The sequence below is a fragment of the Heteronotia binoei genome, chromosome 2, assembly GCF_032191835.1.
Source record: "Heteronotia binoei isolate CCM8104 ecotype False Entrance Well chromosome 2, APGP_CSIRO_Hbin_v1, whole genome shotgun sequence".
Classification (NCBI taxonomy): Eukaryota; Metazoa; Chordata; class Lepidosauria; order Squamata; family Gekkonidae; genus Heteronotia; species Heteronotia binoei.
Genome location: NC_083224.1, coordinates 114,121,574 through 114,232,582, shown reverse-complemented (window position 1 = coordinate 114,232,582; position 111,009 = coordinate 114,121,574). Strand labels below are relative to the sequence as shown.

The 111,009-nt window shown below is 42.7% G+C and overlaps 4 protein-coding genes and 1 long non-coding RNA gene across 9 annotated transcripts; 4 read left to right on the top strand and 1 right to left on the bottom strand.

Annotated features, from left to right (window-relative positions):
- Nucleotides 1-4,223: 4,223 nt before the first annotated feature.
- Nucleotides 4,224-11,030, top strand: PARS2 (prolyl-tRNA synthetase 2, mitochondrial). Of its 4 annotated transcripts, none has more exons than XM_060231876.1 (2): nucleotides 4,224-4,413; nucleotides 8,773-11,030. In XM_060231876.1, exon 2 carries the CDS (start codon nucleotides 8,807-8,809, stop codon nucleotides 10,232-10,234), a length of 1,428 nt encoding a protein of 475 aa, XP_060087859.1. In that variant the 5' UTR covers nucleotides 4,224-4,413; nucleotides 8,773-8,806; the 3' UTR covers nucleotides 10,235-11,030. The 4 variants fall into 4 exon arrangements, with proteins under 4 accessions (XP_060087859.1, XP_060087855.1, XP_060087858.1 ...); XM_060231872.1 differs by having other exon boundaries at nucleotides 4,368-4,490; XM_060231875.1 differs by lacking the exon at nucleotides 4,224-4,413 and adding an exon at nucleotides 4,439-4,673.
- A 5,601-nt stretch (nucleotides 11,031-16,631) lies between these two features.
- MROH7 (maestro heat like repeat family member 7) lies at nucleotides 16,632-64,275 on the top strand. The gene is made up of 18 exons (XM_060233019.1): nucleotides 16,632-16,673; nucleotides 18,241-18,342; nucleotides 19,696-19,784; nucleotides 32,085-32,205; nucleotides 32,609-32,704; nucleotides 33,363-33,467; nucleotides 33,724-33,859; nucleotides 36,822-36,934; nucleotides 37,468-37,620; nucleotides 38,618-38,772; nucleotides 46,895-47,027; nucleotides 50,843-51,006; nucleotides 51,963-52,100; nucleotides 52,191-52,305; nucleotides 55,488-55,628; nucleotides 57,568-57,729; nucleotides 63,983-64,138; nucleotides 64,249-64,275. The coding sequence occupies exons 1-18, from the start codon at nucleotides 16,632-16,634 to the stop codon at nucleotides 64,273-64,275; spliced, it is 2,148 nt and encodes a 715-aa protein (XP_060089002.1).
- Nucleotides 64,276-64,383: 108 nt separating this feature from the next.
- On the top strand, nucleotides 64,384-66,172 carry LOC132567643 (uncharacterized). The gene is made up of 3 exons (XR_009555103.1): nucleotides 64,384-64,502; nucleotides 65,536-65,638; nucleotides 66,090-66,172. It is a non-coding gene; the product is annotated as an uncharacterized LOC132567643 (long non-coding RNA).
- Nucleotides 66,173-74,661: 8,489 nt separating this feature from the next.
- Nucleotides 74,662-95,167, top strand: TTC4 (tetratricopeptide repeat domain 4). 2 transcript variants are annotated; one of them, XM_060231870.1, is made up of 10 exons: nucleotides 74,662-74,844; nucleotides 81,474-81,591; nucleotides 81,835-81,996; nucleotides 84,934-85,011; nucleotides 88,004-88,128; nucleotides 88,282-88,368; nucleotides 88,496-88,710; nucleotides 89,909-89,990; nucleotides 92,034-92,116; nucleotides 94,273-95,167. In XM_060231870.1, the coding sequence occupies exons 1-10, from the start codon at nucleotides 74,737-74,739 to the stop codon at nucleotides 94,373-94,375; spliced, it is 1,161 nt and encodes a 386-aa protein (XP_060087853.1). In that variant the 5' UTR covers nucleotides 74,662-74,736; the 3' UTR covers nucleotides 94,376-95,167. The 2 variants fall into 2 exon arrangements, with proteins under 2 accessions (XP_060087853.1, XP_060087854.1); XM_060231871.1 differs by lacking the exon at nucleotides 92,034-92,116 and having other exon boundaries at nucleotides 74,698-74,844.
- Nucleotides 95,168-96,123: 956 nt separating this feature from the next.
- LOC132567641 (transmembrane protein 205-like) lies at nucleotides 96,124-105,829 on the bottom strand. The gene is made up of 4 exons (XM_060233324.1): nucleotides 105,574-105,829; nucleotides 98,478-98,680; nucleotides 97,815-97,978; nucleotides 96,124-96,975 (listed from the first exon to the last, which is right to left on the bottom strand). The coding sequence occupies exons 2-4, from the start codon at nucleotides 98,575-98,577 to the stop codon at nucleotides 96,676-96,678; spliced, it is 564 nt and encodes a 187-aa protein (XP_060089307.1). The 5' UTR covers nucleotides 98,578-98,680; nucleotides 105,574-105,829; the 3' UTR covers nucleotides 96,124-96,675.
- Nucleotides 105,830-111,009: the final 5,180 nt, after the last annotated feature.

Genomic DNA, 111,009 nt, shown 5'->3' with positions numbered 1-111,009 from the left:
AATTTTGTTGAATGTTGAAATTAATCTGCTTTAACTCCTTGTGTAGAATATACATGTTTATTTGCTTTAAATGAAGTGGCCTAGTAGAGGCTGTCAGGCTGGGATCAGCCTTCTGTAGCTTTTATTTAATATAGCAATAGAGTTCTAAGAAGAAAACTCATTTTTAAAATGTCAAAACAGCTTAATAATTTATATGAAATGTTATTTTGACATATGCATTTAAAATATCTCAAACCCCCCCCCCCCCGCCGCCTTTTGAGATTCTGAGGAAAGAAAGTATATTTTGTTTTATCTGTTAGAAATACAAGATGTCCATCCCCAAATCAAGTTGTATTATTTCTCTGCAGTTTGTTTCTATGCATAATTTTTAATTTCTGTCTTTAGAATAATCAGATAATTGTGAACTTGGCACTGAGATGAGCAGGCCTGTTCCCCTTATGTGAGGGGGTTTTGCAGTATGCTCCAATCCTATTTACTGCAGATAAACACTTGTTTTACACCTGTTATTGGTGTGCCTGTTTTGTCCTTTGAAGAAATTATGGGGATGCCTTTGTAAAGTGTTCTTAATGCGAGTTGCTTCTTTGTTTAACCCTAACTCTCTGGACCCTCTAGAACAGTGGTCCCCAACCTTTTTGGCCCCAGGGACTGGCTCCAGGGCCAGCCCGCTGACCACGGCTCAAGAGCCGGGGCTCAATTCAGCCTGTCCTCGCCGGCGCCGCCTCCTCCCTCCTGTTTTCCTCCCCCATTTTCCTCCTCCCTCCTTTGCCCCCCTGCACAGCCTTGCCGCTTCCTCCCCCCTCCCCATTTTCCTCCTCTCTCCTTCCCCCCCTGTGCAGCCTTGCCACCTCTTAATGGTGCAACTTGACTCCTACTTTGTCCTACTCAGGGTTGCCAAGTCCAATTCAAGAAATATCTGGGGACTTTGGGGGTGGAGCCAGGAGACATTAGGGGTGGAGCCAAGATCAAGGCTGTGACAAGCATAATTGAACTCCAAAGGGAGTTCTGGCCATCACATTTAAAGGGACGACACACCTTTTCAACGCCTTCCTTCCATAGGAAATAATGAAGGATAGGGGCACCTTCTTTTCGGGCTCATAGAATTGGACTCCCTGGTCCAATCTTTTTGAAACTTGGGGGGTATTTTGGGGAGAGGCATTAGATGCTATACTGAAAATTTGGTGCCTCAACCCCCCAAAACAGTCTCCCCAGACCTTCAGGTACCCGCAGATCAATTCTCCATGATTTTCTATGGGAATAAATCTCCATAGGGAATAATAGAGTTCCCAGCAGACATTTCCCTCCCGTCCCCCCACTTTCTGACGACCCTGAAGCGGGGAGAAGGCCTCCAAACCGGGGGATCCCCTGCCCTCACCTGGGGATTGGCAACCCTAGTTCTACTGCTTCAGACCAACATGGCTGTCCACCTGGATCTATCATCCCCCCCCCCCCATGCAGCCTCGCTACCTCCTCTCCGCCCCCCCCCTGCCCCCTTTTTACCATTTTAAGGCCGGGGAAGAGGTGGTGAAGTCCTCCCAGGCCACACACACAAACAGCTGTGGGGGAAAAACCGCTGCAGCCTGCGGCAGCTGAAATCACGTGGTGCCCCAGGCAGGCGCCCCCCCCCCGCAACGCTTCAAACACCCTCTCCCGCAGCGATGCTGCGATGCTGCTGCTGCAGTTTTCCCGGCCAATCAGCTGATCAGTGGGAGGGGGAGAAGGCGGGGAGGCTGCCCAGGGGGTGAAGGAGGGAGGAGGCGCCGCGAGGGGGTCTACGAGGCTGTGCGGCCCATTGAGAACAGGCCGCACAGGCCAGTACCAGAACCCGGCCCAGCGGTTGGGGACCCCTGCTCTAGAAGGTAAAGCTATGAGGTAGGGGGACCCCAGTCCAGAGTCGGGCTTCTTGGTATGTACTTCACACGCATGTAAACATTACATAATTGCATGGATACCAAAGGTAAATGTACCACTCTCCTTTCATTCCTCCCTCCAAGAATGTTGCTTGGTATGTTTGTGTTGCAACTATTCTACAATAATGACAATCAGATACATTGTGAGATTAAGCGCTCTATTAATTAAATATTCATATATTTTTAAAAATGTAAATGCCTACTTTGGAAGCTAGTGCTAGACAAATGAATAGTTGGCAAAGAATCTTCAACAATGTGCACTAGTGGAGGAAGCAGGGACTCAGGCATGGAAATTCTTGGTATGGGAATGGGCTGTTTTCAGGGTGGGCTTTTTTTTCATCTGTGAAAGGACCAAGGGCATGAAATCCTTCCTTCAGATTTAAAAGGCAGATGTGCCTGGAAGGACACTGAAGCATATGACTTGCTCCTGTGACACTCCATGGCTTGATATATCAGTCAGTGTGACTTGAGGAAAAATTCAATGGAGAGTATGAGGACCACATCACCTGTTATCTTTTTAAGGGTATATACATTAAATGTTTTACTGCACATGTAAACATGTAATATCTGAATATAACAAATGTTTCTTTAGTAATGTGCATGCTTATTCTTTTTCAATAGAAGAGGCTATACTTTCAGTCTGTAACTGTAATGATAATGTTAAGTTGAGGCTGAATATTTCCTCAAAGAGATACCTGTATGCAATCTCCAGTCACATTTCTAACTCATGTATTATACTGGGTGGAATACAGCTCCTCCAATCAGGGTATACTCTATGATAAACTGATTTTTCACATGAACACATCATCAGACAATACCCCACCTAGTTAAGTTAGTTTAAAGACAGGCAAGCCTAAATGAAGTTTAGCAAGTGTGTTCACTATACAAATTTATTCTGTCTTTGCCTTAAGTCCTTGGAAAAGTCCTTGAGACCTCTGTGTTGTGTTTGCAGTGCAGAGGGCAAGGCATAAAGCAGGAATAAAATAAAATTTGCAAAAAGTAAGGAGAACTAAGCCATAGGTAAACAAAAAAGTCCTGTACCATCTAACAAACTTACTGTGTCTTAAGCTTTTGCAGACTAAATTCATTAGTTTTTCGTGATGCCACAATACTTTTTGCTACAACTCCTTTAGAATAGATCACAGTTGCTGAACATAAGTAACTATTCCACACCTTTCAGGATGTCTAGAAGATATTCTCAAATTGTCAACCAGCATCAGACTAGTCAGAGCTGTTATTATAAAATCTGTATGTTACAATTTGCATAGTGGGACTCTAGAAATAGCAGATGTGTAAATGTCCAACAGATGGCACCTTTCATATAATCTCTAACATTAAATGCCAACAATGTCCTTCAGTTCTCTACATAGGGAAAACAGGTCAAACCAAAGGATAAATGGACACAAACCTGACATCAAGAATCACAGAACTTAGAAACCTGTAGGAGAACACTTCAACCTTCCAAGACATTCAATAGGGGACCTCAAAGTAGTTTTTTTTATGGCAAAGGAATTTCAGAAACACTAGAATGGGAGATTGTTGAGCTACAGGTTATTCCAACACTCAGGGCAATAGACCCCCAGGACTTAACAGAGATATTGGCTTATCTCATTACACTATCATTCAGTTGTTTGTAAACTCTTTTATTATGCTGTATGCTAATTTGCTGCTGGTCACTGGTCTTTCCAATTGGCTTAATCCAATTTTAGCAGTCTTTGCTACACTTATGCATCCTAACTCTAATTAGCCCTTCCTGGCAACACTCTCCACCTATATGTAATGGTTGGTGACTTATGTTTCAATGTATCTGAAGAAGTGCGTTTGCACATGAAAGCTTATACTCAGAATAAAACTTTGTTGACCTTAAATATACCACTGGACTCAAACTTTGCTCCATTCATGCAAAGATAGGGAGTTCCATTTGGGACCTAAATGAGAAGCTCCTTCCTAAGCAAAACACGGTTTTCTGGCAGAGAGACACAGGACTGCGCCCACAGAAGCTCAGACTGGGTGTCACACTAGCCCAGGGGTGGCCACACTTGCTTAACCTAAGAGCCACGTAAAATAAACATCAGATATTTGAGAACCACAAGACATGAACTCAGATGTTTGAGAGCAGGAAGGAAGGGAAGCAACTAGATGGAGGAAGGGTGGAATTGAAAAAAGCAACTTTAGCTTTAGATGCATTCTCCAAGGCGCCAGCTGGCTTAGCTTGGAGAGCTGATTTAAAGAGAGAATGCTTTCTCCAAGCTGGCCAATGGGGCGGTGGGTGCTTCGAGAGACACACAATATGTGTGAAAGTGCCACACTGCGCTAGGCTTTCTCCTTGGAGTGCGCTTCAGAAACTCTGATTTCAGACATTCTAAAAGGGGGCACGGCCACTTCCCGGGGGGGGGGGTACTCTGAGCTCATGAGAATCCCTGCCGTCTGTCACTTCCGGTGCCCTTGGAGGGTGTGTTCGGCGAAAGGAAGGGCATTGGATAGGAATCAAAAGGACGCAGACCTAGTAAGTCTCTTTCGCGCGCGCCGGTGTTTCACATTAATCCCGGCCTTCTTCTTCCTAACCAGTGCTGTGGTGGCCAGGTGAGTTACCTTCCCATCTGGCTGTGGGAATAAAGCTTTGGAGAACAAAAAAGGATGGTGCGGTATGGGAAGCGTGAGAAAGGAAGAAGGCAGAGAGACAGCGGATCCGTCAATTCGTGTTTTTAATTCTGAGGCAGCCAGAACCACCGTTTTGGAAATTCCCTGTTAGCTACCTCTTCTCAGGTGCGGGTCACACTATCTCAACGGAAGGAAGGCTGTAAAACAGCAGTTCATTGGAAATGGCGTGAAATCTGCTCGGGGGCGGGGAACTGGTTAGTTTCTTTTGTATTTTTTGGAGGTAAAACACACTCGGACACCCGCCCGTAACAATTTCTGTCCACTTCAGCAGAGAATCGGATGTCATCTCTATTCAGACGGCGTCTTCCTGGAAGCATTGCATGCTCTCCACGTGTCACGTGAGCCCCTTGCAACAGATTCTCGTTTATTGGGTGGTTTGTCTAGGGAAGGCGGGAGGAGCATTTCCCTTCCCCGGCCCTATGGGGCCCTATCTAGTCTGCAGCAGGGCGGAAGCATATTCTGCGCTTGCGTAGTACTCGGTTTTCCGCTTGTGATCTGCTCCTTAGCGTGCCTGTTAGTGAAAATGGAAAGTTAATGATGCTGGTTGGTGGCTTCGCTGCAGTGGAAAGACTTCCAAGAGAGCGTGTGGTATAATTAGGTGGGCTTAGCAGGGTGGAGCTTTGTTTCGAACTGTTCTGCTGTAATAATTTAGAAAATTGTGTGTGTGTGGTCAGCCCTCCGTAGGCTGTATAACCCTCTGGATGTATCTATAGTTAATGACAGATACTAATAGCAACGCTCTGTTAAGCTTCTAGCTGTACAAAGAACTTCGCACATTTTGTTGTAATGCTGAAAAGAAGGCCTGTAAATCCGATACATTTTTCCTGCCCTTCCTGTTAAGAGCTCAGGGTGATGTAAATGATTCTGTTTAACTGAATGTGTTAATGCTATTTTAATCCCAGCTCTCTGAATATGAAAAGTTGACTGATATAGTTATGTAAAACGACAATTGCATGGAGCCAAAATATGGCCCAGTAGAAACCAGTAGTACTTTAAGTCCCAAGAAAAGTTGTTTGTTAATATGAAAGAGATGGTAACAGATAAGTGAAGGGTAACAGCAGCATCATTGGGGAACCCAAAGGAGTTCTTTGTTTCTATGCCACTACCTTCCTGTCTTTTCCATTTAAGCCTATTAAAGCTTTCCAGAAGGGACAGAGAATTCCTTGACTTAGACCAGGACTGGATTAAATAGGCACTTGGATTAAAATGTATGTGCTGCTGGATTTGACCAGCAGTCCATGTAATCCAACATCTGTCTCACAGTACAGCCTGCTATTCTGGATGTTCAACAGGGTATAAAGGCCATCGCCTTATACTGGTGTTGTCTCCTAGCACTGGTATTCATGTGCCTCTGTAATCTTTTCTCTAAAAGGAAAAGTCCCAAACTCTTTAGTTTTTCCTATAGGAAAGATGCTTCAGCCCCTTAATCATCATGATTACCACCTTCTGCACTTTACCAGCTCTGCATTTTTTCTTTTGAGGAATGGTCAACAAAACTGTACACAGTATTCCAAATGTGATTGCATCATGGACCTATACAAAAGCATTACAAAATAGCCTTGTTTCATTTTTAGTCTCTTTCCTAATGATCTATAGCATGGATGTCAAAACATGCAGTCCAGGGGCCCAAGCAGGCCCCTGGAGGGCTCCTGTCAGGCCCTCAAGCAACTGGCTGTCATCTGCTTCCTTCTTCCTCTCTCTTGCTTCCTTCTGCATCACAGTTTGCTTTGCAAGGCTTGCTCCATTGCACAAGAGCTACAGAGCAAAGTCTCTATTTCTCCGTTGACTGAGGCTCCTTCCTTAGGGAGGAAAGGGTAGAGGCAGAGCTTGCTTTGCTAGGCTCTCTTAATTGCACACCAGAGCTACTGAGCCACACCTCTCTTCCTTCTCTTGGCTGAGGCTCCTCCCCCTCATTCCCCGGGGAAGGAGAGAAAGAGCCAGAGTTTCCTTTGCCCAGTTCCCTGGATCACACAGGAGAGATACAAAGCAGCTTTAAGACCAATGAGTACTAATGTTTTAAGCATGTTTTATTTTAAGGTTTTTAAAAAATCTTTAATTGTGTTTGCCTGTGTCCTTTATAAAGTTTCTATCTCTGCTACCTAATAATAAATAGGTACACACATGGCCCAGCCTGGCATGCCTTGGCCCAACAAGGTCTCCTTTATGTCAGATCCAGCTCTCCTAACAAATGAGTTCAACACCCCTGATCTGTAGCTTGAGTGTGTCTTTCCCCCCTGCTGCTGCCATGCAGAGTTGACACTTGAAAACAATGTAGCAGGTACTTCCCTTACATTTCTCAACTTTAAGGAGAAAATGAAGGCATAGAAAAATTTTTTGTAGCCGAGTTCAGTTGATTTATGGTGACCCTGTAGTGTTTTCAAGAAAACATATGACCAGAGGTGGTTTGCCTCTGCATAGTGACCCTGGTATTCCTTGGTCATCTCCCAGCCAAATACTGATCAGGGCTGACTCAGCTTAGCTTCCAAGATCTAATGAGATGAGATTATTCTGGTCTCTCCAGGTCATGACAAATGTTCTTTTGTGGCTCCTATGCTCATAGAAAACTACTGAGACACTTTTTAGAACTCTCAGATAAGTGTGTGAGATACATGAATGTGGTTGTCAATTCATATATTCCAACAATTTAATTCTCCATGGAGGTCACTTGTATTACTTGTTAGCTCCATAACAGACTGGTAATTAGAATATTCTGTCATCATGTGTGAGGGGCATACACAAGAATTTAAACTTTGGGTTTGATTTGACCTCCACAGCCAATCAGGTTAATTCATAGTGATTTTGTATTTTAAAATACATAAAATATAAAATATGTATTTGTGTTTTAACACCTCTTCCCCTGGCTTACAAATCAATTGATGTGTTCACACTATACTATATAATGCATTTTGCATCCAAATTTTCTGTGTAAGAATAGCAAAAATCCAGACGTAAAAAGCATTATTTCGTGTAGTGTGAATGCAGCAAATAAAAAGTAAACATATCCTCTCTCATACAATTCCTAAGGCTAGACACTAGGGAAATATTAGTTTTGGCATTGAAACTGCCAAACTTACCTAATATTGCTGTAAATTTTTAGAAATGAAATTTTTTCTGTGCAAAGATAAAGCACTGAAAATAAATAAATAAATTTTTAATTTATACCCCGCCCTCCCCACCAAAGCAGGAGAGGGTGGGGTTCCTAGAAATGTTTCTAGAATAGAAATGTTTCTATTTCAATAAATTTCCACCCTGCATCTCTTTGTGGTGTACCTTTTGTAGTCTGAAGTGTTCATTCTATCTGGGCCTTAATTAGTATTCTTTTAAATAGATTCCAAGTATTGTGTGATCTGACTCTCATTCTCTTTCCACTTCCTTCTGACTACTCCTGTAATCGTTTTGCAGTTCCGTCTTTAGAAATCAGATATGCTTGGCAGCAACTTTCCATTGACATACCAGCTGAACTTAACAGCATTGTGGCCACTGTTTTCAGTTCTTGTAACAATTGAAAACAATTGTAACATCTATTTCCAGTTCTAGGCTGTTCCCACAAAAATTACTGTGAATGTTCTTTCTATCATCACAACTTACATGCTGTTGTGAGCATTGTGTCTGCCTTTGCTGCCTGTTTATTTTGTAGCCTGTTTGGATGTCTGTAAAGTGGCTCTTAGTGGCATCTTGAAGACAGACTTGAGAAGGATGTTCCCAGCTGACCGGTGATTTTTTTTCCTGGAGACAACTCTCACAGTGCAAACCTTAGCAGGTCTAGTTGAAATACTACTCCTCCACTTACTGGGGCTTATCATCCAGAAAGTATTCTTAAGATTATACTATCAAAGTCTGGCCAACACATGCACAAAAAAATCAGTCAGAACAGCACCCTATTTACCTAAAGGTGTGCCTATATTGGCCCACTCTCCTATCTTCATGTGAAAGTTCTCAAGCAATGCAACAACATTCTGCATCAGATCTCTGGCTCCCCACAGGACTTAGTCTAGGGCTCACATATTTAAAAGGTTGGCTAAGCCAGATCTTCCGAGCCTACTGAAGCCAGCAGGCTTAGAAGAATTAGGATGGTGTTGTAAAATACATTGTTCCTTTTTGTGAGAGCTAGATTTGTGGAAGAGTATCTCAGTTACATACAGCATGCTGTAATGTACCACTTTATGTGATTTGAATGTGGTTTATTTGCTCTCTCCATCTGCAGATTGGAAGGAGAGGCTACTCCTCTTTGTATTGACATGGGAGTACTTCTGAGAAGATGGAGAATATTATTTCCTGGTGTGATGAACTGTATCAGACTTTGTCAAAAGCAGCAACAACAACATTGCAGGCTTTACCATGAGAAAAAGAAGCACCTATTGCTATCCCAGCATTTTCTATCAATGAATCTGCGGGAGGACAAATTAGTATCACAAGAGACCAAGTTGGGGGAAATGACATGTAAAAGTCAGAAGCTAATGTTACTAGGAGGCCTGATCTATCCCTCCAGCCCTGGTTGCTACCATTATATGCCATACACTGTCCGAGCAATGGAGAAGCTCATCAAGGTGATAGACCAAGAAATGCAGATCATAGGGGGTCAAAAGGTGAACATGCCCACATTATGCTCAGCAAAGCTCTGGAGAGCTAGTGGAAGGTGGGAACTGATGGGCACAGAGCTCTTACGCCTGACAGACCGACATGGCCAAGAATATTGTCTAGGACCCACCCATGAAGAGGCCATCACGGACCTTGTAGCTTCTCGGGGCTGGTTGTCCTACAAAGAACTTCCCCTCTTGTTGTACCAGATAACAAGAAAATTTCGAGATGAGCCAAAGCCACGCTTTGGGTTGCTGCGTGGCCGGGAGTTCTATATGAAAGACATGTACACATTTGATGCTTCTGAGGAGGCTGCCCGCAATACATATGCTCTAGTTTGCAATGCATACTGTAATATATTCAATAGCTTGGGTCTGCGATTTGTGAAAGTCCAAGCAGCCACAGGGAGCATTGGGGGGACAATGTCCCATGAGTTCCAGCTTCCTGCTGACATTGGCGAGGACAAGCTGATGACATGTACAAACTGTGACTTTTCAGTGAATGTGGAATTGATACCCTCAGATCAGAGGTATTGTTCAGTTTGCAAAGGGGAGCTAATTGAGACCAAAGGAATTGAAGTTGGCCATACATTCTTCTTGGGCACCAAGTACTCCTCTGTTTTTAATGCTACTTTGCAAACTTCTCAGGGTAAGCTTGCTCCAGCTGAAATGGGCTGCTATGGTTTAGGGGTGACACGCATCCTGGCAGCTGCCATTGAGGTACTTTCTACAGAAGATGCCATTCATTGGCCAAGTCTCATTGCCCCTTATCAAGTCTGCTTCATTCCCCCAAAGAAAGGCAGCAAGGAGGAGAAAGCAACAGAGCTTCTGGAAGGTTTATATGATTGTGTTGCTGAAGCAGTCCCTAGGCTCAAAGAGGAGATTGTGTTTGATGACCGGATCCATCTCACCATTGGTAAAAGGTTAAAAGATGCTAAAAAACTTGGATACCCCTATGTGATCATTGGTGGGAAGAAGGCTTTGGATGAACCTTCACTCTTTGAAGTATGGAATCAGAACACCGGAGAGAATTTGTTCCTCACCAGAGAAGCTATTATTGACTTGCTAAGTAAAGTTTCAGCTTGTTAATTCTTGAATGTTTTCTTTTAAACAGGTGAGTGAGGAAGTGGAGGTGGAGTTGCTAGCTGTTATTGTCTAAGCCAAGGACTGAAAGGAAAAGAAATTATTACAGTACCTTTTTTCCAAAGCCTCACTGACACTGTTTAACCATTTACTGGCAATTGGGATGTTTTTCCAGCACCGTAGTCCTTGGGTTAGCAGTTGGTTATGGAAAGCAATGTGGAGCCTACCTAACAGTCTCTCTGTGAGAGAGTGGGATGAGGTAAATGTTAAAATACTTTGAAATAAAGTGCTTACCAAAGTCCTTTTCTCCTGAAGCAATTCAATATCCATGGCTGATATAAAAGTGAAACTAGAAAAGGATAAACTCAGGAGGGACCAGTACCCTTTCTTTAAGTGTCTTCTAGGAGTTTTGCAGGGTGAAGTAGGGGGTGAGATCATATGGACTGAGTACTGCATTGGCTGTCTGAATCTTTCTGATCTTTTGCTGGCTAAATTATGAGTTTTAGCTATATTGCTTATGTACTAGTGTGGTGCCTCAACCATACAAGGTTGGGACAGCTTGAAAAAAACATTTAAAGTCTTTATTTTTGTGTAAGATATTTGTATCCCACCTTTCAACTTGGTTTAAAATGGCAAAGTTATATCAAGTTGGAATTTGTAACATTTTTATTTTAGAGAAATCATGCATTTAAGTTGAGCGTATCTTCAAGTTGTATGTTTGATTTTAAAGTCAACTGTCTGATGTCAGTCTTGGGTCGCACAGAACATGAACCAAATAATAAAACAGAAGGCGATGGCTTAATAGCTGTTACTGTCTCAGTGAGCAAAATACATCAGTTGTTGAGCTGAAAGGAGAACTCCTAATTACAAAGAAGTCTTCTGCAGTCTCACCTGCTCATCCAGCATTTTTGAATTGTGTGTTGTAATTAGAGATCAATCAGGAAAATGTGGTTGGGACCATGAACAGAACCAAGAGGCTGGTTTGCAAACTGAGCTAGTTCATGATCCCTCAAACTCTGTTTAAAGGGACGGCAGTCCCTTTTAGCAGGGTTTGCTGAAAGCTGGAAAAACAACTGAGTGGTGGAAAGCAAATTGCTCCTTGCCACTCTGCTGTTTTGGGCTGTCTTCTGCAGACCCTTTAAACATTTTTGTGGGGAACAGAAAAAAGTTTTAAATAGACTCAGTCCCTTTAAAATCCTGCTTTCTGCTCCATCCATGAACTGCCACACACTGCTTTAAATGTTTGTGGAAATTTGTCACAAACTTCTGTTCACAAAACACAAATAGCATGAATTTTGAATTTTGCTTTGAGGTTTGGTTCGTATCCACCCCAGTTGTAATCTGCTTATTTTAACATAACTGCTACTTCATTCACATTTAACAACGATTTTGTAAACACCAGTTTATTTTTAAATGGTATTCCACCCTGCAAGACATGACGGAATAAGTGACAAATGCATTCATATGTGAAGAAACAGGTGAGGAATAAGATGGTTCAGATCTTCACTCTGTGATGAACTTACAATGGTCAGCCTTAGGGCTGTACCTCTCTTTTCTTCAGCTTCCCCAACTGCTGGAGGAGGAGACTACAGCCTTCATTGTCTTTGCTGCTTTGTGATGAGCACTGCTGTCATGAGTTTAATGAATGATGACATCAGTCATTCCATTGTGACATTTGCTAAAGAATCTTTTTCTCTATCAAAGAAAATGGATGCAAGACCAGTGTAACTTCTGCCAAAAAAGTAAGCAAGTATAATTTCCTTCCCTGATTCATTTGATGTTGAGTTCAGATTCCTTATCCACAAATGCTGCAGTATCATTAGGCAAGAATAGATCCACTTCACACTTAAAAGGGCACCTATAAGTGGATAAACTCTCTCAACTAGAACTAATGTGGTGGGTCCAAATGCAGGCAGAGCAGGTACAAATCCCCACATGGAAAGATAGACTTGGCCACACTGATCACTAATTCTCTACATTTTAAATTTGTGAGCGTAGTTCCCATGGGAAGATGATAACAAATGTAACATATTCATTGTTTGCCACATTTATACATGGATTAGTTCAGGGCAATACCTACTTTGACAGTGTTTTTATGTACAATTGCTGGACATTTCTCACAATACCTCTTGTCTGAACCTTTCAGCTTTAAGGTATATTCATCTCAGTGCACTGGGATTCTTCTGTAACCCAGACTGGTGTCTGATCTGAATAGGCTGTCCAGTACTGAAAACAAGCTTTTTCAGGAAGAGGGCAGTGATGTTCTGAGCTTTAGGACTAACATGACCTTTGGTGATGATACCTTTCCTAGTAAATTCTTCTCAAAATTTGAAATGGTTGTGATATTTCACTAGAGAATAGGCTTCCTCTGTAGGGAATTAGAAAAACTGGCATTGGCACCTAACTGCTTCAGTTGCTCAGGACTGGTATATCTGGCAGAGTGTGACTAGAACTTTCTCCCTGATATGTTTGTTGTTTATTCCCTCATATAAGCATTTCCATGTATTCAAAAATTGTAGCTCCCACCTGCAGTCTGGTATAGCCCATCCTGCCATCTCAGCATTTTACCACTTGTATATGCAGGCTAGGCTAGTATTGTTTACACCAGGGGTGTCAAACTCATTTGTTATGAGGGATGGATCTGACATAAATGCCACTTTGTTGGGCCAGGCTATGCATGCCATAAAATGTAACATGAGGTACAGGAGATATAAAGTTCATAAAGGTGATTTCAGATGTCAAATGGCAATAGCAGGTGAATGACAATAGCAGACTTGATTGGATTAGGTGTGATATGCAGAGGGGTAGTAGATGTAGAGATCCCAGTGTTGGTAATGAGACAGGAAACCTCAGTCTCAGTTCTATCCAGGAGGATGCAAAGAATAAATGGACATAAGTCTGACATTAGAAACTACAACATTTGGCTGCTGAGCAGTGCTTTTACAAAAGAGCTTCAAAAGGAAATTAGAGAGACTGCTGATTTGCAATTGATAATGAAGCTCAAGACAATGCATCCTCCTGAACTGAGAGCTGGTTTTCTTGTTACATTACCAATGTATGCTATTGTCATTTGGCATCTGAAATCACTCCCAAGATATAAGGACCAGTGCAGATGTTCTAATAAATAAATCCAGATAGGAACAGAGAAATCCAATCTTTTTTTTTAAAACTGGCTTTTCAGAACAAACCAAAATATTTCCCTCAGTTTACATTGTGCTTCTCAAAAGCAGCCACCCACCAAAGAAGTGTGCTTGCACACCTGGAATAAAATCCTGTTGGTCTTGGAGCTGCCATAGGACTCCAGCTTTGTTTTCTCTGTCCTCCCCCTCCCTTCGTCCCCAAAAGATGACAAGCAGCCCCAGACATGGAAGCTCTGTGTGTGTATGTGCAAGGGGGGGGGCAGGGACTTATTTTTGTATCCCTCAAGAAGGAAGCAGTCAAGAAGTTTACTGTGTACTTGTGTGTGAGAGTGAGTGAGCAAGGAAGGGGGGAGAGAGGCAAGAGGCAGGAAGAAAGCCACTGAGGAAGCTGGGACAAGCAAGCTATGGCACAGCTGGTGCTGTACCTAGAAAAAGAAGCAAGAGAAGGCAGTTGCTCAGGGACTGGATTTGAGCCCTGTGTGGGCTAGGTCTGTCCCACGGGCTGCATGTTTGACACCCTTGGTTTATGCAATAAAACAAAAATCAAACTCTCATCAGCCCCTGCAGCATGGTATGTGCACCCATCATTAATTTTCATGGTTGTGAATGATTTTGAGAGATGCTGGGTTTATGGTAGCATGGTAACTTTGCAAAATAATCTAATTTCGGTAGTGAAAACACACTAGGGTAACAAATGGTCATTCCTACTGTTGTAAATACCTGCCATAAAGATGTGAAACTCCTGAAGGGTCAAAATTAAAAAGAACTTTCTCTGTTTTGTGAATGGGCTAGAGATGTTATAGAGCCTCTTCCTCTTAATCTGATGCTCCCTTGGTGGTTCAAGAATGCACATAGGTGATCCCAAAAATGGAGGAAGATCAAAAGCACCTGGCCTCTGCCAATGAAGAATCAGCTGGAGTCCATATGGCCCAACAGCACCCTCTAATGTCCAAGAACATCTTGTTTGAACACTGCTCATCACAAGCATCTTCTGAAGGTGAGCAGGTTTTGGAAATGAAGTGGGAGCTGGGACAATATACACTATACAGATGCAAATACAAAAATATGGCTCTTTTAAGTCTGTCCTCTCTGCAGAACTGATGTTATTAACTGTTCTGCACAGAGTTATGATACCTTTCTAAGAAAGCACTTCATAAAACTAAATTCAGGTTAGATTCTACATGCTTGATTAACTTGAATCTTCAGAAATGATTATTGATTTCATTTCTACATCTCCCATAGCAAAAGTTCTCTGAGCAAGACCACAGCTGGGGGGTGGGAGGGAGGGCAGACCACTCTATTTTTTAAAAGACCCTTCCCTGTGTCCCTTGTGCAAGCACCAGTCGTTTCCGATGCTGGGGTGACTTTGCATCACGATGTTTTCAGGGCAGACTTTTTACGGGGTGGTTTTCCATTGCCTTCCCCAGTCATCTACACTCCCTGCCCCCCCCCCCCCCGCAAGCTGAGTACTCATTTTACCGACCTCAGAAGGATGGAAGGCTGAGTCAACATTGAGCCGGCTACCTGAATCCAGCTTTCGCTGGAATCGAGCTCAGGTCGTGAGCAGAGAGTTCAGACCGCAGTACTGCAGCTTCACTTCCCTGTGCGGGGCCCCTCCGTTGGAGGGTCTCCAGGACCCATGGAAAAGGACAAGGGAGAGACAAGCAGAGCATACCACCTTTGTCCTCTCCTCCACCCCCAATTTGAGTTTCCACTTAGAGAAAACCTTCCGCCCCCAGCAAGTGAGGCCAGCCCGGCGATCTGAGCGCCGCAACCAAGGTAAGGCGCCCACTGCCTGCGCCAAGGAAGTGCGCCCCCCCCCGGGCTACGCGGGCGCGCAGTCCTACCCTGCCCTCTTCTCTCTGTTGAGCTGGGCTGTCCCTCCGCCTGCAGCAGCAGCAGGGCCTTTCGCTCGCGGCACCCCTTCTGTATGTCAACTGCAGCAGCCCCTCGCCTGCTCACTCGCTCTGGGCCTGGCAAGAGCGGCAACCAGGTTCTGGCTTCGCGCCTGCAGAGTGCCAGCAGAGCGCAGCATCTTCAGCCTCAGCGAAGCACACTACAAGCATCAGGGCTGTTCCCCACTGGTGGGTGGGAGTGCGGCTTTGTCTGTTGCTGTCCCCGCCGCAGGGTTGGGAGTCGGAGGAGGCAGCGAGAGTCCATGGTGGCAAGAAGGAGCAGCAGGGGAGCCGGCTGGAGGTGGGTGGCCACAGTGGCTCCTATTAACGTCTGAGTGTTTCTTGCGGTGGCATCTCCTCTCCCCCCCCCTTTGGAGGCTTTTTGGGGCCCCTCCCCTGAACTTTTATTGCTTGGGCCCCTCCATCCAAGATTTTCTGGCTACAGCCCTGTCTCTGACTGCTTTACAACAAGTATAAAACAATAAAATACAAATTAATATTACAAATTAATATAACATTTTAAAAATTAAAGAACCATCAGCCTATTCATGTTTTATTTATAATTATATTATTTATAATTGGGGAGGGGCTGTAGCTCAGTGGTAGAGCATCCGCTTGGTAAGCAGAAGGTCCCAGGTTCAATCCCTGGCATCTCCAACTAAAAAGGGTCTAGGCATGAAAAACCTCAGCTTGAGACCTTGGAGAGCTGCTGCCAGTCTGAGTAGACAATACAGACTTTGATGGACCGAGGGTCTGATTCAGTACAAGGCAGCTTCATATGTTCAATTGCACTGTTTCGTGATTTAAAACCAACAAGCTGTTAATTTAAAAAAATGAAAGAATAGACCAGACCCAAAACCTCACAGAAGCCTGTGTGAAGAAGGGAAATAGTATCTTGCCTTTCCAGACCCAGAATCTAAGCATGTGTTTGAGTTGATGTTTCTAGTTCACCAAATCCCATACTCAAGAAGCTGGTGGAAATTACTGCAATCAGAGGACTTCCTTGTTTATGTAAAAAGCTCTCCTGGCAGCTTTAACTTGTGCCAAGGTTGGGTTGCTGAGAGCTATGACTAACTACATAGAGCTATGAACTCCGTTTGAGTCTGGAAGTAAGCAAAGCCCCATACGGGTAACTCAGACTTGGGAACTAACAAGAGGTCAGTCAGAGGCAGAATGACAATTTTCTGTACAAATCCTACAAAGTTCACTACCCCATGACCCCTGCTTAGTAGCCAAACAAGGAGAAGCAACAGAGGTTTCAATAGCCTCTGCTGCCTCCTGTTCCATTCACTTTTTATTTTATCAAATTCAGAATCAATAGATGCCTATGGAATGATGCTGTATGACAGACAAGTAAAGAATGAGAGCATGCTGAGGGCAGCCCCTGGAACAGTGGCACTGAATGAAACGGTAGGAGCACATTCTGCAGGCTAGTGGTCTTTGCCATCACCATTCCTAGTGCTTGATTCCGGTATGGAGGATCCACTTTTTACTTAATTTATATCTGCTTCCTTCATGCCTTTATACCTTTATGTCTGCTTCCTTGTTCACTGAAATTAAACTATGCATTTTGTAACTGGGGTGCAGTAATTTGGTTGGCCAGGATCAGATTAAAAATTGGGCTTTTTGACAGTTGTTGAGGAAGGCAGAAAACATGTTTCTCCTCTGTCCATGTCCGCAGCTGTTTATCAGACCTGGGAATTTCTTCATATTTCTTTGGTTAATTTGAACTGTGGCTTCAGAACCTCTTTTAATGCCAGGACTCTGAAAGGCATGAACTTGACCTGGTAACAGAAGCAGCTGTGAGCCAATGTAGAGGAATGCAGTGAGGGCCAAGAGGTTATGATTGCACCAGTGATGACACAATCCTTTTGGCTCTTGGTCATGGCTGGTCTCTTAAGTTTCACAAAAACTCTGCTTCTAACTATGGGCTAGACTTAAGGTTGCCAAGTCCCTGGCTTCCTGTCTATGGTACCTATTGTACCATAGAGTTTTCCCTCCCAAATAGCTAGAGTGTCTGGGAAAATCATAGAGTTTTCCCAGGAACGCCTAGAGCAGCCCCGTGTGCACGCCACTGTTTTGATTACATCACTTCTGGGTAATGTCATTGCACCAGCGATGTAGGGGGAGGTTCCCCCCACTGACCCAATGTGGGCCGGCAGTTTGGGAACCTCCCGGGCAGGGAAATCCCCGCCTGGACCGGGGGCTTGGCAGCTCTAGTTAGACTAGACATGGCAGCATCTTTGTAGCTGCTATGAGAATGCTACCATTGTTTTAAAGTCATTTTAAATGCTGCAAGGGCTCAATCCCAATCTGTAGCTTTCTTGTTACTCCCCCTCACACATTTTCAAGTGCTGAAGAGCTGTAGGGTGGCATGTGATCATGTTGGCACTTGATAAGACATTGGGGGGATCAAGACTGCCTCAACCCACCATGATGCAGGCCTGATGAGGCCCTGATGACATTTTTAATGACTTTAAAATGGCGGCAGCAGCCTCATGGTGACTACAAGAATGGCATCTTGTTTGGCCCTGTGTTGAAATTACTTCTTGGAAATTTTGGCATCGTTTCCCTCTATTTATCTCCGCCCCCCCCCCCCCCATACAAGGGTACTTCTGCAGCCATGGAAACCATTGTTCTATTCATATGTTGTAGGAAGATGGGAAGCAAGGCAGCTGATGACAGCCGTCTTAGATGAGAAAAGGAGTGGCTCTGTGACTAAAATGTTTTATGTTCCTGAGAATTTTCTCTCTGTATTAAAGGAACACTTGTATCTCTCAGTATTGGTTCAGAGTTCATCCAAATCTGGAGTTTTCATGGGCCCAAGAATAATTGTCAGGGAATAACTGACAGTCAGATGAATAAATATTGTCACTCACCTGAAACCCAATATGTTAATACCCTATTTTCACATAATTTTGAATTGATTTTGTGACATATGAAACTATTCTGAAACCATTCACTCTTCTGTTGCTAGCACCAAAATGGCTTGCCAGAATTCACCTCTGACATAAATGAAAGTGATCAGGAAGACTACCACCCTGGGAACTTGAAACTGGAACTTGCCAAGCAGATAACAGTGAGTCAAATGTAGGGTTGCCAATCCCCAAGTGGGGGCAGAGGATCCCCTGGTTTGAGGGTCTCCCCCCGCTTCAGGGTCATCAGAAAGCAGGGCGGGGGGATGTCTGCTGGGCACTCAATTATTCCCTATGGAGACTGATTCTCATAGGGTATAATGGAGAATTGATCTATGGGTATCTGGGGCTCTGGGGGGGGGGCTGATTTTTGATGTAGATACACCAAATTTGGAGCATAGCATCTGGCTCCTCTCCTCAAAACACCCGCCAAGTTTCAAAAGGATTGGACCAGGGGGTCCAATTCTGTGAGCCCCTAAGGAAGGTGCTCCTATCCTTCATTATTTCTAATGGAGGGGAAGGCATTTAAAAGGTGTGTGGTCCCTTTAAATGTGATGGTCAGAACTCCCTTTGGAGTTCAATTGTGCTTGTGACACCTTTGCTCTTGGCTCCATCCCCAATGTCTCCTGGCTCCACCCCAAGTCCCCAGATATTTCTTTAATTGGACTTGGCAACCCTAGTCACATGTAATATGCTAATAGCGCCAAAGAGATAGACATGCAAACAAATAATCCAAGGCCCCAATTGCTGTTTGGTTTCAGAGGGTAGCCCTGTTGAGCTGCAGTAGAAGAGCTAGATTTGAGTCCAGTAGCACTTTAGAGACCAACAAGATTTGCAGGGTATGAACTTTCAAGAGTTGAGCCTTCTTCCATGCTTTTATGCGCAGGCTGCCTCTCCTTTCACTCCTTTTTCACATGTGGAGGAAGACTCCCCCCTCTCCCCAGCACATGCATCAAGGGAGAGACAAGGGCCCTTTCTCTTCCCCAGAGAAAGGGGGGGGGGGTGGATGGGGGTGTCTCCTGTTGGATGGCAATATGTCAGGGGCCAGCAGTTTGCCTTCCTGAGGTCATGGCAGCTGCCAACCCTTGATCCTTCCCTTGGCCTTCAGATGGTGGGTTGTGACCCACTGATAGAGCATGCCTCTTGTGATTGAGGGGATTGCAGCAGATGCATCCTTCAGCCTTCCTGTCAAGCTGCACCTGCAGAAATTCCCTCTTCTGCACAAATGTTTCTACTGCAGGAACCCTGCCCTTGTTGGCATCTGCCCTTCCTAAAAAGAGAGAGAGATTTGCAAATAAAAATTCAAACCTGGTCTCATTTCTGCAGGTTGGGATTAAAGTGAGTCCTGGGTCTGGGAAGGCTGAAGCCTACTGTTCTGGCGTACACAGTGCTCACATGCACAAGACACATCCATGAGGCTGTCTATACTAGTAAAACAAACAAACCCTGAGGTGGGTGCTGGCATCAGTAACAAGGTGTCACTTCTTGTATCTTTATTTCTCATCTGGGATTCACAGGCTCAGATTAAAGACTTGCCACTGAACTACATAGACTCCAAGAGCACAATTTTGCGCTGTCAAGGGATGCATCTCATTGAGGACCTAAGGTATTTTGAATTAACACACCAATGTCCTCCCTTAACTATACCTATAAAATAGACAGATTTTCATTTTATGCAAGCAGACAAATATTAAGAGAAACTGCAATAGAAAAATGTATTATAAGAACATAAGAGAAGCCATGTTGGATCAGGCCAACGGCCCATCCAGTCCAACACTCTTTGTCACACAGTGGCAATTTTTTTTTATATATACACACACACTGTGGCTAATAGCCATTGATGGACCTGGGCTCCATATTTTTATCTAAACCCCTCTTGAAGGTGGCTATACTTGTGGCTGCCACCACCTCCTGTGGCAGTGAATTCCACATGTTAATCACCCTTTGGGTGAAGAAGTACTTCCTTTTATCCATTTTAACCTGTCTGCTCAGCAATTTCATCGAATGCCCACCAGTTCTTGTATTGTGAGAAAGGGAGAAAAGTACTTCTTTCTCTACTTTCTCCATCCCATGCATTATCTTGTAAACCTCTATCATGTCACCTCGCAGTCGACGTTTCTCCAAGCTAAAGAGTCCCAAGCGTTTCAACTTTTCTTCATAGGGAAAGTGCTCCAGCCCTTTAATCATTCTAGTTGCCCTTCTCTGGACTTTCTCCAATGCTATAATATCCTTTTTGAGGTGCGGCAACCAGAACTGCACACAGTACTCCAAATGAGACCGCACCATCGATTTATACAAGGGCATTATGATACTGGCTGATTTGTTTTCAATTCCCTTTCTAATAATTCCCAGCATGGTGTTGGCCTTTTTTATTGCAAACGCACACTGTCTTGACATTTTCAGTGAGTTATCTACCACGACCCCAAGATCTCTCTCTTGGTCAGTCTCTGCCAGTTCACGCTCCATCAACTTGTATTTGTAGCTGGGATTCTTGGCCCCAATGTGCATTACTTTGCACTTGGCCACATTGAACCGCATCTGCCACGTTGACGCCCACTCACCCAGCCTCAACAGATCCCTTTGGAGTTCCTCACAATCCTCTCTGGTTCTCACCATCCTGAACAATTTAGTGTCAGCCGCAAACTTGGCCACTTCACTGCTCACTCCAAACTCTAAATCATTAATGAACAAGTTAAAGAGCATGGGACCCAGTACCGAGCCCTGCGGCACCCCACTGCTTACCGTCCTCCACTGTGAAGACTGCCCATTTATACTCACTCTCTGCTTCCTATTACTCAGCCAGTTTTTGATCCACAAGAGGACCTGTCCTTTTACTCCATGACTCTCAAGCTTTCTAAGGAGCCTTTGATGAGGAACTTTATCAAAAACTTTCTGGAAGTCAAGGTATATAACATCTATCGGGTCTCCTTTGTCAACATGTTTGTTCACCCCCTCAAAGAAATGTAACAGGTTAGTGAGGCAAGATCGTCCCTTGCAGAACCCATGCTGAGTCTTCCTCAATAACCCGTGTTCATCAATGTGCCTACTCATTCTGTCCTTGATAATGGTTTCTACCAACTTTCCCGGTATTGAAGTCAGACTGACTGGCCTGTAATTTCCCGGATCTCTTCTGGAACCCTTTTTAAAGATGGGGGTGACATTTGCTACCTTCCAGTCCTCGGGAACGGAGGCAGATTTCAATGAAAGATTACAGATTTTGGTTAGAAGATCCACAAGTTCAACTTTGAGTATTTTCAGAACTTTCGGATGTATGCCATCCGGACCCGGTGACTTATTAGTTTTTAATTTGTCTATCAGTTGTAGGACCTCCTCTTTTGTCACCTCAATCTGACTCAGGTCTTTCAACACCCCTTCCAAAATTAGTGGTTCTGGTGCGGGCAAAAAGTTCTCGTCTTCCACAGTGAAGACAGAGGCAAAAAATTCATTTAGCTTCTCAGCCATTTCCCTATCCTCCTTCAGTAATCCTTTTACCCCATGGTCATCCAAGGGCCCCAACTGCCTCCCTGGCTGGTTTCCTACTTCTAATATATTTGAAGAAATTTTTATTGTTGGTCTTTATGTTGTTTGCAATATGCTCCTCATAGTCCCTTTTTGCCTGCCTGATCACAGTCTTGCATTTGATTTGCCAAAGCCTGTGTTCCCTTTTACTAATCTCACTTGGACTGGTTTTCCACCGCTTAAAGGAGTCCTTCTTACCTTTTACAGCTTCCATTACTTTGTTTGTTAACCATGCAGGCCTTTTCTTATGCCTGTTTGTGCCTTTCCTAACTTGTGGTATGTATTTTATCTGAGCTTCTAGGATTATAGTTTTTAATAATCTCCAAGCTTCCCCAAGGGTTTTGACCGTATGTACCTTTCCTTTCAGTTTCCTCTTCACATGCCTCAGTGTATTTATCCCTTTTAAAGTTAAACGTGTATTTATCCCTTTTAAAGTTAAACGTGGTTGTGGCGGTCTTTTTGGACAACTCCCTATTTATACAAACGGTGAAATCAATAACATTATGGTCACTGCTCCCAAGTGGCACAATCACTTTTACATCTCTCACCAAGTCTTGGGCATTACTTAGGACCAAATCCAGGATCGCCCCACCCTTGGTAGGTTCGGAGACCATCTGCTCCATAGCACAGTCATTGAGAGCATCAAGAAACTCAGTCTCTTTCTCTCAACCAGAAAACATATTGACCCAATCAATCTGCGGGTAGTTAAAATCACCTATTACAACACAGTTTTTATGTTTAGCCGCTATCTTTAAGCCTTCCATCATATTATAATCGTCCTCTCTCTTTTGATTTGGTGGGCGATAACAAACTCCCATAGTTAAATTTCCTTTTGGGCCCTCTATTTCAACCCAAAGCATTTCTAAAAGTGAATCTAATTCTCTGACCTCAGTCTTACTGGACCGTATATCCTCTCTGACATACAGAGCCACCCCACCTCCAACCCTTCCCTCCCTATCCTTCCGATATAGCTTATATCCAGGAATCACTGTGTCCCACTGATTCTCCTCATTCCACCAAGTTTCTGAAATTCCCACAATGTCTATGTTTTCTCCCAACACTAAACATTCCAATTCGCCAATTTTACTTCGAACACTTCTAGCATTTGCATACAAACATCTATAATTTCCCAGGCAAGCTAGGCCCGCCACCTTCCTCCTGCCGCCTTGAGACTGGCAGAGAGTCCATACTGTTTGTCACCTTCACAGTGGACAACTCTGGTCCATTACCCGGTAGAAAAATAGCAGCTAACCCTTCATCTCTTTGAGACGAGTCCTCCCGAACCAGAGACATTTCATCTCCTGTCGGCTTTCCCCCAAGATTTAGTTTAAAAACTGCTCTGCCACCTTTTTGATTTTAAGCACCAGCAGCCTGGTTCCATCCGTGGACTAGTGGAGACCGTCTCTTTTGTACAGCTCCCGCTTGTTCCAGAAAGCATCCCAGTGCCTAACAAACTTAAACCCTTCCTCCTTACACCATCGTCTCATCCACACATCGAGACTTCTAATTTGTGCCTGTCTCTCCTGCCCTGCACATGGAACAGGTAGCACTTCTGAGAAGGCTACCTTAGCGGTCCTGGCCTTAAGTCTCCCACCTAGCAGCCTAAATTTTTCCTCCAGGACCTCACGACTGCATTTCCCCACATCGTTGGTGCCAACATGCACCACGACCACAGGCTCCTCCCCAGCACTGTCTATCAGCCTATCTACTACACACGTAATGTCCGCTACCTTCGCACCAGGCAGGCAAGTCACCATATGGTCATTATGTGGTTTCGCCACCCAGCTATCTACTTGCCTAAGGATCGAATCACCAACTACCAAACCCCCCCCTCTCCCCCTGCTCAAAGATGGTTCCTTGGTGCGAAAGGATTTCCGCTCACCAACTGAAGAAGAGGTCCCATCTGAGGGCGCATTCCCCTTATCCTCAGCACGGTGCCCTGTTCCCTCTCGACCCTCACGCTCTCTGGCAGCAACGGGGCTGCTATGTTCAGAGCGGGGCTCATCTAATACGCCCCCAAGAGTCTTCCCCAAGTGCCTAACTGACCATCTCTGCTTCCCCAGGGCAGTCAGCTTGGCCTCAAGGATACGAACTCGTTCCTTGAGGACCAGGAGCTTCTTGCATCAAGCACACACCCAAGACTTCTGTTCTTTGGGCAGATAGTCGTACATGTGACACTCAGTGCAAAACACTGGAAAGCCCCCAACCCCTTGCTGGCATTCTATCTTCATTATATATATATATATATGCCCTTGCTGGCATTCTATCTTCATTTTATATATATATATATATATATATATATATATATATATATATATATATATATATATATATATATATATATATATATATATATATATAATGAAGATAGAATGCCAGCAAGGGGTTGGGGGAGAAGATGAATGGGTGGGGGCTAGTGGCAGTGGGCCCCATCAGATGGCCTGGGCACTAGCAGCTGCCCAAGAAGGAAAGGAAAGAAGGAAGAAGACTATAGATTTTTACCCGACCCTTCTCTCTGAATCAGAGTCTCACAACAGACACCCTGTGAGGTAGGTGGGGCTCACCTGCATATACTGGCCTGCTGTTGGGAAATGGATACGCAGGGAAATGGATACGCAGGTGATGCAGGTGATGATGTTGGGAAATGGATACGCAGGTGATGCAGGCAACTGAGCCTAGGTGCTGGGAGGACTTGCGGGTGTGGGGATGGAAAGGAAGGCCCAGATGGTGATCCTTGGGCACCACTTGCCCAGGGTCCTCTAAAGCCTGGACTCAGTCCTCTTCAAGGCAGAGTCTTTTCTTTTTAAGATTTACTGGCTAACTGCTCAAGGACTCTAAATCCCCTACTATTTCACAGGTAGTGGGCTACCCAGATTAGGGTTGCCAACCTCCAGATGGGGCTATATATATATATATATATATATATATATATATATATATATATATATAAAAATAAATATAGTCCTCTTTAAATGCTGTTTGTTTAAGTGGCTCCCCTTCTGGAGGGTCAACTTACCTTACCTTAACTTACCTTATTGGGAGAACAAGGAAATCAGGGATCTGGGTTCCTGGTCCTTAGAGAGCCCCTAGGTGAAGAGCCACAGGCCAAGAGCCCTTTGGCAAGGCGCAGCTTAAAATGCAAAGAGGGTGGAGCAGAGGCACTCCTCAGCAATCAGCAGCAATCACTCTCAATCTCTTTCACCCTTAGTCCAGTCAACCAAACAAAGAGCAGTCAACCAAACAAAGAGCAGTTCCCCAGCTATCACACCTCAGAATTTTAGGCAGCCCCACAAACCTCAGAATGAAGTCCTTCAAAACTCAGAAATTCTCAGCAATTTCTCCAGCTGTCTCAGCTATCAGAGCTGCTCTGCGGGCGGAGCGTCGCCGGGTAATGGTGGACGCAAATTAGCACAGCTCCGTTCCTTCCCTCCGAAATCCCGGCCCTATTGCTGAATCGCGGACCGAAAAAACAGCCCCAAATGGGAAAACCTTTAAAAAGCAAAGCAAAGGCTAAGGGAACTCCAAAACCGAAAACGAAGACGGCGGCAGAGACGACCCAGTCGGTAAGGAAGTTTTTTTCCCCCAACTCCTCACCAGGGCGGGAAAACCAAGCGGCCCTAGCTATGGCAGCAGGACAACATTCTCCCGGGACTGAGCAGTTACAGATCGATGAGACTCCCATAACAAAAAAAGACATTTTGCAGCTCAAAGAGGATATTCATACCTTCTTTAAGGAGTCTATGCAAAGCTGGCTAGCTCCAATAAATAAAAAAGTCGAGGAGATGGAGAACGACATGGAAGTAACCGCCAAAAAGGCGGAATGCAATGCAGAAGCCTCGCTTGCATTGCAGACAGAAATAAAACAAATAAAAATTAAAGAAACAAGACTTAATACCAGAATTATAACGCTGGAAAACCGCTGGAGAGCCTATAATTTGAAGATCAGAGGGATTAAAGAGGGCGCGGAGGAAGACCTGGTTATTCTACCCTTTATTAATAAATGGCTGATGGAGGTATTGGGGCGAGAAAATAGTACAGCCCCTGAGATTGTAAAAGCCATACGCCTCGGACCGTTTGCCTTAGCAAAGAAAGGAAAGCCAAGAGATATATTGGTCCAGTTCGTATTTCCCACAACGAGAGCCAGGTTACTTCAGGAAGCAAGAAAGAAAGGCGCCTTGAGTTATGAGGGACAAAAAGTCCTAGTCCTATTAGACTTGCCACCAGAAGCCTTAGAAAAAAGAAGGAGCCTGAAATTCTTCGCAACTAAATTGTATACTGAGAACTTTCGATTCCACTGGAGCCCTGTTTCTGACATTATAGTGTACAAAGGAGGGGCTCTCCTAAAGGCATCAGATCTAAAAACCGGAAAACTGCTTTTAAAGAAACTGAATATTAAGCTATCTCAAAGGGAAGAGGAAGAGTTACAGGCCCTTTCCCCAGACTTAGAGGAAGAAGAAGAACAAACCCCTACTGACACATGAACTACTGATAAACTGACAACGTATTTGAGAACAAGAATAAAGAAGAAGATACAAGAAGATATTTTAATGTGTATTATGCAGACTTTAAGTATGATTATTAAGTTCAATCATTAGAAACAGTAATACGCAAAACCACCAGAGGGCAGTGCTAGTTAAGTAAATCAGATAGAACCTATACAAGTACTTTAACTAGTATATTGTAGAGTGTAAGTCAATTTAAGTATTATTTTACATGATTTTCAGTTGGATTAAATAATAAGGGAGGGGGGTAAGTAAATTGAGTTAAATCTGAATGAGGATATGAATGTGTGTTGATATAGTTAAATTAAGTATGAGTGAGGAGGTGAATGTTAGTAGACACAGTTAGAAATAGAGTTAAGGTGGAAAAAAGATTACAAGTCATTAAATGCATTTACGATATGTTAAATTGAAATGAGGAGTATAATTAAGTCTGCTTATATCTTTACAGGAGGGAAGGAGGGAACTTTTGATTTGTACTGTTGTTTATGAAAAAAAGTTGTGACATTTGAACAACGCCCCCGAATAATAGTAATAGCAATAGGATTATTTTTACTTTTCAGATAAGAAAGCACTGTAATAGCTTTCTTCGCTCTGTTTGGGATTTTCTAGGGGAGGAGTTTCTGAAAAGTGTCCCTAATTAGGGAATTTAGTTTACAAAGTTGTTTTTTAAGTTAAGTTTTATTGTGTGAGGTGGTGTGTTGTTGTAACACTACTGAAAATTGTTGTTATTAATATTTTCATTTTTATCTTTGTTAGTTAGATTGGAAGATGACATGCCCATATAAGCTCCTCAGTTGGAATTGTAGAGGTCTCAATAATATTGTAAAACGTAAGAGACTACTTAACACCATGCAAAGGGATAGAGCAAACATTGTATGCCTACAGGAGACGCATTTAAAGAACACAAATGGAAAACTATTGTCCTCAAACTGGTTTAATCAAAGTTATTTGGCAGCAGGAACATCAAAATCTAGAGGAGTAGCAATTTTAATATCAAAATCAGTACCCTTTCATTGCCAAAAAGTAAAAGCGGATCCTAGAGGTCACTATATTTTTATTAGCGGAGAAATGGACGGTCAGCCATTAACAATAGCATCTGTGTATGCCCCAAATGTGAACCAAAAAGAGTTTTTGAAGACTACTTTACAACTACTGTCTGAATTTCAGAAAGGAGAAACAATAATTGGTGCCGACTTAAATTATATATTGGACTCCAAATTAGACAGGACATATAAAACGGGGAAAAAAGTACTGAAATCAACAGGTCTACAGAATATATTAGATACATTCAATTTGGTGGACATTTGGCGTACATTAAACCCCGGAGTAAGGCAATACACATATTACTCCAATGTTCACCAAATTCACACAAGAATTGATTATCTTCTAGTGAGTAAAAAGATGGCTAATCAAATTCAGGAAGCAGATATAGGCCCACGTACAATCTCAGACCACTCCTGGGTTACGGGGTCACTTACCACTCAATCTGAAGACAAACAGGGATACCATTGGAAACTGAATAAATTACTGCTACAAGATGAATTGATTTGTAAAAAAATTTCAGCAGCAATAAAGGAATACTTTAAATTTAACACCACCAAGGATGTAACACAAGGGATATTGTGGGACGCATTTAAAGCAGTTATTAGAGGGCAATTAATTGCAATAGCTTCCACTCATAAAAAGGAAAGACAATCATTAATACTAGAACTTACTAATAGCATTAAACATATGGAACTGCAATATGCAAAAAAAGGAGGGAAAAAATTGTTAAGGACATTAGAACAGGAACGAAAAAAATTGGAACTATTGGAAACATCTCAAATACAAAAAAATTTATTGATACTCAATCAAAAATATTTTACCAAAACACCTAAATCAATAAAACTGCTCAAACAGAGGACCACACAAACGAGGGCCTCTCATCTTATCCACAATATGCGAAATCATCAAGGATCCCTAGTTACTAAGTCAAGTGATATAATTCAAGTTTTTCAGAAATTCTATCAAAAGCTATACGAATCAGAGAACCCAGAACCTAATAAAATTAAGGAATATCTTACCTCAATAAATTATAATGTTAAAATATCTTCGGAACATAAGGCATACTTAGAACAAGATATAACTCCCCTTGAAGTATCTGAAATCTTAAAGCATATTAAAAATAATAAGGCTCCAGGCAGGGATGGGATCCCTATAGAATTCTATAAGGCCTTTGAGCAAGAGCTGATGGACCCCTTGGTCCGCACCTGCAATTCGGTCATGTATAGTGGAGAAATGCCTAACACGTGGTCTGAAGCAAGAATTACAGTAATTCCTAAACCTGGAAAAGACAAACAAAACCCAGCCTCATTCAGACCTATCTCGGTTCTAAATAATGATTTTAAAATCTTCTCTGCTTTGATGGCCAATAGATTGAATAACGTCATCACAGAATACATACATAATGACCAATCAGGCTTTATCCCCACAAGAACGTTAATGGATAATATCCGTAAAACAATGGACTTAATATTTTTGGGGAAACAAAGAAAGGAAGAATCGGTCCTTTTGGCCATCAACGCAGAGAAGGCCTTCGATAGGGTGGAGGTCCCTTACTTAATTACTTTATTACAATATATGGGATTTGGTCAGAAATTTTTAACCTCCATTAAAACTTTATATGCAAAGCCGAGAGCACAAATTTATATTAATAATTATAGATCTGAGGACTTGGAGTTGCACAGGGGTACGAGACAGGGATGTCCCCTGTCTCCTATATTATTTGCACTTTCTATAGAACCGCTGGCCTTTGCGGTACGTAATGAGAAATCGATAACTGGCATCTCAGTAGGAAAAGAAGAGTATAAATTGAGTTTATTTGCCGATGACGCAGTTTTTTATGTTACAAACCCCCTTCAATCTATTTCATCACTATTAAATCATATCCAAATATTTAGTGGGATATCAGGTTTTAAGATAAATTATACAAAATCCGAATTATACCCTATCGTATTGTCTCCAAATACCAAATCAAATCTATTAAACGCCTTTCCGTTCAAATGGGTTCAAAAATCTATTCGTCACCTGGGTATACAAATACCATTAAATTTACAGGATCTCTATGCTGTCAACTATAAAGTAATGGATAGTACCATTAAAACACAATTGGAACAGTGGAGCAAATTAAATTTGACTTTGTTAGAAAAAATTGATATGATTAAAACCTTCGTCCTTCCTAAATATTTGTTTCTATTTTATAACCTACCTTGCTATATTTCAACTAAGGATTTTGCGGAAAGACAAAAGTTTATTTCTAAATTTTTATGGTCAAATAAAAAACCAAGATTTCAATTTAAGTTAATGACAAGACCGATAAAACAGGGGGGGTTGGGCCTACCTAATTTAGAAGCATATTATTTAGCTGCAAATTTAAAAAACATATTAATGTATGCAATAAAGCACTGCGGGAAACCGTGGGTAAAAATTGAGGCATCGTATCTAACAGATGACCATCTATGGGAAGCCATCTGGAACACTCCTAAAGACAGACACTTTACCGTAAACAATAACCCTTACCTAGCTCTGACCTTAAAACTTTGGGATAGACACAAAAAAACTTTAATACCATCCACTTCGCCGATGGCAAGCTTTCTGGGTCAAGCATGGTTTAAACCAGGACGTAAACCAGGGGATTTTAGAATTTGGAGAGAGACAGGAATATACCAATTCCAAAATATCATTAAAAATGGACAAATGCTTACTAAAACACAATTGGAAATGCAATTTAAAGTATCAATCCCATGGTTTCAGTATCAACAAATACATTTTATTTTGCATAACCCCAGAATTGTAGAAGTGATTGACAGGCCGCTAACAACTTTTGAAAACTTGTTGAAAAAGAATACAGAACGAACTAAAACATTAACGTCGACTATATATAACTTAATTAATGCCAAAGACTGGTCTGAGGTTACAACCCAACAGAAAGCTTGGGAGAAAGACTGTGGTATATCCTTCTCATTGGAACAATGGCAATCTATTTGGGAATCTCCACTTTACACCACCTATTCATTAAATGTGAAACTCCAAAACTACAAACTGTTTGCAAGATGGTACTTGACGCCTAAAAAGCTTTTTTTGGCTCACATAAAACCAACTCCAGACTGCTGGAAGGGTTGTAAGCAGGAAGGGTCTTTTATACATTGTTGGTGGCTGTGTCCAGAAATTAATAAATTTTGGAGAGAAATTAAACACATAATTGATATTATTGCAGCAGAAGATATCCCCTTCACACCAGAATCTTTTCTTTTGAATTTTTGGCCCAATTCAAAACTTTCTCATTTGAGAAAGGAATTAATAAGCCTTTTGTTAATGGCGGCAAAGTTACTGATTGCTCAATTCTGGAAAAGAGATGCGTCCCCTATGGTACAACAATGGCTGACTAAGGTATGGGAGGTAGCAGCTTTGGATAAACTGGCAATACAAATAAAAGCAATGGAGATACAAAGGAAGAATAATAACTTTATTGAAAAATGGTTTCCGTTTTTTAATTATATAAATTCAGAAGAGGATCCTCATAAATATGTTCCAAAAAAATATATTGATTTTTCATATTATTGAAAATTATATTTAAATGATAGACAACATTTTGTTTGGGTTTATTGACATCCAATGCTTTAAAGAATAAGAGGAGAATTATGGTAATCTACGTTCAACTGTAATATACGTGTTCATCTTTCGAAAAATGTTTAGCTGTTAAGAGTGTATTTGAATTATCGAATATTGGTTAAAATTAATAAAAATTTAAAGTTTAAAAAAAAAAAGAGCTGCTCTGCTCCTCTCAGACTTCTGTGAGATGTATGCTCTGTATTAAAATGGTTAGAGCCCTTATCAGCTTATATTATCTTGAGTTTACAGGGATAATTAGGGCTGAGAGGTGCATGTCTCAAAACCCTGGCATGCATTCCTTTGTCCAGGATACACTATCAACTATTAGGGACTCATTCAGTTCCTTCTTTCATGAGAGCCAGTTTGCTGTAGTGGTTAAGTGTGCGAATTCTTATCTGGAAGAACCAGTTTTGATTACCCACTCCTCCACGTGCAGCTGCTGGAATGGCCTTTGGTCAGCCATAGCTCTTGCAGGAGTTGTCCTTGAAAGGGCAGCTTCTGGGAGAGCTCTCTCAGCCCCACCTACCTCACAGGGTGTCTGTTGTGAGACTCTAATTCAGAGAGAAGGGTGGGGTAAAAATCTATAGTCTTCTTCCTTCTTTCCTTTCCTTCTTGGGCAGCTGCTAGTGCCCAGGCCATCTGATGGGGCCCACTGCCACTAGCCCCCACCCATTCATCTTCTCCCCCACCTGTCTGCACCTGTGTCTCAACTGCCCCAAGTCATTAAGAAAGGACATGTAGATGGGTGTACAGTGGTGGCACTCCTGGTGGCAATGGGAGCTGCATATACTGGCCGCAGGTGATGCAGGCAACTGAGCCTAGGTGCTGGGAGGACTTGCGGGTGTGGGGATGGAAAGGAAGGCCCAGATGGTGATCCTTGGGCACCACTTGCCCAGGGTCCTCTAAAGCCTGGACTCAGTCCTCTTCAAGGCAGAGTCTTTTCTTTTTAAGATTTACTGGCTAACTGCTCAAGGACTCTAAATCCCCTACTATTTCACAGGTAGTGGGCTACCCAGATTAGGGTTGCCAACCTCCAGATGGGGCCTGAAGATCTCTTGAAATTATGCCTTATCTCCGGAGTACAGACATGCAGTTCCACTGAGGAAATGTCTGCTTTGGAGAGTGGACTCTATGGCATCCTCACTGATGTCCCTTCTTTTCCCTTCCTAAACCCCACTCAGTGATGATGATTTTGGTGACTGAATGCTCTCCCTTCACTCTCCCTTCCATCCCAGCAAAGCCAAGCCACTTCTCCAGGCTGAAAAGGAGCTGCTCATCGTAATAATTGCCAGTATATTTGCCTTGCTTCCGACTGATGCCTTGCAATGGCAGAGTGGGGAAAAGACCAATGTTGAGGTATTTCATCACCATATCTTGTTCAACAGAAGGGATGTGTATGAAGAGTGCCTTATGGTTTCATTTTTAAAAAAACTTTCATTAAGAAAACCCCAAAAAATCTGATTTCTCTGTAGCAAGTGACAGCATTATAGGTCCACTCAGCTTTGTCACACTCTGAGAACAATTATTTGCAGCCACAGTGTGAGTGTCTGGCTTCTTAACCTGTGAAAGGGTCTCTACCAGCAGGCCTCACTATCCTCTTGTTCAGCCCACTATGCAGAACAGTGACCCCATGGGGAAGAGTTGTGCCCAGGTATGAATCACAGTGTTTATTTGTTGTATGTAGTTCATGCAAACTGTTCATAATGTTATAATTATATTTTGTTATATTCTGCACTGCCTTTCTTTCCTTCCTTCTCAGGCATTGTACAACCAGAATGTGGAAGCTCTAGAAGCCATGCTGAGATCCCTGTTATTACAGAGACCCTACTCTACAGAGCTGCTTGTGCTCTTAGATGTGAGCAACTGCACCTGGAGTAGGGCCGGAGGAGACTGTTTATACATGCAATGAATGTGTACATTTTAATTCTGTTTGGCTGGATGGCGGGGGGAGTCATGCCTAGTTCCATGACACATAGACACATAGACTTACCATATGGTCAAGTGGGATTTGCTAGGGCATAAGAAAAGCACCATTCATTTAAAGCCACCCTTCTTCAAAATATATGTGCGAGGTTTTTTTATTTTCAAATATATGATCAGCTCCTTTCAGTCTGGTTAAGGCTGCCAAAAGTCAGAATTAGGAGTACAAAATGCCCAGACAAGATGCTGCTGATGTTTAGCTATACATTTTACAGTTTTACAACTTTACATTGCATTTACACATTCACGGAAGAGTGCAGAATTGGTTTCCCCTAGCTCAGCACTTATTTTAAATGCTTCCAAAATGGAAGGCCACACAGGACACAATAAGGTTGTGCAGAACCCTCAACACATGGTCTCAACAAACAATATAAAAGACCAGAAGCAATGAAAAGCACACCTGAAACAAACTGGGCTTTCCTCATGAATGCAGTCAATCAATGAAGAGACAAAAAATATGACTTTTGAAGGTCCCTGTATCATGTACTTTCTCTTACACAGTAGTTAATAATTTCCCACAATTATTCCCACAGTGTGTGGCACCTTGGATGGTTTCAAGTCAAGGGTATGAACGGCTAAGAGCAGTGAACGTCTATGTTTTCCTGTTAAAATTTGCAGCAACTTATCCTGATTTTCATGTGAGTGACATCTGACTTGCAGTAAATTGGTATTAGGTGTTGTATTGCAGTAAACACTTTGGGACATTAAGGTTGTGTGAAACAATCTTTATGCTGAAAAGGGGGGAGGGGAGTGTGAAGAACTCCATCATTGGGATATTACATCCTTCCTTATTGAGCATAGCATCATGTGCTGTATAGTGAGGAGGCTGCAGAAACAAAGATTCTTTCTCTCATTTCATTATCCAATGTCAGCTCTTTCAATTTCTCCATTAAGGTTTCACATGAGTTTCCTAAACTGGGGCTTCTGATAGGTCATCTGTGCCAGTGTCTCAATGACCCAGAAATAGAGATTGGCTACCAGGCTTTGGATGGCATGTGTTTCCTGTACTCGCTTATGCAGCACCAAAAGGGTAAGAGAGGAGCACTCAGAACCTGAGTATCCAAACCATGTATGCAGTAGAGCTCCATTAACCCCAAGGCCACACCACATTATCTGGATCTCAGTGCGTCATAAGCAGAATGCAGTAGCAAATAAGGCGCATCCAGTGTGCCTGCAAAACAGACAGCTTACATACATGCTTGAGTTTGTCCAGAGTCACAACAATCATCAAGAAGAAAGTACAAACTATGGAGGAGCTGCTTCTGTGACTAGCAGGAGAATACTTTGTGAGCTGATAGGTAGCTCTTTGTGTGTGCTAGAACATAACTTCAGTGAAACACTAGATAATTTAGCTAATAGAAAGTTCTCTCTGTATGTGTGTCTGCATGTGCATGTGCTTGCGTGTATGGGCAGAACCAAAATAAAGTATTCAAAATTGCACTCTTTTATTGCAAACTGAAATAATAAAGGTTCACAGCAGGGCTTTGGAAATGGATGTGTTCTTCCTCGAATGAATTTGTGTCATGAAATTCCAGAACCCAGATGTACATGTCCAATAGATGTGACCAGGGCCAGCACCAAGGGTTTTGGCGCCCTATGTATGGCAAGGGAGAGCAGGTTCTGATTGTCTCTGAGTACATGCGCCACCCTGCCCTCCCTGCAGAGCCTTCCTGGGTATGCGCACAGACACTGGAAGACTGAGTGGGGGCAGCAGGGTGTCATGTGTGCTTGCAGGTGCTTGGAGCCTGTCCTCCCTTGCATGGAAGCCAAGCACACACGCTGCCCCCATTGCCCCTGCTCAGTCTTCCTGGTGAAAGCGAGCATGGCAGCTGCAGGGCAGCACAGCAAGGGAGAGCACAGACTCTGGAAGGCTGAGCTGGGGTGGCATACGCACTTGGAGCCTGCCTTCCCTAGCCACTGAAGCCTTCCATGGCAAGGGATAGCAGACTGCACCTGCTGCTGTGCCACCCCTCCACCCCTGCTCAGCCCCTTCTGCACTGCTGCCGCCCACCCACAGCACTTCTGACAAGCCGCCAGGCTGGATGGTGAGGTGGAGGAGGGCTGTAGCAAGGGTGATGGCAGAGAAGGGGTACCAGGAGCAGCACGACACATGTGGGGAGTCACCTGCCCTTAGGTGGCTGCTTACCTGGCCTACTGGGTAGTGCCAGCCCTGGATGTGACTCAAGCAACACCCATTTATAAATACTGAATCATAGAATCATAGAGTTGAAAAGGGCCATACAGGCAGACTAGTCCCTGCTCAGTGTCAGATCAGCCTAGCACATCCCTCACAAGAGTTCATCTACTTGGTGCAACAGAAATAGCATATTCTCCAAACCTGAACAAACTTATTACTGATATTCAGGGATGCCCATAAGCCTTTTTATTTAACAATTTACCTCATTTATATGCCACTTTCCTCCCTAATTGGGACACAAAGCAGCTTACAACACTCCCCCCTTCCACCATTTTATCCTCAGAGCAATCCTTCTCTGGGCAGAGAGGGTTGTTTACAGCCTAAAGGGAAAACACTAACTTTTTGATGTGTTAATACCTTTTGATTGGAGGTAACATGCAGGACTGGGCACCCAGGCTAAGGCTATAGGAGGCCATGTAGGGAAGGATTTATAAAAAGAGAGCTGTTCTTTTGTTTGGTTGTTGTTGGTGGTGTAGTTGATGTAGAGACAGATGACAGCAGGGGCTCACTGCATGCATGTTTCAGTGAAGGACAACAGAGGAAAATGATGTCAGAGAATGCTTGCAGGTGCTGGTGGGATTCTCCAAGCAACCAGGAAAGACCAGGACCGATTTCCCACTCATCCTACGCCTCTGTCATTCCTCTTTTCAGCGCAGTGTCCTTACGATTTCCCACTATCTGCCCCGGGGCTTCAGCAAAGATCGGCGTTTTTGTATGGCAAAGAGAAACTGGTTTTTAGCGGTTTCTCTTTGCTGTGCAAAAATGCTGATGCAAGCTGAAGCCCCAGGGCAGATAGTGGGAAATCGGAAGGACACCGCGCTGAAAAGAGGAACGTCAGAGCAGCATAGGGTGAGTGCAAAATCGGTCCAGATGTTTAAGGAAGTAGTCAGTTATTTTCTTTAACTTAGCTGTACCTAGGACTGATTTGCAGTTGCCTTGAGTTTGTGCTTTGTAGGAATAAAGTAGTTTAACTCAAGAGTCTGCATACTTCCTTACTCACAGCCAATATTCCCTCTAAACTGTGGAATCTTGTGAGCAAAAATTCTATTTTGTGAGCTACTGGCATTAAAGTTGTGTGCTACTGCATAAATTACTGTGCTCTGGGGCCATCCTTCCTGAGCTAAGGCAAATGTGTGAGCCAGAGGCTAAATAGCTGAGCTATCTCACCCTAACTCAGCTTAGAGGAAACACTGCTCACAGCCCTGCTACTTGGCAACACTCACAAAACATACCCCCTAAGTGATGATTGTTGGGTGACATGGGGGGGCGGGATAGGTTTTTACCCTGAGGAAGTGGCACACACACCAGAGACCACAAGGAGGCGGGGCAAGAAGCGGCTTTCTGCCCCAGCTTTCTGACTCGTCTAAGAGCTGGCAGGGGAAGTCTGGGGGAAAGTACTCTCACATTTATGGGGAAGTAAAACCATCCCACCACAGGTCCCCTCACCTCCACATTTTTTTTGTAAAGCACTCTCTCATATTCACCCTTAGTCATCATCTTTTTAATAGACTGATAACTCCCAGATTTTTCTGCTTTTCCTCAAAGTGCTCACACCCCTTAATCATCTTGGTTGCCTTCCTCTGTACCTTTTCCAACTCTGAGATACCTTTTGAGATACAGTGACCAGCACATATGGGGAGTCACCTGCCCTTAGGTGGCTGCTTACCTGGCCTACTGGGTAGTGCCAGCCCTGTACTTAAGTCGTAAGTATGGCGGGGGGGGGGGGGCAGTGGGGCACAAAGGAAAGAAGGAAGCAGGATTTTTTTTTTAAAAAAAAAAATCTTTTTCTGACTAGGCATTGAAAATGATACCGATCTACTGAACACAGAGCAGCACCAAATACTCAAAGAGAAATTGGATTTCTATGACCCTATAAGGCCTTGCCAAAACATCACTAAAATCCTTAAGGTAAATCTTCCCTGTTTGAAATAATGTGTTATAGAGGAAATGCACATTTTAGCTCTATTGAGGCCATCCTACGATGATACAGCTCTGATTGGTGTCAAGAGGATTGTCATAATTGTAGTTATTCTACCTTTATCGTGATTTGACTCAATGATTTCTGTCTTATGTAGATTGTGGTCTCTATGTTCATGAATTCAGTAATCCAGCCAAGGCATTCTAACATGGGAATAAACCCTGTTAAACTCTGTGGGACTTACTTCCAAGTAAGCATGCCATGAATGGATTTAGGCTGCAGTTGATATTCTTCTCTCCATGTCTTCCTATATAAAACTGAATGTTGAAAGCCTAAAGTTACATGTTTAGCTGGGCAAAAGCCCCACTGAACTCAACTGGAGTGAATATGCTATCCCTTAGAAGAAGGAAACTCTGCCAGTTGAGCTTTCTTTAGCATTCTGCAGGTGTATTTCTAGCTTGGTACCCCACAAGATGCTGCTTTGTATTTCTGAATTTGAATTGAATTACAATCTGAATTTTAGGAATTCGGGCCATTTCTCACATCAAGACAGATGACAGAGCTTTTGTTGACTGCTACAGGCTACCTAAGGGAAACCAGAATTAGTACCTATGGGGCATCATATACCACCACCAATGTGATCCTTGAGCACTACAAACACAAATTACATGACCAGGTAGGCAGCTTTTTGGAGTGAAGGACAAACAGGCTTTGAGGATTTTTTTTTTAGAGTAACCACTAACATTTTACAGCCTGTAAATATATAATGTATAGTATGAAGGAAGGGTTTGAAACTTCTTACAATTAAAGAACCGAACTATGTCAGAGGAAAAGATCAACGAACAGCCGGTATAAGGACAGTCATTTGCATAACAAATTATACAATTTAACATTATTGATAACTGATGTGTTAATACTCCATAAAGTTTCTGCAGTTCAAATGATGGTTGTTATGAGTCCTTTATTAAGAAGTGGCACACAAGATTTCACAATAAGTAATACCTCTACACCCTGTGTGGTGGTTTTAGTGCACTGTGCATAGTTCATACTTGATTACTGGCAACTATTCACCTCTATCATTTCCCTTCTTGTGAAACATCTCTAAGAAGTCCTTTAGCTGCACAAAAATCCTTGCCTGTCATTCCCTTCACATACTAGTTTTTCTAGCTTTCCACCTTTTCCTCCAATAGACCTTAACATCAACATTTCATTTTCTTTTTTAAAAGAGCCACATTTACTTCCAGAACAATTGGTTGGAGACCCCTGGAATGAAGGCACTAAATTGGGTCTGTGGTAAAAGGCTATAACTCTGCTCCACATTATACTACCAGCAAGGCTGTGTGTGTGCTCACAAGATTTTTTTTTCTGGGTCACTAACTACTTGATGGCTAGCTGCCTGCTGCTGCCTGCAGCAAAATAACCGGAGTAGGGAATGCTCGTATTTATTTCTAGTCTCTGGACATTTATCAGAGAAGCTCGCTGAAATAGCAATGAAGGAAGCCCAGCAATTACAGTTTTCCATTGTTGTAGCCAAGGCTGCAATCTGGAAAAGCAAAATAACTTTCTAGATTGTATATTGTAATGTTCCTCCTACCCTCACATTCTCCTTAAAACTAGCAGTACACTAGTTAGATGTGACACTGCACTGTTTAAACTTGGCTGTTTTCTTCAAGGTACCAGAAATTGTGCATAAAATCTATCAACAGCTTGGCTCCACCCACCAATTCCAAGGCAGACAAATAATGTTGACAGTGATATCTTCCTTGGCTCATTCCTACATGGCAGAAGTATGCAGTGCCCTTCTACAGTGTCCTTTCCCAATGGACAGGTACATTATGCCATAATAGTTGGGATGCTCAGCCCCACCAGTCCACCTATCTTATTTTAAATCACAGGAAGGGTTGCCATTCTGTCCTCCCTGAACCTTGGCATCAACATTACAGAAACAGATTGTTAGGGAATTAGGTTTGAAATTCTATTTATCTCAAACAGTGTGATGGATCACACTGGGAGGGGAAATAGCTCTCCCGGCCTTCAACGGCGCGCCATTGAAACCAGCGTGCCAGGTAAAGAGTCTGGGTGTTTTACTGGAGCCTTCATTATCAATGGAGGCCCAGATAGCAGCCACTGCCAAGTCAGCATTCTTCCATCTGAGGCGGGCAAGGCAGTTGGCCCCTTTCCTAGAGCGTCGCAACCTCGCAACAGTGTTCCATGCAACGGTCACCTCAAGATTGGACTACTGTAATGCCCTCTACTTGGGGCTACCTTTGTGCTGTACCCGGAGGTTGCAGCGGGTGCAGAACGCGGCAGCCAGGCTGTTGTTGGGACTCCCGAGATGGGAGCACATACGGCCGGGGCTGTGTGGGCTGCACTGGCTGCCAATTACATACTGGGTCCAGTACAAAGTGTTGGTTATCACCTTTAAAGCCTTGTATGGCCGAGGACCGGCCTACCTGAGGGACCGTCTCTCCCCATATGAACCCCAGAGGGCACTGAGGTCAGCTGGGAAAAATAAAATGACTATCCCTGGGCCGAAAGAGATCAAGCTTCAGACTACCCGAGCACGGGCCTTTTCGATCGTGGCCCCTGCCCTATGGAATCAGCTTCCTGAGGAGGTGCGGGGCCTTCGGAACCTTGATCAGTTCCGCAGGGCCTGCAAGACTGCCCTCTTTAAACGAGCATATATCGACTGCTGAATTGTTGTTAATTAAGGACCCGCCAACATGGTCCTGTTCTAAGGACCTATGTCATCATGGAACTATTCACACTGGCAGAAACTAGCGTCAGAACGCCACCATTGCTGCCAGATCAATTCAAATTATGAATTTTAAATACATTAACTGTTTTTTAAATGATGTTTAAAGTTTTCATTGTTAAATTTAAAGTTTTTATATTTATTACTGTATATGTATGAAATGTTGTTAGCCGCCCTGAGCCTGCCTAGGCGGGGAGGGCGGGATACAAATAAAATTTTACTTACTTACTTACTAATCACTGAATCAAATAATCATTGAGAGGCATTTAACATGGAAAAGCAAAAACTTATTTATTTCTACAGGGAAAGGGTACTGGGAGATAAAACAACAAACTCTAAGAACTACGTGCTAACACATTGAGAACCACATGCTTAATGGAGACTACTTCCTCCTTCTTCTTGACCTCTCGGCCTGAACAAAGGAAGTCACCTGACTAACTGACCAAACAAACAAAACAGGTTTTCCAGCTTCTAGACCTAGATCATCCAGACAATAGGGAATCAGGCACAGTGTTAACCCTATAATGACTGGAACTTTAGAATAGTGCAAAGGACATACAAAACAGATACATATTTCCAACACCCTTTCTCAATGTCTAATGTCAAAGTTATTATACATTCAATAGTCATTACTCATTATTCACTGTAACATTCACATAATCTAGATTCATCATTTCACGTAAACGTTCAAATCTAGCACAAGGGTAATGGCTTTGTAAGTATATCAGCTACCATAGCTTCTGTACAACAATATTCTATTTTAATCAGCCCCTTCTGGTGTAGATCTTTCACTAGCTCACATTTAATACCAATAGTTCTACTTCTGACTGTTCTACTTCCCCCTTTACATATAGCAATACAAGCTTGATTATCTTCAAACATTGCAATAGGTACAGGTTCTTTTATCTTGAAGTCTTTCAGCAGATGAAAAATCCATTCAAGTTCACTGCAGGCACTGGCTGCTGACACACATTCAGCTTCTGCTGTAGATTGTGCCACTATAGTCTGTTTTCTGCTAGTCCATTCTACAAGTCCATTTCCATAGAAGAACAAGTATCCACTGATTGATCTGCAATTGCATGATTCTTCTGCATAGTTGGCATCCATGTATTCAACTAAGGTTCAATTATCAGAAGTCCATAGTCCCTTTTAAGTATCTGGCAAGTTTCTTTACTGCATTCCAATCATGGTGATTAGGCGAACTTACTTTTCTGTTCAGTATTCCAACAGCAGCTGTAATATCAGGTCTGGTAGTTTTACTCAGGTACAGGAGTTTTCCCATAGCTTCTCTGTACTCCAATGTCTTTGAATGGTTGACCATCCTGAGCTCTCAGGTATGCAGATTCAAGAGGTATCTTAGATTCTTTACAGTCTCTCATGCCTAGAGATTCTGTAAAGTCCATAATCTTTCGTCTTTGGCACAGTTGAAAGGTTCCATCCTCAAGTCTCTCAATCTGTATTCCTAGATAGTCTTTAATATCTTTTGACTTCTACTTCTTTGTTCAGCTTTTCAACAATGTCTTTAATGTCCTCTTTGTTCTTGCAGCTCACAACCAAATTGTCAACGTAAACCAGAATGTATTGATATTCTCCATCTTTAAGTCTAGTGTACATGCAGGGTTCAGCTTTCCCTTGCTCAAATCCTTGTTGCTGTAGTAGTCCAGATATTTTGTCATACCAGCTTTTTGCAGCCTATTTCAAACCATACAGTCCTTTGTTGAGTTTTAAAACATAGTTCTCTTTGCCAGGGACTTGAAAACTTTCAGGTATTCCATATAGATTTCCTCTGATAGCTCCCCATTAAGAAATGCTGTCTTAATGTCTAGGTGCTCTACAAGCATATTTCTAGATGATGCCACACTCAGTAGTGTTTAAGTGTAGCACTATTGATAACTGGTGCAAAAGTCTCTGAATAATCAGTTCCAAATTCTTGTGCATAGGCTTTGGCTACTAGCCTTGCTTTGTACAAGTCTATAGTGCCATCATCTTTGTACTTTATTTTGTAGACCCATTTGCATCCAACAGGCTTTCTTCCTGCAGGTAGCTTTGTAAGAGTCCATACATCTTTTTCATAAATGGATAGTATCCTTTGTTCCATTGTTTGAATCCATTTCTCCTTTTCTTCATTAGGTAGATCACACACTTGTTTCCAGTTCTTGGGTTCCTCTTTAGGTTTCACAGTCTCTATAGATCTCACAGTATCACAGTATTCATATTTCTGTGGTGGTTGCCCTTTTGTGTTCCTTTTTGGTCGTCTTAAAGTGAGTGGAGGTTCTGTCGCTCCCTGTGGTGCGGTCCCCATTTCCCCTTCTGGTTCAGTAGAGTCTTCAGAAGGTAGACCTGCCGGTTCACTGGTGGTCACTACAGGTACACCAATCTTCAGAAGCATCATCATTGACCTCAGGATCAGATTCAGGTACACAGGGTGTTCTAGGCAAATTACTGTCACCCACGAACACAACATTACAATGTTTGATCTTATTCAGCTTTGGATCATAGACTCTGTAGCCTTTTCCCACTGAGGGATATCCTACTATGAACCTAATCTCAGTCCTTGCATCAAGCTTCCCTCTATTTTCTCTGGGAATATAGGCATAGACTTTTGCTCCAAAAGTTTTGATATGCTTAAGTCCTGGCTTCTTGCCAAACCAAGCCTGGAATGGAATAATTCCTGTTACTTTTGAAGATATTCTATTGTGAATATATACTGCTGTATTTACAACTTCAGCCCACAGACCTTTAGGTAATCCAAAATGCATGAGCATTGCTCTGGTCATTTCCTGTAACATACGGTTAAGTCTTTCTGCACTCCCATTCTGCTGTGGAGTGTATGGGACAATCACTTTGTGTTCAATCCCATCTGCTTTCAGAAATTTCTTAAACTGGTTATTGCAATATTCACCACCTCCATCTGTCAGCAAGCTTTGAGGTGCATGCCCAAATGTTTTTAACCATGGCAACATATTCTTTAAATTTATCAAGAGTCTCATCTTTTGATTTGAGCATATAGACAGTGCTAATTTTATCTTTGTTTTTATGAAAACTGAGAAAAATTTATTTCTCCCAATCAAGACTGTTATAGGCCCAACAATATCAGTGAATATTGTTTCCAAAAACCTTTCATTATGCACACTGCTTTTTCCACTGAAGTAAGGTGCAGTTCCTTTTGCTCTCAGACAAACACCACATCTTTCCTTGGATTTATCACAGTGCACAACATCAGTCCACAATCCTTTAGCAACTTCTCAACACTCTGCATGCTTCTGTGTGCTAACTTTACATGCCAAGCATAAACACATCTCCTATGGTCACACTTTCTGCCTTCAGTCAAGCAAACAGTCTTTTCCACAACATCAACAGCATCTGACCTTTCACTTAAGTCCATAATATAATGAGCTCCATTTCTTTCATCCAGTTTAAAACTGATTCCAGAATTCTTCTGAATAATTTCACCTTCATCTCCTTTATCAAGATATACAGCATAATTATTTCTTATAAGCACTTGGCTTGAAAGTAAGTTCTCAGTTGATTCAGGTGCATAAGCTACATTTTTCAGTCTTACTGGCATTAAATCTCCATCAGTGGTAAGCAATTTCATTTTGATCTCACCCACATGACAAACTTGTAAGGGTTTCTGGTTGGCACCTATCATTTCAGGTCTCTGACTTTCATCCATCTCTAAAAACATGCCCTTATATCGACAAATATACATATAATATCCACTATCAATCAAAAATCTTTCTCTTTCACCAATAAAATTCACATTATTAGCATGCATGGTACTTTCTCAGTTCTTTTCTTTGTTCCCACCTGGGCCACGTGGCTTGGAAAATTCCTGCTTTAAAAATTTCTGGCTGCTATTTCTATGGCCATGAGATGGCGTCCGTGTTCCCTCATTTGAAACATGTGCTTTAAATTGCTATTCCTTAATTCAGCAGCAGCATCACAATTATTACATTATCTTGCGATATGGCCTTTCCCCCCACATCTATGGCATATTATATCTCTTCTTGATTTATTCCTATACTGTGGTTTCAGGCTTAAAGCAGACATAGAATCAGACAGTTCAGTGTCCTTGTCCCCAGATCTGGAGGCTGCTTCCTCCTTGATAGCATTTAACAGGCCTTCCAGACTCAAATCCTTTTGCAGTCTCAAAATCATCTTAATTGGCTTGTAAATACTGGGTAGAGCTTTCAATATAGTTGAGATTAAGTCTCTTTCTACAATAGCCTCACCATGCTCCTGTAGTCTGGATTGCATGCACATAAATTCCTTCAGATGTTTAGTCACATTCTCCCCTCTTGCACTTGAAAACCAAATATTTTGCCCTTTAAATCATGAATAGTGCTTATGGGAGTTTTGTTTTATTTATCTTTAAGGCATTCAACCATTTCTTTTGCAGTTTTAAGAGTGTGCAATTGACAATTCAATTTGTCACACTGTATAATTAACCTACATATATCAACAGGAAATGCCTGTGGAATGGAAATGAATGCTGTAGTAGGACTAAGAGCACTTGAAAATACTGGAGAGGGGGGGATTCCAGACATATTTGAAGAGTAGAATGAGGGAACGTGGCTACTGTGGCTAGATTTGAAAAGAGGGTAGAAAATAAGTATCTTAGGGCTTCTTTTGAGCAGGAACGCAGTTCCAGCTGGCTTGGCGTCAGAGGTGTGGCCTAATATGCAAAAAAGTTCCTACTGGGCTTTTTCTTTAAAAAAAGCCCTGATCTTACTGAAAGCAATGATTGGGGGGTGTAAGAGAATGACTGGATAAGGAGACAAGAGACCTTTGTGTCTTCTACCTAATGTCCAGATTAGGCTCTGTGTTCCTCCTCCTGTTTTCTCCTTTCAATTACTATGTCCCTCCTTCAAACCCACTTTTCCTACAAATCCTGTTCTGGATCACTCTATCCATGCCCAACTGGGGCTGTCTTCTGCCTTTCCCCTTCCCCAGCCTCAGTGTTCCTTTATCCAGTTTTACTTTGTTTCTCCCTTCTTGTCCAGGATGTCTCATCAAAGCTGTTGTAAGCAAAACAAGTAAAATAAGTCAAGATGCGTAGACATGTTAGTCGGTAGCAGTAGAAAAGAGCAAGAGTCCAGCAGCACCTTAAAGACTAACACAATTTGTGGCAGGGTAGGAGCTTTCATGTTATTGTTAGTCTTTAAAGAAAAATAACCGTTGTGGCTTAAAAGTAAAAGTGCAGGAAGCAGGTTGTTTCAGACCAGCTGATAGCAGGAACTTCCTGAGAACTAAACATGTCATTCATGGTGGATTAACTTCTATGATGTACCCCCTCCACTGCAGCTATCATATACTCCACCCATCCAGCAGTCCAGTTTTCCAGATACCTTATTTTCTGGTTGCTACCCAAATAAATCACTGTCCTGACTTGTCCCAATTTTGCCTTTTGAGGAGACTTTAGAGGATACCTTATAATAATGCTGTTGCTATCAGTATTGCCATCCTTGTGGTTTTAGCCCTCTTTTTCAATTCTACGGCAGTTAGATCTCTGAAGGTGCCTGTATATTGGGGGAGGTGATTAGAATTTTTTTAAAAAACAATAAAATAAAAATTGCAGAATCTGCCAGTTGCTGATGAACTATAACAACCACAACCAGAGATTAACAATGCCATCCTAAGCAGGGTTGCATCCTAAATCAATTGAAACTAACCGAGTTTGAAGGTTGTAACCAGGCCTTGAATTCAGCAGGCGCTCACAGGAGCACAGCTCCTGAACCTTTCTGATGGCCTCCTTCTCTTTCCCACATACCTTGTCCATTGAATAGTAGGCGCAGCTGCATAACAATCCCTGGATTAGGAGAGCAGGCAGCCAATCCGCCACCAGGGGCTTTGCCACACCCCCAGCAGCCCTCATTATTTATTTATTTATTTATTGTATTTATATCCCGCCCTCCCCGCCGAAGCAGGCTCAGGGTGGCTAACAGCATTGTAATATCAACAATAAAACATTAAAAACAATCACAATAATATCAATTAAAATTAAACAGTTTACCATTTAAAATTATTAATACAATTTTAAACAACAGTTTTAAACAGCGATTTTGGTGCTAAATTCTATGCCATACATTCAGTGGTGTTGGGCATCTATGTACTCTGGTTAAAGGCCATTCGAAATAATGTTGTTTTGCAGGCCTTGCAGAACTGGGCAAGGTCCCGCAAGGTTCTAACATTGTCTGGGAGTTGGTTCCAACAGTGAGGGGCCACAATAGAGAAGGTTCTTTCTCTAGTAGCCTTCAATCTTGCCTCCCTCGGCCGGGGATCACTAATAGGTTTTGTGATCCAGATCTGAGTACCCTCTGGGGAATATATGGGGAGAGACGGTCCCTAAGGTAGGCAGGTCCTCAGCCATATAAGGCTTTAAAGGTAACAACCAGCACCTTGTAGCAAATCCGGAATACTACTGGCAGCCAGTGCAGTCTCTGCAGTCCTGGCTGTATATGGTTCCAAATAGGGAGACCCAATAACAGCCTGGCTGCCGCATTCTGCACCAGCTGCAGCTTCTGGATTCGGGACATGGGCAGCCCTATGTAGAGGGCATTACAGTAGTCTAGTCTCGAGGTGACCATTGCATGAATCACTGTTGCTAAGTCACCGTGCTCTAGGAAGGGAGCCAACTGTCGTGCCCGCCTAAGATAGAAAAAGGCGGATCTCGCAGTGGCAGCTATCTGGGCCTCCATAGCCAATGTGGGTTCCAGTAGCACCCCCAAGCTCTTGACTTTGGACGCTGATATCAGTGGCACCCCATTAACCCCTGGAGAAGCCCACACCACACTTTTTCCACTTCTTATGTAATTTTGGGTGGCAGGTGGCTTGCTGGCCTTTTGACTGGGGGGGGGCTGCCCAAGAGAGCCCCAGGTGAGTGAGGTCTGTTTGGGCTGGCTGGATCTCTGGCCAGCCCATGCAGGCCTCACTCACCTGGGGTTCTCCTTTCTTGCATTGGGTTGCTTTTGGCTGGTGGGGGGGGCAGCATATGCTAATGAGTTATGCTAATGAGCTCCACCACCTATTTTTCTACAAAGCGACCCCTGGTTGTAACTCTACTTAGGATGGCATTGTTGCTGTCCAAAGATTCTCTGAAGATTTCAGGTATTCAGTCTGATGGAAAGAGTGGTAAGACAAAAGCTATACACAACCTGAAAGTTGTCCTTCCCTTACAATCTGGGATTTACAGATGTGCAGCTGATATTTGGCGTGCATTGACCAAAACGGGCTCAAATTTTGATCTAATGGTCCTTGTGAACATCCTGTTGAAAAAGCTGCAAGTGAATCCAAACTTGACTGGAAACTATATAACTTCTCTGGTGGTAAGAATCTCACTCTCCTTTCCAATAGCAAACAGACAGTTCAACTTTTCAAAAATAAGTTTGAGAAGAAAGTATGTACTTCTGAAATTTGTTCTGTAAGGCCTACTTCAAATGTGTCAAAACCTCTGAGACTTCTATGCTGTGTAATGACTGCACACACATACGTTTTGCTGCAGGTACCTCTACTGGGGTGAATGCGATCAGGATGCTGCTTCCAAGCCCACATATACTGTGTATTTGAGATTAGGCTTGCCAATCCCCAGGTGCCAGAGGGGGTTCTCCCACTTTCCCAGGCTCCTTCCCACCCCCAGACAGCTGGCCGGTGGGAGGAAGCCCCGCCCCCACAGCCATCATGTGCCTTTCCCCCTCCGGAGGCTTCAGTCTCTACTTGAGAAAGCCTTCCTCTTTGGATGGTGTGTCTGCGTCTTTAAGACTGAAGGGGAGGAGGGGGAGGAGGCAGAACAACATGCCTGTGAAAGGAGCCCAGTCCATCTGTTTGTTGCACAATCCTTGCAGAGGTCGTTTGCATAGTGTGAAGGTAAACTTGAACCTTTCGTTGCCCCGTGTTACTGTGAAGAACTTGAAAGTTCAGCAACTTATGAGTAGAGGTGCCAATCCCCAGGTGGGGGCAGGGGAGTCCCGGTTTGGAGGCCCTCCGGAGCTTCAGGGTCCTCAGAAACGGTGTGGGGGGGGAGAGGGAGGGAAATGTCTGCTGGACCATAGGTTATAATGGAGAATTAATCCCGGGTATCTGGGGCTCTGGGGGAGCAGTTTTTTGAGGTAGAGGTACCACATTTTCAGCATAGCATCTGATGAGTCTCCTCAAAATGCTCTCCAAGTTTCAAAAAGATTGGACCAGGGGGTCCAATGTTATGAGCCCCAACAGAAGATGCCCCTATCCTTTATTATTTCTAATGTAGGGAAGGCATTAAAAAGGTATGTGGTCCCCTTAAATGTGATGATCAGGACTTCCTTTGGAATTCAGTTGTGTTTGTCACAACTTTGCTTATGGCTCCACCCCAATGTCTCTTGGATCCACCCCCAAAGTCCCGAGATATTTCTTGAATTGGACTTGGCAACCCTAGTTGAGATGGACATGTGTGTGTAGTCACATGCAGCAAGCACAGTGTGCAGTTTTTATATAAAGTGGTCCCTTTGTAGGAATTTTGTCGTGTCTGAAGGTGGCATGTCCCAAATATGTGTGTTTGTATTGCAAACATGGGTTGGGATCCAGTGATTCCATTCTACCACTTGAAGATTCTTCCTTTGATGACTGAGGGTTTCTCCAGTGAAATAAAGTTCCCTTCCACTATAGGAACACTCTTTAATCAGCAGAAGAAAGTCACTTGATCCAACATATAAGAGTAATCCATTTTTGTATATGGGCACTGAGGTCAAATTAGATGGCTCTGTGGGGCCTACAGGATGAGGGCCCACTGTACCTGTGGACCTCATGGACCTGTAAATAACAATTAAAAAGCCTTTTTGCAGAAGGTCCAGAGATTATTTGAGGTTGGGCTGAAGCTTAATCTTTATATAGGGCGATTCGATTGTCACTAAAGGGCATATCAAGTAACTTAGATTCTGCTGATGTTTGGCCAATAAAGGGATCTCTGAGCTGGCTACAATAGCAGCAGGAGAGAGTAGTATAGACTCCTGGGTGTGGTTGTTCATCTCCAAGAGTCTAGTCTTCAGTTGCAATAGACTTTTTCTCCACTGCTGGGAAAGCACTGAAGAAGAGATGGGGAATCCCCTACTTTAGGCTCCAAACCAGTGGGAGGTTCATCCCAACTAATGAGAACATACTCCAAAGGGTTGACTGAGCCACTGGACTCACTCTTAAACATAGCTTCAGTATTGGCCTTTAGAGACCAAGATCTAAAAAGAGGAAAGTGTAGAATGTTGCTTTTGGTAAGGGAGAATACCCTGGAGATCAGAGAGTTGTTCCATCACATAATCAGCATTGGAAAAAATGGGCCATCAAAGAATAGCAGTAATTTTCTTGCCCTAAAGGAGCTGTTTAGGGTTTCAACTGACCTCAGGGCAATAGATTAATCTTTGATATTTAGATGGCCCTTTAAGAACTGTAATATGCCAGATTTGGAGTTCCAGAAAGGAGTTCTACCATCCCGTAAATCAATTAGACAAATCTGATGGGACTGTAGCACCAATTGGCTAGTATTTAACACACCAAGATCCTCTGGTAGTCACTGTGCAGTAGAGAAGCAGACAGCTGTGTGGGATGGTATTAGTAGCTTCACTGATAAGGAATTACTGCAGTTAAACTTTGTCATTACTTCAATAAAGCGGTCGAACTTAGTGAGGGTAGAATTCAGCTGACTATACTCACTGTCCTAGCTGTCTTGATAGAAAATCCAGCAGTCACATCAGCATCCTCCTTCTCCACCCCATGAACGTGAGACTAGGCTACTCTCTACCTCTAGTGCAGTGACATCAGGAACAATATTAGACAGAAGTGTCTTTGTTTCAAAGTGTCCATAACAGAAAACCTGGTAGAGGTGAGAACATTAAACTCAGAAGAATCTGGCCCCACAAACCCTATTGAAAGGGACCACAGTATTTTTAAACAAGGTTTGCAGAAATCTTGAAAAACAGCTGTGGCAGGGAGTTTAAAGGGACAGCACAAGAGAGCCCAAAACAGCTGAGTAGCAAGTAGCTTTTACAGTCTGTCTTATGCAGTTCCTTTAAACTTTAAAGAGTCTGCACAATACAGACCTAAATAGCTGCCCCTTTTAACCCCTTTCTGCTCTATCCATAAAGTGCCACAAACTGTTTTAAAAATTTGTGGAAGTCTGTGGTGGTAGACCCATCTTGAACTTTGGTTCACAAATAACAAATGACAAAATTTGTGACGAAGATTTGGTTTGTGTCCATCCTTATGTGCTATCATTCAAGAAATTAACTCTTGAAGCAGACAACAAATTCAGTCACTCTCAAGATCTTTATAAGAAATTTTGGACACACCCCATATCCCTTCATCTCTTTTCAATAATCCCAATTGCAAGATTTGCTGCCACCCTCATCAAAGATTTTTTTTTTTTTTTAAATTATGAGGCACACTGACCAAAGTATGTCTGAGACATAACTGCTGCACTTTGAGCCACTTGCTTTTTGTAATTTGCCTCTGGACTCTATGGTCTTCTTTTCTTATTATTAGACATATTCTTATTAATGATTTTGTCTTTCTGTATGCCAAATCCTTTATTGTTTTTTCAAATTTTATCTTGGACATTTGCATTTTACTTTGTATTGTTGGTATGGGGATTTTTTTTGCTAATGCAATAAAGACTGATTGATAATAATCCAATTTATAAAACATAAGTTTAAATTGCTTTGTAACCCAGTTAACATGATGAGTGTCCCTTGCATTGTTTTTCTTACAGTCTAATTAACATTTTGCATCTCACATACTATATCTGGATTATTTTGTGTTTTAATATTTGCTGGCATTCTGTTATGTGTTTTCACCTTTTTATCATATTTTCCACCATCATTTATTATTGCATAAAACTGCAAAACTTCTCTAAATGTCTGTATAGTTTCATCCTGGCCAAAATTATATATCTGTTAAAGAGGCTTTCAACCTAGAGCAATTTACATTGGATGAACCCAATAAAGCCTTGTTTACACAGGCTACTTGGAATATTGTCCTCTCTCATTAAAAAAGCATTTACATTCCTTGAGAAACGTAGCCTAGGAGGGAAAGGATATATGGTACCAAGGTGATACCGCTTCTCCTGAAATAATATCTGCAAAAAGAGGTCTTATTACAGCATATTTTCCCCCTCTCTTAGGCAGTCAGTGCCTTTTGCAAGTTGTTATCTATGCCTAAATGCTCAGATGTGGCATTCAGTATCTACCCACGACTTCTGATGACGCTGCTTGTTCAGGTGCACTATAACATCAGGCATAAAGTAATAAGGAACCCAGTATCTCAGGATGAAAGTGAGCCTGTGCGGTAAATATGAGACAAGATTCTGATGGTGGGGGCCAAAGACCATGGCATGTGCATAATGTGCTCCGTTGTCATTACTTGCTCCCCATGTACAGTATTCTTTTGAATATGAAACCACTGTCCCTTCCCCTACAAAATGACTGGTGGGGATCATTATTAGACTAGGGTTGAAGAGTCAAAAAATTGTGATCCTAGTCATGTGAGGGTAGCTCAATAACAGGACTCAAAACTTGATTATTGATAATTTTCTAAGTGCTCAAACTCTCCCACAAAATCATCTTGTTCATTTTCTTCCAAGTAGCTCAGCATGGCCCTCCTCTCTTTATCCAACCCTGGAAGGTTGGTTAGGTTGAGTGAAAGTGGGTGGCTCATAGTCACCCATGGCTGTGGAGGAAAGATCTGAACCTGAATCTCTCTAATCTCTTAGGGCTTTTCTGCATTCTCATTTTCCTCATTTGTGTTTTCCTGTTGTTTCAGTGCGTGTGGGGGGGGGGGGGGGCAGGCGGTCTGTTCTGCACATGTTTTGCTCTCTCAATATTACACTACTTTATGTCTGGCATATCTCACAGCAGGTTTTTATGTCAATCATAAACTGATGTAATTTCAAACTGATCACTAGAGAGAGCAAAACACACGTGGAACAGAACCCCCACCCCAAAGCAGCAGCAAAACACAAGCAAGGAAAATTAGATTGCAGAAAAGCCCTTATTCCAGTACTCTGTACCACTGTGGCATACTGATGCTCTTTACTCCAGTCCCAAACAGCTTTGTGAGGTTGGCTTGCATTATTAACCCTGTATTGAAGAGTAGGGGTTAAAGCTGAAAGAGTGGTGGGTTGCCTATGCCAAGTTCTGAGTGCATGATGAAGATGAGTCCTGAAGTACAGACTTTCCATGTCACAGCCTTTATACTGTACCTTCTAATTGATGTCTTCTCTCTTTTTTTTGGTCATAATTCAGCTATATTGTGAAAGCACTGAAAACACTTTTCTTAGCTGTTGGATGTTATTGTGAGTTCCTTTCTACTGAGAAGGATGGGCTCTGGAAACTGCTCACCGACTATGAAGATCACCATCGGGGGGTAGGCATGCTTGCAAGGTGAGTGGTAATCAGTTGACCTGGCACATTCCAGACTACCAAAATGCCAAGTTAACTGCTAACAATAACAATACATCCTCTCCTAACCAGAGTCTTGCTTCAGTGCCCCTGCTGTGACCGTCTTAGGATCTTGTACCTTCTAGTTCCTTTCCTGGAGCGAGGTGATGAAGAGCATCAGATTACAGCAATGGCATTCTTTATTGAAGTAAGACTCCCAGAATCCCATCCCCAGTTTTTATGCAAGCTTTTTAGGTATAAACGTAGCTGGATAACTTAAAGGATAGTTATGAAAATATTAGAGGAAATTCCTATGTGAATCTGTTGGGCATTGTCAAGTGGTAGTTGTTACTGCTGGCATAGAAAAGATTATGCCTGTACATCTGCATCTAAGAGAAGCTCAACCCTTTGCCATTAGAACAAAGCAAGAGTCAAGTAGCACGTTTAATTCAGAATGTAAGCTTCCATGTGCTAGAAGCACACTTCATCAAACAATAGGATGGAATGGTAAGCACTCCTAAATATAGAGAAAGTGGGCAGTGAATTAGTTTGCAAAATCATGGAAATGTTTTTTAGCAGATTAAAAGAATCACAAATTGGGGTCTGGTGATAGCTAGTTTGTTAGCTAGTTTCTCCGTTAACCTCTGAGAAACTAATGTCCTCATTTTAACCCAGAGCTAACATTACAACAGGCTCTTATTTATTGCACTTCACACTCAGGATACCTAATTACACTGACATCAATCTGCTATTCTGACATATATTGCCTCTGTTGTTGTTTCAGCCCAGTCAACACAAACTAGCTATCACCAGACTTGTGATTCTTTTTATCTGCTAAAAAACATTTCCATGATTTTGCATACTAATTCACTGCCCCCTTTCTCTATAGTTAGGACTGCTTACCATTCCATCCTATTGTTTGATGAAGTGTGCTTCTAGCACACGAAAGCTTACATTCTGAATAAAACTTTGTTCGTCTTAAACGTGCTACTTGACTCTTGCTTTGTTCTACTGCTTCAGACCAACATGGCTGCCCACCTGGATCTACCTTTGACATTAGTTAATGGGTCAGGAATGCAAATAAAAAACCAAAATCCCACCAACTACTAATCCACTGTGAGCAGAGTAAGTTATAGAAATAATATATATTAAATGTCATAAGAATATAAGAGCCCTGCTGGGTCAATTGGTCCACCTAGTACAACATCCTGTCTCTCACAGTGACTCAACTAGTTACTATGGGGACTGATAACAGAGCACAGAGCCCAAGACATTCCCCTGATGTTGCCTCCTGGCACCAATATTCAGAGGTTTACTGCCTGACAGTGTGGAGGTTCCATTAACATTTTAATCACTCACTGAGTAAAGAAGTATTCCTTTTGTCTGTTCTTAATCTACTGAACATCAACTTCTTTAGGTGCCCCCAATTTCTGGTATTTTGGTAGAGAAAGAAAAAGTTCTCTGTCTACTGTCTCTATCCTGCTCATAATTTTATAAACCTCTGTCATGTCCCTTCTTGATCATCTCCTTTCTAAACTGAAAATTACCAAACTTTTCAGACTTTCCCCATAGGAACAGTGCCACAACCCTTTAATCACCTTGGTGGCCCTTGTCTGCAATACCCTTTTCAAGATATGGTTACCAGAATTACACACAGTACCATGTTTTGCTGAGCACTCCACCAGTGGCATGCCCATCTTACGTAGGATTTTGAAACCATATTTGTGGTATGCGATATGTCCTCCAAATAATCAGAGAAGCTACCAAAAATGTAGGCTACTTCCAGCTTTGCTGCTGTTTTACCATATGTGTAATCTGAAAGGGCCATTAAATTGATCAGGCAACTTCAGCTATTTTGGTATGTTACAAAATCATCGAGGCTTAAATTAAAGAAGCACTTGCCAAACCTTGTACTAGCTCTTGATTGGCCGCACTGTTTGATTTTTTAAAAAGTCACACATAATTTATCTGATTTTATTCCATACAATCACTGTGGAGAGCAACTGCAAAGAACAAGCTATCTGTATCAAAGAGCAAGTATTTTAAGATATTAAAATAACAAATATAGACCATATCCATGTTTAGCAAGGGATTGGCTTCCTAATATTTGTAATTGGCTTCCTAATATTTGTAATTGGCTTCCTAATATTTGTAGCTAATAAATGGCTTCTTAATATTTGTAGCTACCTTTCAAATATTCATTTATTTATTTAATTCCATTTATATCCCGCCCTCCCCACCGAAGCAGGCTCAGGGCATATGCATGAGTATAAAACATGTAAAAGACATAAAAACCATAAAACAGTTTTAAAATATAGAAAAATTAACATTTTGATGCTATGGTCTTAAATTCAGATTTATGTTCTCTGTAGGCAGATCTTAGGTGGTCCTTTCCGCTGCTGCTACAGGGCAGCTTGCAAGAGGTGGTCCAGATTTTTCCTGAGGACTGCAGTGGCCAGCAATTTTTGCAAATGCCTGGTGGAAGAGTGCCGTTTTACAGGCCCTGCAGAACTGTATGAGTTCTTGCAGGGCCCTAACTTCTTCCAGCAACTCGTTCCACCAGTGTAGGGCCACTACAGAGAAGGCCCTGGCTCTAGTTGTCATCTGCATACTGGTGACATCCCAGCCCAAACCTCTGGGCAATCTGGGCAAGGGGGCACATGTAGATGTTAAATAACATTGGGGATTGGATTGCCCCTTGTGGCACACCACACACAAGTGGGTGCTGATGAGACAGTTCCTCCCCTATTGCCACCCTTTGTCCCCGACCCTGAAGGAAAGAGGAGAGTAAGGCCTACCCCTGTATCCCAGTATCAGCGAGGTGGCGGGTCAGCAACTGATGATCGACAGTGTCAAACAATATGCCTTTTTCAAACTGTCTAAACTAAGTCTCACCCTTGTACCAAATTGAGCACCAGTACACTATACAGCTAACTGTAGCACAAAAAATAAGCAATATAAATTACCCTAAATCAGGGCTTTTTTTGAGCAAGAATGCAGTTCTGGCTGGTTTGTTGTCAGGGGGTGTAGCCTAATATGCAAATGAGTTCCTGCTGGGCTTTCTCTACAAAAAAAGTCCTGTGCAAAATCATGGTGATGTCAGGATGTGTGGCCTAATATGCTTGACTGTTTCTAAAAAAAAAGTCCAGTCCTAAAGACACTGGGATTATTAAATAAATCTTGATCCTAACAAGGATCAAGAAACAGATTAAAATACCAGTAGATAGGCCTTTCTGCTGTGAAATTTTACATGTAATTCATAAATTGGTGGAAAGCAGACAAATGCATTTTCATCAGCTGGATGCTGTCTGGCAAAGATGTTTGTTCATAGAACTGGGCAGGCAACTGTTTGTTCATCAAATTCTGACTGAACTATTCTTTGTCTTTTAGCTTCTTTATATGTCAGAGGCTAAGAGACTTCCAGACAAATATTCCTTAAATCGTCTGAATCGAGGACTGGTTAACACAAACCCAGTTATCCGGGCATTGTGTATCAGGGGACTAGTTAAGATGGCAGACTGGCCAGGGAAGGTAAGACACAGCCTGTCATGATGTTCCATAAAAGTCAGAGAAAGCACTTCAGAAACATTAACTGAGAAAATATTCAGACCTAGTAAAAATGTTTACTTATTTAAACTATTTCTATTCTGCTGGGATCAGACTTAAAACAGCTCATATAACACACTGTAAATTAACCAATTACATTTAAAACTCAGTACATATACCATAAAACGGAGGAACCAGGCCACAAAATAGCTCAATAGAAAAGCCTGAACATTATCTGAAATGTCATTCCCAAGCAGCTGAAAATTCTGTAATCTCCTCCCCTCCTCTGGAAGACTATTGCAAAGTGCCAGAGTAGCAATGGAAAAGACCTACTTACAAGATGGTAAAATTAATAAAGTCTGGAAGGACAACCACAGTTGCCATATGTGGGAGCAGAGGTCTTTTAGGTTTGACAGTCCAAGGCCATGAAGGGCTTTTAAAAAATCAACATTTTGAATTGAATGTGGAAACAAATGGGCAACCAATGCAAAGATTAAAGAACTGGGATCACAGGTGCATAATGTTTGCCCCCAGTTAATACTTGCACTGCCATTTTTTTAATCCATTGTAGCTTCTGCATGGTCTTCAAGGGCAACTCATGTAGAGCAGGTTATAATAATCCACTCTTGAGAGAAACATAACATAGATTAATGTAGCTAGGTTAGCTCGGTCCTGAAAGGAAGGGGGGGAATGCAAAATACAGCTTTAAAAGGAACACTGCCATTTGACTTGCTTATTTTTCCACAGCTGGATCCAACAGGATTCTAAGGCTGCTAATTGAATCTGTCAATGGAAGGTTGATTCCCTGTGGTAGGCAATATCCCCAGGAACCTATCCTTCCCCATCAACATTATCTCCATCTTGTCAGAATTAAGCTTCAGAAGGTTTTTGTCAGCTACCACAATCCCCTGGCACAAAGAGACTGCTGCTTCTGGAGGCTTATTCAACATAATATATAGTTGGATTGCATCAGCATATTGATGACACCCAACTCCAGAACCACAGCTCAATCTCAATTAATAGACTTACATAGATGATAAATATCATATGGAACCTTGAGGGATCCTGTGAGAAGCTCCTGCACCTCTGATTCCAGCTCACCAATCATAAAGAGTTTGGCTTGGTTAAATAGAAAAGGCTGAAATGATTCCAGATCTTGGCCCTACAAGAGAGACTCACAGTCTCTTAACTGGGATTTTAGCACAAATATCAATGAAACTTGCAGAGAAAGGAAACAACTCTATTTGCCTGGGCACTCAGGTGAGAGATTCAGTATCCTGATACAAAATGCTGCCTAATCTAGTGCTTTGGAGCTTTTACATGGCTCTTGGTTGCTTGGCCAAGGTTTTTATACACATGGGTAAGTATGCAGTTCCTTGCTGAATACTGTCTTTACTCAGTCCACTTTAGAATTGTTCATGGTGGAACACTTTGAATCTGTGCTGGACAATTTCTTTAGCAGAAAAGAAGGCTTAATGGGAAGGTTTTGTTTTAATGTTCAATGACTGGGGGCAAAGATTGCATTTTTCTCCACTTCAGATTGCTTGTAGATGTTTCCTATATAGGATGCACACAATTTCCTTGAATTATCCCCAACATTTATTTATTTATTATGTCCCCCAAGAATCTGTGTCATGATTTTGGGAGGGCAGCATGGTTGATATAGCCTGATTTCCTCAAATCTCAGGAGTAAAGCTGGGCTAGTACTTGGATGGGAGATCGCCAGGGAAGACCAGAGTGGAAGGCAAAGGCAATAGCAGCTGTGCTTCTCACTTGCCTTGAAAACCCTATGGGAGTTGCCATAAATCAGCTGGGACTTGACAGCTGTGACTTAATAATATAAGAAAATATTATTAGATCACCATAGTTTGTTATCTGTTGTTGTGTAGGATCATTAAAAGTAAAACAACTCTTTTCAATGCAGGAGATAAAAATCTTATTGCCGGTCATGATAAAAGGCCTGTCTGGAATGGATGGGAGACTATATGTGGAGGCTCTTACTGAAATTGAGAAGATCCTTGTAGGTCCAGAAGGAGCAGACTATATATCCAATATCCTTCTGTCTCTTCAGGAGCTGTTCAGTAATGTAAGGCCACTGTGCATGCAAAGAGGGCTGAGAAAAGGATGTTCAATGGGTTTTGTAGTAAACCAGGAAGCAGATCTACATTTCATATAAGCAGTGTTCTGTTCTGGTAATGAATCCATTAATAACAAAACCCAGCATGGAGTTATGTTGGTCTTAGGCCAAAGAATCCCAGGTTTGAATTACCGCTCAGCCATAAAGTAAACAGACTACTGTTGCCCAGATACTCTTAGTCTAAACCACCTTACAGAACTGTTGTATTTAGACAAAGTGGCAGGACACAATCCTAAACCAGAAATGAAATCTAATATTCTAATGGCAAAGTTGGGAAATCTTTGGTTACTTAACTGGTAACTGGAGCTGTGAATGGACAAGATGGAGCTTTCTACAAACCTGAAAAGGGCCCAAGTTTGCAAAAAAACCTGAACAAAAAAAATTAGGAAGTTTTTAAAAAGCCAAACTGATACCATGAGCACCTGTAAGCTTTAACAGATTCCTGCAGTGGCTTTTGCTGAGCAACCACACCATTACAAGGCTTGGAGCTTCTATGAGTAAAAGACGGGGGAGGGGGGAGAGGGCCCTTTCCAGGCTGCTTTGGCCTTTGAGGAAGGACTTACGAGGCCAGTCCTGGACCTAGGGTTGCCAGCTCCAGGTTGGAAAATGCCTGGAAGTTTTGGGGTGGAGTCTAGGCACCCTAGGCTAGCAGCAATCATTGGGTAACTTGATACCACCCAATTTGCATGACTTAATAAGGCCTAGTTGCTCACTTCTGTTTAACAGCAGTCACCCAATGAAAGTCAGTGTGGTGTAAGGGTTAGAACTTTAGTGTAATGTCTGGAGGACCCCAGGTTTGAATCCTCATCTGGCTGGGTGATGTTGGACCAGTCACATACTTCATTGCTAACCCTACTCAGGGCTTTTTTTGTAGCAGGAATTCCTTTGCATATTAGGTCACACCCCCTGATGTAGCCAGTCCTCCAAAGCTTACATTAGACCCTGCACTAAGAGTCCTGTAATCTCTTGGAGGATTGGCTACAACAGGGGGTGTGGCCTAAAATGCAAAAGAGTTCTTGCTACAAAAAATGCCCTGATCCCTACTTCAAAGGGCTGTTTGAAGATAAAAAGAAGGTGAAGATAAAAAAAAAAGAGAGAAGGGAATAATGTAAACTGCTTTGGTCCCCACTGCAGAGAAGGGTGAGATATAAAATGGGGTAAATAAATAATAAATATAGCTTAAGATGGGAGGCAGATAAAAGGTTTCAGTTGAAAAAAGACTCCAGTAGAACCTTAAAGACTAACAAAATGTGTATAAGGTATGCACTTTCATGAGTTACTGCTCACTTCTTCAGTATCTCACATAGCCTACCACAAATTAATCTTTGAAGTGCTAAGCAGTGACTCACAAAACCGCATACCCTAAGCAAATATTGCTAGTCTTTAACGTGCTACTGGATTCTTACACTTTTCTATTGCTACAGACAGATTAACACAGCTTCCCATCTAGATAAAAGGTTGGTTTGTGAATTGCCGAGAATGAGAGAATGAAGCAGGGAAAGGGGAGAGGATATAGGGGTTGCCAGGGGGAGGGAAAGAGGAAATAGTTTGAGGAGGAAGATACAGGGGACCATGATACAAATCCTCCGTAAAGATTTATTTGGCAAGCTTTCTTTTTCTCCAGATTTGTCTATTCTGCCACCCTGTTATTATTTATTGAGTGATACTGAGGGGGTGGTTAGTGAGGCTGTGGCAAAATTTCTGGCTGACATCCTTAAATTTAATTCTGACCATGTTTGAATGCATCTGTAAGCTCGGTTTTATTTTGATTTTATCTCCAATGTTTACATTTTTATATTCTGTGTATTTTTATCTGAATCTATTATGCCATTAAAGGTTTGGTATGGCTACAAATCCTTGAGGGTTCCCTGCAATGGAAGTGGGACTGTTCTGGTAGCCACCACCATACAACTGGGCCACAGTTTTCCTAGATAGAGAATGCAGGGGGCAATGGGAAGGGGGGGGGGTGAGAAGGAAAGCTTAAGCCAGAGAGTAAGACAGAACAGACAGAAGTGTGTTGCCTGTTCAGTGGGAAGGAGATAGGGTTGCCAATCCAGATTAGGAAATTCCTGGAGATTTATGAAGGGAGGGTGGGGTTTGAGGAGGGGAGGGACCTCAGAAGGGTATAGTGACATAGACTTCATCCTCCATTTTCTCTAGGGGAACTAGGGTTGTGCACTTCCAGGTGCAGGCAGGAAGATCACCCAGAATTACAACTGATCTCCAGATGACAGAGATCAGTCCCTTTAGAGTTGCTAGGTCCCCTCACCATCACGGCAGGAGGGCTTCGAGGGTGTACTGTGGGTGGACAGGACATCATGTGCAATATCCCTGATACAATGATGTCACCTGGAAGTGATGTCATCACATCAACACTCAGGGTTTTTGGCAAAACTCTGTGGGTTTTTTGCCTTCAAAATCAGAGTTTGCCCAAAAACCAGAGCGAAGCCACATGATGGTGTTACCTGGAAGTCCGGGGGTGGGGTTTCTCCCACTGGCCAACTGGCTGGAAGTGGATCAAAGCCCGCAAAATTGGAGGAACACCTGCTGGGACCTGGCAAACCTAATTCCTTTGGAGAAAATGGTTGCTTTGGCGAACTCTATAACAGTTTTATTTTTATTTATTTTATTTTATTTAGAATTTATATCCCGCCCTTCCCACAAGTGGCTCAGGGCGGCTTCCAACAATTGATCCGACATAAAAATTAAACGATATTTAAACATGTAAACAATTAAACATTTAAAACAGATAAAACCTTAAAAATGAATAAATATTCCAAATATATATAAGAAGAAATCTGGCAAGCTACATTGAGTTCTCATCTTAGTTAGGTGTAAGCTAGCCGGAAGAGGGTCGTCGTACAGGCCCTGCGGAACTGAACAAGGTCCCGCAGGGCCCTCACTTTCTCCGGCAGCTGATTCCACCATGTAGGGGCCATAACAGAGAAGGCCCTTTCTCTGGTGGATTTCAAGCGGGCTTCTTTTGGCCCAGGGATAGTAAGGAGATTTTGTGTTCCCGACCTCAGTACTCTCTGGGGAACATGTGGGGAAAGACGGTCCTTCAGTTAGACAGGTCCCAGGCCATATAGGGCTTTAAAGGTAATAACCAGCACCTTGTACCGGACTCGGTATATCACTAGAAGCCAGTGCAGGGTCCGAAGACCCGGCCGAATGTGTCCCCACTTTGGGAGACCCAGTAACAGCCGGGCCGCGGCTTTCTGCACCAGCTGCAATTTCCGAGTTCGGGACAGGGGCAGCCCCATGTAGAGGGCATTACAGTAGTCCAACCTCACGGTGACCGTAGCATGGATCACTGTTGCTAGGTCGTCGCGCTCCAGGAAGGGGGCCAACTGCCTTGCCCGCCTAAGGTGAAAAAACGCAGACTTGGCAGCGGCTGCTATCTGAGCCTCCATCTTTAAGGAAGGCTCCAATAGCACCCCCAAGCTCCTGACCCTGTCCGCCGCTGTCAGCGGCGCACCGTCAAAAACTGGTAGGGGGATTCCCCCTCCCGGACCGCGGCGACCCAGACAAAGGACCTCTGTCTTCGCAGGATTAAGCTTCAGCCCGCTCAGTCTGAGCCACTCAGCCACGGCATATAGTGCCCGATCTAGATTTTCCGGGGCGCAGACCGGCTGGCCGTCCATCAGTAGATAGAGCTGGGTGTCATCAGCATACTGGTGACACCCCAGCCTGTACCTTCGGGCAATCTGGGCAAGAGGCCGCATATAGATGTTAAATAACATCGGGGAGAGAACCGCCCCTTGGGGCACACCACAATCGAGTGTGCACCTCCGGGATAGCTCCCCCCCCAACTGCGACCCTTTGTCCCCGACCTTCCAGGAAAGAGGAAAGCCACTGTAAGGCCAACCCCTGAATTCCCGCGTCAGCGAGGCGACCCTTCAGTAGCCGATGGTCGACCGTGTCGAACGCAGCCGACAGGTCTAACAACATCAGCACCGCCGAGCCACCCCGATCCAGATGCCGTTGAAGGTCATCCACTAGGGCAACCAACACCGTCTCCGTCCCATGTCCCGGGCGAAAGCCGGACTGAAATGGGTCAAGGACGGAAGCATCCTCCAGGAAAGTCTGTAGCTGCATCGCCACTGCCCTCTCAATAAGTTTGCCCAAAAAGGGCAGATTTGAGACCGGCCAATAGTGTGCCAATTGGGCCGGATCTAAAGATGGGTTTTTTAAGAGGGGACGGACCACAGCCTCTTTGAGCGGCGTTGGAAAATGCCCTTCCGTCAGGGATCTATTTATGATATCCCGTACAAGATATCTAAGATCCCCCTGGCAAGATTTAATAAGCCAGGAAGGGCATGGGTCCAATTTACAAGTAGTTGGGCGAGCAGATGAGAGAATCCTGTCAACTTCCTCCAGGCTGAGGGGGCTAAAGCCATCCAGAGTATAATCCGAAGACAGGCTCGGGGCCTCGGTTTTGCTAACTGTCTCAAAACTGGCAGGGGGGTCAGGGCGGAGTGACGCGATTTTATCCACAAAAAATTTCGCAAAAGCCTCGCAGCCTATTTCCAATTCAATAGAATTTAGTCTGCCTTGCGGCAGCATTGTAAGTCCTCTAATTATGTCGAACAATTGTGCCGGGCGCGAAGTTGCGGACGCAATCTTAGCCGCAAAGAATGCTTTCTTTGCGGCTTTGATTGCCATCTCATAGGCCTTCAAACTCTCTCTATAAGATGTTCGGGTCACTTCGTCTTGAGTACGCCGCCATTGCCTCTCCAGTCGTCCGAGTCCCCGCTTTTGTTGCCGCAGCTCCCGGTTAAACCAGGGCGACGGCTTCGAGAGGGGGCGCAGAGGGCGCTTGGGTGCGATCTCCTCGATGGCCCTGGAGAGCCCATCGTTCCAGGACTCCACCAGATCATCCAGGGAATCGCCAGTGAGCCAGGTGTCCCGTAGAGCCGTTAGGAAGCGTTCCGGGTCCATCAGGCTCCGCGGGTGAGCTAAAATACGCTCTCCGCCTAAACAGGTTTTGGGTGACACCTCCACACGAGCCTTAAGGGCTCTACCCTGCTGAGGCCATTTCCTTCTCCAAACCTCTCTTGCTCAAGATTCCACCCCCATATCTTCAGAGCTGGCAATCCTAAGGGGAACTGATTCTGCAGTTGGGAGATCTGTTGTGATTCTAGGAGATCTCAAGGCCCACCTGAAGGATGGCAACCATAAGAGAGAATGCAATGTGAAAAGGGGAGGCTGAGGGGGTTTTCAGGAAAGGGAAAGAAGAAATAATGGAGGACGGGGATATAAGATGCCTCCTGCAAGGATTTGCGGATTCTCACTTAAAAAAAAATTAATAATCTTTTAAACAGTTCTATAATGCAAGTTCAGTCAAGAAAATTGGAGATAGCCCAAGACGGGTGCCCGAGGCAAAAAAAAATCAAAAATAAAATACATAGTATAACAATAAACTAAATAAATGACAATTTGCTGTCTTCTAATAGTGCACCAAAAGCTGCCACCTATTTCATCTTGCCTAATGGTAGGGCTGGCCCTAGAGAAGGTGCTCATGTGTTCCATACCTGCCACCACTAAAGCAGCATGACAGGTTCTAAGACAAGACTGCTGCTATAATGGGGCAGTTGTCTAGCCTAGTTGTTAGAACTAAGACACAACATAAGGAGCTGGACAGATGAGGCACTGCACCCAGCATGTTCAATTCATGAAAAGCTTTATAGAGACTTCTAGTGTACTAGGGGTGATCCTGGTCACAAGTAAGTCAATATATTTTCTGAATAATTGAGCTGTGATGTGCCATAAAGCTGGTATTTCATTTTCTAGCACTGGCTCCATCATCACTAATCCTTGGACCTTGAATGTGTTTCTGGAGGTTCTGGACTGAAACTGAAATATGAGACAAATTGAAATATGGAAGAATGGGCATGCATTGGGATGCAAAGACTTGATAACAGCAATTGTGGTATCTTTACCAGTTGGTGTCCCAGAATCCCCATTAAGGTGTATTGACTCTTTCTAGGCACAGCAAGTACTGAAGTCTGCTGTTGGGTCCTCTTTCCTAGGTCCACAGTAGAATGCAAGGGCCCTGGTGACTGCCTTCTCCTCTAAAAATGTTCCTTCTGAGTCAGGCTATGGGAGGTTGTGGAGAGTAAGCCATACTCAAATTGGGCTCAGTCCGCACAGTGCTCTCCACTGAGATAACCTCACTGCCTTCCTTTTTCAATGCTTGTAGGATAGAGAAAGTGTGCGTGCTTCTGCTATATTTCTTTTTGGCAAAATGGTGAAAATAGCAAACAAAAGCAACGAGTTGACAATAAGGCATCAAATACTAGAAAATCTGGTTCCATTACTTCTACATCACCAGGAAGAGAATCCTGAAATCATGGAGGCAAGTTCCTACAATCATTCATCTCTTAATTTCCAGAATATAATCAAGATAATCTACCAGTCTGGTTCTTCGGTTACAATTCAGTTGTCCAGACATGCTTCCTCGGGCAGAGATACAATAAACCTAGCGTTCATTAACAGTAAATGCCAGAAAATCTATTATCTCTACATATTATTCAGTAGCAGTATGACTTGGCTGTCTGAACAATGCAAACTGTATATTGCTCCATCATGTCTTTCAGAACTGTAAATACACCTTCGAAGAATGCTTTCGATTCCTTGGATACAAACTGCCAAAACAGGTTGTTATTGGTAAACCATGGCATGAAAATGAAGCTGTTCTGGATGAAACCTGCCGATACCTTGTATGTTGTCCTAATACAAATGATTCAAGAGAGAAACAAAAATAGAGAAAGAGGGGGAAAGAATGACAGCAAATAAAGCTGGTTTTATCAAGGGTTTCTTCTCTGGAAGAAACTTTTTAAAACCTGCTGTTGCTGATTACTTGTTTAATTTTTTAAAAAAATGTGTACACATTCAGAATGCTAGTCATCCAGAACTCAAGAATAGGAGGGAATTAAAAAGTTGGTGCATTCTAAAATGTAACCCTAGTGATAGAAGGGTGCTTCTCATACAAAGAGGAAGAGGTGATTTTTTTCAGATCTCTCCATTCCCACTGCAGATATCCATAACACTTTCCTAGCAGTTTCCAGGAGCCTTCCCGTGAAAGATGGGGAAGATCCATTCTGCAAGTGATGCTTCAGAAGGGGTCCTTTGGATCCAGCCCCTAATCGTGGCTATGAAGGATTATGTAGGTCCTTCCTAATTTAGTCTGTAGTTTTAAAAAAAAACTACCTTTGAGTTATTTGACTAGATTTACCTAAAAGCCAATGACAGTAATGGTTAATAGTATTTATATAGTGCTATTCCTAGTGATGCCCTGACCTGGATAGCCCAAGCTAGCCCGATTTCATCAGATCTCCAAAAGCTAAGCAGGGTCAGCCCTGGTCAGTATTTGGGTAGGAGACCACCAAGGAATACCAGGGTTGTGGCAAAGACAAGCATTCCACCTCTGAATGTCTCTTACCTTGAAAATCCTTCAGAGTAGCCATAAGTCAGATATGACTTGACGACAACAACAAACGTAAATGATGCTGAGAGCTTTACACATATGAACATAGTAATGCCTACCATAGCCTTGTGAGGTAGTATAGTTCTATTACCACATTACAGATTGGGAGCCAGCTTGCTTAATGCCTCTTAGTAATAACCAAGATAAGACTTTAACCAGGGTTCCCCCATCAACCATCACAGTGTTTTAATAATTTTGCTAGTATATGTTACAAATTTTACTTCAGTAAGTTTTTGCTGCCAGTTATATATTTATTGAATTTTCAGGTACAGAAACATGAGGGAAATCTCCAAAGATTCCTGTACCAGGGTCTTTGCCACACAGAAAGTAGCATTCTTTCCATAAGAAAGGCTTCTGTCATGTTCCTAGGTAAGTGAAAAATAATACAGCCCCTGCATTCCCATGCTTGTACTCTACTAGAGTGGAGTTGTCTTCTTCTTTGCACTTGCCAAACAAAGAGCAGCTTCTCCTAATAAAGACGTTTTGCAATCATCTGTTTGTATCAGTCTTTAAGCTTCCCAACTTCTCACTGTGCAATATACACATGCACTTGAAACCCATCTTTTCTGCTAAGACTTTTGTTTACTGAAATAATTAAAAAAAATCTGCCAGGAAACAGAACTTCCACCATGCCCTCTTCCCCAGGCAACTGGATAATAGAGTTCTAGGGAATATTTTTCATGTTGCAATCCTAAACATACTGTTTTAGGAGCTTGGTTAATGACTTCCTTAAAATTAAAGACATTTGGGATCTTTATTAACTTGTTGCTAAACAATGATTCAAAGAAATAAGCAATTAATTCTTATGTGGTGGTTTTAGGCTTCCTGGTACTACACATGGACTACAAGGCAGGAGAGATAGAGCTGAATGTGATAATTAATTGTAAGTAAAGAGAAAGAGAAATGTTAAAATTGCTAAGTACTAGTAAAAGAGAACATAAAGGAAAGACAACAACAGTGCAATCCTATGCTGTTACTCCAGTCTACGCCCATTCATTTCAGTGAGTTTAGACCAGACTAACTCTGCACCTGATTGCATTTAAGAAATTTGGCAGCACTTTGACAGAATACTTAATACTTTTGTCCCTGAACATACTTACAATTAGATCAAATTATGTTAAACTTGCAATGACCACCTTCTAGATCCAACCCTGCATTGTCTTCTAAGCCAAGAACACCTCAAGTAAGTATCAGCAACTTGCCCCACATTTATAAAAGATTTACCAATCTTTCCCACACAAATTTCAGTAGCGTGCAGGGCACATATAATAAAAGCCCACTTAACCTAAAGCACTGGAATATTTTCACATATACTAACAGGATCAAAGGTACATTAGAGTACTGTGTGGAAATAATTTTAATCATCTTACAAGGTTATGTTAGAAATGTAAGCGAATTTATGGGTTTGTTTACTTAGGGTGCAAATTTTCCCAAAATACAAAGGGCAGTTTGACAAGATGACCATTATAGAATATTTTTGTATAAAATTGAACTGTAAATCATGGTCACAGTACTGCTGCATTTAATGAAATCTGGCTGGACAACATTATAGGAATTTCATATTTTTGCCCTCAGAACTTCAGAAAAGATATTTAAGATGCTTTTATATACTGGTAACTCTTTGTTGAGGGAGATTTTTTTTTCTCATTCAGGACATCTGACTTTTGCTGTTCCCCTCTTCCCCATTTTTCACACTCATACATTCCTGTCTCCCATTTCTTCATCATACCAGTCCTTGGTAGTCAACTCCATAAACAGGAACAGGCTTTCCTTACTCTCAAAAAAATAAAGTATATGCATCCACTGACGTTTGGATTATTTTCTGTAACAAAGGTTTTTTTGAAAAAAATAATATTCACTCTCCATCTAGATTATGTTTATTGTGATATTTTGCATTCATGGTGATTCTGATCTGAGTCCTGGGTAATTTAAGAGTTGATTGTTCCCTTTCACATGCAGCGCTGGAATGCCTGATGCATGACTCTGAAGAATCTGTGTGCATGGCTGCAGCTCAGGCCCATGATCGTGTTTTTGCAGTTCTCTCCAAGCAGAAGAATGGGCTACATGGCAACAACATGGCAGCAGCCAGTGAAAAGCCAATAAAGAATGCCAGGCACCGCACTGCCACTGCTACAGGGAGCACCTCAGCCAATCTTTTTACTTTCATTGGTCTCTGGAAATCAGCCAATAAAAATTAACAGCTGGTGGGAGAAAGCTTGACATGCGGCTCTTCAGAAAGGATTGTGAACTGTTTTCTTGCACTGAAATCCAGCAAACATGAAACAAATCCGCAAAAGGAATCACCAGTTTCCTATCTAGTGAACCATAAAATAACACATGTTCCCACAAAATCTATCATGTTGAGCTTTCACACACTACACCAGCATTACAAAGGGCCTTTTAACACCATTTTTAACGCTTCTGTACAGCAGTCCTACAAGTCTCTTTTTAAATGGCAATAAGACGACATTCCATGTACTAGACAAAAAAATTGGCTTGCAGGGGGTAGGAGGTAGGACAAAGAGAGACATGCCACTCTTCACTTTTTCCTTCTTCTTCCCTGCTGCAGCTTTTTGTGTGCACCCATGCAACAGATGCCCTGAGCTGGATAGCCCAGGCTAGCCTGATCTTGTCACATCTCAGAAGCTAAGTATGGTCAGCCCTGGCTAGTGTTTGGATGAGATTACTCCATGAAATACCAGGGTCATGACAGGGAGGAAGGCAATGGCAAACTGCCTCTGAATGTTTCTTGCCCTGAAAACCCTATGGGGTCACCATAAGTCAGCTGTGACTTGACTGCGCTTTCTACCACCATGCAACAGATGGAGATGGCTAGCTTCCAAGGAATTGTTAATGATTTTTCAAAATTAACTACAGCGCTAAAGAAACAGATGAGAAATAAAAAAATTCAAATACGTACACACACTCATTTACCCATTACTGCATTGCATACTATCCAACTGAACAAGAGGGGTGGGCTTCCTCTTGGGTATCCTGCCCCCCCCCCAGGGAAAGTGTATGCGCAATACATAGCCTCTCCTCTCCCGGTGTAGTGAACGCCGCGTGGTCACTGTCCAGCTATGCCTGGCAGATGGTCACTGCAATGGCCTCTCCTGCATTCCTGCATCCGTGGCAACACCTTCCCGCTGGTCCCCCCCGTTTCTCACAGAGTTTGCCACGTCATGGTGCGACCAAATGTCTGGCGGTATAACCGGATGGGCAGGCTGGGCTCACCAACCTCGCCAGCCAAGAGAAGGAAAACTCTAACATCAAACCTGGGCAGATAGAGCTCGTTAATGTAACACCTACCACCTGGAGGACTCGCTGCCGGCGTCCCGGCTTACTGGGCCATGGCAGATGACCCCAAGGTGAAAGGGTGGAGCCAGTACCGCGCACACTGTGCTTCACCTAAAAATTCCTCTGCGCAGGCCTGAAGGGCATATCCACATCCACAACCCACAACACACCAAGTCCTGCAGCGATGGGCAAGGAGCGAAACGGCAGGTGGAAGATGCCACTGGAAGCCGCAGTCCCGATCCTGCATGTAGGCGGTTTAGGGTATTTGTCGCCTGATGCTGACCCGGAGACGAAAGCATTTTTCGGCAGCACCCTGAACGACCAAGCAGTCTTATCTAGGGACAGCACTGCTTGCTCCACACGGAGAGGGGCCTAGAAAAGGTGGCCTAAACAAAGCTCGTCTCCCCCACCCCAGTTGGCTAGCCGCGGTCAACGGGCATCCTTACTTGCGATCAAAAAATAACAACAAAGAAAAGGCATGCACCTGCCTCACAAAGTGTGCAAAGACTAAAGCTTGCGTGTTGGAACATCAGAACCATGCTTGACACAGTAGACGGTGGTTGCCCTGAACGACGCTCTGCTCTAGTTGCCCACGAACTTCTCAGGTTAAATATTGACATAGCAGCTCTCAGTGAGGTCCGTTTCCCTGAGGAAGGTAGTCTTCAAGAACATGGTGCTGGCTATACCCTCTACTGGTCGGGTAAGTCAAAGGCTGAGAGCCACCTTTCTGGCGTTGGCTTCATGGTCAGGAGCTCCATTGCCTCCAAACTCGAAAACCTGCCAACAGGTCACTCAGATCGCATCATGTCCATGCGCCTCCCACTTCAAAACAAGCAACATTCAACACTCTTCAGTGTGTATGCCCCAACCCTTCAAGCAGATCCTGCAGAAAAGAACAAGTTCTATGCTGATCTACGCAACCTCATACGGAAGACCCCTACAGAGGACAAGGTGATCATCCTTGGCGACTTCAATGCCAGAGTAGGTAAAGACTCGGAAGCCTGGAAAGGAGTACTTGGCAAACACGGCATTGGCAACTGCAATGATAACGGGCATCTCCTGCTAGAATTCTGCACGGAGCACCAGCTCACCATCACCAACACTATCTTTCAGCAGAAGAACAGCCTGAAGACAACCTGGATGCACCCACGGTCCAAGCACTGGCACCTTATCGACTACATTCTGGGGCACCAGAGAGACCTTCGAGATGTCTTACACACCCGAGTAATGCCCAGTGCGGAATGTCATACGGATCATTGTCTTGTACGCTGCAATCTCTGTCTTCACTTTAAACCCACACCCAGGAGAGGAGGTATCCCTCAGAGGAAGCTTCAGGTTGGCAGCCTTCAGTCAGCCGAAGTTAAAGCTGCCTTCCAGGCAAAACTCCAGTCAAGAATTGAGGACCCCAATTGCCCCACAGACCCTTCTCCAGAAGCACTCTGGGAACACCTAAAAACTACCATCCTGTCGATCTCTGAAGAAGTCCTCGGGTTCTCCACAAGGAAGAACAAGGACTGGTTTGACGAGAACAATCAAGAGATCCAAGAATTACTAGCGAAAAAGAGATCTGCCTACCAAGCACATCTTGCTCAGCCCTCCTGTCCCGGGAAAAAAGCAATCTTTCGCGCTGCATGTAGCAACCTCCAGCGCAAGCTTCGAGACATTCAGAACGAGTGGTGGACCAAGCTTGCAGAGAGAACCCAGCTGTGTGCAGACACTGGTGATTTAAGAGGGTTCTACGAAGCCCTGAAGGCAGTATATGGCCCTTCATATCAGGCTTAGAGTCCCTTGCGTAGTGCAGACGGCCAAGTGCTCCTCACAGACAAGGCATCCATACTGAACCGGTTGTCGGAGTATTTTCAGGTTCTCTTCAGTGCCAACCGCGTAGTTCAAGATTCAGCAATCCACCTCACCCCACTTCAACCAGTGAAAACAGAGTTGGATGAGATCCCCACCCTAGAAGAGACTGTTAAAGCCATCAAGCAACTGAAAAGTGGCAAGGCAGCGGGAGTTGATGGAATCCCACCAGAGATCTGGAAGCATGGGGGCACAGTACTACATAGCACACTTCACAAAGTACTTGTCACCTGCTGGGAACAAGGCAAACTACCACAGGACTTTCGCGATGCAATCATCATCACTCTACACAAGAACAAAGGGGAAAAGTCAGACTGCTCCAACTACCGGGGGATAACGCTGCTCTCCATCGCAGGCAAAATCATTGCCAGAATACTCCTGAACAGACTGGTGCCCACCATTGCAGAAGAACTCCTCCCAGAGAGCCAGTGCGGCTTCAGAGCTAACAGGAGCACCACCGACATGGTATTTGTTCTCAGGCAGCTCCAAGAGAAATGCAGGGAACAGAACAAGGGTCTATATGTGACTTTTGTCGACCTTACCAAAGCTTTCGATACCATTAGCAGGAAAGGCCTGTGGCAAATCTTGGAACGTTTAGGATGTCCCCCAAGGTTCCTCAGCATGATCATCCAGCTACATGAAGCCCAGCAAGGCCAAGTCAGACACTGCAACGACCTCTCGGAGCCCTTCCCAATAGGCACAGGTGTAAAGCAAGGCTGCGTTCTCGCGCCAACTCTCTTTACGATCTTCTTTAGCATGATGCTTCAAAGAGCCGCAGTAGATCTAGATGATGACGGTGGTGTCTACATCCGCTATCGCACCGATGGCAGCCTGTTCAACCTGAGGTGACTGAAGGCTCACTCCAAGACAATGGAAAAACTTATCCGCGAGCTACTGTTTGCTGATGATGCTGCACTCGTCTCCCACTCGGTATCAGCTCTGCAGCATATGACGTCCTGCTTTGCAGAGGCTGCCAAGCTATTTGGCCTAGAAGTTAGTCTGAAGAAGACAGAAGTTCTCCACCAGCCTGCACCCCAGGAAGATTATCACCCTCCCTGCATCACTGTGGGTGAATCAGTTCTGAAGACAGTCCAGCAGTTCAGCTACCTGGGGTGCATCATCTCCTCAGATGCCAAGATCGACAAGGAGATTGACAACAGGCTGGCAAAGGCAAACCGTGCATTTGGCCGACTGCACAAGAGAGTGTGGAGCAACAAGCATCTGAAAAAAGGCACAAAGATCAGTGTTTACAAAGCAGTTGTGATGACAACCCTCATCAACGGCTCCGAATCGTGGGTTTTATACCATCATCACCTGCGACTCCTTGAGCGCTTTCATCAGCGCTGCCTTCGCACCATTCTCAACATCCACTGGAGTGACTTTGTGACCAACACTGAAGTCCTCAAGAGGGCGGAGGTTACAAGCATCGAGGCACTGCTGTTGAAGACGCAGCTGCGCTGGGCAGGGCATATTTCTAGGATGGAAAACCACCGCCTTCCCAAGATTGCTCTGTATGGCGAACTTTCCACCGGCCATCGAAATAGAGGGGCACCAAAAAAGAGGTACAAGGACTCCTTGAAGAAATCCCTTGGCACCTGTCGCATCAACCATCACCAGTGGTCTGACCTAGCCTCAGATCGCAAAGCATGGAGGCACACCATCCACCAGGGTGTCTCTTCCTTTGAGAACGCACGCATAGCTGGTCTTGAGGACAAAAGGAGATTGAGGAAGAATCGCACTGCTACAGCACCAACCCCAAATCAGACTTTTCCCTGCAGCCACTGTGGCCGGATCTGCCTGTCCCGCATTGGTCTTGTCAGCCACCAGCGAGCCTGCAGCAGACGTGGACTACTGCACCCTTCTTAAATCTTCATTCGCGAAGTCAAGCCAAGAGAGAGACTGTCCAACTGAACAAGAATATCAACATTGAGCAATCCTTATTCTGCTTCTGCCTATTCTGTTGCCAGTTCCATCCTGTGTTCAACTTTTGACCATAATGAGTCTAATCTGGATATGTCACTGTTTCATTGGTAAGTTGAGTTCATCAAAATGTGAGTTTCCTTTGCAGCCAACCTTGGGCATATTTTTTGTTTGCCTTGTCAGAGATCATTCTAGCAGCAATAACTATGTAAAGCTACTACCTGAAGATCTCTAAGGGTGCTGGGTACATAATTCAGCAATAATATTTCTGGTTTGTAAAGAATTTCCCTAACATGGCTGATCCTTACCATTTGCTTCCAATAACTGGAGGTACCAGATACCAAAAAAGTCAGCCTTATCTGTTCCATAAACCAGCACTTACTACACACAGGAAGCAATCCTAAGCAGGTGTACTCAGAAATAAGTTACATTTTAGTCAATGGAATTTACAAGTCTTTCTCAATTATAAATTATAAATTATTTGCTCTCAAGGAAAGACAAACTGTAATGTTAGTTTCTGAAGTAAATGCATATTTCCACTTTGTATTATCCATGCCACTACCTTTTTTTTGTCACCTTGAAAGAACATTTTGATCAAGTTTAGGCATCACATTCAATAAATGGTATGCATATTTGTGGGGGGCGGGGAATACATCTCATTAACAGGCTGAAATGTTGATATAGGTCACAGACCAAAACTTGTTAATTCCATGTATATAACCACTGACTTGCATGAATTTTAATATGGTGATGTTAGTAGCACTGAGATCTCTTATATCATTATATAGCACTATCTAATTATTATCAAAAAATTTATTCACTGACCCCAAACATCTCCCACTTTCTCCAGGGGGAGAAATCTAGACCCAATGGCTCAATCATGTCCCTAGGAACAGAAGCTAAGACGGAGGTTCCAGGTTTATTCTTTACCTGGCCGGCTGGCCCCATACAATGAGTATTGCATTTATCACCACTAAATCTGTAGATATTTAAATCCAGAGACTGAAGCCATGAACAAACAAGACAGAACTTTTTACAAACCTGAAAAACGTCTCAAGCTTGATGAAAAATCTTAAATTTTTAAAACACATGCATGTAGGTTAGGGAAGAGTATCCCAATACCACTACAAAAAGTGGTCATAGATGATTTTGTGGTGTTTTAGCAGATTTTATTCCAAGTTTATATTATTTTTTTTATTAAAAACTTACATAGCTGTAGTTCTTTTCATCTTCTTGGGTCTTTAGTAATCACAAGTTTTCAGTTTGAACTTCCTTGCTGGTCCTAACCAATGTGAATATCATCTTTCCTCTCTTGAAGCTCATTTATTAGCTGAAGACTGCATCAGCAGTTGGCAGATCTCACTACCTATTATACCACAACTCCAGAGGTCAGTTACCCACTTAGCACTTGCTTCTTCATGGTGGCTCCGCCCCCCCCCCCCCCCCCCCCGATTCTGCAGTGGGATCTATCTCTAGAGCAGGGCTGCGTGTTCCCTGCTGGTTCCCTGCCCCCTGCAAACTTGAGAGCTAAGAACGAGACCAGGACAATGGCTAATGTGGATTTTATGCTTTCACACACACACACAAGTTCAAACTGGCATAAATTCTGGGTGCTTCAGAAAGGACAAAACAGGTTTTGATTTTTAATTTAGAATGACGGGGGAACACATATGGATAGCTCTTTTACCCACTCCTGTGTTCCCTTTTAAAACCATCTTATATCACATACTGCAACAAAAAAAGACGCAACAAAATGTATACTTTACATATATACAAAAATCAACTGTAGTGGGGAATGGTATACAGAATCAAAGGTATTACAAGAAGGTTCAGTTTATGTTCATACATTTTTCTATCTGCTACAGACTTAAAGATGGGTTTCAGATATTAAATTAATATCCTTTATTTGGATACTCACATCTTGCATACGTCTACTACTGGTAACTCAAAGCTACTTACAGCATTATTCTTTTATCGTTCTATCTCACAACAACATTGTGAGGTGGATTAGGCAGAAACACTGACTGGCCCAAGTTTCTTGCTGCGTACTGTGACAGCAGATCTACAGGGTGAGCTCTTTCACACAACCTAGTACCTGATAGTTTCAACCGAAGTTGCTGGGAAGGCAGACGGTACTTTCCACAAACCAGATATTCTCCCACTGAGCCACACTCTCTCCCGATTTCAATCTCGATCTCCCGAATCAGATATTTTCTGATTCCCATTTCCCTAAATCTGCCACAAACGGCACTCAGCGTACGATCGCCTCTCTTTCCTCGGTGATTCTTTGTAGAGGGAGGCGCCATCCTTTGCATTTTGCTGCTTTCTGACTCGGCCCCGCCTCCGGAAGGGCGGAACGGCAGCGGCTGGCCTGCCGGGGAGGAGAGCTCGCTATGGCGGAGACCGAAGGAGACCCTGAGGCGGACTTGGATGCCTTCCTGGACAAGTTCCGGGGGCCCGAGCGCTACGAGGGGGCCCTCAGCCCGGAGAACTGGGAGAAGGTGGGTTTCGTGCGGGAGAGACGAAACTTGTGGGGGCCACTGTGGTTCACCATAACTGAGGCCCACGGGAGCCCCTCCTGCCACAGCCTCAGAGGTGAGGCGAGCTGCGACTTGGGAAGTGCTGGCGGGGGCAGTGTGGACCAGAAAGGTGCCAAGGCAGATCGGGGTGGCCAGCAAGGATGGAGGAGAAGATCAGCTGCGACAGTCCTTAATGAGGACTAGTGCAGCGTGGAATGGAAGAGTTGTTGGCTAGTTGGGTAGCAGGAAGTTCCAAGTTCCCATGTGATCTTTGCCATGAAAACATTCGGCAACTTTAGACTTTCCCTCAGCCCACTCCCCCCGCCTTGTAATGTTAATAGTGATCTATCTTATAAAGTTGTGTTGCTGAGAATATGGATGTAAAGAACTTTTCAAATGCTAAACGTTATGAATACAGATTTTGAGCCAGAGCTCAGCCCTGAAACCTGCTTGATATTCAAAACATATGAAGAAACGACCAAAGTGGCAGGGTCTCAGAAATGTTTGTATTGTTTTTTGCCGTCTCATATACATTAAAGAATAGAAACCAGCCTATCTTCTGGCCATGATTGAGGCTTTCTGACACACTTCATATTGCAAATTGAGCCATGGTTACTGCCCACATATTTATTATTTCCAGCAAGCATCTTTGAAAGGAAGTAAAGGTAAGTGGATGGAAAGAATTATCTAGTTGGGTAAAGAGTACTCAGACTCATGTGAGTCCTAGAGAGTACAGATAGTGTACACAAGACTGCACCTCTTTTCGTTTCAGATGGAATAAACAGGGGTGTCAAACATGTGGATCAGGCCCCCATGCAACTGGCTGTCATCTGCTTCCTTCTGCATCTCAGCTTGCTTTGTCAGGGTTGGTCAATCGCTCAGGAGCTACAGAGCAAAGCTTCTATTTTCTCCATTGAATAAGAAGATTTATACCCCGCCCTCCACTCCAAATCTCAGAGCAGCTCACAATCTCCTTTATCTTCCTCCCCCACAACAGACACCCTGTGAGGTGGGTTGGGCTGAAAGGACTCTCACAGCAGCTGCCCTTTCAAGGACAACCTCTGCCAGAGCTATGACTGACCCAAGGATATTACAGCAGGTGCAAATGAGGGAATGGGGACTCAAACCCGGTTCTTCCAGATAAGAGTCTGCACACTTAACCACTACACCAAATTGGCTGAGGCTCCTCCCTTGGGGAGGAGAGGGGGAGGGATAATTTGCTTACATAAGAACATAAGAGAAGGTATGTTGGATCAGGCCAATGGCCCATCCAGTCCAACACTCTGTGTTGCACAGTGGCCCAAAATGTTTTATTTATATATATATATATATATATATATATATATATATATATATATATATATATATATATATATATATATATATATATATATATATATATATATATATATATACACACACACACACACACACACATATATATACACACTGTGGCTAATAGCCACTGATGGACCTCTGCTCCATATTTTTATCTAACCCCCTCTTGAAACTGTCTATGCTTTTAGCCGCCACCACCTCCTGTGGCAGTGAATTCCACATGTTAATCACCCTTTGGGTGAAGAAGTACTTCCTTTTATCCGTTTTAACCTGACTGCTCAGCAATTTCATAGAATGCCCACGAGTTCTTGTATTGTGAGAAAGGGAGAAAAGTACTTCTTTCTCTACTTTCTCCATCCCATGCATTATCTTGTAAACCTCTATCATGTCACCCCGCAGTCGACGTTTCTCCAAGCTAAAGAGCCCCAAGCGTTTTAACCTTTCTTCATAGGGAAAGTGTTCCAAGCCTGTAATCATTCTAGTTGCCCTTTTCTGCACTTTTTCCAATGCTATAATATCCTTTTTGAGGTGCGGTGACCAGAATTGCACACAGTATTCCAAATGAGACCACACCATCGATTTATACAGGGGCATTATGATACTGGCTGGTTTGTTCTCTATTCCCTTCCTAATAATTCCCAGCATGGCGTTGGCCTTTTTTATTGCAATCGCACGCTGTCTTGACATTTTCAGTGAGTTATCTACCACGACCCCAAGATCTGTCTCTTGGTCAGTCTCTGCCAGTTCACACCCCATCAACTTGTATTTGTAGCTGGGATTCTTGGCCCCAATGTGCATTACTTTGCACTTGGCCACATTGAACCTCATCTGCCACGTTGACGCCCACTCACCCAGCCTCAACAGATCCCTTTGGAGTGCCTCACAATCCTCACCACCCTGAACAATTTAGTGTCATCTGCAAACTTGGCCACTTCACTGCTCACTCCCAACTCCAAATCATTTATGAACAAGTTAAAGAGCATGGGACCCAGTACCGAGCCCTGCAGCACCCCACTGCTTACCGTCCTCCACTGCGAAGACTGCCCATTTATACTCACTCTCTGCTTCCTATTAATTAGCCAGTTTTTGATACACAAGAGGACCTGTCCTTTTACTCCATGACTCTCGAGCTTTCTAAGGAGCCTTTGATGAGGAACTTTATCAAAAGCTTTCTGGAAGTCAAGGTAAACAACATCTGTTGGGTCTCCTTTGTCCACATGTTTGTTCACTTCCTCAAAGAAATGCAACAGGTTAGTGAGGCAAGATCATCCCTTACAGAACCCATGCTGAGTCTTCCTCAATAACCCGTGTTCATCAATGTGCCTACTTATTCTGTCGATAATTCTAGCAACTTTCCCAGTATTGAAGTCAGACTGACTGGCCTGTAATTTCCCGGATCTCCTCTGGAACCCTTTTTAAAGATGGGGATGACATTTGCTACCTTCTATTCCTCAGGAACGGAGATTTCAATGAAAGATTACATATTTTTGTCAGGACATCCACGAGTTCAACTTTGAGTTCTTTCAGAACTCTCGGATGTATGCCATCCGGACCTGGTGACTTATTAGTTTTTAATTCGTCTATCAGTTGTAGGACCTCCTCTCTTGTCACCTCAGTCTGACTCAGGTCTTTCAACAACCCTTCCAAAATTAGTGGTTCTGGAGCGGGAAAAAACTTCTCGTCTTCCACAGTGAAGATGGAGGCAAAAAATGCATTCAGCTTCTCAGCCTACCCTATCCTCCTTCAGTAATCCTTTTACCCCTTGGTCATCCAAGGGCCCCACTGCCTCCCTGGCTGGTTTCCTGCTTCTAATATATTTGAAGAAATTTTTATTGTTGGTCTTTATGTTTTTTGCAATATGCTCGTCATAGTCCCTTTTTGCCTGCCTGATCACAGTCTTGCATTTGTTTTGCCACAGCCTGTGTTCCCTTTTATAAATCTCACTTGGACTAGCTTTCCACCGCTTAAATGAGTCCTTCTTACCTTTTACAGCTTCCATTACTTTGTTTGTTAACCATGCAGGCCTTTTCTTATGCCTGTTTGTGCCTTTCCTAACTTGTGGTATATATTTTATCTGAGCTTCTAGGATTGTAATTTTAAATAGCCTCCAAGCTTCCCCAAGGGTTTTGATTGTATTTACCTTTCCTTTCAGTTTCCTCTTCCCATGCCTCCTCATCTCAGAGAATTTACCCCTTTTAAAGTTAAACGTGGTTGTGCCAGTCTTTTGGGGCAACTCTCTATTTATACAAATAGTGAAATCAATAACGTTATGGTCACTGCTCCCAAGCGGTGCAATCACTTTTACATCTCTCACCAAGTCTTGGGCATTACTTAGGACCAAATCCAGGATTGCCCCACCCTTGGTAGGTTCGGAGACCATCTGCTCCATAGCACAGTCATTGAGAGCATCAAGAAATTCAATCTCTTTCTCTCGACCAGAACACATATTGACCCAATCAATCTGCGGGTAGTTAAAATCACCCATTACAACACAGTTTTTACGTTTAGCCGCTATCTTTAATCCTTCCATCATATTATAATCGTCCTCTATCTTTTGATTTGGTGGGCGATAACAAACTCCCATAGTTAAATTTCCTTTTGGGCCCTCTATTTCAACCCAAAGCATTTCTAGAAGGGAATCTAATTATCTGACCTCAGTCTTACTGGACCGTATACCCTCTCTGACATACAGAGCCACCCCACCTCCAACCCTTCCCTCCCTGTCCTTTCCCCCAAGATTTAGTTTAAAAACTGCTCTGCCACCTTTTTGATTTTAAGCGCCAGCAGCCTGGTTCCATCTGGGGACAAGTGAAGACCGTCTCTTTTGTACAGCTCCCTCTTGTTCCAGAAAGCATCCCAGTGTCTAACAAACTTAAACTCTTCCTCCTTACACCATCGTCTCATCCACACATTGAGACTTCTAATTTGTGCCTGTCTCTCCTGCCCTGCATGTGGAACAGGTAGCACTTCTGAGAAGGCTACCTTGGAGGTCCTGGCCTTAAGTCTCCCGCCTAGCAGCCTAAATTTTTCCTCTAGGACCTCACGACTGCATTTCCCCACATCATTAGTGCCAACATGCACCACGACCACAGGCTCCTCCCCAGCACTGTCTATCAGCCTATCTACTACACGCGTAATGTCCGCTACCTTCGCACCAGGCAGGCAAGTCACCATACGGTCAGTACGTGGTTTTGCCACCCAGCTGTCTACTTGCCTAAGGATCGAATCACCAGCTACCAAGACCCCTCCTCTCTCCCCGCCCAGGGATGGTTCCTTGGCGCGAATGGATACCTGCTCACCAACTGAAGAAGAGGTCCCTTCTGAGGGTGCATTCCCCTTATCCTCAGCACGGTGCCCTGTTTCTTCTCGACCCTCATGCTCCCTGGCAGCAAAGGGACTGCCACGTTCAGAGCGGGCCTCATATAGTACGCCCCCGAGAGTCTTCCCCGAGTGCCTAACTGACTGCCTCTGCTTCTCCAGGTCAGTCACCTCAGCCTCAAGGGTACGAACTCGTTCCCTGAGGACCAGGAGCTCCTTGCATCAAGCACACACCCAAGACTTCTGTCCTGTGGGCAGATAGTCATACCTGTGACACTCAGTGCAAAACACTGGAAAGCCCCCACTCCCCTGCTGGCATTCTACCTTCATGATAGCTTTTTTCAAAAATATATGGTCCCCTTTAAATCCTGTTTATGGGGCTCCCCTTCTGGTAGGTCAACTTACCTTATTGGGAGCACAAGAAAATTAGGGATCTGGGTTCTTGGTCCTTACAGAGCCCCTACGCTAAGAGCCACAGGCCAAGAGCCCTTTAGCTCTGGCAAGGCGCAGCTTAACAATGCAAAGAGGGTGGGGAATACAGCCACTCCTAATCAATCAACACCAATCACTTTCAATCACCTTCACCTTCAGCCCACTCAACCAAACAAACAGCAGTTCTCCAGCAACAACAACACAGAATTTTCAGCAGTCACCAAACTCAGAAATTCTCAGCAACTTCCCCAGCTGTCTCAGCTTATCTCAGACTTGCTCTGCTCTCTCTCAGACCTCTCTGAAGTGCTTTGCCAGGTTCTCAGTCACACAACAGAACTACTGATCCAAGCCTCTCTTCCTTCTGTTGGTTAAGGCTCCTGCCCCTCCTGGTCCCCTGGGGAAAGAAGGAAAGAGCCAGAGCTTCCTTTGGCCAGTTCCCTGGATCGCACAGGAGAGAAACAAAGAGAGCACCTTTAAGACCAGCGAGTACTAATGTTTTAAGCATGTTTTATTTTCAGGGGTTTTTAAATCTTTAATTGTGTTTATGCCCTTTCTAAAGTTTATATCTCTGTTACCTAGCATTACATGTTATGACACATGTGGCCCGGCCCCACAAGGTCCCATTTATGTAAGATCTGGCCCTCATAACAAATGAGTTCGACACCCCTGGTCTACAGTATCTGCCACCTCCTGTTTTTTGAATGTTGACTTGGATCAGAAATCCTACTTCCCGTATAACTGGAGTTGAAAGAAATGGGAATTTGTTTGCTATTTTGTGCATTTGGATTACTCAAATGTCCATGTGAAGGTTGCTCCTGATGTCACATTTTTATTAAATTTTTATTAAATATTTATATGTTGAGGTGGAACAATGAGTAAAAATGTCAGTAAAATCTTCACTATGACAAAGGCTTGTCCTTGTCGCCATTTTTTATCTAACTATGTTTTAGGATGTGAGTTGGAAACAGCCCTAAAATTATCTTGATGTCTACCTTGAGGAGGAGATGGTTTGCCTGCTTTCTGGGGGAAAGTGACTAGAACAGCAAGACTGTTTGATTCCTCCTGCCTTGGCAGTATTACAGATTAAGCTTGTGCATGTGCATGAACGAAGACAGGCAAGAGGGGATAGAGTCACTTGATAGAATTACATAACGGGATGGGGTAGGAACTGTGTTAACATAGAAGTGGTATGCTTTGAATATGCATTTTTTTGTTCTGAGGTTTTGTGTGATAAAGAGGAATAACAGTCCTACAGTTAGTTGCCTTGACAGTCAGAGATTCCAGAGTAAAGACTTTAGAAAGAACCGAGGGTAAATTAAATGTGTAGCAAAGAAAAAAAAAACATACTCTTTTGAATCATTCAAATGAGGGGCATATTGTGTAAAAGTGCATTTTGAATTCTCTCCCTTCCTCTGTTAACTTGAGCTGCCTACATTTGACAGATGTCATTACGTTTGAAGGCTTTTTGAACAAAGATTGTGGTGGTGTTGTTATTAGTTTACTTTTTTCCCCCCTGTTGGCAGGAATTTGAGAAGATTCCAATGTTCATGAAGACAGCCCCTTCTGAAATAGATCCTAAGCAGAATCCTGACCTGGCATGCCTTCAGTCTATCATTTTTGATGAAGAGCAAACTCTTGAAGGTATCTTGTATAGTTTTGCTTGCATAATGAAAATGTAATCAATGGTGAAGTAGAATTCATAGTGTTCTTCAGTACTTCCTCCAAAAATCCAAACATATTCTAATTTAACTGTTATGGGTAACTTGGCATCCTCATTTTGGTAATCACTTGCTTTTACAAGTGTTAAAGTTGATGGGCAGAAGAACCTTCTAGTGATTGCCTTTCTGAAGGCTGATGTTTCTCTCTCTTTCTCTTTTTGGCCAGAGCAAGCAAAGTCCTATAAGAATGAGGGCAATGATTACTTCAAGGAAAAGGATTATAAGAAGGCCGTGATATCATATACAGAAGGACTAAACAAGAAATCTAGTGACCAAGAATTGAATGCAGTGCTTCATACTAACAGAGCTGCAGCCCAGTTTTATTTGGGTAATGTACTGTATTAAATGTTGTCCTCATGTGTAGCATAAGAAATCAAAGTTCCACTCGCTATGTGTTTTAGTGATCATAAACTTATTTTGAAATGCTCGTAAAACAAGCAAGAGCTGCCAAGGACCTGCTAAGTATCCATATCTGAAGAGATAAATTTTAAAAAGGTGTACAAACAATTTGTCAAGGGTAATCAAGAGAACCAATCAGATTGCTGTCTGTAAAGTGGGATGGATAGGGGTAAGAAATCCAGTGGAATTATTCACTGAATTGCTTTATGTTATTTACTAAACATATATCTTAGTTTTTTAAAAAAAATTGAGTGCACATTTTAAAAATTTATTTAAAATTTCAGAAATCCAAAATACACAGAAAAAACAGAACGTTGAACTTATATTTTGTCAGGAGCTATTGTACTCTCCAGACAGTGGTCCAAGAGCCAGAAGCCTGTTATAATGTAAACAACTGTTCAGGCTCCATAATAAAACAGTAATATCTATCAGTAAAGGCTTACAAGCCATGTAGTATATGTGCTGAAGCACAGTATTGCATACAAAATGTGTGTTTGGATACAAAACAAGAAAGACATTCATGTTAAGTGTGGGCTTTTTCTTCCAATTCGAAATCATTTTTCTTACAGTTGAAATAATGAGCATAGCTATTATCATATATGTATTAAAATTCAGGAGGGCCCAGGAGGCCCAATAGAGTTGACCTCTTGGCCACCATTTATCCATCCTTGTAATAAAATCATTCCCCCTGTTACAGCAGTTTGGAAATCCCATGTACAGAAAATGGAGGAAAGATTATGCCAGAAAGGGATTTCTTGGAGTCTCCAAAGATATGGGTGAAAATTGTGGTTTAAAACAAATGATGCAAACCCCTAAATGTTTGTACAGACTGCACACGTGTGCTGTCCTTATGCTGCCTGCAAATATAGCTGGAAGTACAAAGCCATAGTTGGCAGAGTCAAGCTAAAGACTTTCTTTCATTCAGCCTGAGGCCCAAAACGAGGGGAATGAAACAGTTGTGAAAAGTGCACTGCTCCCTAAGAGGACTCTTTTCCCTCCCTAAGAAAACTCTTTTCCCTCCCTAAGAGGACTCTTTTCCGACATATTTTAAAGATATTTTGAGGAAATTTCATTGGCTGAGGTTAAATGAATTTAGCTTGCTGACAGATGAGAACTTCCTGCCAGGTAGCAACTATATTCTGAGCTTCTGGGTCCTCTTGCTTGCCTTTCCATGTAGTCAATATGAAGAAGGAGAGTTCATCAGGCAGCAACCAGTCCTTTCAGCTTAAAAGACTAGCTGGGGGGATGGAATTTGCCTTAAACACACACATAGAGCTGCCTTATAATGAATCAGACCATTGATCTATCAAAGTCAATATTGTCTACTCAAAACTGGCAGCAGCTCTCCGGGGTCTCACATCAGCTGGTCCTTACAACTGATTATTCCAAGGACTGGATCTGTCACCTATATGCCAAGCAGAAGCTCTACCACTGAGCTACAGTCCCTTCCTCATTATAACTGTGAAGTATAACTTCCTTAGACTCCTGCTTCAGTTCCCCTCCTCCCAGTTAAATAGAATGTACATTCAAATGCATATTCCAGTTGGATGTTCTTCTGGTGACTCCTTGCTTTCAGTTGTATGCTCATGCAAATGAGTATAGTGAAAGTGATGGAATGTCACAAACAGGATGCAGATTTTGATGGACACTCTGATGCAAACTGGCAACATTTTCATGTACCTACACTTACGGTCTGTGATCAGATATTTACTAGTATGTTCCAAGAGCCAGAATTCAATCTTATATATGCAGGGAGAGATTTTTTTGAGTAGATAATATAGATAGCTAAAATAAGGGAACTTTGTTGATCAGTTTTAAAGGGATAAATAACTTTAGTATGGTTTATTGTTGATGAAGTGGAATGAACTGCTACAGCAGTCCGGAAAGAAGCCAGATGACACACTGAAACATCTGCAACATATCAAAGATAGCTTAAAAATAAAAAATTACAAAATATTGCAAGTTGTTTTAGTAATGTAGAAGTTACAGGTAGTTTGGTGAATCCCATATCATGCTTGTTGTTTTAGCTTTTTCTTGCCTTTTTCAGTTGAATAACTGTTGTCATGAATTTGTTTCCTCCCTGTCTAGTGGTGGAATCATAGAATTGGAAGGGACCTCCAGAGTCATCTAGTCCAGCTTCATGCACAATGCAGGAACTTCACAAATACCTCCTCCCCAATCCCCAGTGACCCCTGCTCCATGCCCAGAAGATGGAAAAAACCTCCAGGATCCTTTGCCAAACTGGCTTGGAGAAAAATTGCTGATTGACCCCAAAGCATTTCTCTAGGCGTGTAAGAAAGGGCCACAAGAATTAAGCACTGATGCTTAATTCTTCCTGCCCTCCTTCTCATGATCTGTCTAATTCACAGAATCAGCATTGCTGTCAGATGGCCAGCTAGCCTCTGTTTAAAAACCTCCAAGGAAAGACAGCCCACCATCTTCCAAGGAACTTGCCTGTTCCACTGAGGAGCTGCTCTGTTAGTTCTTCCTAATGTTTAGCCAGAAACTCTTTTGATTTAATTTCAACACGTTGGTTCTGATTCGACCTCTGGGGCAACAGAAAATAATTCTGCACTATCTTCTAAAATAAATGACCACCCTTCAAGTCCTTGAAGATGGTGATCATATCACCTCTCTGTCATCTCCTCTCCAAGCTAAACATACCCAGCTACTTCAGCCTTTCCTCATATGGCTTGGTCTCCAGACCTCTCACCATCTTTGTTGCCTTCCTCTGGATACATTCCGACTCCCCATCTAGCAGTAGTGTAGTCTGATTGTACTTAGGAAATAATCTTACCCTGGTATAGGTAGAATTTTTAAAAAATACAATGAAATGAACCATGTTTTTTTGTTGTGTTTTGTTTAGGCAACTGTCGCTCAGCTCTTGATGATGCTATTGCAGCAAGAAAGCTCAGACCCAGCCACCTCAAAGCAATAATAAGAGGTGAGACAGTCTGCAAGGTCCAATGGTGACAAGTGGTAAATGGTGACCTCTAGCTACAGAAATCAGAGCCAGTGTGTTGTAGTGGTTAAGAGGGGCAGACTCTAATCTGGATAACTGGGTTTGACTGCCCACTCCTGGATGACCTTGGGTCAATCACAGTTTTCTCAGAACTCTCTCAGCCCTACCTACCTCACAAGGTACCTGTTGTAGGAAGAGAGGGTGAAGGTAAGCTGCTTTGAGACTCCTTAGGGTAGAGAAAAGCAGAGTTAAAAACCAACTCTGCTGCACTTCTTAGTGCTGCTTATACCAGTGATAGCACAAAATGTTGTTTACTTTGTTTAACAGTGCAAAAATGGTGAGTGGGAAGCTTGACAAAAGAATTCAAGATTTTATGAAATATTCTGTACTCTGTAATCCGCTATAAAGACCCACACCCCTCTCAGACTGCGGCAAAGCAGAGCTGTTTTAGGTGGTTCAAAAACTTACAAAAATACTGGAGTGTTCAAAACCCACACACGTTAACCTTTTTTAGGACTGTCACCAGCCTTGTTTTACCCACTATTGGAAGTCCAAGTCAAACTTCCAGCTTACTGGATCTAGACCAGAATATCTTAGCCATGAGACTTGCAGCCAAGAGTTCCCAAATTATAACAGGATAGCATTTCCTTTCAGAGGCAATTAGGTTTAATGGTCTACTGTGGCAGACAAGACAACAAAAGAAACAATAACTGAACAATAATTACAATTTTACTTAATGAGGCAAGCAATTTAGAGTTAGACTAATGAGCCAGAAAATAATAATATAGTATAGTATAACTAGCTAAACATAGTTTCAGCAAAAAGTTTCCAAAACAAGATTACCAATCATCAGCAGGCTCAAAGTCCAAAATCCAAAGAGACCATCAGCTGCATAGGTCTCCTTCAGGAAGGCCTTTCCCATGAAGTGAAGATTTAAAAGCCCAGACTGACACTTCCTCCTGGCCCAGTAAGCACACACCCAGGGCTTTTGTTGTAGAAGAAGCCCAGCAGGAACTCCTTTGCATATTAGGCCACACCCCCTGATACCAAGCTAGCCAGAGCTGCATTCTGCACACATCTTTCTCAGCTGGCCCGGTATAGTTAAAAATGGGCATCCAGGAAGAACTAATCAGTGACTAGCCTACAATTACTAAACAAGGCTGATTTTTTTGTGGGAAAGATAAGAATCTTTTCAAGGTCAAAATGAACTCTCACATACAGGTGTCAGCATATCAGCACTTCAAACTTAACATGCCTTAAGAACACTGCTAAAGAAAGCAGGTTTTAGCAAGCAGACCCAAAAGCTTGAACCCTTGTCAGACCCATAAAACCCCCCAAAATAAACCATTTGAAAAGCTGTATTCATTACATCCACCTTGAGTCCAAATGAAGAAGGCAGGCTATAGATAAGTGAACAAAATATATAATACAAGAGTAGTGCCTGCTTTTGGTGAACAGAAAGCAGAGAAAGCTGAAACATGGGAACCTGGCACATATGTTACTTAAAGTAGACCAGTGACAAAAGCAAGTTGTCCATTCTGTCTTCGTGATTGTTCTCCCATTTCCTGCTAATGAACTTAGATCCTGAAAATATTGATCAGTATAAATAATCTGACTGTGTTTGCTTACTTAATAAACCTAATTAAACTCATTGGATATAAGAAAATGGAATAATTTTACCTAATTCGCTTCCTCACTACAGTTCTCCTTTATTCAACATGCGTGAGTGGGGGTCTTTGTTTGTTTGTTTGGCCTTGCAAGTCCCTGCAGCCTGGCATAGCTTTTTCAGCTGTCTAAATCAGGGGTGTCAAACTCATTTGTTATGCGGGCCGGATCTGACAAATGGAACCTTGTTGAGGCAGACCTTGTTGGGCTTGGCCACGTGTGTACCTATTTACGATTAGGTAGCAGAAATATAAACTTTATAAAGGACACAATTAAACAATTTTTAAAAAAACTTAAAACATGCTCAAAACATTAGCACTCATTGGTTTTAAAGGTGCTTTCTTTATATTTCTCCCATGGGATCCAGGAAACTGGGCAAATGAATCTCTGGCTCTTTCCTTCTTTCCCCAGGGGACCAGAAGGGGCAGGAGCCTTAGCAATAGAAGGAAGAGAGGTTTGGTTCAGTAGCTCTGCTGTGCGATTGAGAGACGCGCCATACAAAAGTGGCAACACAGTCTACAGCAGAAAACAACAACTATGTACAAAACACACCATAACACCATATATACAAAGTAATTTGTCTTGTCTATATTAGTTTCCAGTAATACCAAATACACAGTATATCAAAAAGTTTCACAAAAGGAAAGGATCCACAGTATTTCAATGTCGAGAGAATGTCCAGTCCTTCTCCCTTGTTCAATCCTGTGTGGTATCCAAATTCCTTACAAATCCTGGCTCCAAAGGTGATGTTCCCTTTACTTGCCTGTCAGCTTGGATCACGTTTTGCATACAATGCTTCCTCGAAGAGCCAATCTGCTCAATTTTCCTTTTTGACGTCAACTAAGACTACTTGATCAAATTTCCAGTAGGCACTAGCTCAAGAATTACTTTATATATATATTTATGATGTGTTTTGTACACAGTTGTTGTTGTTTTCTGTGCCATTGAGGGAGCCTGGCAAAGCAAGCTCTGCCTCCCCCCCCCTTCCTTCCCAAGGGAGGAGCCTCAGCCAATGGAGAAAACAGAGGCTTTGCTCTGGGGCTCCTGTGTAATTGAGCAAGCCTCGCAAAGCAAGCTGTTAGGCAGAAGGAAGCAAGAGAGAGGGAGAAGGAAGCAGATGACAGCCCGTTGCTTGGGGGCCTGATAGGCTCCATGTTTGACACCCTTGATCTAAATAGGTTAGGCAATGGAGGCAGGGCAGGGATCATCTACTTCCCTCACTGGAAAGGTGACAGCTGTGTTGTATCTTGCTGATAAGTGTACATGTTATGCCGTGTGCTAAATGTTTTTAACCTGCTACTTTTTCCAGGAGCTGTGTGCCATTTGGAACTCAAGCATTTTTCTGAAGCCATAACATGGTGTGAGGAGGGACTGAGAATAGATCCCAAAGAAAAGAAACTCCTAGAAACAAGAGCTAAAGCTGACCGACTAAAGGTTAGAAGGAGGGACCCCACTATAGGTACTGTATATATTTTTATTGTAAATTATTTGCACCCCTTTCTCAGCAGTACTTTTGAGGCCAGAACTGGGGCGGAGGTGGGGTCATTGACTTTTCACAGTTACAATGTAGCTTTGCCTGTCTTGCAGCATACTAAAGAGAGAGATTTGAGAAAAGCAAGATTGCAGGAGAAGAAGGAACAGGCTCAGAAAGATGCTGTATTCAGAGCTATCAAGGTAGCTTTATTTTATTTTTTAAAATTACCATTTGAAATTGATGCCCCTTCAATGCATGGAAATGTATTTTAGGTCTTTGTTTAAAGCATGTGTATGTGTTTTCCTCCCTTTCATTCTTCTGATGTAGGAGCGCAATATCAAATTGTTGCCAGTATCTTCTGAGGATGAAAATGTAATATCAGCAAGTCTGGCTGAGATGTCTTTAGATGGATTTAGCTCACAGAGTGCTACTGGTTCCAAGGTCTGTCTAGATGAAAATGGCAGCCTTTCCTGGCCAGTGTTGTTCTTGTATCCTGAGCATGGGCAAAGTGATTTAGTCTCTGCTTTTCATGAGGAATCCAGGTTTGTTTGTTTGTTTGTTTTTAAAGGTGATTTCATGCCTGGACATCATCACCGCAGTACCTAATAATGTTTTGTCTTCTCAGAACTGCTTGTGGATGCTGAGGCTGTAATGGGAAATAACTGCCTCTGTGTGGCTCAAAAGAGTGACCACTTTTTGCTGAGAGGGATAGCTCACCCTTAGACTGCCGGATTGCCTTGACGGAGAACTGTTTAATTGTTATGTTTGATTGAATTATTTTATAATCTTAACTGTATTTTTAATTGCTTAAATGTTTTATTGTTTTTATGTACATTGCCTTGTGGACCCTGATCAGGTGGAAAGACGACATAAAAATGTTTTAAATAAATATTTCCATCCTAGTTTCCCTTATAGCAGCTGGAGGGGAGGTGAAACTAAGGCTTCTGTTCCTCTGGTGTGGAATTTTGCCCCCTAGTTTAACATCTGACCCAGTATACATAATATCCCCATGGAGAATTGGACTTTGTGATGCATAGGCCAGTATGAAGCTTTGGGTTTTGCTAGTTATTTTACAAGATGGCATGGGTTGATGAGTGGGGATAGTACTGTAGTACAGCACAGAACAAGGAAATATGATAGTGGAATGTGTATGAGAGGTGGGCCAGGATATGTTAATTAGGACCTAAACATTATCTGAGCATTTTGTCCTGGGGAGCTGAAGGGTGTTCTAGTAGTTCAGTATGTGTTTACATGGTGTGATTCTCATCCACAATAGTGACTGAGGGCAGTGCAGTAGGAAAGCTGCTTTGCCAGGCTTGCTCAATTGTTCAGGAACCGCAGAGCAAAACCTCTATTTTCTCCATTGGTTGAGGCTCCTCCACCTCCTGGTCCCCTGGGAAGGGAGGGAAAGAGCCAGAGCTTCCTTTGCCCAGTTCCCTGGATCCATGGGAGAAATACAAAGATAGCTCCTTTAAGACCAACAAATGCCAACGTTTTAAGCATGTTTTAATGGGTTTTTTTAATCTTTAATTGTGTTTGTGTCCTTTAAAAAGTTTATATCTCTGCTACCTAATCTTAAATAGGTACCCACATGGCCTGGCCTGACAAGGTCTCATTTATGTCAGATCCAGCCCTCATGACAAATGGGTTTGACACCCCTTTGCTAAAGGATTAACATAATACTAATGGTGGGTTAGGATGTGACTGTAGAAGAGTAACATAATGTGTCATCTATTTCAGATTTATTGACCATTTAATGGTCATGTTTGAAGAGCTACCTCCATGGGATACAGAAAGAAAATATTATCCTAGTGAATTAGAGGTAGGAAACTGTACCTATTTGAATTGGCATTTATCTGTCTGATGTTTGAAAATAAATGGTTTAGAAAGTACCCTTAGTTTCTTATTTACAAGACATTTTCAGTTTAGTCTATCATGGAGCTTGGAGTTATTTTGTTTGTTAAAAATACGAGTTTAACTTCAGCCTTGTCATGTGTGCCCCTTTCATTGCTCACCTTCTCTTTTGCTTAGGTAGATCAAGCCTTAGGAAAGGATGTGTCCTAAATTCTCTGTTTATTCTGTGCCAAGCATATTAATGGCACTTGATTTTATGAGCTTTTATGATGAGGGCTGCAAGGGCAGTTTCATGGCATGGGTAACTGCCACATTTAGTCAACTGCTAAGGTTTTGTTTGGAAACTGCCACTTTATTTCCACTATCAAAAATATCAGCTTTGAAAGGAACTACCATGGAGAGCATTCCAGGAATGTTTCTGGTGTTTTAAAGTGATACAACTTTAATAATAGCACTTGGTAGACTCCTTGTAGAATTGGTTTGGGTCTTTTAAAAAATAATTCCAAGGCTTTAGATGTCATTCATTAAAATGGGAAGAAGCAAATAATTGTTAAAAACATTTCATATTAGAACATTACCTATTCGTACACAAGAGGCATGCCTCAAAGAAAGGAGTTCACTACCTATTCTCTAGTGATGCTGATTGGCAAGGCTGGTGGCCTGGGTGGCATTGCTTTTCTCAAGCTTGGTAGATTGAAGTTTGCTTTATCAGAAAAAAAAATGTTCTTTTTCAGTTCAGCTAACCTAGCCACAGTAATCCATGCTATAGTGCCTTGAAGGCCCAGCTATTGTGATGTGTTATACATGGAGCATCAGTTTGAAAACTTCCATTGGTTCAGCATGCAGGAGTCCTTTTGCAAACAGGCTAGCTTCTGAGATCCTGTGTTCCCAGAAATGGTTACACATTTTGGGATTGGTTACATACATGTTTCAGGCATCAGTTAGGGATGCTGGATGTAACATTTCAAGCCCTTCAAATCTTAGGGCCAACATACCTGGAGAATTGTCTCTCCCTATATGAATCCATACCACAGCTCTGTGCTTCTGGACACCTGCTCTCTGACACTTCTCCCACCATGCCATTATTGGCTACTGTTTGTGTGTGAACCTTCTCAGTAGTAGCCTTTGGGAAATGGAATAGCCTCTTAGAGCAAATAAGGAAGGTTCCTAGTCTGCTTCTAGATAGCCTTTAAAACTGAACTGTTTAAGCAGGGCTCTTTTTCTAGCAGGAGCTCCTCTGCATATTAGGCCACTCCCCCCTGATGTAGCCAATCCTCCAAGAGCTTGGAGGGCTCTTAGTACAGGCCTACTGTAAGCTCCAGGAGGCTTGGCTACATCAGAGGAGCTCCTGCTAGAAAAAGAGCCCTGTGTTAAGAGAGATTTCAGGGCCTCCTGAGAAATGTACGTAATGGACATCTGTGGAGGCAAAAGATGGTTCTTGGGGACTTAGTTATAGTCATGAAAAATTTATGTTGCTTGTTTTTATACTTGTTTGGTCTTACTGTTACACTGTTGCATTATTGTTTTCACTTATGTAATCATGTACCTGGTTCCCACTTTAGTTTGGGAGGAAAGTAGAGTATAAAGATTTTAATGAACTACTGTAAGCAGTGGCATTTCAACAGAATTCTGTCATGTGTCATACTTCCTGTTCAACACAGATAATTCTTTTAACAAAGCTAAGTTTGGAAAATCCGTTAAACATTTGTTCCAGTTATCTTGGGGGCTGTCCATCTATCAAGAAGAGTATGTGACAGTAGGTCAAAACTCAAATTACCACAGCAATTCCCAAACCATCACTGTGCTGCTGGTTTAGTACCAGATCCCCCAAACCAACTAAAATAAACACTGACAAACTAATTCTGTTAACTAGTCATAGCCAAGAATCCTTCACATTTCAAGCAAGGATGCAAATGTCCCACTGCTTGACCTGGATGAAAATCTCAACAAGTTGTAAAGTGTGTTGGTGATGCTTAGTAATCTCCTCCCCGCCCCCCACTACTTTGTGTAGCTTTATTATGAGGATGAAGAAAGAGAAGAGATATACCAGATATGCACCCAGTCCACATTGCTGCAAGCATTGCAACACCAAAGGTGAGTTGCTGAGCTGGGAGCTGCATGTCAGTCATTGATCAACAAAATGAGAAGTGTGCAGGATGAAAGGAGCTGAGTTCATAGGCTCCTCAGTCAGAGGGCTGTTTTAGCTAAGGAGAATCTCTCATTTGGGTTCAGCAGGTTTTGCTGGTAATAAGTACATCATGGGGAATATAGTAGTCCTTTTATACATGAAAATTACAATAACATTCAGGACCAGCACACCTGCTAGATGACCTTAGGCCATCACCTAGGGCGGTAGCCCTCAGGTGTGCTGAATCGGGTGCCCCACTCATGGGGGTGGGGCGGTAGCTTCTGCAGCGGGGCACAACTGGTGGCTTTTGAAAAACAGGGCAGAGCTCCCTTCCTGCCCACTCACCAGCCTCGCTGTCACTGGCCATGCTGAGTGCAGGCACACACTTCCTCTTTCCTTGGTGGCTGTGCTGCAAAGGGGCCAGCAGGTGTGGGGAAGGTAGTTGGAGAAAAGAAGAAGTGGCATGGAGTGCCAAGCAGGCAAGCAAGCGTACTGTACCTGGCTCCCAGCCACAGCCTCCAGTGCTGAGTGAACAGCTGTGATTCACCCAGCCATCCCTCTTGGCTATTTATAGCCCCTGCCCACCTTCCTTGATGACCCTCAGGCAGAGGGGGCAGGGCCAAAGGAGCCTTCCGACCAATCACGGCTAGGATGCGGGAGTTCTTGAGGTAGCTGGGGGTGAAAGAGGGTGACAGCTCACAGGCAGTCAGCTGACTGGCAGCTGGAGAACAAGCCCTGCTCACAGCCAGCCTGGGGCATCTTTGTTTTTTTAATCCCCTTCCTGGTTCTTTCATGTGTATCAATTGTCCCTGTCACTTTCCTTGCTTGTCTGTGGCTTGGCCAGTGACATTCCAGTCCCAAGCAGACTGCGACTTCACTATCCCCATCTTTCCAGTATGCTAAAGGAAACAAAAGAATTACTTTACAACCAGGGAAGGGGGAATGGGAGTCACAAAAAAGAGAATTGGTTCCTTGCAACTCCCTCTCCGTTTGGGAGCGGGAGAAATATTTATTTTGAAATGGCAGAGGAGAAATTTTGGGCGTGTGTTCATGTGCAACCATGCACATTATGTATTGGACTAGAAAAATGAAATGCAGAGAATGTTCTTTCACGTTCGCCTCTTTGTTATGCAGGCTCAAGTTTACGAGTAGTTGGTGTTGTGTAAGTCAAGAGGGACAGAAAAGTCACTCCCTTTTGCTTGCCCACATTAGAAAGCACTCCAAAAGCAAGCAAAACAGCAGCTTCTTGCAGTGCAAGGGGGGAGAGGGATGAGGACTCTATTTCAGTCCTGGGAATGGTCTGTGATTTCCCCTCCTCCATGACTGCCTGCACAGCATGCAAAGGAAGACATGTTTTGCAAGATTTGGGGGTGCGGGGGAGGGGTGTCCAGCAACAGGGCTGTGGGTTTTTTGAACATTTTATAACAGTTAAGAAAGACTAAGGTGCTCTCCTCACTCTATTTTTTTCTCTTTACTCCTGAGTTTTACTTCAAACAGAGCACCAGCCTGCCTTTGCCCATGGGGCGGGGGGGAAGGGCATGGCCTGGCGGGTGGAGTGGCGGGGTAGGAAGTCAGGGGTGGGGGGGCTGTCAGTGTAGTGTGAGGCCAGTGGGGAGTGGGGCCTTGCCTAATGCACCAGAAATCCTGGCAGCAGCGCTGATAACATTGTAAACATTTAAAAAATGTAAATTAATCCATCTTAATCTGTCTCATGGTGGGGCCAGCTCTAGACTGGCAGTTACCTAACAGCATGGCCTTCATATTGGCAAGCTGCTTGCATTTTTTGTTGCAAATCAGATAATAAAGCTAAAGAAAAGGAAACTTGTGCAGTGTGCCTATTTCATCTTCAGGATTCTATGTACCAGGGCACTCATCCTCCTGCTGAGGTAGCTTATTAATGGGAACATTCAGATAAAGTTGTTTTTGTCCTAAGATTAAAAAGCAGGCAGCAGATCTGACATAAGATGCAACAGTTTCTTCCATTAAAAAAATTCTTCCATTAATAAAAAAAGCAAATACTCTACAATCGGTGTCTAACACGATATTATTGAAAGGCTATCTCAAAATGAAGATTTGGATGAATAGAGAAGATTGTCACTGTTCTCTCTCTCTCTTTTTGCAGATACTTTGTGAAAGCTGGGACTCCTATATTTTTGGTTTTGGTAAAATGTGCTCCTTTCTCTAAAAACTACTTTAGGGGGAAGAAAGTTCACTGGCTTAAGTGAGCAAATACGAACTTTTTAAAAAAGAACACGAACAGCACATACTGTGACAAGCATCCTAGCTTTCTAAACTGGGAACATCTTGTACATGTGTGCTTTACTTTTCTACCTTCACAGTGACAATTGACTAGAACGTGTCCTGCCAGTCCCATAGGAAGGAATGTGAAAGACTGCTAACAGAGCTGCAGAACTGGAACTGGCATTTATTACATTTCTGCATTTTACAATATAATAGTACTAACCTGACTTTCAAACTAAGAATCTGGTTCTATTTCTGCTAATTTAATAATGTCCTACCTACGGACCAACCACAGGTGTTGATTGGCAATTCTGTAGCTGTATTTGTTTGTGCGTGTGTGTCAAGTTGCAGCTGATTTATGGCGATCCCGGCGGAGGGCTTTCAAGGCAAGTGAGAAGCAGAAGTGGTTTGCCATTGCTTTCATCGGCAGAGTCTTCCTTGGTGCAGACCCTGCTTAGCGTCCAAGATCTGACATCATGCCACCTTCTCTCCCAGCCGCTTGTACCACTAGTTAAATATATTTGAGAGAACATCTGCCATACTTTTGTCCAGTCATACAAGGAGCTAACAGTTCTGTAATAGGAAAGTCTAAAATGTTTGGAGACCCTTGTTTACAGCCTCCTCCGCTGTTACTGTCCAGCAGTTTCATACAGATCAAATTTGTGGCACATCTGTGGCTCTTGAGCAAAGGTATGTGGCACTCACTGTTGAGAGCTATTGAAAATAAATACTTCTTTAAAGATGAGATCCAATATATTAAACATATTTAAAACATGCTTTCAGAAAGAAATCGATTTCTTATATGTACTTATTAAGTGGTCCCTCATTCTAATAACATACTTTATCTGCAAGTAATAATAATTAGTAAGGTCCCATGTAAAGTGATGGAGGAGTGATACTCATTCTGTGGATTATGGAGAGCACTTTTTGTTTGGGAGATATTTGAAAGGTTCTCCCATGTCCTGATCAGTAAGTTTTAACAAATTGGTCATTTTTACTGCCTTGAAATTATTTTTTGTAGCACAGTGCAGAGTTATACAGCTTTGATATGGGGTTCCTTGATTTGTCCTGCTGGGAAGGGGGGCACACACTAGAAACAATCTGGGATGACCAGTCATTTATTTGATAGGGCAGCTTTGACCTGTAAATTGTGTAGCAGAGGGAATGGGAGAGACATTTTACTACGCCAGCTAGCTGTATCCTGAGTAGTTAAGATCTGTAGTAAAGTTAATCCAGTACAGGGTTTATCCTGTTAAAAACGTGATTTTTTTTAACTAGGCCAGATTACAGGGGTGTCACATACACTCCAGTGTGTTCCTTAAACTTAGAACATTTTACTTACACCTAGAACATTTTTCCTTAACTGAAACTGTGCATTTTTCCACACCTAGATTAATATGTGTCAGGGTCAGATAGTTTTATACGTGCAACTAATTGGAGGCCTGTGGTCCAGCTAGGATCTCAGTTGATATCATCACTGAAGGGTGAGTACTGTCCAAAACAACCTGATCAATGTTTGACTTCAGAAGAAAGGTTTTTAGACACATTTAAAACTCATCCAGTGTTCGAAAATAAAAATAGGATGATTTTAACATAAGATGTTTGCTTCAGGAAAACAACTTCACCATATTATTGCAACTGAATAATGTGTCCGTAATTCAGTAAGGCTGTAATCCAGTCCCTGCTATAATAGAAACCAGTTCACTTTCTGGTTAGGAAGACCATCCACCTCTTCAGAAGGTACATAATTTTTTTTTCTTACCATATATTAAGCATAGTTCGTTAAACATTAGTTAGATGAACAGTTGGACTATAATTATTTCAAAACATACCTTTCATGCTGAGTAATGGGGGGGCAGGGGGAGACAAATGAAAAGATCTACTTCAGCATGGCATTTTCATACAGTATTTATCACTCTGCAAAGCCTGTATCTGTTCTAGACATTTACTTATGAAGGTACAATTAAAACTGTTCGTTTATCAGCCCTGGTTTTTCAAGGTCACTTTCTTGAACTTTTCTGAACAAGTAGTTTAAGTATTAGCAATGGGCCATAATGTGTAACATCCACTAGAAACTATAGTAAAAAGCCTGCAGAGGGATTTCCACAAAATGATTATTCAGAGGTTTCTGTGGCATAGAATGCCAAGAATGTGGTGACCTCAGTGTTCTTCAGTTCTAGCATACAGTTTGGATTTAATTATTTTAATCCATATTTTCCACAGTCCTTACTCCATACTCCTCCTGCAGAGCCTGAGATATTGTTTGGGTTAGTGGCCCATGTGATTATAGTGTTGAAAGGTGAGCAGCAATATAGTAGAGACTCAAGCCATTGCATGCAATGCAGCACAGATTACAGAGTGAAGAGAAGCTGTGGTAGATTTTCAGTTTGCGAGTCAGCTTCTTGTAGGCAGAATCCAGTTCACGCAATTGTCCGAGCGATTTGTTTAAGAACAAACCAACATCTTCTCCTAGACCATAGCTTTGCTCTATCAGGTGCATTTCAGCCATAATATCTGAAGTCACTTGCCCAAACCATTGTGCATTTAGGGCAGCGATTGAGACACAAATGAAGAAGACTGTAATCTGGAAAGGAAAGGCAGTTGTCAACGGTGTAAACCATTTGCATTCAACATCAGACTAGGTGAACTTTTTTCCTTCAGAATTATTTGACTTCATTGCTAGTAACCGCAACTGGACAGCTGCCCTAGCTCCCTGCATTGTCAAGTACCACAATAAGTTGATGCAATGATTCCCTGACATAATACCCACTGATGACTTTCCTGGTGCCTGCTTGCTTCTTTGTATCTAGGGAATAAAGAACAATAAAAAAAGAAACCTCCAGGCTGACTGACCAGCAAGCTGTCTAACCCAGCAGGGGTTGTATCTTGGGTTTGCCCATAAATCCAAACTTTCCTCTGTAGGCCTGGTAACCTCTCCCTGCACTTGCCTGGGGAGCAGTCCTACCCCTTTGGAAACTGAAACCAAACTACATCCCTTCCCTACACAAAAAAGCAAATCCTGGTATTTCTAGCTCCCTGGAGCAGGAGGTGCTTCAGAAAAACTCATGGGATCACCTTTGTGGCTGCTCCAGAAGAGGAAGACATTTGCCTTGGAACCTCCTAACATTTTGTGACTGTTTTCTCCCTACAGTAGTCATTTGGCCACTGACCTTGCTCCCCAAGGCAGCCACTGTCCTTTCTCAAAAGTTTAGGGATCCTTGAATGAATGAATGGCTCCTACCATTATAATTTCAGTCAGGATTAACACAGATTATATTTCAGAGTCAACTGTTCCATGCCATTTCAAACCTTTGTGGCCATTGGCATACAAACTAGCAGAGCAAAATTAACTGTGTTCCAGCAGATGAATTAATGTGCTCACTATGTGGTTAGTATAGAACACTCTAATAAGGAACTTGCTACCTGCATGGTTTCTTCATGACTGAGCAGCTTGCTGGGGTGACACATAGCAAATATGGTCAGATTGATGAAAGCACAAGCAGATCCAATGCAGAAGTAATATGGGAAGAGGCAACTCTGAATGAAGCTAAATGTGTGTTGTGGGAGATTGTTGCCCATCACAAAGCCTGAAAGAGAAACCATAATAAAAGGAAATTATTATATCCCCACCCTTAGTCCATGTCAAAAACAACATATGAAACATTTTTAAAGGGATTTTGGATATGTAATAAGCTAATATATGCAGGGTTTCTCTACTTTGTCTCTTAACTTTATTGCAAAAACTGAGTTTTCTTAGGTTTTTTATTACAAAGTACCCAAGGACTGCCATATTGTACTTCTACTTTCCCATATTCTACCATATCTGAACTCTTGCTATTCAGAAATATAGACCCTCTATATTGTGAACTTCATCAATCCAGTCTGCTCAGCCCTCCCCACAGTATTGCCATCCTCTGTATTATGAATTCATTATATATTCCACAGACAGTCCCATATCCAAAGCAACCCCATTTTTCCAAACAGAGATCTTGACAATTCATTCTGAGACACCCCTTTAATCAGTTTTGCCTCTGAACTTCTATATATGAGGCTATGGGGGAAAGGTAAGAATGAAGTCCAACCTACTAGATATAAAAGTGACCCAGATCTGCATTCCCCAGAAAGTTGACAGGAAAACCAAATGAAGCACTTTCACTACAGTTGAGGGATGGGCGTCTGTGGGCATGGTACTTCACAGCAGATGGCCACTTGCAGCTCTCAAGAGATTTTGTCCCAGCCTCACCATGAGAGGCTATTCAAATTGCACTCTCGTACTCCACCAGTTTATACTGAAAAGGCAAAGGAAATCATTATTTGATGGGGGACAGGAGGGAATCCATCCAGTGTTGTAAAAGGAATACCAGTAACATACCTTTTAAGATGTATTAGTGTTGAAGGATCTGCAAATTCCTTCCTGGAAGTTTTAAGATTAAGACAGCTAATACTATTCAGCAAAGTTCAGAGTCGGGTCTCCTAAGACAAATCCCTTCTGATCTATCTGTGAACACTCATAAACTTTCACTTCTTGTGGGGGGCAGATAGGAATAGATGATGAGGTCAACTCACTGTAAAGTCACATTTAAGTTTTTAAAAAGAGGTTTAGAACCATTAGCTTCAATGAGGCATTAACCACTGATTGTCTGGAATGTAGATTACATACTTACGTACATGTGTTTTTGAAACAGTTTCTCCATGGGCTTCAAAGTACAATTGAGGGAAATTGCTATGTTACTTCAAGCAGATTTTTACCACTAATGAGTGCTTCTTAAGATGGGGTAAATAGAATTGCATCTGTGTGGAGATAAATACGCACCTATTTCATTGCACAGAAACCAAACCCCAATTTCTGTAACAAAAGTCCTACAAAAATATGGCACTAGAAGACTATGGCCTATTACAACACCCTGCTTGCACAAGACACAAAAATTCACATCCTGCTTTCCCTTGAATTATATATTAATTCCATCGGAGAAGTGCCTTCCACTTAGGAATTTTGTAACATATCAAGTAACCCACTAGGGCAAAACATAGCTATTCATATGGACACAAATGCTTGAATTTAGTAAGCTAGAAAATTAGATAAACATTTTGAGAGAAAACAGTAGTTCTCCAAACTTCTAGACCTTATTACTGAAAGTTGTTCTCTATACTGTTGCCAGAGTGGTAGCTATGATTTTTGTAATATATGATGAAGGGCGCTCACCTTCCCAAAAGTTCAGGCCAGTGTATTTACTTCCTTTATTGCCCACATTTCTCACTGAGACTCAAGATGAATGATAAAATATAACAAGCATATCTAATAATGCAAAGGGATTGTGTGTGTGAAATGCTGTCAAGTTGCACCAATTTACAGTGTCCCCATAGGGTTTACAAGGTAAGAGATTAACAGAGGTGATTTGGCGTTGCCTTCTGCAGTGACCCTGGAATTTCTTGGTGGCCTCCCATCACAGTACTAACCAGGGCTCCCTGAATCTTTCTGTATTGCACCTTTTGCAAAAAGAAAGAAATCTGTGGGTCTTCCTGACCATCACAGACAGGCTATTCCACAAGGTGAAAGTCACCACAGAGAAATATGTGTGAATGGGCATTATTGACTTTACCCATCTTCAGGGTGGCATCCTTAGAAGACTTTGTCAGATGAACAGTGAATCTTTTTTCTCTAAGGGACCACAAGATGCCATTTGTTTGTTTTTAGCCAAACTGTGTTGTATTATTAGGATATAAAATTGCTGTAGTGGTGGTAACCCTAACCATATTTCATTACAATCAGACAAAATGCCACCAAAAGAACGTTATGCAGACTAATATAATTTTCCCATCTGTTGAGGATATGCTACCACATTAAAACCTACTGGTCTCGAATATAGGCTGTTACTTGCCAAATAACTGGTGGAAACCTGAGGCTTGATTCATGGACTATATTACTGAACTTCTTGGACAACATTTATCAAGAGGCTTGTAGACTGCTTTTGTTAAATCTAAGCAGGATAGCTCTCCATGCAAGCTACATTCCTAGCCATGAAATGCAAGAGGTAGATTTTTGTGGCATTTCTATGCAAAACCCTAAAGTACAAGATAAGCACAGCTGTAACAGTGCCTATTTAAGTCCTGGCTAAGAAATTTACCAGATCCGTGGAAAATGGTATTTTATTTTTTTAAATATTGATGTCGATGCTTTCTCAATAAATTTAAGTGTGTACAGATGTTTAAAATGAGCCCCATGGCACAGAGTGGTAAAGTTGCAGTTCTGCAGTCCTAAGCTCTGCTCACGACCTGAGTTCGATCCCGGCGGAAGCTGGGTTCAGGTAGCCAGTTTGAGGTTGACTCAGCCTTCCCATCCTTCCAAGGTCAGTAAAATGAGTACCTAGCTTGCTGGGGGGAAAGTGTAGATGACTGGGGAAGGCAATGGCAAACCACCCCGTAAATGGTCTGCCGTGAAAACATTGTGAAAGCAATGCCACCCCAGAGTCAGAAATGACTGCTGCTTGCTTTACTTTACTTCTTTAGATTTTGAAAATAGCAATTTCCTTCCTTCCAATTCTTCATCTCCATTTCCTATCCCCAGGAGCTTCACTGCTGTCCCTAGCTGATTTTCTCACTATGATGTGGCTGCAGTTGGAGGTAGCCAATTCGAAGTGGCCATCAATAAATTCATCTGATTTGCAGTTGACATTTATTTATTTGCATTATTTACAATCTGCCTTTCTCACTGAGGCTCAAGGCAGATTACACAAAGTAAATCAATATAATCAACAGGATGGGATGACCAATAGACAATTCAATAGGATAGGATTGTAGAAGATCTGGAACCAACCAGTAATCTAAACACAACATTGGAGCATCTATGAAGAAAGTTTAGGAAAATGTCAAAACATTAATATAAAATTATTCACTGTATGAAAGTTTTCTTTGCATACTTCCGTAATTTATCTGATCACTAATTTTAAGTGGGGCTTCAAATTAGAGAGATATACAAACTGCTTGGAAGCTACAGCTAACTGTGTGGCTCTTAACTTCAGGTTTCAGCATAACCACAGAGAAGTCCTCCAAACTACCCAGCCAGTTAGCTCCCAGTGGGAAAGAGGGAGGAGCAAAGCTCTGCCTTCCGAAGCCCTGGTAGGCCCCTGTACAGCAAACAGGAGATGCAGCTAAGATTGCACTAGCCTAGTATTTGAAATATCGCCAGCAACTGCAACAGTCAAGGTGTGGTTGGTCACAAATTGAAGAAATGGACACAGTGCATAGAAGATACTATCTAGATTTCTAGTCAGCTTGTTTATTTCACAGCGGTCAGAACATGTATTGTGTAAATAATGCTGAAAAGAAAAAAAAATGGTAATGTTTTAGGCTTAAATAAAACCATTTTAATTATATTTCTCATCCAAAAATCAGTCTGATTATACTCAAGGACAGTTGTTCAAATACATAACAATTATGCCAGCTCTTTATGATCAATATGGCAAAACGTTTGATTCAAAAGCTACTTAAGGGCCAAGAGGCTACAGTTTCTCTTAATCTGTTGAATTTACTCATTCTAATGCACAGCTAAGAGCCAGAGGCATACTACCAAGTTAGAAAGGATTTCAGGCTGTGGCTGATGTTTTATGAACAGCTCTGTTAGCCTCTGCAAATATTTAAACTTAATAACGTCTTGTTTGCAAAAGTACTCATCCAAATGGGAGTCAATAGACATCTTGTAATTGGAAAACAGTATCTCAAAGAAAAGTATAAATTAGCTCCACTTAGCACAAAAAGCTATTCCTACTCAAGCAGCGATGAGCCAAATATCACCACTGTCAGCAGTTGAAGAAGAGGAAGAGATTGGATTTACACCTCACCCTTCACTCAGAGTCTCAGGGTGGTTTACAATCTCCTTCCCTTCCCCTCCCCACAACAGACATCCTGTGAGGAAGGTGGGACTGGAAGCTCTTTTGAGAACTGCTCTTGAGAGAGCAGCTTTTTCAAGAACTGTGACTGACTCAAGGTCACTAAACAGGTGCATGTGTAGGAGTGGGGAATTAAACCCAGTTCTTTCAGATTAGAGTCTGCACACTTAACCACTACACCAAACTGGCTGTTACTAGAGAAATACTACTAGAGAAATCATTCTCAACTTCTTTTCAAGAAAGCAACTTTATCATCCAATAGAAGACAATTTACACCAGGGGTATAAATGTATAAATGGGCAGTCTTCGCAGTGGAGGACGGTAAGCAGTGGGGTGCCGCAGGGCTCAGTACTGGGTCTCATGCTCTTTAACTTGTTCATAAATGATTTGGAATTGAGAATAAGCAGTGAAGTGGCCAAGTTTGCGGATGACACTAAATTGTTCAGGGTGGTAAGAACCAGAGAGGATTGTGAGGAATTCCAAAGGGATCTGTTGAGGCTGGGTGAGTGGGCGTCAACGTGGCAGATGAGGTTCAATGTGGCCAAGTGCAAAGTAATGCACATTGGGGCCAAGAATCCCAGCTACAAATACAAGTTGATGGGGTGTGAACTGGCAGAGACTGACCAAGAGAGAGATCTTGGGGTCGTGGTAGATAACTCACTGAAAATATCAAGACAGTGTGCGATTGCAATAAAAAAGGCCAACGCCATGCTGGGTATTATTAGGAAGGGAATTGAAAACAAATCAGCCAGTATCATAATGCCCCTGTATAAATCCATGGTGCGGTCTCATTTGGAATACTGTGTGCAATTCTGGTCACCGCACCTCAAAAAGGATATTATAGCATTGGAAAAAGTGCAGAAAAGGGCAACTAGAATGATTAAAGGTTTGCAACACTTTCCCTATGAAGAAAGGTTAAAACGCTTGGGGCTCTTTAACTTGGAGAAACGGCGACTGCGGGGTGACATGATAGAGGTTTACAAGATTATGCATGGGATGGAGAAGGTAGAGAAAGAAGTACTTTTCTCCCTTTCTCACAATACAAGAACTCGTGGGCATTCAATGAAATTGCTGAGCAGTCGGGTTAGAATGGATAAAAGGAGGTACTTCTTCACCCAAAGGGTGATTAACATGTGGAATTCACTGCCACAGGAGGTGGTGGCGGCTACAGGCATAGCCAGCTTCAAGAGGGGGTTAGATAAAAATATGGAGCAGAAGTCCATCAGTGGCTATTAGCCACAGTGTGTGTGTGTGTGTGTGTGTGTGTATATAGGCTCTTTCCTTCCGCCTTCTGTCCTCACCCCTTTTGAAACTGAGGCTGCCAAAATTCCCACTCCTTCTTTGCCTTTGCGGGCTGAAGCAGGAAACAATCTGGGCTTGCAAAGCTGCAAAGAAAATCTGGAAAGGACTTTCCATAAAGGTCTATGTGCCCAGACTTGTGGGAAGGGCGGGATATAAATCCCAAATAAATAAATAAATAAAATAGACTAAAGGATAAAGGATGCCCCCTGCTGGCAAAGTGGCATGTAAAATACAAGGCAACTCCCCCTATTTGAGAGTATCAGAAACTTCTATAACTATCTGGTTACTTCTCCCCTCCAGTTTTCATATTTTTAAGCTTCGAGTTTTTTATTGATATTTTAGAATGTTGTACTGATTTTACCATCATTATCTGTATTAGTTTTAAATTATGTTATAGACTATCTGGGCACAGAGACTTTAATGGAAAATCCATTCTGTGTTTTCCTTGCAGCTTTGTCTGTGCTGCAATGTGTTTCAATTAAATTTATATGGCCAGTCAGAAGCTGTTCCTTGCTGGAGTTGTGTGACCTTGCAAATAAAGGGTTGATGCTTTGTTCCAGCATGTCTCTTCTGAATGGACCTTAGAACTGTTGCCTAACCTGGGAACCCACAGCCAAAGGGGGAAATTACACTGAAGAGCCATTGCCAACCTGAGTAGACCTGAGGGCAAGGGGGAAAGCTTGCAATGACCAGCCATTTCATGTTTTCCTAAGCCCAGAGCATTTTATATTTTTGGTTTAAATTTTTAGTTTCTGCTTTGATCCCTGTGCTTTTTCTTAATGCTTTATTGCTTTTTCTTGATGTTTTATTTTTAAAATTGAATTGGCAAATCCCACTATTCCCCACCTTTCCATTTCAAACAAAATCAAACCACCTTTCCATTTCAAACATCGCAAGTTTTAAGCATGTTTGTATTTTAAGTAAAAAATAGTATCTTTAATTGTGTTTCTCTGTATCTTTTATAAAATGTATATCTCCACTAGCTGGCATTACATTTTATGATACGCATGATCTGGACCCACAGTCTCATTTATGTCAGATCCGGCCCTGGTAATAAATGAGTTTGACACCCCTAATTTACAGTCAATGCCACATAATCTAGCAGTCACCTTTGAAGGATGCCCACTGCTGGCAAAGTGGCATGCTCTCCCTACTTGAGAGTATCAGAAACTTCTATAACTATCTGGTTACTTCTCCCCTCTAGTTTTCATATTTTTAAGCTTCCAGTTTTTTATATTGATATTTTAGAATATTGTACTGATTTTACCATCATTATCTGTATTAGTTTTAAATTATTTTATTCTACAGTGTTGTTAGCCTTCTAAAAAGTGCATTCCAATCCAAGCACTGATCAGTAGTCAACACTCAAGACTATGAGACAGCATTTGTAGATTAAAGCTGGGTAATAAATTGGGGATTTCTGAAGGCCTGGATCAACTTCAAAGGCACTGGGGCAACTCTTTCGAGTAAGTGGAAGGTTCTGCACCTTTTCCACGCTGAAGATTACAGCTTGAGTGTGTTGTCACTTGTACAAGCAAACATGTCTGAAATGATCTTTATTGGCAGAGAGTAGATTCACCTTCACATCTCCTATTTTTAAAAATGAAGCACATTGGCTGTAAGGTAGATTTGACCAACAACGGCTGTTTTGTATTAGTAATTGTCACACACGTGTACAAACTGTACAAGGGGCAAAACGGGTGCTTTCAGTGCTGCACTAAAAGATTCCCTAATCAGTCCAGGCAAATATATTCGCATTAGACTCCTACTCTTTTTGTAAATAAGGGTTAAAAAGGATATCAAATTGTTACTGTTTCGTGGTTCTTTAACGATTCTGAATGCTGCCCTGCGCGAAAGAAGGGATTCCTATCCTAAAGCAAACCTGTGGTGAATAATTCGTCTCAACAAAGTTCAGGCGGGCAACTGAAAAACGTTTAACTTTAAAACATACGATTTCCCAGTGCCCCAAACCCATATATTTAGGCATCACTTACCCAAACGTATTCCCACTCCTCTACAAATCCTACCATTCCCACAATCTCAAAAGCCACCTAATATATTTGCAATTCTATTAGACCCGGTACCAAGCCCAGGAAGCTGGCATTCTACCCGCAGGAAGCCAGGGCCAAACGTCGAAGCGAGCGGTGGTCCAACCCGAAGAACAGAAGAGCTTGCAAAAGTAGCATTTTGCTGCAAAGAAAGAGAGAGTCCGCCCCACGCCTGAGAACGGCTGAGGAAAAGCCCACCCCCAGCCCCCGGGCGGCAACGCGGCGCCAAGAGGCAGGTGGAGCTTGGCCAAGCCTCCGGGGCCCCAGCGGAGGGGGCGGGACATAAAGCGCCTTGCACAAGCGGACGGTGATGGCTTTGAGTGCCCGTGGTTCGCTGGCCCGTTCCCCCCCCCTCCCTTCCCGCCCTTCGAGGAAGCCGACCCTCCGCGGGGCACAAGCCAGCAGTCCCCACCCAGCTGGCACGGGACAGTTAGTAGGGGCAGAAGACCGGGGAAGGGGTTGCAAGCGCAACATCTCAACTGCAGCAGGGCGGGATCGACATCCCGCCTCCGTCCTACCCCAATCCTTAGCGAGTCTACCTTACGTCCTTACCTGCCTTTTCGCAAGTCCCCGAGTTGAGCCAAAGGAAGAACTGTCGATGCTGCACATTTGGCCCTCCCGACAGACACCCCCCCTCCCACCCCCTTTGGCTGCAGGCCGAGGCGGGGATGGGGGAAACTAGGCCTGGGGGTGGAGCTGTCACTTTTGCCCCCACTTAACTTTTCCGGAGGCCGAGGGGCCTGCGCCACCGCTTGCTGAGCTGGAAAACGGCGTTGCATAGATGGGTAGACGCTGGGGAAAACGCTGGAGAGAATGTGATCGCTTTAGCATGGCCTGTCTGTATGGGTGGGGAAGACAGCCAGCTTTTCAGCTGCACAGAACGTTTCTTTTGCTGACCAAGAAGAGTTCCCTGCCACTCAGCTGGTGACTGCCTGAAGCCCAAGTTTATTACAAAAGATGATGATGATAATGATGATGATGATGATGATGATGATGATGATGATGATGATGATGATGATGATGATGATGATGATGATGATGATGATGGCCTCTTTGGCTTACCTTACAGAACAAGGCTCTTAAGGAGGATGTACCAAGATCTTTTGCTGTGCTACCTTTCTGCATGACTGTACCCAGCTTGCTGGGGGTAAAATGTAGATGACTGGGGAAGGCAATGGCAAGCCACTCCATAAAAAGTCTGCCAAGAAAATGTCATGCTGTGGCATCACCCCATGGGTCTGTAACAACTCAGTGCTTGCACAGGGGACTACCTTTACCTTTTTATAGAGATATAAATACATAGCAAAACTTGAAACATCTCTGTTTTCTATTACATAACTTCCTGTATTTTTATAATATATACAGGATTGTAGTAGAGACCTGAAACTATTATGTGTTTACCAATAATAAGAACCAGATTTATATGCAAACTAAGTAAACTACAGTGTAAGGTCTCTAAATACAAAATAATTTACAACACTTTACTTGTGATACAGTTTCTGAGGAATGCTACAGAGACTTTTAAACATGACATAGTTTAGGGCCTGAACTGGCCTTAATCTGGTCCTGCCAATAATGACTGTGTACATGATAGTCCTTAAAAATTTTCACAGCCATTATAAACTCAGTCTATCAGCCTCAATCCAGCTCTGAAGAGTGGAGACAGGGTGCTTATTGTAATATTTAATTTGGCAAGATCAATAGGTGAGTTGTTTATAGTGAACAGGGTTGTAAATTCATTAGTCTGTGCATTCGCCTCAGTCTGTTCTCTGATCCTGGGCATTGTGCTTGAATGCCATGGATGGGCTGGCGCTGGTTCATGGGACATTACTGATCTACAGAGTGATATCTATCATGGATGTCAAGGAAATTTTCCAGCTATGCCAAGACACAGCCTAGGATCCACTGATCTAAAAGGCTATCTCCCCTCATGGAAAAGTGGGACATAGAATCATAGAGCTGGAAGGAACCCCCAGGGTAATCTAGTCCAACCCCCTGCACAATGCAGGAAATTCACAAATACCTCCCCCTAAGTTCACAGGATCAGCATTGCTTTCAGGTGGCCATCTAGTCTCTGTTTAAAAATTTCCAAGGAAGGAGAGCCCACACCTCCGGAGGAAGTCTATTCCACTGAGAAACCGCTCTAACAGTCAGGAAGTTCTTCCTAAGTTGAGCCGGAAACTCTTTTGATTTAATTTCAATTTGATTTAATTTAAGTTCTGGTCTGGCCTTCTGGGGCAACAGAAAACAATTCTGCACCATCCTCTATATGACAGCCCTTCAAGTACTTGAAGATGGTAATCATTTCACCTCTCTGTCATCTCTTCTACAGACTAAACATACCCAGTTACTTCAACCTTTCTTAATAGGACTTAGTTTCCAGACTCCTCACAATCTTACTTAAATTAATTTTAATTAAACTCTCCCCCAAAATAATTATGCTGAAATCTTTTTGAAACTTCAAAGGAAAATGTGTATGTGGGAGGGGGGGGGCTCAAACCTTTTCTCTTGTTAATTACACTCAGTCCTGTGCTTCCCCCTCTTTTCAGTAGCTTCTCTGCTCTTCTCTGGCTGGACCTACATGCCCTCTCCACTCTTCCCAGACATGTTGGAAGTAGACTTTGGCCCTGTTAAACTTTGTACTCACAAGTTTCTTGGGAAAGTGAGAGGGGGTCGCTGTGGGAGTCGGCATGAGCCAGGTGGTTTTCTGGAGCTGAACATGTCTTGAGAACCAGTTTGGTGTTGGAGTGGTTAAGAGCGGTAGACTCTAATCTGGAGAACGAGGTTTGATTCCCCACTCCTCCACATGCAGCTGCTGGGTGACCTTGGGTCAAACACAGTTCTCTCAGTGCTGTTCTTTTAAGAGCAGTTCTCAAAAAAGCTCTCTCAGCCCCACCTACCGTGTCTGTTGTGGGGAGAGGAAGGGAAGGAGATTATAAACTGTTCTGCAACTCTGCGTGAAAGGCAGGATATAAATCAAATCTCTTCTTCATTTGATTTTTTTGCTTCCCCAAATATGACAGTTGTGGGATATACTTGTGGCCTTAGAAAGTAATGTATGTGAAGGATTTTGAAAACTTGAAACCACTGTGCTTAAACAATTATCTTTCCTTTACAAAGGAAAAAGGAAAACTTCAGAATGCCATATAGTATTTTGATTTAAACAGGTAAAGAGTGATTAATTTTTAAAATGCTTCAAGGATTTTATAAGTCTTCTTTTCTCAGAAACATCTGAATATGGTTATAAAAGCAAGTATTAGATGAAGCACAATTTTGAAGAAATATGAGGAGATAGATAATCATCTACATGGACCTTGGAAGGGCTGACCAGATGTAATTCTGGGTATGAAAGCCAGTTATGCATGATTGTGCTGTTTTCAAGTAATGGAGAAGGGATGCTACAAAGATTGAGAAAGAAACTCAGACTGATGGCCCAAACCCTGTATTTCAAGCTTTGAGAATAAACAAAGAATATTGTTCAACAAAACCAGGTGACTCTACAGCTTGTCGCACTGTGTTAAACAGCAGGTGGCAGTAGAAGGGCGGCTTTGAGGAGAACTGTGATTCTTGATGGGGTGGCCTTGGAAATTAATTAAATGGAATCTGCTCTGAGCAGCCCCTTCAAGCCATCAATTTTAGGCCAGACTATTTTAATTCAGTTTGCATGAAAGTAAGCCTTTTTTACCACAAGCAGACAGTCTTGTAGCATAAATTAAAGGGACAATCTTCAGGGTGACAGCTGTGAAAAAAAATATGTACAGCAATCTTGTTCTTGCTGGACATGTGTGTTTCATGGACACTGTAGTAACTCTAAGATTTATTAAAAATATGGGGCCTAAAGCTTGAATCTGTAATGGAGATCAGTTTAGTCCTTTAGCTATGAGTTGCTGCTTCAGTTTTAGGCAGTACATCTGCTCATCACAACCTTTTCTCACATAAATGGAATTTGCAAAGCTGGAAACATGATTCCTCAGTCACAGGGAAACACCGGGCTTTTCTAAACTTCTGATTAGCTGTGAGGGGGGGCATTGTAAAATCTAAATCTGTAAACTGCAAAACAATCTGGCAGTGCAATGGAACAACTGGAAGACCACTTGGCCATATGATGAGTAATAAGGCATGATGTCACACTTGCAGTCTAATCCATGTAGTTCTGAACTATAGTTTATAGTTCAGTTAAGAATCCAATGGTCTGTCATTAACAAGATCAGAACTGTTTTCAGGTCAAGTAGAAGCAAAATGCCTTCATGTATTGGCATGGATCAGCAGTAGCCAAGCAGGAGATTACAGAAAGGAAGTGCTTGGGCACAGCAACTCTGTAACTATTTTACCCACTCAGATCACTTCCTTTGCAATCAGACTGTATAGCTGCAATCTGGATCAGCTTGAACCTGGTTGCCATGGTTTTCATCAAACAAGCATGAGAGCACCTGAGGATATGGCCCAGCCTGCATCCTGTAAGCCCATCTTTGTCTTGGGATATGCTAAGCAAGCACAGTGCTTAAGGGCTTTAGAAGGATTTGCAGAGGCAAGTCTCAGGGCTCCCATATGTACAGTGGGATGAGTTCAATAGTTATAAGATCTGAACCTCTGAGATTCCTAGTGAGTATAGTTAATGCTGTAATTATAACTGAAGCTTTTCAGATGAATATCTTCTCTTGATCTAATAGGAAATTTTAGCAATTTGAAAGTCAGTATTATTCTGAATTGGTTCATTTACAGCTCATAGATTCTTCCTTGGGTGTTTCATGTGTACCGGCATTTATATGTGTAGTTCTGAAGATAGGAAGCAATCATCCTTGAGTCAGCTTAGAACAGGTGCCTGTGCATACATTTCCCTGCTGTATCAAGTTCTTGGGGGGGGGGGGGGGCGGGGACATCTTCCCACACTTGCAGGAATTGGAGAGAGAGACTTTGGTCTCAAAATGCTGCCATGCCTGTAGGACACGATAAGGAGGAGGGGCAGATTCTATATAAACTGAGGGACGCCTGCAAACATTTTCCTAAGTTCTGGAGCTCACGAGTGGCTTCAAGAAAACTTCTATTATTATTTCAGATCATAAATTTGCCACTCAAGCAATCTGCCATTACAGAAGACTCTCCTGCAAGGAGGGAATTAAAGGCACTATTAGAAGGAAATTTTTACAGTCAGATTTTCTGAAGAAACAAGACCATGAAGATATGCTAAGGAAAAAAATCTTTGAGAAAGTATCAGATTGCTTAAAACGAAATGTTTGAAATATTACAAGGAAGCTTCTCCAAGGCTGCATAGTATTTACAACTAACAAGTCCAAGGCAATATTTGCATATTAAAATTAAAATCCCACAAATTGCTAAAAAATACGGTCCAGACTACAGCAGATTATTGGAAGAAAACAACTC

Coding starts and splice junctions, on each gene's coding strand:
- PARS2 (XM_060231876.1), top strand. CDS start 8,807: ATGGGAGTACTTCTGAGAAGATGGAGAATATTATTTCCTGGTGTGATG.
- MROH7 (XM_060233019.1), top strand. CDS start 16,632: ATGCTGAGGGCAGCCCCTGGAACAGTGGCACTGAATGAAACG. Junction 33,860..36,821: donor GCTTATGCAGCACCAAAAGG/GTAAGAGAGGAG, acceptor TTTTCTGACTAG/GCATTGAAAATGATACCGAT. Junction 38,773..46,894: donor TGTCCTTTCCCAATGGACAG/GTACATTATGCC, acceptor TGGGATTTACAG/ATGTGCAGCTGATATTTGGC.
- TTC4 (XM_060231870.1), top strand. CDS start 74,737: ATGGCGGAGACCGAAGGAGACCCTGAGGCGGACTTGGATGCCTTCCTG. Junction 88,711..89,908: donor GCTTTTCATGAGGAATCCAG/GTTTGTTTGTTT, acceptor CATCTATTTCAG/ATTTATTGACCATTTAATGG. Junction 92,117..94,272: donor CAAGCATTGCAACACCAAAG/GTGAGTTGCTGA, acceptor CTCTTTTTGCAG/ATACTTTGTGAAAGCTGGGA.
- LOC132567641 (XM_060233324.1), bottom strand. CDS start 98,577: ATGCCCACAGACGCCCATCCCTCAACTGTAGTGAAAGTGCTTCATTTG. Junction 97,979..98,477: donor CTGGGTCACTTTTATATCTA/GTAGGTTGGACT, acceptor TTTCTCTTTCAG/GCTTTGTGATGGGCAACAAT. Junction 96,976..97,814: donor GTCATGAAGAAACCATGCAG/GTAGCAAGTTCC, acceptor TTTCCTTTCCAG/ATTACAGTCTTCTTCATTTG.